This window comes from Anolis sagrei, chromosome 2 (assembly GCF_037176765.1).
Source record: "Anolis sagrei isolate rAnoSag1 chromosome 2, rAnoSag1.mat, whole genome shotgun sequence".
NCBI lineage: Eukaryota > Metazoa > Chordata > Lepidosauria > Squamata > Dactyloidae > Anolis > Anolis sagrei.
In genome coordinates this window covers 201,423,685-201,567,863 of record NC_090022.1, presented here as the reverse complement: position 1 = coordinate 201,567,863, position 144,179 = coordinate 201,423,685, and the positions used below count along the sequence as shown (strand labels likewise).

At 38.7% G+C, this 144,179-nt stretch overlaps 1 long non-coding RNA gene across 1 annotated transcript; it reads right to left on the bottom strand.

The window, feature by feature from the left end:
- Window positions 1-34,819: 34,819 nt before the first annotated feature.
- On the bottom strand, window positions 34,820-105,339 carry LOC132766483 (uncharacterized). Its single transcript, XR_009630495.2, has 2 exons — window positions 105,288-105,339; window positions 34,820-34,987 (listed from the first exon to the last, which is right to left on the bottom strand). It is a non-coding gene; the product is annotated as an uncharacterized lncRNA (long non-coding RNA).
- Between the last annotated feature and the right edge of the window lie 38,840 nt (window positions 105,340-144,179).

Here is a 144,179-nt window from a genome sequence, read left to right as displayed (position 1 = left end):
AGTTGGGGGGGGGGGCAAGTGAGCATCTTGCTCAGTTAGTATTGTCCTACAGCTGCAAATCCATATTCTTTGGGAAGACATCTTTCCATCGGCTCTCTCTCAGGATAGAGGGAGAGAGGTCAACCCTTTATTTATTTATTTATTTATTTATTTATTTATTTATTGTGTCATCAGCAACCATTGTATTACAATTCTAACAGAGCAAAACAAACACACAGATTAAAAAGAAAAAGGAAAAAAACACACAGATTTTGCAAATTTGGTATTTGGTTAAATGTCCTTTGACCAGTATCTGGCCACTTGGAGTGCCTCTGGGGTTGCCGCAAGAAGATCCTCCATTGTGCATGTGGCAGGGCTCAGGGTGCATTGCAGCAGGTGGTCAGTGGTTTGTTCTTTTCCGCACTCGCATGCCGAGGATTCCACCCTGTAGCCCCATTTCTTAAGATTGGCTTTGCATCTCGTGGTGCCAGAGCGCAGTCTGTTCAGCGCCTTCCAAGTTGCCCAGTCTTCTGTGTGCCCAGGGGGGAGTCTCTCATCTGGTATCACCCATGAATTGAGGTGCTGGGTTTGGGCCTGCCACTTTTGGACTCTCGCTTGCTGGGGTGTTCCAGCGAGTGTCTCTGTAGATCTAAGAAAACTATGTCTTGATTTAAGTCATTGACGTGCTGGCTGATACCCAAACAAGGGACGAGCTGGAGATGTCTCTGCCTTGGTCCTTTCACTATTGGCTGTTACTTCCTGGCGGATGTCAGGTGGTGCAATACCGGCTAAGCAGTGTAATTTCTACAGTGGTGTGGGGCGCAGACACCCTGTGATAATGCGGCATGTCTAATTAAGAGCCACATCTACTGTTTTAGTGTGGTGAGATGTGTTCCACACTGGGCATGCATACTCAGCAGCAGAGTAGCATAGCGCAAGGGCAGATGTCTTCACTGTGTCTGGTTGGGACATGAGGGAAGCCTCCTCGCAGGATTGCAAGACATCCGGGCATCCCCTGGGCAACATCTTCATAGACGGCCGATTCTCTCGATCCAGAAGCAACCAGAGACGGCTTGCAGCATGCAAACAAGGTCAGCCCTTGAAAGAGAATATATGACACTGCAAATCTTTTACCACATGGTGGAAAAGCTTATTGGCTATTGTCTCTCTTTTAGTGTCTGAGCTCATGAACTGGTATGGAAAAAAGCAAGTTATTTGGATGTGTTTGATGTGGGTCAAGCTTTCCATTCTCTTTTTTGCTCATAATTAGGAAAACTGTACCTGGTTCATACATTATGAAGAAAGACAATACAGACAGTCCCTAAAATTCTTTCTTTTTCAAATATAAAAAAAATAAATGGAATCACTGTATTCAGTTCTTGTGGGTTTTTTCGGGCTATATGGCCATGTTCTAGAGGCATTTCTCCTGACGTTTCGCCTGCATCTATGGCAGGCATCCTCAGAGGGTGAGGTCTGCTGGGCTGGGAAAAAAGGGGTTTTATATATCTGTGGAAAGACCAGGGTGAGACAAAAGGCTTTTGTAAGATGGGCTAGGTGTGAATCTTTTCAATTGACCACCTTGATTAGCATACAATGGGCTGACTGTGCCTGGAGCAAACTCTTAATGAAAGGTGATTAGATGTCCCTGCCTGTTTTTCTCTCTGTTGTTTTAATTTTAGAATTTTTTAAAACTGGTAGCCAAATTTTGTTCATTTTCATGGTTTCTTCCTTTCTGTTGAAATTGTCCACATGTTTGTGGATTTCAATGGCTTCTCTGTGTAGTCTGACATGGTGGTTGTGAGAGTGGTCCAGCATTTTTGTGTTCTCAAATAAAATGCTGTGTCCAGGTTGGTTCATCAGGTGCTCTGCTATGGCTGATTTCTCTGGTTGGAGTAGTCTGCAGTGCCTTTCATGTTCCTGGATTCTTGTTTGGGCGCTGCGTTTGGTGGTCCCTATGTAGACTTGTCCACAGCTGCATGGTACACGGTAGACTCCTGCAGAGGTGAGAGGATCCCTCTTGTCCTTTGCTGAACGTAGCATTTGTTGGATTTTCTTGGTGGGTTTGTAGATTGTTTGTATGTTGTGTTTCCTCATCAGCTTCCCTATGCGATCAGTGGTTCCCTTGATGTATGGCAGGGATACTTTTCCTCTGGGTGGATCTTCATCTTTACTCTTGTGGCTTGTTCTTGGTCTTGCAGCTCTTCTGATGTCTGAGGTGGAGTATCCATTGGCCTGTAGAGCCCAGTTGAGGTGGTTCAGTTCATCTTGGAGGAGGTGGGGTTCACAGATTCTTTTTGCACGGTCTGCCAAGGCTTTGATGGTGCTTCTTTTTTGACTTGGGTGATGGTTGGAGTTTTTATGTAGATATCTATCTGTGTGTGTGGGTTTTCTGTAAACGGTGTGACCCAATTGTTGATCTGGTTTGCGGATGACTAGGACATCTAGAAAAGGCAGTCTTCCTTCCTTTTCTTTTTCCATAGTGAACTGGATGTTAGGGTGGATGCTGTTAAGATGTTCCAGGAACCTGTTGAGTTCTTCTTCTCCATGGCTCCAAATGGTGAAAGTGTCATCCACATATCTGAACCATATAGTGGGCTTTTTGGTTGCTGTTTCAAGAGCTTGTTTTTCGAATTGTTCCATGTAGAAGTTAGCTATGACTGGGCTGAGAGGGCTCCCCATAGCTACTCCATCTTTCTGTATTGTTGAAGACTTTCACAGCCAGAATCACTGGAGTGTTGATAGTTTCTGGACTGTATGGCCATGTTTTAGCAGCATTTTCTCCTGATATTTTGCATGTATCTTTGGCTGCCATGATCCTCTGAAGATGCCAGCCATAGATGTAGGCAAAACATCAAGAGAAAATACTGCTAGAACACGGTCATACAGCCCAGAAACCACACAACACAATGCAATCACATCAGCCTCCACAGTCTCTGTGGAAAAAGGAGAACTGTTCCTTGCGAAAGAAACATGATTTATTTGCAACCCCCTCCAAAAAGAAAAACACTTTTGGCTTCTATGCAGAAAAATCATGCACACTTTTCCTGTATAATAAATCTCTGAGAAATTCTATGAAGTCTGTAGGAGCTTCCTGCAGCATTATTTCTCTTAGAAGAAGCTCCAAATTCTGACCATAAATTTGCTGGGAAATGAAAAGTGGTAAACACAAAGACACACCATTAGGTCCTTACATTGCTATGCAGTGTTACTTCATAACCTTGAATTATTCCAATAGATATGATCCAACAGCCTTAGGATTTGATATGATAATATTATGAAGAAAATAACAATAGTTTCATTTGGCACAAAGTTTGCATGCTGTAACAGGTAATATAGTGGATCTTCATTGGCCAGTTGGATTGTATATGAACTTATCTTTGTTTGCTTTGTGGTCCTCAACATTTTGCAGCAGATCCAGATGTTTTCCTTCCATTTTATTCACTTCTCCCTGCAATGAGGTCTCAGGGACAAATTGCTGAACCAGCACCCTGGGAAAAGAATTGAATCAAACTGTCTGCTGCTGTAGCCCTGCTAATGGGATTCATAGCTTGCAATTGAGAAGGTCAGCTTATGATAGCAAGCAACAAACAAAGATCTAATATCCGAGCCAGCTTAAATGACTTTTCCACTTACCATTCTGCAGGATATAAGAATGCAGAGCAAAGGCTATATGGAGCTTATGAATACAGTTTTTTTACACTCCTACCCTTAGTAGTTTAAGAATAGAAATACATTTAAATATCATCTGGAGTAATTTATTCATTGCTAGGAGCTAGTCTGAAATAAATCCATGAGCCAGTGGTCCAAAACTAATTTGCACATAGAGGTACATGTAATTTAACACTATTTTGTCTGTCATTAACATGAACAAAAGTGGATGCCTAGTGAAGGTTGGGAGGTATGGTCTATTTGCAGCAGTCTTGTGCAAGGTATCATTGGGAATACACTTCTTTCTTCAGAAGAGAGATTCAGTAACACTGTGTTCAAGATGTGTCAGACAGTCTGTAATATTCTCCATAATATCCTCTACAGACCTACATGTCAGGGTGGGAATTGTCTCACACTCCTGAAATCTTGGACTATGACTATCAATGTTAATTATAATTGACAACACTGTCTATGGGGCAATGGGAGTTGTAATTCAAAAACATCTGCAGGCCACAGAATTCCCAGCCCTGAGACAGGTATATAGATGTGTGCATTTGTATGTGCCCTTTTATATAAAAAAGCTATTTATGATATTTCACCCTAAATGTAAGATAAGGTAACTATAACATAACTATAACATAACTATATATAAGATAACTATATATAACAACTATGTATAAGATAACATAACTATAGCTGATGAGCATAGTTTCTTGTTTTTCAAGTTGTGCATTGGTTTGCTAAGGGAACAATGCCAAAAAGACATCTCAGAAACAACATGTCTATCCTGTAATTCAAGGGTGGGGAAAGTGCAGACCACTTACGGCCCATGGAGTACCACCTTATCTTCCCTCTCTGACCTCCTATGAAACCCCAGAATTCCCCAGGCACTCAACACTTCAAAATAGCAGCTAACTTTTATGTGTAAAAATGCCTCCAAATCACACAAACTTCATCAAAACCTTTTAGTTTCAGTCATTTGCCCCCTAGTACTTCCCAAGCACTGGAAATATGTGGTCAATTTAGCATTTCATAAACCAAACTCTGACTCAAAAGTGGTGTTGCATGACTTCTAGTCAGAGGGGGAACTCATCTGTGGCTGTGGGATCTGATTTCATGGAGGAATATCCCTGTTTGAAGGTATTTATCCCTTCTATATAAGGCAGCTTATTTCTTTCTAGCATTTATTATTTTAGTTATCCACTCTTCCACAGTAACATGTTGCTTATTTTTTTCTTTTACATTAATGTCATCAGTATTACTGGGAGTTATAGAAAACTATAGTAGTGGAGTGCCATTATTCATCATGCAGTTTGTTTTGAGAAATATCACTTTACTGGGAATAGAACTGCTTCGAGCTTTAAAATTAAAATGGTTTGGGAATGCTCTTCTCCTGTTCCAAACTGCCTTTTTATTCCTCATTATACATATGTAAAATTAGATAGACAGACAACCGAAGACACTATTTAGTGGCATAAAATATACTGATCTTCTTTAGGATGTTTTTCTTTGAGATTTTGTTATAAATGCTACAAAGAGTATTGTATCACTAATGTTCGGGATATTATGGTACAAGTCATGGTTGACAAAGAGCAGGTGCATGTATCTTGGTCTTTTTTGCAGCCTCCATAGCTTTAATTGACTTTATTAAAAAGTTTTAAAGGTAATATTAAAAGTGAAAAAAAGTGAAACAAGAAAAGAAAAATGTGGGGAAAAACACAAAAAAAATCAAAGAAAAAACCCCCCATAAATAATAATAATACTTTAGTTTTATCCCTCCCTATCTCCCCAAGGGGACTCAGGGCGGTGTACAACAGGAAAAGTGGCAAAGATTGCAACAAAACATAACAAACAGATCAAATCATATACAATAAATAAAGAACATCAAAATCATAATTTTAAAATTAACAAGATTAAAAAATTAAAAATACAAATATTACATTTAAGATACATTTAACTAATAAATAGAGTGATAATAAGCAATTAAATATTAAAAGGTGGCAAACAAAATGGCTGACACAAGCCAAGAAGGGTTTTCCTAAGTTCCAACCTCATAAAAACTAACATAAAAGTAACTGCTCTAAAACTGTGGGTGAAGAAGTCAAACAAAGGGATCTGGAACTGGTGTAGTTCCAGCACATAAACCTCTTTTTTTCCTGCACTGATATTCAGAGGGAAAAGAGGATGGTGGCACCAGACCTTGTGGACAACAGATTGGTTAAAATTGGAGCTGCGCTGCTCTCCACAATGTGTCCAAAGTGGAGGACTGCTCCTGAGATTTAGTGAAGCTTTGGAACTTTCCCTGACTTTTCTTAATGCACAACTGTTCACATCGGTTTATGCTATATTAAGGTATTGAAGTCTCTAGACATCGTGTGGTCATTTAGGAGTGACTTCTGATCCACTTTGGGGTTTTTAGGTTGTTTAGAGAAGCCTCAAGACTAGACTAGAAAGAGAAAAAGTTGAATTTAAATGTATTCACAAATTTCAATACATTATTAGATGTATTCGCAAAATGAAGGCAATGACTCCATGGTATTTAGTATACACATATATTGCTTTCATATTGTATATCAACATTAACTGATAACCGTATAGCCTTGTATCACTTTGCCCACTCCCTTGCAAGTGCATCTCTTTAGATCCTGTTACATTTTGTCCACTCTCACAACTCTCTCCACCCCCCTCCTCTCTCTCTGTGTATTCTACCTGAGGCCTTAATATCATCTAGTACTGTTTTTGAAGAAGCGGGTTTATATCCATGAAAATTCAAAACCATGAAAACTAAAAATCAGTTTGTCTTAACGGCGGTGCCACATTTCTGCTCCCCTTTCCTTCTTCCTCTTTTTGCTGCAAGAGTCTACTTCTTTGAAAAATATACTCATGAGCAAGTTAACATTATGTATAAGTTAAGGCCAGGTTTTGCGACTAAAATTATGGATTTTGATATGACCCATAGATAGGTTTATTTCCATGAGAGGCAGGCCTGTAGCCAGGATTTCATTTCGGGAGGGGGGGGGGCTGAATTTTTTTCAGGGGGGTTTTGGGGGGGGGCTGAGTTTCGGGGGGGGCTGAGTCTAAGTGAAAGAGGGTCTAGCCTAGCAAACCTTTTGTATCATTACCCCAATACCCCCATGCATATGGGATAACAGTTTAAATAATGCACCAGTAATGCCTTTTCGTGAACCACCATGAGGCCCCCCAAGCCCCCCCCCCCCCCTGGCTACATGCCTGATGAGAGGGGAAAGTGGCAATGCTGTCTTAGGGAGCCAGCTACCCCTGGCCACTACCTTCCCATGCCCAGTCATTCAAAAAGGACAGTGAGGGCACCATGGCAGAGAGAGTTGGTGCTTCTTTTAGGTTCTTCCAGGGCAGACTAAGTTCTTGCCTTTCATTACTGTACTCAGAGAAGAGGAAGGTTCCTTTCTTATCACCTATAAAGCCCTAAACTGTTTAGGGCCTGCCTACCTTTGTGACCGTATCTCCTACCACAAACCTGCGCGTTCCCTTCAATCCTCGGGAGAGGACCTCCTTTCAACCCTTCATCTATCACAGGCATGACTTGTGGGAATGCTGTGGCCCCCCAGCTATGGAACTCACTACCTGGGGAGATTAGGCAAGCCCCCACTCTAACAGCCTTCAAGAAAGATCTAAAAACATGGCTTTTCCGATGTGCCTTTGGAGAGTGACCATATATTCCAGTCCTGTTGTTTTACCTACACTGTTTTCCTCATATTGCACTTCCCCTCACCTTATTGAAAGTCTAATTCCACTCTTCCATCTCCTACGAGCTCCTCCCTCACAAATATACCTTTTTCATTGCTATCTCATCCAGAGTTTTATCATTTTATGTCGTGCATTTGACCCGCCCACTGTTTGATTTTCCATTATGTTATTTTGCAATGTTTATTTTATTTGATTGGTTTATTTATTTTATTGTGGTGTTATTTTTGTTGTTTATATTTTATTTTGCTGTAATGTATCATTGGGCTTGGCCTCAGGTAAGCCACTCCGAGTCCCCTTTGGGGAGATGGTGGCGGGGTATAAAGTTTTTTACGATGATGATGATGATTTCTTAAATATGATTGAGGAACAGTATTCACATTGACCCATGGATAAGTCCATCCAATATTTTGGGCTTCGTGGACTACATTTCTAGGCTTCTACATAATTGGGTAAGATAATCCATGAGTTTCTAAAATTGCTGTTCAACACAAAGTTAGCTGTACTCTCCAGTCACTGATTGTTTCTGGCAAGGAAACTTTTGAATGTTTTTATTGAAAGCACAGAATGAAGCTCAAGCTGCCATTCTCCTTCTGTTCTCTATTTTCTTATCTTTTTCCCCTTTTCACCGTCTCCCCTTAACTTCTCTTGTCTATTTCTGTAAGAGTTCCTGGGGGACAAGAAAAGGTTGAAATCCAGGTGTTCCAGCATAGGGCTACCCAATTGCACATATGTTTTATAAGCCCTTTCCGGCAAGACATTTTGTATGCATTTATGATCCAAGAGGGGCAATGAAATATTTAGGCACACATGAAATCTTAAAGAGTCTCATCTAAATCTTACTCTGAAAAAGGTGTGAAGTAGGTAGGCCTTTTTTGCTTTGAAAGGTGGCTTGAATGAAATTTAAAGGACAGAATTTTTCTTCCTTTCTTAATTCCTTCTCAATGCTTCTTTTCTTGCCTCTAGTGTAATACTATAGTACTTCACTTTCTATCACCCAAACTTCCTTTTTAATAAAGTCAAACTGTTCCAGACACTCTTTCATCCTACTGCAGACAAAGTCATGATTGCTTCATAATGAATATGTGGAATAGCAGAGTTTTTCTCTGGCATGACTTCATAGACAATGCGCATCTAGGCTTTCAAATGTGATTTTTTTTCTCCTTTGCTTTTCATATTACAATTTCTTTACGAGTTCCAAAGACTGTGATGCTTTGAAACTGATACTCACATAACAGGGAAATGGGAAAGCCAATACAAAGCATGTCCGGATGGCTTTGATGTCTTGAAAAAAAAAACCCCAGTAAAAACTTAAGATGGACAAGTTCTTTCTTATCTCAACTTGAAACAAGGTCCAGAAAGCCAAGTAAAACATCTCTAATGGTTGCTGTTGTTGCTGTTGTTGTATGCCTTCAAGTCAAGTCCAATTTATTTTCATCCGAAGACAAACCTAACAGAGTTTTCTTAGCAAGATTTGTTCAAGGGGTTTGCCTTTACCTTCTTCTTAGTTCACCAGTACGTCAGAGCCATATTTTGATTTTGACCCCTTTTCTTTTCTCAATTATCTCCAAGACACTTTAAATCAATTCCATTTTTGTCTTCACATTTTGCTAACAGCAATTTTGTTTGCATTTTTAAAAAAATGTGTTAGGTATTGTCTTTCTATGATGTACTAGTGATCAAGTGAAAGAGGATGTTCTGTTTTATGTGCAATGGATGTTAGTGTCATTTGCATGTGTAAGCAATGCTGTGCATGCAGGGTGAATTGTTCGGGATAGTCTGCTGACAGTAGTGGAAATGATGTTGTGTATCAGCACTGTTGTGTATTGTGGTGGAAGTAAGGGTTGCAAACACATGCTTCCACTATACTGGGAGGATACAGCTGATATACATTTTATTTGTTTTCAGACAATGTCTTAAAAAATGTTCAGATTAGAATGATTGTTGAATGCCCCTCAACTTGCCCACAGGTCATATCTAAGTCCATAATTTTGCCCTGAAAGCATGCCCTCAACTTACAAATGAGGTTGTCTTTTACATGAATATATGGTAAACAAAAACAAGGAGAAAGGCTTGAACTCCACTTCTGACTTTGTATAACAGGCATGTGTTGATGGTAACACAAAGTAGCCCTGCAACTTATTAAGAAATTCAATTGCCTCTCCTGAAACCAATTTGGTTTTGAATTGTTTTGTTTTGTTTTGACAGAAAAGAAATTCAAGGACCCTGGGAAGGTTGAGGAGTGCAAAAACAACTGGAAGAGGAATATGAGGCACCAGAGCTTCACATTATCCAGTCCTGCTCTGTTTCAATGTATATCTTCAGTAATAGCCCTTTGCTATTTGAATGAATAAGCATTTATTCTCTATATTTACTGTATAAACTTTAGAAAAATTAGTAAAAATTAAATCCTTCAAAAACTGCATCAGTGTATGCATTGGCCGATGCAAGAACTATATAAAAAAAGGAGCCATCTCTGAGTAGAGTGGCAAAGGGGGGAGTGCCTCGTAAATCCTGGAAGAATAAAGCATCAACTCCTTCTATCCTCTCTGCTGTAGTGTTGTTTCTGGCTTTTTGAATGCCTGCATGGGAAATTATATTTTCCCTCCCTGCCAGCTAAGAGGGGAGGGCTATTTGAGGAAAAACTCAGGTGGATTTATTCCTAGCTATTTTCTATTGGGCGGGGTCAGCCTATTTAAGACACAACAGTCCCTGCAGCTCTACATTAGGTTTCAATCACTGCCCTCATCCTCCCATCCTATAGCAGAGTACCTAGGGGTTGCTTCAGGGCTGGGTAAAAAATTTACCCCCATCTTTATGGGTTTTTTTAATTTATTATTTATTTATTTGCATTATTTCTACCCCACTCATATCAGCCCGCCTACCTTGCCCTACTCATGTAGTGGGTAATAGAAGGTCCTGTGGGAAACTGAGATGGAACTATATCTCGGAGTAAACCTAAACCTAAAGTAAACCTAAAGCACCCTGTTTGGTGAAGAACAGGAATGGGAACCCCCACCTGTGTGTTCGGGGATCCAAGGTGGGGTGAACAGAAATGGCCTTAGAGCTGCATGAGAATTCTAACCTTATTGAAAACTCATGGCTTGGGGTTGGGGTAATGAAAGCAGCTTTCCTAAGGGGTCATCCTGGGAACAACTCAAATGAAGTAGAGTTGTGCTCAGAGGACTCAGATGTCTCACCCAAGTTAGCTGAGGAGTAGTACAGAGAATGACTACTGCCTCAGCTTATCCCACATCGCATTCATCCCTCACATGGAGTTTATTGCAGTTCATGAAGAACGTTTAAATAGATAACAATTAATAAAGGTGCCCATAATTATGCCTATAAGTTTGTCTGCCTCATTATTTCAGTGGTAGGGGAGCAAATGATGTGAGACAGTGGTTATCTCGAGGTAGTGCCAGTTCCTTCCTCTCTCAATATGATTTATCTATGGATCATATCAAAATCCATAATTTTGTTCCCTGAATCTACCCTCAACTTATACCTGAGTCAGGTTATACATGAGTGTATATGGTAATTCTTATCTATCTATCTATCTATCTATCTATCTATCTATCTATCTATCTATCTTGTATCTACCCATACACATATATGTGAGATGCTGGATAATATCCTGGACATACTTTTATATTGGTGACATTTATGATGCTGAAAGTACAACAGATGCAGTGAAAAGGGAATTACAGATTCTTTTATAAGAGGTTGCTTTTTCATTTTTATGAAGAGATTTCAATGTGAATTATGTTATTTGCCTTTGTTTTGGAGGCTGAGCCAGATGGCAAGGTCTTTTGTGAAAGTGATAAGACCATGAAAGTAACCTAGTTTGTGAGAACATGAATTTTTTGGGCAAAGAAAATTTTACAGTACAATACCTCTCTGGGAGAAATCTCATGTATAAGAAAAAAGAACGAGTAGCAATGTAAGAAATGAGCAAAAAGATCAAGCCTTCATTTAAAGAACGGGTGATATTCCTGATTGTCTCTGCCCCCCCCCCCCCCCCACACACCCTTCAATCATCTACAGCATTCGTGGAAATCTCTACGCAATTCACTGAGCTAATGTGATTATGTTCACTTTTGTATTTCCACCAGATTTCATTTAGGCAGATTCTGAATGTGTGGGACTTTCCCTCCAGCTTCTGTATTTAACTTTTCAACATGGTTTCTATTTTAAATATTTTTATCCTGTGTTTTACATTTTCCAGTACTTCTCATAACTGTGAACCATGCATGGATATTATGCTCTCCACAAAAAGTCCTCACATATCTTTACATTTGTGGAAGCTGCTTACAATCTCAGCAAATCAGGAGACAAAGTTCTATGTGCTGATAGATGGCCATGAACTTTATTAACTTTTAAAAGCTCAAAACATTTCAGATACTATCAGAGACAATAAATTTTACACATACATTTTTGGAATTGTATAATACACTATTTGAAGAACAGGACCATTTCTTTGGAAAGTGTCTCCTGTTTCGCTTCGACTACTGATACATTTTGACTTTTCATAAGTGCTGCTCAGTTCTCTCCTTTGAATAAAGATGCTTACAAATTAAGTGACTCTAGTAGTTTTGTTTTCTGACATTATTGTTGACCTCAGAGCTGGGAAATATTTTTTTACAATGTCAAAGGGATAGTTTTCTTTCCTGACAGGAACTGTGTGCTGCTGGAACATCAAAGAATGAGTTTGGCCAGAATAAAATTTAAAAATCACATAAGACTTTCTTAAACTGTGGAAATCATTGTCACGACATGACTATCAACTTGGATAGCTTAAATGGTTGGAGTCATCGATGCTTTACATAATGATCTAGTGTAGCACATTTCATTCCAGATGTGTGCACTGGCAATAGGAAGAAGGCAAAGAAAGAGATCACTGTTGGGAATTAAAGCTGCCCTCCAGTTCTTGAGCAGCTTGGTCATTAGCTTGGTCCTGAAAGTGACAGCTTTCTCTTCTTTCCTCCATTGCTGTTGAGCCAAGAGATATTTTTCTGGAGAAGCCCACACATAACTGATGGATTGATTAAAGCAAGCAATAATGACTGGAAGTCCTAGTATGAGAACTGATGACTGGGGCTCTTGAAGTCCTCTCATTCATAGGGCTGCCCTAAGTTTAAGATGACTTGATGGCAAATATTAAGAGCTGCTTCAATGCAGCTATTACTGTCTATGAATAATAGGATCTTGTCCTATGAATTAATGGAAATTAATACTACCAGTGCCTACCAGCTAAGTTGGCTATTTATCATTTCCAATATCAAACGCAATATACTTATGTGCTTCAGTTATTGCAGAACACATGAGATAGAGGGTACTCTTGCATTCATCTGGCTTGGGAAGGGGGGTTCTTCTAGATTATTAGGTCTTAACCTATGATCCATGTATTTCTCTGAGGGCTGTGATGTCCCTTCAGGTGATCTGTGGAGAGTTGAAGGCAGCTCACTTTTTCTCCACAACAGAGTGGCCACATGATAGGAGCAGGCTAGCAGGGTGGGCCTGTACATTGCTATTAAATCTGATCCACCACAAACTGGTGGGAAGAAGCAGGACAAAATTCTTTTTTTGCCTTCCAGAAACTCTCAGTAAATGTTAGTAGATGGTGCCATTGTTTAAGAGAGTTAAAGGTTCTGTCAGTTGTTCAGGGTAACCCAAAATGTATTATTGCTGCAGCTGCTGCCTGATAAAGAGCAGTAAAAGACAGCCCCAGCTAAGACAAGGCAAGGCAAATAGTAAGTATAGTAAATCTTGAGACTCTGTGGCAACAAAACATTTTAATGGGGTTCCTGAGATTGTGTGAGCATCATATTGAACTTCATACATTTGATCCAAACCAGTTCTTTGTGTTTTTGTTAAGTTCTTTTGTAGAACTTTTCTCTGTTGGTGTCCATCTCTGCTTTTCTCTCTGCTCCTTGCCAGAGGGATTCCAGAACAGCAACTGATTTTTTCCCAGCCTTTTGGGCTACTTGTTGCAGAGTTTGCTGTTGTGATACCCCACATTCTCCCATCTGCTGTGTGTGTATAGCACCATGGATGGAATTAAATTCTGATGGAATTTGGGGAGTGTGGGAATTGGTCTATTATATATTTTGAAGTACTTATGGATACAGGTAAGCTATGGTGGAGCAGTGGTTTGAGTATTAGACTGTGCTCTGAAGATCAGGGTTTGAATCCCACCTCAGTCATGGAAAATAATGAGTGACCTTGAATAACTCACAGTCTCTCAGCCTCAAAGGAGGGCAAAGGCAAATTTGTGGGTAGTGTAATTGTTGATACATAAAGAGACAATCTGAATTCTAAAAAAAAAAGTACCTTTCAGTGCAACCTGCAGTTTCCATATCAGGAATGTAGTGACTCGACTTGACTCAACTCAAGATTTTTTAAAAACTTGAAAGAAGTTATCCAGGGTTCTTAATCTATTTGTCTGCCAACCCACGAAGAAACACACGAGAATAAAAGACACAACACCAATGCTTTGGATTCAAATTGGGCAACTTTTATTTAACGTTACCTATTTAAGTTCTTAACTTAACTCAAGGGTGTAAGGAACTGGTGTAACCTAACCCAGGTAGTATCACTACCCGTAATAACAATTTCCGGGCGAAGCACCTGGGTTTCGGTAATCAAACCGTATCACCATCAAGGGAAAGGAATGAGGAGTCTCTTCCAGAGCTCTTGTATCGAGACTCCTTCCCATTAAAGGCCATTAACTACACCTCACCCCTTTAAACTGTAGGTGAGTGTTTAACTTAAGGGCCTTTCACCCCTTAAAGGGGTGCCCTAGGTGCACACCGACTAAAGGAATTTCCCTATCTATTTACGCCTGGCCTATTTAAAGCGTAGCCCACTTCCTCTATCTAGCCCCTAAACAGTATAGGGTAGGCAAAAAACCCCCCCTATAAAACAAGAAGAGGAAAAAATTCCTACCCGGTTCCGCAGGCAACCGCAAGATATACTGTTAATGGGCGGGAGTGGTGGGCCAACTTCCAGGCACGGAATGAGCCTGGGAGGGCCTGGCCTGTGCTAGCAGGCCACGCCCCCGGATGTTCTGGAGGGTTCCTCCAGAACTCCTCCCTGCCTCGTGTGAGGCAGACAAATGTTTTTTCTCTCCCCATTTCTTGGGGAGAGGAAAACTGTTGTCTGCCAACCCACGAAGAAACACACGAGAATAAAAGACACAACACCAATGCTTTGGATTCAAATTGGGCAACTTTTATTTAACGTTACCTATTTAAGTTCTTAACTTAACTCAAGGGTGTAAGGAACTGGTGTAACCTAACCCAGGTAGTATCACTACCCGTAATAACAATTTCCGGGCGAAGCACCTGGGTTTCGGTAATCAAACCGTATCACCATCAAGGGAAAGGAATGAGGAGTCTCTTCCAGAGCTCTTGTATCGAGACTCCTTCCCATTAAAGGCCATTAACTACACCTCACCCCTTTAAACTGTAGGTGAGTGTTTAACTTAAGGGCCTTTCACCCCTTAAAGGGGTGCCCTAGGTGCACACCGACTAAAGGAATTTCCCTATCTATTTACGCCACGGATTGGGGGCAAATGTCCATTTCGCCCCCATCCCCCACCAATTCCTCCAACACCCCTAAAATACCTTCCTGTAAATCTAGCCGAAACCGTTGGTTGCCCAATTCCGAAAGATGTACTCCAAAACCCCGATACAACCTCTCGTCGTCACGAGTGCTGTTTGGGTGCTCAATGTAACGACCCCTCTGATGGATCAGAACAATCACATGTCCCGAGTCACTCGTTTCATGGCTCTCTCAAGCCTTCCCATGTCGCCTCTGCACTTGCGACGAGGTATGATAATCACATGGCCTGAGTCACTCGTTTTCTGGCTTCCTCAAGCCTTCCCACGTCGCCTCTGCACTTGCGACGAGGTATGATAATCACATGGCCTGAGTCACTCGTTTTCTGGCTTCCTCAAGCCTTCCCACGTCGCCTCTGCACTTGCGACGAGGTATGATAGCAGACCAAACGACGTGCACCCTGGGCCATGACCACCAAATCCTTCGAATGTCCGCCCGTGCTTGCAAAAAGAGGGCTTTGCCTGTTAACAGGCCCAAATCGTTACCACCGAGGTGGATAACCAACACATCAGGAGGAGAACCACTCCCGGCATCAAACAACAAAGGGCACAAACCGTCCCAACGCAGGCTTCTCGTGCCTCTCCGTTCCACCGTTGCCGTGGAAGAGAGACCCAAGTGCTGGCCATAGGCAGTCTTGTGGGCCTCTCTTACTGCCCAGAAGACATAACTGTCCGCAGACCAGGACCCTTCTTCTATGTGCCAGCCCTGCGTGGCCTGTGACGATAATGATAACTAGGCTGAAACTGACCGTACGTAACTTCTGGTCTGTTTTGGAAGTTCTAATTCTTATTTCCACACTATCTTGAAAAACTTTGAAGTCGGAAACCAAAAGTGCGCGGTGTGAGGTATCGTTATTGGCTAATGTCACCAATTCACTCACGTGTAGTTGCAAAACATGCAGTCCACGCCGCCGCATGATATAAAACCTGTTCATAATATGATGTGCACAGGCTGGGCCATAGTTGCTTAAGTCCCGAGCGTTAACGACCGTACTGTGGCCCTATTAACGCACCAAAGCCCAAAACCCTGCCTTCCTTAATCTCCTTATCTATCTTTTTCATGACCCCAGCTTCTAGGCCTATAACCGATTTTTAAATTGGATGCTACAAAAGTTGGGGGGGGGAACGTGGCCCACGGGCCGGGATCTGAAAACCCTCCTAAAGCCGCGAAGCAAGTAATTTGCTGCAGCTCTGTAAGGCTATCTTTCCGGCCAGCAACTAAGCGGACCCGCCTTGATTGGGCTGGGGCCCCCTTTGAACATTCACCTGTCCTGGGTTTTTACTATTGAACTGAGCGCCTCTTGGCCCAATTCTTGTGGGTTTTCCCTTGTAACAACTATTGGTTGCGTGGTTACCCTGGCATATTGTACAGGCGTGCTGATATTTACAGTCTTCGCGGGCGCAAGCTCCCTGGGCCGCGTATTCCCAGCACATACTCTTCTGTCTTTGCGGCTGTTGTGCTGGGACTCCCTGCCAAAAGGGCTGACTCCCCGTATCGTTCTGTATAGTGTGGCCGCTATCAGCCTTCTCACCAGAGACTGCTCTGGTTGTATTCATTACTTCCATCCACAATTGACTGTCAATGAGGTCCCATCTCTTGTTAGGCATCGTGGCGGCCTCAGAACGAAAGCGACTATCGTAAACCAGCCACGCCTGACCAGTGTAGTTGACATATGCCCCATACTGATAATTACAGTCCTCGCGGGCGCAAGCCCCCTGGGCCGCGTATTCCCAGCACATACCCTTTTGTCTTTGCAGCTGTTGTGCTGGGCCTCCCTGTCAAAAGGGCTGACTCTCTTTAGTGTTTTGTATAGTATGGCCGCTATCGGCCTTCTCACCAGAAACTGCTCTGGTTGTATTCATTACCTCCATCCACAATTGACTGTCGATGAGGTCCCATCGCTTGTTAGGCATCATGGCAGCCTCAGAACGAAAGCGGCTATCGTAAACAAGCCACGCCTGACCAGTGTAGTTGACATATGCCCCATATATTATATTTTGATATTTAAACAAGGCCTTGGCCCTGTAATCCTTTAGGGCCGCCCACATTCTTCTTCGGCGCCATCCTGAAAGAAAAATAACCAGTGACTGTGTCAATAAGTATATAGCACCAGTATAACAAATTGACGAAGACTTTGTCCCTTATATATATCTAAACATATAGGGCAACACGTTTGCATTGAGTCTTGCTGTAAGGTTATCACAAGTTGGAGCTGACATCAGGAGCTCGCCCCGCACCCAAGTAGCCGGAGCCTACCATTGGGCCTATTGATCTACTCCCATTTGCATTGAGTCTTGCTGTGAGGTTATCACAAGTTGGGGCTGACAACCGGAGCTCACCCGCACCCCAGTAGCCAGAGCCTATCGTTGGGGCCTATTGATCTACTCACATTTGCAATTAGTCCCACTATAAGGTTTACATAAGTAGAGGCTAACCGCGGGAGCTCGCCCCCCTATACCAACCCAGGCCTGCCACTGGGCTTATTGCTCTAGTCATTTTCCTTTTTGAGTATACAGGCCGACTGTAAGGCCAACCTAATTTGGGGCTAACCAAGGGAGCTCACCTGTAGCAACTGGCAAAGACTGTACCATTGGGAGGTCACATAAGTTAAGGCTCCCATCGGGAGCTTGCAATACTTATGGCCAGGGCCCGCGACAGGGCTTATTGATCCCTTCCCATTTGACTTCATTGCTGGATCTAACAGCAGGAGCTCTCTCCCTGATCCATTTTTTTTTTGGTATCAGAAGCTGGATTAAACAGCAGGAGCTCCCCCTCTGATCCTATTTAAAATAATAATTTTTATTTTTTGGTATCAGAAGCTGGATCTAACAGCAGGAGCTCCCCCTCTGATCCTATTTAAAATAATAATATTTATTTATTTATTTATTTTGGTATCAGAAGCTGGATCAAACAGCAGGAGCTCCCCCTCTGATCCTATTTAAAATAATAATTTTTATTTTATTTTATTATTATTATTTTTGGTATCAGAAGCTGGATCAAACAGCAGGAGCTCCCCCTCTGATCCTATTTAAAATAATAATTTTTATTTTATTTTATTTGGTATCAAAAGCTGGATCTAACAGCAGGAGCTCTCTCCCTGATCCATTTTTTTTTGTATCAGAAGCTGGATCAAACAGCAGGAGCTCCCCCTCTGATCCTATTTAAAATAATAATTTTTATTTATTTATTTATTTATTTATTTTGGTATCAGAAGCTGGATCAAACAGCAGGAGCTCCCCCTCTGATCCTATTTAAAATAATAATTTTTATTTTATTATTATTATTTTTGGTATCAGAAGCTGGATCAAACAGCAGGAGCTCCCCCTCTGATCCTATTTAAAATAATAATTTTTATTTTATTTTATTTGGTATCAAAAGCTGGATCTAACAGCAGGAGCTCTCTCCCTGATCCATTTTTTTTTGTATCAGAAGCTGGATCAAACAGCAGGAGCTCCCCCTCTGATCCTATTTAAACTAATAATTTTTATTTTATTTTATTTTAATTTTTTGGTATCAGAAGCTGGATCTAACAGCAGGAGCTCTCTCCCTGATCCATTTTTTTTGGTATCAAAAGCTGGATCTAACAGCAGGAGCTCTCTCCCTGATCCATTTTTTGGGAGCTGTGGCTAACATCGGGAGCTCGCTCTGCTCCCAAATAAGAACTATCGACCTTAGGTCAGCAACCTCTGTAGCCAAGGGTATAACTCCCCTATTACCTGTGTATATTTAACATCATACCTACTACATATAACACGCATCCGGCCCAAAATAAAGTAATTGAAATAACTTTCACTTTCATTTTGCCCCATGTGGCAAACGAAATTGGGCCTATCCTAAAATGGCGGCCGCCCCATCTCCCACAATGGCCTCCATCAACGGCCCGGACGGTGCCCAAAATTGACGCTGCGAGCTAGCCGCATGCCAAGCCGCCCAGCTCCAGGCCCCTGGCCACGTGCGCCCTTGTTTGCCATAACCAAGGCCTCTGTGAAGGGCTTTGAAGCACCCAGCCTTCGTCCGGGAGGGGTGGGGGGTGGGTGAAGCCTCCCTCCCCCAGGACCCCTGTACAGACCTGTAGATGCTCTTCTTATCCCCTTAACCTCTTTTCTTCTCTTCTTTGCTGAACCTCTTCAGGCTTCTTGTCTTCGCTCTTCTCTGCGACCTCTCTCCCCAACTTCCAGGCACGGAATGAGCCTGGGAGGGCCTGGCCTGTGCTAGCAGGCCACGCCCCCGGATGTTCTGGAGGGTTCCTCCAGAACTCCTCCCTGCCTCGTGTGAGGCAGACAAATGTTTTTTCTCTCCCCATTTCTTGGGGAGAGGAAAACTGTTGTTACTGGTACCTGCAATAAAATCAAAGTGGATTCTCACAACTCTAACATGGACGTTTCCATCACCACTGATACTTTCTGTATTTTAGATAGTCTCTTCTATCCCATTTTTCTTCCTCCCTTTTTCAGCAATTGTTTAGGTCCCTTGTGGCTACTAAAGGGATATTTACAAATAATAACTAAGGTTTCTCTCCACATGTTCTGCACAGATCTCATTTAATAGCACCAGTCCCATCAAATTATATATTTCGAGCAGAACTCAAGCTCATAGAGGAGAACACAGTTATTTTATATTTATCTATGAATTTTAATATGGCCACATTTTTGAAACAATTAATGAAGACCTAATGCCGCATGCCAGCAGTTAGAGAGGCATTTCTCAGTTTGGCAGAGTCATAAATCTGACTCCAACTAAGAGATGTTGCTTCAGTGTCTTGAATACACAAGTGTCTGAGCTATTTTTATCCAGCTGTACTCTGGCTATTTGTATGCTTGCTCTTTCAAATGTAATGTAATGCAACTGGGACTGTTAAGAGAGGTTCAGAGCTATTTCTGTCACATAAGATTTCCACATCAGATACAGAGATTACTATTTCAACTTTAGTAATAATAGCACTATGTAGCATTTTTCTTACGTATTCAAGGAATCCAACATGCTAGTTCTCTTGTATAAAATGCTTACCAGGAGGGTAATTCTTCTATGAAATCTGTTCCCAAATAAGTTTGTACAGGACTGCAGCATTAATAACACAGAGGTTGACAGGGATCCAGTTAGATTTCATCCATTGACTAAATTGTTGAAAAATGAGTCAATACATTGGTACATTCCAGCAATGCAATGGATCCACTTTAGGTAGGACTAGCAATAGAATTTGGAGAATTGTTGCTCTTTTCTTCATTCAAGTCAACTCCAACTTGGGTGACTCTTTCTTAACAAGGAGCTTTCTTAACAAGTTGCATTTGAAGGAGGCATAAAATTGCTTTCCTCTGATAAATTTGAATTTGCCCGGGGTCACCTAGTGACATCATAGCACACTCTCTACCAAGTCTTAGTCCAGTTCTCATATGACATTATGTATTAAAAAAAAGTATGAAATAAATGATTACAAAAAATAAAATTGGCTACTTTTAAAAAAATTATATTGCTTTAATATATGAGATTTGGTTCCCATGATATTTGGTTCCCATTATATAGCTTTCTACTGTTTTCAGATTGACTAGTTCTATAATGGTCAAGTTTTCAGATTGACTAGTTGGTGTAAATTATTTCAGTCCTTTTTATGAGCTCCATCTCTCCTGTTTCCCCCCTCAATCAGGGGTAAAAATGATCAGTAGTTTCCTGCACAAATATTTCTGATAGTCAGTTGGATTGTGGGACAGATGACAAGTGCATATTGTAATCTATATCTGATGAGGATATTGATCAGCACTGCATTACCCTCATATCCCATGCTTCTCCAATTCTATGTATTCCATATATTTAGGATTACATGTTTTAACATTGTTAATTAATTTGGCCAAAGGTATGCAGCCATGGGAGATTGAAATCCAAAACATAAGGAATTCAGCAGGTTTGTAGGATTTTAGAATTTTGTAGAATTTTCAAGTTGGAAGGGACCACAAGGATCACCTAATGCAATGGTTCTCAAGCTGTTTGTCCCCAGATGTTTTGGCCTTCAACTCCCAGAAATCCTAACTTCTGGTAAACTGGCTGGGATTTCTGAGAGTTGTAGGCCAAAACACCTAGGGACCCGCAGGTTGAGAACCACTGATCTAGTCCAATCACTTCAATTAAGGGGTACACAACTAAAGGATAGCCATCCCTCCAATGTTTAAAACATCAAAAGAAGGTACTCCACTCTATTCTGAAAGGGCTCTAATAAGAAATAACTTTTTCCTAATGTTTTCTAATGCAATCTCTTTTCTTTAGGATGCATATTCCTACCCACAGTTTTAAATCAGCCTTGGATTTGCATGAACAAAAAAGTTGTAAATCCAATATACTCCACAGAATTTGCATGGATTTCTGAAAGCATATGAAAGCAACATAAAAAACCCTAAGACAAATAAAAGCATTAGCTCCAATCTTGATCACCATTCAGGAAAGAGGTTGTGAAAGAAGGAAATGAATTTTATTCTTGAAGCTCCTTGTTCTTCCTGATGGCCCAAGTGTCAGCAGGGTGGACGTTTGAAACAAATAGCTTAGCAAAGTACAATGATTGTCTTTCATTTTCTCACATTGGGAGAGAAAGAGGTGATGTATGACAAATGTCTGTGGGATATCTTTTAAACTAAGACTGAGAAAGAAATTAAAGTTCTGAAAATATGAAGCTTCTTTTTCCCAGGAGGAAACTGCTTCAGCAAAACCTGACAGGTGCCTCTTGGGAGGGAAAAGCAAACAAGCACTTTATAAATTGACTGAGAAGCAGCCCTGTGGGAGATGATGGTAGAAGCAACACAAACAATTGGCTTGAATTTTATAACAGGAAATCTTACCCAGCAAGGAAGAGACCTGAACATCAGACGCTGAAGCCAGGAAAAAAATGAGGTATGTATGAAGAATCACAGAATCATTGAGTTGGAAGAGACCTCGTGGGCCATCCAGTCCAATCCCCTGCCAAGAAGCAGGAAAATCGCATTCAAAGCACCCCAACAGGTGGCCATCCAGACTCTGCTTAAAAGCCTCCAAAGAAGGAGCCTTCACCACGCTCCGGGGCAGAGAGTTACACTGCTGAACAGCTCTCAGTGTTAGGAATGTTCTCTTTTTCTGCAATTTGAAGCCATTGTGCTGCATCCTAGTGTCCAGTGCAGAAGAAAACAAGCTTCCTCCCTCCTCCTTATGACTCCCTTCACATATTTATACATGGCCCTCATCATGTCTCCTCTCAGCCATCTCTTCTACAGGCTAAACATGCTCAGCTCCTCATAGGGCTTGTTCTCCAGACACTTAATCATTTTAGTCACCCTCCTTTGGACACATTCCAGCTTGTCAACATGTCCCTTAAAATGCGGTGCCCAGAATTGGACACAATATTCCAGGTGTGATCTGACCAAGGCAGAATAGAGGGATAGCATGACTTCCCTGGATCTAGACACTATACTCCTATTCATGCAGGCCAAAATCCCATTGGCTTTTTTAGCTGCTGGATCTTATTGTTGGCTCATTTTTAACTTGTTGTCTATGAGGATTCCAAGATCTTTTTCACACGTACTTCTGACAAGCCAGACGTCCCCATTCTGTATCTTTGTGTTTCATTTTTTTCTGAGTAAGTCGAGTATCTTGCACTTGTCACTGTTGAACTTCATTTCGTTAGTATTGGCCCATCTCTCTAATCTTTTAAGATTGTTTTGAATTCTGCTCCTGTTTTCCAGAGTATTGGCTATCTTTTGCAATTTGGTGTCATCTGCAAACTAGATGATCATGCCTTCTAACCCTTCATCTAAGTCAGGGGTCCTCAAACTTTTTAAACAGAGGGCCAGGTCACAGACCCTCAAACTGTTGGAGGGCCGGATTATAATTTGAAAAGAACATGAATAAATTCCCATGTACACTGCATATATCTTATTTGTAGTGCAAAAAACACTTAAAACAATACAATAATTAAAATGAAGAACAATTTTAATAAATATAAACTTATTAGTGTTCAATGGGAAATGTGGGCCTGCTTTTGGCTGAAGAGATAGGGTTGTTGTTATGTATTTTCAAGTCGTTTCAGACTTAGGTTGACCCTGAGCGAGGACCGGGTAAATGACCTTGGAGGGCCGTATCTGGCCCCCGGGCCTTAGTTTGAGGACCCCTGATCTAAGTCATTAATAAAGATGTTGAACAGGACCGGGCCCAGGACGGAACCCTGCTAATGGCACTCTGCTCATCACTTCTTTCCAGGATGAAGAAGACACACTTCAACTCATATCTCAAAGACTGAAGTTGCAATTGCCAGTGAACTTGTATCTATAAGATGTTCTTTGTTGTGTGATTCCAACTATATAATCAACACTCCAGCCATTTGGGCTTCCAACACATTAACAACATTATTGCCCAAGTAGTCGTATTATCATCAACACTCTTCTTTAGGATTTCTTAAACAGATCTTTTGGGAAAATGTATAGTGGGAGAATAAACAGACAGCTTTATATATTCTACTTATTTACTACTATTACAGTAAAGCAAGTTATACAGGTATATATTCATCCATGGTAGGTTATTAAATCACACAGACATTTATCTGTGGAACTGTATTTTTATTTCTAGACATTTCAGAGTCTGTCTTTATGTGTAAGTGTGCAGCATCTGTAAACATCCCATAGTCTTTAGCAAAGTATGCATATTATCACTTACAATGAATATTTCTCAAACCTAAAAGCATATAGTTTTTGCAGTAGATTGAAACATCTTCACCATTATCATCATCTGTTAAAGAAATGACACCTTGAAAAGGGGATCTATTGAGGAACTGATACATCTCAAATGGTATTTCATTACATTTCTATAATGGCATAGCATTAGCACAGAGAAGGAAATCTCTTGTTACTATCTTCCTGTCAAATGTAATAAATATAGTGGTCTCACCCATTCTAGGGCGTATTGCAGCTACTAGCTACCAGCTTAATCTGGTTTGATCTGAAAGGTCAGCCATTTCTGCCTGAGTCGTAATATAATCAGAACTGGACAGCTGTAACTAGTCTTCTTTTATATCCTTTGACTCTTTGCTATAGTCCATTCAGATTACCAATCTAATTCCAGTTCACCAAGGCATGCACTTTTGACTATTCTGGCAGGCTTCCCAGAGTATCCGTAATCACTAGGCCTGGGTAACAACGCAAAAATTTGTTTCTAAAATCGATTTGTAATTGGGGTTTTTTTTTGTTTCGATATTTAAAATAATTACAAAATTTTCCAAAAAGAAAGTTCGGTATTTACGAAATTTCGTAAATATTTACAAAACATTTTGTAAAGATGGCGCCCTTTTTTTTTCAATATTTTTTAAATATTTTTTAAATTTAATTATTAATTTAGTAGAATAGGGAGGAGAAATTAAAATTATTATTAAGGAGGGAAGGCAGGCACTCACTCTGGTGGGCCCTCTCGCTCGCCGCTCGCTCGCCCCTCTCGCTCGCCGCTCGCTCGCCCCTCTATGCTTAGGAGAGACGGAAAGCGTCCCAAATCCTCCTCCAGCCCCCTCTCCACCTCCCCTGACTTGGGACTGAACGGCTTCTGATCCCAGGACAAACTCCCTTCCAAGGAAAAGTAAAAACTCACCCTCAGTCCATCCATCCAGCGTGCTCGCCGCTCGCTCGCCCCTCTCGCTCGCCCTCTCGCTCGCTTGCTCAGCCGGCGCAGAGAGAGGAGAGCTCCCAGCAAGCATCGGCAGGCGGCCATCTTACGTATTTCCGAAATGGACGGAAATACAAAATTTTTTGGCGCCTGCCGTTTCGATATTTAAAAACACTTCCAGGTTAAAAAAAAAGTTTTGTAATCGTTTCGTAATTCAAAAATTAACGAATTTTTTAACGAATTACGAATTAACGAAACGAATTGCCCAGCCCTAGTAATCACATCTTCCAATCAAAGATGAGTTTACAAAGATGTGTTTTTCAGTGTTCTTCACCAGTACTATATTCTATCAATCATGATATGAGGTGTTCCTTAAGGAAATCATCTAAATGACTAGGAATTTTTTTTTTTGGCAGGAGAGGGATTTTACCTCCAAATCACTGAGCATTCTCTTTGTTGACTGTTTTCTTATCATTCTTTCTAATATAGTTCACCACCTTGGCACTATGCCTAGATAGCTCAAAATGATTATTTCTCTGAAAATTGCTGTTTCTCTTAACCCTTTAAAGATACTTAATCAAGTGTATAATTGCATCTTATTTCTACTCACTTACATTGGATAGCTTAATTCAAAGCCTGGAATTTGCAAAATATATCATCCAGCCCATAACAAGGACTCATGGAGAACAAGCAGTACAAAATAAAACAAGAGTGTTAATGCAACAGCACTAATAAAATCATCTGTGGTGGTTGGTCACTGTTATGTTGCTGGGCCAGTGAATCCATTACAGGATTTAAAAAGAGATTATATGCATTAATCTAAAACAATTTAGGGGCTGTCATGACAAGGAGGTCTCTTCTTTTCATATGTAGTGGACTTGTAAGAAGATGATAATGATACGAAAAGTTTGCTAGGGTAGATCATTACCCCCCCCCCCCCGCCCCCGAATCAAAATCCTGCCTATGGGCCTGGTTGAGCTGATTAGCTGGGAGAAGTGGATCGGAGGGAGAAGCTTTCCCTTTGGTCGACCAGCCTGGAATTTATTGAAGGCTGCTCTGCTCCCTTGGTCAGTGACCTTCAAACTTGTGAATTATTTTTGCCTCTATTGGAGTTCTGTGTTTATCTTTGTCACAACTTGGGGGGTGGGTGCAGTTGGCATGGGCCCTGGATTCATCACCACTCTGTATCCTCTGTATACAGGCTCAAGTCTGTTCATTCCTGCTTGGAACAAGGAATGCAGATGCATGGGTTGACCTGGAATGGCTTTCAGGTGGGCTCCTGCACAGCACCCTTGGGGACTTGGTAGAAGTTTTCATCTGTCATTGGGCCTCTACCTATCTCTGTGAAGTTCATGCCATTGGCTCAGCATGTGGGCTGACCGATGTTGGATCCTGGACCCATGTGTGGTTGCCAACCCTGCTATGAACCAATAAAACAATAAAAATAAAAAGTTGTGACTTTGTTAGCCTAATATGTTGGTGTCCTGTGTGTTTCTTGTGGACATGAGCAGTTGCCTTGCATGTGCAACCGTCATTCAATCTGGTTCAAATCAGGGTTCTTATTTTTCCAATGTTGTCCAGATTGGATTGCAAGTGTAACCCCTCCTCATTGTATTATTTATTCATTTCCATGTCCTTTTTTCCACAATTGCTGCCTTTCTTTTTCAAATGTATTCTTTCTGTTTTGCAAATGTTATCAGAAGTTCTAAAATGGATCGATTTCTGCCTTGCAAATATGGCAATTGGTACAGTGATCAATGCAGGGTGCTCTGAACTGAGGAATCTTGCATTAAAAAAACCCAAGAATTTTCTTCCTCATCTCTATCATTTTACTTGGTGCAAAGCTGACAAACAATAACATTCTGGTATACAAAATGAAAATAATCTGCCTATGATGAGACTATAGTATGATGTAAATAGAGCCTCATAAATGGTTTCATGTATAACATTTATCTCAGAGCAGTATGTGACTTTTGAGGAATGGGAGCTGTCCCTAAAGTCTGAGTCATAAGAATTAATGGACTGTTTTAATATTTTAATAATTCATTTCAGTAGATCAGCAATTCAGCTACAATAGAAGCAGAGAGGACCGTTAGTTAACATTGAGAGTTGCCTATAATATTGGCATGATCAATGTAAAACTGACAGAAGCCTGTGACTTTGTTCATTTGTGGGAGTCATAAACTTTTCCTTGCATTGGAGGCAGGTGGGGGAGAAGGGCTCCTCTTTTCTTCACGATATGAAATTATAGTAGCCACAAGGACTCAGTGTGGTCAATTACATAAATCCTACTGTTACTCTCAATGGACATCTCAGTAGGTAAAAACTACTACTACTACTACGACGACTACTACTACTACTACTTTTATTGTGTTGTCGAAGGCTTTCGTGGCTGGAATCACTTGGTTGCTGTACATTTTTTGGGCTGTATGGCCATATTCCAAAAGCATTCTCTCCTGATGTTTCACCCGCATCTATGGCAGGCATCCCCAGAGGTTGTGAGGACCTCTGAGGATGCCTGCCATAGATGCAGGTGAAACGTCAGGAAAGAATGCTTCTGGAACATGGCTATACAGCCTGAAAAACTTACAGCAACCAAACAACTTTTATTTGTTCTCAGTCTTTCCTAATGGCTTTACGTGAGGTACAACAGAGTCAAAAGATATGAATCTTCTGGTCATCAAACTACAAACAATAAAATCCATAGATAAAAACACATCATAATAAAAATACATCAAAAACAGGGTACAAAATCAACATATAATGGTAACAGAATGTAAATTCAGAACATGATTCAGAGTTGACTGGGTAGCCCTGCCAGAAGAGATAGGTCTTTAGATGGTTTTAAAATCCCAACAGATCATTTAGCTGTCAGAACTCTTCTGTCAGGTCATTATGTGAGGTAGCTCCTTTGGGTGACAGTTGCCAGTTGCATTCTGGCTAGTTGGAGTAAGCATCTCCCGGAGGGCTTCAGTGTCATAAGGGAGCATGGATGGTGAGGGAGAAGGTGATTCTGTAAGTAGCCTGGACTCATACATGTAGTGCTTTAAAGGTCAAAATCAACACTTTGTACTTTGCACAGAAACTAATTGTCAACCAGTGGTGTTACTTTAATAGGGGTGTAATATGTTGAATCCTATAACTAGTCTGGCTGCCATCTTGTGAATGAATTAGAATTTCCAAATTTGGTACAGAGGTAACCCAATGTGCAGTGTATTGAAGAAGTCCAACCTTGAGGTTGCCTGCATGTGCACTACCATCTTTAGGTCTTCCAAACTTAGGAAAGGGTGCAACTTGCATATCAGCCAAAGCTGGCAGTAAGCACTCCTGACTGTGGCATCTACCTGGGCTGACATTTGGAAAGACGGATCTAGGAACACTCCCAAGCTATGAACAGTCTTTCAGTTGTAACAGCTCATTGAAAGAGTCTACTCTAGTTGAGTCTTACAGACAGGATTCATATCAAATGTATTTCTTTGATACCAATTTGGCAAAGGGGCTTGGATAAAGAACTTAGAGGCAGACCTTTTCAAGGACTTTTTAGTAAGAAGATTAAGCCCTGTTTTCTATCAGAACAAATGATCATGTCATTCTCCTAAAATAAAAATAACTTACTTTCAAAAAATCTATAAGGAATTCACCCCTTACTTTAATTTTTAAATGCCCTGAAAACCTGGGCAAAAATATATAAATGGATATGCTATGCTGTTTAGTTTCAGAATTACTAAACCTATATGACAGGCATATAAATCATATTATTACAGGACTTAAAATATACAGAAGCCTATATGTGCTATATGTGTTAAATCTTCGTAGTATTATCCCTGTGCTTCTTGCGTTATGCTCCTTACTTTCTGAGATACAAATGTGCTAGCACATTTCCATAAAATGCATGGGACCTGATGGCCGCTCTTTGTTCTGTCCCTCATTGGGACAACGGTGATTCATTGAAAGTACTTTACGCTTCTTTGTCTCCCAGACCCACCTGCCTCCCGTCAGCCATTGAAGAGCAGCAGGGAATGTTCTTTGATTTGCTGGTGGGCACCACTGTCTCGCCTCTTCAGGGAATCCCTCCCAGCTGTTCATGACATCAACAGAGCTCAGCAAATCATGGTGCAGCCAGTTCCAACTGGGGCGGGAGTGGGAAATTCAAAGAATTTCTTTCTATAAAAATTATCTGCATTGCAATGTTTTGGTATCTCAGCTTTCTTATGCGGCTTAAAGTGAGCTGGTATCCATTTCAACTGACTTGAATAAATTACCTTGGTGGCTTCTTCTTCAACTTGGTGAGACTTCTTGATTTGGGAAAATCATCATCTTGCCGGTTCCACGGATCCACAAGTGGCCTATTGCTAGTGCCAGTATTTGTCTATCAGAACTCGGTATCAGTGCTTTGGGTTTTGCTATCTGTAGCCCGCATCTCACTATCTGTAGTTGCTCTAAATTGCTCAATTTCATTTTCATCCCTGGTGTGGAAATGCTTCCCTAGTTTGGCTGAAGCACTAGGAAAGGTGGGCGGTAGCATTGCGGCTACATCACAATAAGAATAAAACCTGAGGTCATATCCTGATAACAATAAAACTAAGGTGTTTGGTATGCCATAAAAATAGTGGTGCTATCTCAAGTTGATTTACAATAATAATACAATTTAGTTGCATCTTTCTAAAATAGAAAATCAAACTAATTCCCAGTCACTAGTTATTGTTATTGTCACTTGTTGCTTTCAACCTCTATGGTTCAGGGACCTATGTTTTTCAGATCCATGCCAACCATAAAGCTCAGTGTGCATGACTAAATTAATCAGTTTAAACAACATGGATGCCATGAGAATAAACTGTGGGACACCTTCAAAGTACATTACCGGAGGCTCAGTGGAGGTCAGATGCAAATGTGCCAAGTGAATACATTAATGCTTCCAATTCCTTATGCCTGTGTTCCTTTCCTCTGAACTAGTGTATCATAAGCATTCAGTGAGAACTGAGACCCACTGAAGTGTATTCAAAGACTATTTCATTATTTCTTTAAAGCATTCCATATTCTATTTCCATCCCATTGACATTGTTTTGCCAAAAGGATCAATAGCTAATTACATTAAGTTCATATCCTTCATTAACCCATTTGCAAAACAACATACTGAAGACATCTCTCTCAGGTCCTGCTCTCCTCTAGATTAGAAAAATATTCACATGCTGCTCTTTTGGCAGGATATACATGGCAAGGAGCAACTACAAATCAGTTTCTGGTATGCATTGCAGAATTATATGCAATGTTGACATAATTTTTAACACAAATTTTGCATACCCATGACTCAGCTACTCTTTTAAGGTGGCATAACCTGAAATATAAATGAACACAAAGGATCCAAATCCTATCATTCTAAATGCTTAGCTTGAATTTTAAGTTACCTCAATATTGGAAATGTAGGGGGATGAAGGAACGTTTCATTTGTGCGGTCAACGTTGTTATGGGAGGATGCTTCATTTTGTCTGTCCATGGATGAATCTCCTTAAAGACACAATTGATAGCTCCCCTCAAACTGGAAATTCTAAACTGTAGCAATTAGTAGAGAATAGTATCTTTATTAGAGAATGCATAATCATTCGTTCAACATTTGCATTTAAAAGTATTTTTCAAGGATGAATTCCTTTTCTGTCACTTTTTCTTCAGATAGAGATAGTCAGATAGTTTATTTTCACTCCACAACACTTATGCATACATTTATTTATAAGGCAATTTCATCTTTGCTGATTTTTTTTAAAAAAATTCTGAAAAAAAATTCCATGCTTAAAGATTTTTAATGGTATTTCTCATTCTGAAGCATTGCTTCTCTAAATAAGTATTTCAAAATATATTTCAGCATGCTTTTGAGTCAACAACTGAATCATAAAGTCCACAGTAGTACATAATAGAGGGATAACTATGTTTCAAACAGCATTTTAGTCTGGGAGATGTGAATCACGTCTGTTCATATTGGAATTTGGGAAAATCAATTTTCTCAAGCATCTTTACCTCGGGTTAGACACATTCATTCTAAAATCCAATAGTTTTACTCTTTTGTGTTGTTATATTAACTTCCAAAAATATTTTTATTAGGTGGACCAGAAACTAGGTAGACCAGGGACCATTTCTCTATTTAGGAGTTCTGTACAAATACTGCATATACTTGTGTATAGATTAGCTTCATGTATAAGTCAAGGGCACATTTTTTTAAAAAAAATTATTCATTTACAGCATTTTTATCCCGCTCTTTCAGCCCGAAGGTGACTCAGGGTGGTGTACAGATTGGCAACAATTAGACGCCATAAACATACATACATACATACATATCAATTAAAAACATTTAATATCACAGAATAAAAATCCATATAAAAACCAATTAAACTATAATAATTAATGTCTACCAGTTCAACTCCTTATCCATTTGCATAGTTTTTGGGATAGAATTATGGATTTTGATATGAACCATGGATATGTTGAGGGTCATTCTGTGGAGAAAAGAGAGCACTAGTGTCATCTCCTCTCTCGGATGACACGATAAATAAAAAAAACTCCTCTCTGGCATTCAAAAAGAGAGAGTACAAGGGGGAGAGAGTACAAAGGGATTTGCTCTATTTTTTGATTCTCTTAGGACCAACTATGCTCTTTTCATTTGCCACTCAGAAAAGAGGATGGTTCCTTTTTTGAAGAAAAAGTTAAAGCAGAGTAGTTACACTGACTCATAGAAATGCCAAGCTGTTTTTGACGTTGATTTTGTGACTAGAATTTCTTAAGATATACATTAATATATACAGTATATATATATATATATATTAGGCCTGGGTAACAACGGAAAAATTTGTTTCTAAAATTGATTCGTTTTTTGGGGGTTTTTGCGTTTCGTTATTTAAAATAATTACAAAATTTTCCTTTTAAAAAGTTCGATATTTACGAAATTTCGTAAAAGTGAAAAAAATTACAAAACATTAACGAATCGATTTCCGAAACAATAACGAATCGATTCGTTAATGGCGGACGCGACCGCGAAATACGCTAAAAAACCTCCAAAAACTTCTGAAGCTTTCCTCTCCCTCTGTTGTTGACTGTTGGTGTGATATTATAATTTTTTTTCACTAATTAAACAAAAAACAACCATAAAACTTGCCCCAGACATGCGGAAATAATAACGAAACGACCTCAAAACAATAACGAAACGAATACAATAACGAAATACGAAGCATTTACAAAACGTATTTAAAAATTCGTTTTTTAAAAAAATTGCTCCAGAATGGTTCGTTATTGTTTTGTAATTTAAAAAATTAACGAATTATTAACGAATTACGAATTAACGAAACAAAACCGCCCAGCCCTAATATATATATATATATATATATATATATATACACACACACACACACACGCACACACACACACACAGCAAAATCATTCATGTTGTTGTTCATTCGTTCAGTCGTCTCCGACTCTTTGTGACCTCATGGACCAGCCCACGCCAGAGCTCCCTGTCGGCCGTTACCACCCCCAGCTCCCTCAAGGTCAGTCCAGTCACTTCAAGGATGCCATCCATCCATCTTGCCCTTGGTCGGCCCCTCTTCCTCTTGCCTTCCACTTTCCCCAACATAATTGTCTTCTCTAGGCTTTCCTGTCTCCTCATGACATGGCCAAAGTACTTCAACTTTGTCTCTAGTATCTTTCCCTCCAGTGAGCAGTCAGGCTTTATTTCCTGGAGGATGAACTGGTTGGATCTTCTCGCAGTCCAAGGCACTCATTCATACAAAATCATTCATACACTACCTGAATATGTGCAAGATGGAGGAAAGTTGACTTCATCCAAGTGGGTGCTTGGTGTAGCGACTAGCCAGGATAGCCTCATTGTGCATTCATTCAATCCAGAGAAGTAATTACATTATTTTTAAAATGCTGCTGTTGTTGCTTTTTAAAGCACACTCCCATGAACATATGGTATTTGTCATAAAAATGGAAAAACATGCAAACTAAAATGTAATGGAGGTGTGGTTGCTGCTGAGAAACCAAATCGTATGCGTGCCTTTCTACACAGGAGTGCACTTGATTAAAAGTCAATTGAAGCAAAACTGCAAGTATTAGTGAGAGATTAATATGATTCCTCTTCAAGTTCATGAATCTGTTGGAGTTATGTTTCTGACGTTACAATGGAGACAGGAAACAAGGATTTATCTGTATCCACATTCCAAGTATGCAAGGAAATTAGGTAGATCCCATCAACTTTAAGCTTCTGGCAGACCAACAAAACTGTGATGCTCCATATAACCTTTGCTATTTGAAATGGTTCTGTTTTAACTATTTCAAAATTTTACCTTGGAATTGCTTTTAGACTGATTTTTAAAGTTTTTTTTAAATGTTTTCATTTTTTTCAGACATCCTTATAGATTGGAGGTAAGATATAAAAACCTTTAATAAATAAACAACCATATGGGGCTTTTTATACTAAGTCAGACCACTGGTATATCTTCATCTTTATTGCTTCTACTGACTATAATCTGATGTCTTACCTGGAAAAGATACTATGAGTTTAATTTGAAATCCTCTGAACATGTATACTGAAATTGAACAGCAACCCATTTCCCATGGCCCTCTACCATGAAGCTTTGTGCCCCAACTCTATTTCTTTACATTTGTGCATTGGATTATCGGGGGGGGGGGGGGAGGAGGGGGAAGATTTCTGGCCTTTTTTATTCTGCCCCAATTTCAACAAATCCCAAGAGTTCCAGAATTCCATTTCCTAATCTTATTATTTTTCCTGCTCTTCCTTGGGCACAGAGTTTATATCAGTGTTAAATTTAAGCACATTCAGAATTGCTTCACAGTAATGTAATCACTCTATAGGGAGAGATACCAAATCAGTTGACTGTCTCTTGTGCACTAGCTTTGTTCCCAAGAAAAAGCATTGGCTAGCAAGTGAGCTCATTATGTTCTGATTCTTTCAGCTCATGTTATAGATCCTGGTATACGACAGTTATCTTTTCTGTCCTCTGGGTATAACACACCAAAGTGACTCTCGGGATACTCTGGTCATAAAACGTTGTCTTCTTGTGATCTGATTACTTTCTGGTAGTTCAGAAGTCAATTAATTTTGTCTCTCTAGAATTTTTGAATTTACATGGAAGTAGTAAAGTGAGATTTTAAAGCTGTAATAACATAGGGATATATGTATATAATTGAGTGCCTTCAAATCACGTCAACTTATGGTGGCTTCATGCATCTTAAAGGGTTTTCTTAGGTAGTAGATCTAATGAAATGAATCAATTGTGTCTTGAATCTTAGCCCAGGTAGAGATATATTTCTAAATTAGGAGTATAAATCTTCACTTGTTTCATTTTTGAATGCAGAAAAAAATAATTTCAGCATTTTCTGATCATTTTGAAAATATGAGGATTTCAGTGCAGTGTTCATGAAGTACTTATCCTTTCAAAATAACTGAGGAAAGCCCATTTGCACAAAATTCACTGTGCTGAAAACATACTATTCAGGTTTTGGAATCAAAATTATGGGAATATATATATATATATATATATATATATAAGGCCTGGGCGGTTTCGTTTCGTTAATTCGTAATTCGTTAATAATTCGTTAATTTTTCCAATTACAAAACGATAACGAACCATTCTGGAGGAATCATTAAAAAAACCAAATTTTTAAACACGTTTTGTAAATGCTTCGTATTTTGTTATTGTATTCGTTTCGTTATTGTTCAGAGGTCGTTTCGTTATTATTTCCGCATGTCTGGGCCAGTTTTATGGTTTAATTAGTGAAAAAAAATTATAATATCACACCAACAGTCAAGAACAGAGGGAGAGGGAAGCTTCAGAAGTTTTTGGAGGTTTTTTAGCGTATTTCGCGGTCGCGTCCGCCATTAACGAATCGATTCGTTATTGTTTCGGAAATCGATTCGTTATTTTTTTACTATTTACGAAATTTCGTAAATATCGAACTTTTTAAAAGGAAAATTTTGTAATTATTTTAAATATCGAAACAAAAAAAACCCCAAATACAAATCGATTTTAGAAACAAATTTTTGCGTTGTTACCCAGGCCTAATATATATATATATATATATATATATATATATATATATATATATATATCAGGTTTTTTTAGACGTGATTAAGCTTTCTAACACATCAAGGGTGTGTGTGAGAGAGTGTCAGAGATGATGGTCCATATATAGACACCAGAATATCACAATAGTAATATTGGCACAATGCATCCACAGAAAATTGTCAAGCAACCTTTGTTTATTTGTTCAGTCCCTTCCGACTCTTTGTGACCTCATGGACCAGCCCATGCCAGAGCTCCCTGTCGGCAGTGGCCACCCCCAGTTCCTTCAAAGTCAAGCCAGTCACACCAAGGGCACCATCCATCCATCTTGCCCTTGATCAAGCAGCCTAAAACATCAAGAAGAAGAAGAAAATCCAGATGCAAATCATTTTTGCTGTTAAAATTATTTTCAAATAGTGATAATTTCATCATGTTACTTTAGTATGAACATATTCTATGGATAAAAATGTAACTGAAAAAGATATTATATACTAAGCTAGCCTGACAACAAGGGTGGCTCCTTTTTTCTGCAATGAACAGGTCCTAAGGCAGTCCACCCAAAGAAGTTTCAAATAAATTGATTCCAGGTTACTAAAAAATGTGTTTCTGATTTAGTCTGCACTTGCCAGTTATTTGTATGATTTAGAAGGCATGCTTTACAATATGAATTCAAGTATAGCAAAATAATATGACGGCTGAAACATTTTCTGCAACAAAAAAAAGGCACTGTAAAGACTCCATATACATTTTCTAATACAAATATTCAATGTAAAATATTTAGCTGGTGTGAAGTCTTGGCCTAGTTTTCACTCCTGTTCATTTCCCTGTTTGCTTTCTTTAGGGTGGGCTGTTCCATTTTGCTGAGTTTAGGGGTGGAGCTTAGGATCCCCCTAGAGGCCTAGCTCTGTTGGTTTAGCCCTGTTGGTTCAGAGCTTGGTAGAAAGACTTTTTCCCCTCATTCTTTCTTTGGCAGAGCTTTTAGTAGTTGAGCCAGAAAGTGTCTGGTCTGGCTTGGCAATCTGAAACAGGCATCCTAAGCACGTATATGCCTCATAGACCTAACCCTGAGAGTCTATAGCTGTCATAGATCAGAGCTGTATATGCCATAGATTACATCTTGTACATGCCTCAAAGTCCAGAGATCAGAGTAGAATTTGCCTTAGAGATTAGAGTGACACTTTTCTCAGTTATCATAGCCTGTGTTTACCCTAATAGAGAGTACTTACCTCATAGAATATTGTCTTGTTCTTTACCTCAGAGCACATACCATCTTTATAACTCATAGTCTCCTGATATCTATATTTACTTCAGAGTTTATACCTTATATCTGTACTTCACCATTCTAATCCTGTATCATTTTAGTAATCAAACTGTGCCTTTGTACTACTTTGTTTTGATTCACCTTTTTAAAGCTCTAACAGAAGTTGTCTTTGCTTTGTTTAGTAAACTTAATTGCTTAAATTTAATCTCGTCTCCAGAGTCTTACTTTAAAGAATTAAAGTACATTGAGGGCATACCGATGGTCACTGGGGAAATAGCCAGACATGCGCATAGTTTTCTTTCAATTCCTGGCGTGCCATCAGAGCTGTACTGATTTCACCTAGGCACACCCAGCAATATTTTGTCAAGCAATGTAGATACATTCAGGGTAATCATTTGGAACCAATATGTCCTCATATCTAATAGCCTCTGGACACCAGCAAAGCTATCCATTGGCAAACAACCCAGAAGCAATATTGGCTCCAATTGGCCTAGGCTCAAATTTAGACCAATTAACAAGATAGCTATTTAAAAAAGGACTCAAAGCTATTAGTTAATGTTATCAACTCTGGAAAGAAAGGTTATGTCCTATAAATAAACAGAAAGAGAAAATAAGTGTACAAAAATGCCTCTAATTCATATTTTTCCAGATATAAACCTAGATTCTACCTAATCATAATCTAATCATTTGAAACATAAGGCAGATATCAAAGGAGAAAAGAGAAATCACTTTTGTTTAGCTCTTTGTGAAAAAAATCTTCAGACATTATCTCATTTGTAAGCATGCTTGACCTATGAAACAGATAAAATAATCCAAACCTATTTCAAGAGTTGTGTTAAGAACCCAGTTAATTTTGTCAAAGTTGGCAATATCGCACTGGCAAAGCTTCTTTGTAATGGTTTAGATATGATCCATTGGTACTCCTTTTTGGTTGGACATGTTACTTGTCTATTAGAATAAGCATTGCTATTTGTGGATGCACAAGTTCTTTTAAATTAAATTTCTGTGACATAGAGTTTAACTGAGGCTTAACTTTGGTGAATTATGTCTGCTTTTACTGCTGCAAAAAAGACTTATTTTTCAAGCTTGAGAAGGTAAACATTCATCATTTATTATTCATTGGTCAGGAGATGTGCTACTGACACCTGAACATACATTTCATAAATGCCAACTTTAAGGAAACGTATTTTTGGAAATACAGACAGATTATAACAATGTATATTAGGCCTGGGTAACAACGGAAAAAAATGTTTCTAAAATCGATTTGTATTTGGGGTTTTTTTTTGTTTCGATATTTAAAATAATTACAAAATTTTCCTTTTAAAAAGTTCGATATTTACGAAATTTCGTAAATGGTAAAAAATTAACGAATCGATTTCCGAAACAATAACGAATCGATTCGTTAATGGCGGACACGACCGCGAAATACGCTAAAAAACCTCCAAAACCTTCTGAAGCTTCCCTCTCCCTCTGTTGTTGACTGTTGGTGTGATATTATAATTTTTTTCATTAATTAAACCATAAAACTGGCCCAGACATGCGGAAATAATAACGAAACGACCTCAAAACAATAACAAAACGAATACAATATCGAAATACGAAGCATTTACAAAACGTTTTTGAAAATTCGTTTTTTTAATAATTGCTCCAGAATGGTTCGTTATCGTTTTGTAATTGAAAAAAATTAACGAATTATTAACGAATTACGAATTAACGAAATGAAACCGCCCAGCCCTAATGTATATGTAGCACTTTTATCTATCTTAGGTTTTGCCACTAGCTTTCCCCCATATTTTTCTTATTATTTCCTGTTTCCTTCCATTGTAAGCATACTTACAAAACCCAAAGCTATTCATTAAAAGGAAAGCACAATTTAATGCAAAATACATGGATTCCTGTTGAAAATACTAGTTATTTTGCATTTAAATTACATGTAGGGAAGTTACATGTGTTTTCTTTGTGCAAACTAAGGACGCCATCACACTAGAGAATGGATCCACTTAAAATACGGTTTCTTCCTCCTGCAGAATTGTGGGGTTTGTAGTTTTGTAAGGCTGTTAAAGGCTCCTCCCTAAACTACAAACACTAAAATTCTGCAGGAGGAAGAAACCGGATTTAAACTGGATTCTTTCTCTAGTGTGATGAGGTAGTAAGTAAAACTTTAAACTATTTGTGAAAAAACAAAGATGCCAGTACAGAAAAACATACCTAAGTTCTCTGCATGTATTTTATGTGTCAACAAATACATAATAAAGCACATAGCTATGTATATTTTGTACCAGATACTCATTTCAACTCATAAAGCATATGTTTTTCTCTGTAAGAAAAGCATGGGTACTTTTGTGCATATGATGTTTTCCCCAGTGGTGTCTCAAAGAGGAAAGAATATTACAACTGGTTTCCGTTTCCTTGGTTGTGACTTAGGCATCAAGACATCCCTTCATCACTAAGGATACATTCCATATTTACATCTCTGTTCTAAAATAAAAAGACTCACACAGAGACACATAGATCTTTATTTTATTTACTTATCTACATATTCATGTGCAGCCCACAATCCCAAGACCTCAAGATGATGAGACATGTGCATATAATAAGATCTGCAAGATCTATATAAATAAAAATGTAATGTTCATTTGTGGGATTAACATAACTCAAAAACCACTGGACGAATTGCCACCAAATTTGGCCACAAGACACCTACTAACCCAAGGAGTGGCCATCACTCAAAAATCATTTTGTCATTTGGGATTTGTAGTTGCTGGGATTGATAGTTAACCTACAATCAAAGAGCATTCTGAACTCTACCAATGATGGAATTGAACCACATGTGGCACACAGAACTCCCATGACCAACAGAAAACACTTGAAGAGTTTTGTGGGCATTGACCTTGAGTTTGGGAGTTGTACTTCACCTATATCCAGAGAGTACTGCGGACTCAAACAATGATGGATCTGGACCAAACTTGGCACGAATATTCCATATGCCCAAATATAAGCACAGATGGAGTTTGGGGAAAATAGACCTTGACGTTTGGGAGTTGTAGTTACTGGGATTTATAGTTCACCTACATTCAAAGAGCATTCTGAACCCCACCAACAACAGAATTGGGGCAAACCTCCCACACAGAACACCCATGACCAACAGAAAACACTTAAGGCCATGCAGTCCAACTCCCTTCACCAGGGCAAGAAAATGTAATCAAAGCTCTCCTGACAAAGAGCCATCCAGTCATAGATATAGATAAATATATATGATTCACACACACATATATAGTATCATAGATTTGAAAGGGACCCCTAAAGAAGGACAATTATATGTTGCATGTTCTAGAGTAGGCAAACCAGACAATCTCCACATCAGCACTGACAAAGAAACAGCAAGAAATACTGTTTAACCAACAAACATAAGGAAATTACATATATTAGAAATCAACACTTTCTCGTTACTTTATTTTCCAGATCACCACACTGGGCCACAGCAATGCATGGTAGGGGACGGCCAGCAAAATAATAAAATTATAAAAGATACTTTGAAAAAAAAAACTCTCATATGACAAATACACACATATGGATTTGATCTTACTCTTAATTATTACTGGCCAGTGGTAGTCTAGCCTCCTTGGACAAAGCATTTCTCAAATAGCTTTTTAAAAAGTTATCACAGTTTGAGAAATTTCTTATCTGAAATGTCTGAGACCAGAAGTGTTCTGTTTTAAAATACTCACTTGTACATATTGAAGATGGGACTCAAGCCTAAACACAAAATTCATTTATGTTTCATATATTCCTTATACATATCCTGAAGGAATATTTCTATTAATTTTGTGCATGAAACAAAGTTTGTGTACACAGAATATCAGAAAGTAAAGGTGTCACTCTCTCCTGGGTATGTGGACATTTTTAGATTTTGAAATATTTTGGATTTCTTAATTCCAGATATGCTCAGTCTGTGTTATCATTACACCATGCAATCCTTTCTTTCTTACAAAATACAACTTGCAAGAGAAAATCACTCTTTGCTTCCTTTTTATTTTACCTAGAAGTGTTATAATGCCAATAAAATCCCCATAATCTTCAATTATTTTCATAAACAGAGAAAAGAGTCAACTATCACAAAACAGCCCCTCCTAATGTGCTGTACATCTGTGGAGACAAACACTAACATGGTGCATTCTGGGGCTTCTCTATGTAAAAACAGAAGAATTGGCCATTTTTATTTTCTCTGTTGCAAATTGCTTTACGATCCCTCAGAGCTGATCTGTTAAACCAGCTCAATAACTCCAGAGTGTGGTTTGGGTTGCAATTATATTAGTATTGCCAGCTGCATTTCTCTGAGAGTAATGCCTGAAATTGTAGAGTAAATTAAAGTAGTCGTTCTAGTCATGGAACACTATCTACTCTTTTCCAGTCCAATTAATAACCTCTGCATTACAATACTCTGAGAGTCTGTACAAAACAGCTGCAGGTTGAGTGTATTCTCAATTCATTTTCCATGTGGTTTCTTACAGAATGTGCTAACTTTGATCAGATTTTGCTTTGCTTGGTGTATGTTTGCATGTGTACAACATCGACAGCAGAACAATTGATGAATCTGTCAGGTACACTTTACTTCATATTCATTTTTTTAAAAACCCTCACATTTTGCCCTCTACGAGAAATCCTGTGCTTATGTGAAACCCAAATTTCCAACAAACTATCATAAAGCAGTAGTTACATTTAAAAATATGTTAATTCAGGGTGTGCAACTAGTAACATGAACATGATGTGTATAATAGGCTTGGGCGGTTTCATTCGTTAATTTCGTAATTTGTTATTAATTCGTATTTAAATTAGCTTACGATCCAATATTGAGCCATGCAGGAATAGTGTGAGGAGTAAATTAGATTCGAAACAATTTTTTCAATTTATTACGTAATTATTTTGTAATTATTTTGTAATTATTTTGTAATTATTTTGGCATGTCTGGTGCAAGTTTTATAGTTGTTGTTTGTTTTATCACACCAACAGTCAACAACAGAGGAAGAGGGAAGCTTCAGAAGTTACCCCTGTCCCATTTGGAGGCTTTTTTAGCATATTGCGCAATCGCGCCTGCCATTAACGAATCGATTCGTAATTATACGAAATTTCGTATATTTCGAAATTTTTAAAAGGAAAATTTCGGAATTATTTAAAAAAATGAAATGCAAGGGCCCCCTAAAAACAAAATGAGTTTAGAACCAAAATTTTCCGTGGTTACCCAAGCCTAGTGTATAACACATATAGTGTACTCAAGTGTTCTATATATAGGAGGGAGTAAGAGAGATAATCTATTTCCATAATTTCTTTGTTCATGTAAAAAATGAACTGTCTGAAGTGCAGTTTCCTTAAATCATGGAGGCTTTCCACATAAACGAGAACTCTGAAAGATCACTTTTATGCTTTTTATTGTTTTAATATGAGAAATCCAACAATGGGATGGGTAGTGGCACTAATGTGCTCACTTCATATATTTTCTTAGTTCCTGTATAGCACATCTGATTAGAGTGCAATAAAATAGATGCATGAAATTGCATATCATTGGTTGTACAATCATTTTTTGTTTATTTGTTTGTTTTTGTTTTTGTGGACCACTGTGCAAAAACATCTCAAGAACAGAAATAATTTTGCTAGGTGTGTGCTAGATAGCCACATGACATCAGCTTATAAAAGCATTTTTTTCTCATTATGCCCATAGAAACTCCCTTACCATGTTGCTTTGACTTATAATATTTGAAGTGGAGCTCATTGTAGGTAGGTACTATCCCCAACATTGCATACCCAGATAACCAGTGCCTGAATCCTCCCCTGACTCCTCATTTCTTGTGAGTCCTTGGCATCTTCTTGATTTTGGTTCCAAGACACTCCACACCCAATCCATAGATACCAACATTTGTGGCAAAATCGAGATTTGCTTGATATTTTCAAGCAATGGATGGTTAAATTTGTGGATATGGAGGGTTGATAGTATATCCCAACTTTCTTCCAAGAATAGGAGACAAAAGTGCAAATCTCTAATAAGAACATAATTTGTAGGCACCCCATTGCCTAAGAGTCTCAACTGGGACTCTATAAATGGGAGGCCTTCAAGTACTGAGATCGCCTTCCGATGTCACAGACAACAGGCATAGCCTGGATATTCATAGAATCATAGAGTTGGAAGAGACCTCATAGGCCATCCAGTCCAACCCCCTGCCAAGAAGAAGAAAAATTGCATTCAAAGCACCCCCGACAGATGGCCATCCAGTCTCTGTTTAAAAGCTTCCAAAGAAGGAGCCTCCACCACACTCCGGGGTAGAGTGTTCCACTGCTGAACGGCTCTCACAGTCAGGACATTCTTCCTAATGTTCTGATGGAATCTCCTTTTCTGTAGTTTGAAGCCATTGTTCTGCGTCCTAGTTTCCAGGGCAGCAGAAAACAAGCTTGCTCCCTCCTCCCTATGACTTCCTCTCATTTATTTATACATGGCTATCATGTCTCCTCTCAGTCTTCTTCAGGCTAAACATGCCCAGCTCTTTAAGCTGCTCCTCATAGGGCTTGTTCTCTCCAGACCTTTGATTATTTTCGTCGCCCTCCTCTGGACACATTCCAGCTTGTCAATATCTCTCTTCAATTGTGGTGCCCAGAATTGGACACAATATTCCAGATGTGGTCTAGCCAAGGCAGAATAGAGGGGTAGCATGACTTACATCTTTATCATTGTCAGTAACTCAAGAAAGTAGCCCAAAATATGCCTGGTAATTAATCAATACTGGTCATAAATTCATTTTCACAAGTATTCTACATGTAATCACATATAATAGGTAACATCAGGTTCAAAATGTGCTGCTCGTCAGGTTATAAGACAACTGCAGTTGCAGGCATTGACATGTACAATCTGTCAAACCTCTATTCAACTCCAGCCACATGAATGTAGTGATTCTGCTTGTTTGGATCTGATCTATATGACATCTCCTGTCATATTTTGCATTCAAGAGAGGTTGAGCTTAGCCCTCTGATCCAAAAGAAGTAGAGTCAATATGAATTGACTGCCAAGTATGAGTAAATACAATGGACTTGTTTAAATTGTAAATAATATTACAGTCCCCAAATCTTGCTTTTGGCAAGCACTTTGTTGCTTATGCCAATGGCAATTTCTGCCTATAATCCCATTAATTCAGCTACAGTGCTGCGGCTGCTAACTCTTGGTATTTACAATCTTCTTAAAGTTATTCCATCACAAAGAAAAGCAAAGGAGAAAAGAACCACCAAAAGAGATAGAAAGTCATTGTGCCATGCTCCACAAAGGCTTAAGGTGGGGTTGGATTTGAAATGCATATCGACAAATCCATTATTTGTTGGACAAGGGAGGTGAATAAAAAATAATCCATAAACAAGCTTTTGAAATATAGGGCTCCATAGAAGGAAGTTGATAACTTCTTAAACATTACGTGACACCACTACACAAACCCTATGAAACATTGGCAAATACCACACTTTCTCAATTATGTAAGACTTCACTTCTGTTAGCTTCAGAGAATTGCATCTATAAGGAAGATACTCAAGAGTCTGGTGCAACAATATAGTTTTCCACATGCACTATGAATAAAACGTATCCTTTTATTATTTGGACTCATGTATGCACATATCTCCTTTTTCCATCTCTATGTGGGGAAGAAATGCATTGAATTCAATATAAGGACAACACCTTTAGATCAGTGGTTCTCAACCTGTGAGTTCCTAGGTGGTTGGCCTACAACTCCCAGAAATCCCAGCCAGTTTACCAGCTGTTAGGATTGAAAGCCAAAACATCTGGGGACCCACAGGTTGGGAACCACTGGCTTAGAAGGTTGATATAAAATGTAATTATATACCTGAGCCCCCCAGAGTTACCTTTATTGGTATCCAGTTTTCAGAACAACTATTTTCCCATAAATAACTAAAATACATTGGACCCTTGGTATCTCCTGGGGTTTGGTTATAGAACTCCCTGTGGATACCAAAATTCATGGATGCTCAAGTCCCATTATATACAATGGCATAGTAAAATGGGGCCCCTTATATAAAATGGCAAAATCAATGTTTACTTTTGGATTTTTTGAGGTGGGTGAAGATATTTTCAAGTCATGGATGATTGAATCTGTGGCTATAGAATCTATGGATATGGAGGCCAACAATAGTTAATTCTGGCTATATGTCTCAACATGCAAAAACAGTGATTTTTTATTTGTTGTTTTCCCATTTTTGTGGGGGTTCAGCACCACTAACAACAGCAAATGTCTCCATAGCAACAAATTCCATCTCACTCAGTTACAATTGCTAGATTGCCTTCCTTGCTGTATAAAGGAATTAATTAGAGATAACTTATTATTTGTATCAATTTCCCCAACACTGATTATAAACCCCCATTTTCTCCAACTGTAAGTTATTCAGTTTTCACAACTTTCATACTGGAAATAATTTTGGGGCAGTGTTAAGCAGAACAGATTTTGACTAATTCTGTAAGCATATTTTGTAATAAATCTGCTTTCCTTCTCATTAAAGTTAGCTGAAAAGCAAAATTGATTTGTGTGTGTGTGTGTGTGTGTGTGTGTGTTAAGAACATTGTTGGAGAAAATTGATTTTTCACTGTGTCACCCATTAAGATGATAACTACTGCCTTGGAAAAGAGTGCAAATATTACCTAAATATGATGTGTAATCCTGTCACTGTTCCAGTTGTTCCTACATCTGGTTTACTAATTTTCTCTTTGGAAAAGTGCCATTTAGTTCAGACTGAGCAAAGGAATGGCACAACAAAAGAAAGAAAAAAAAGGAGAAGGAGGAGGAAATCAAATCTGGCATTTCAGTACCACTGCTTCATATGAGTTTCTAATCCTGCAAGCTTTTCAAATTGGTTTTGTTCATCAAGCAAAACAGAGCATGAGAAAACATTGTTGATTGTTCTCATTTCTCTATTGGCAATCTCTAGGGTAATGTTCATCAAAAGGAATGAACATTTTAAGAAGGGAGAGCAAAGCATGGATGCTAATATAGGAAACAACTTCGAAGGTGTCCTACAAATCTTAGCCTTCTTTGTTTTCTCTTTTCTGCTAGTAGAAAGAACTGATCAAAAGAAGGGAAGAATGTCAAAGAAAAACTAAAGCCAATGTATAGCCTAGAAGAACATAGATAAGATGGGGCTACCTAGGCTGTCTAGTAACAGGTCACAGTATCTGTCACTTGACAGTGCAATACGGAAAAGTGAAAATAAAGATTGCACTGTGAAGTCCTTCTCCTAGCTGCTTGATTTGCCTCCTCAAGATCTCAGGCATAAAAAGAGATCATAAGGTCTGTAGAATTGATATTTTAAAAGAGCGAACTACTGTATACACATATCTTCATCTGTTGTTTACCCACATTATTTAGGCCATTTTCCTCTCTTATAATTTGTCCATAAAGCGTATATTTTTAAAGTAGCCAGCAGTAAAGTAGAAAACAATAAAAGTACAGCACATGTTAAAAACAGCTTGACACAAGTAAATATTAATAAAACTGTGAAAGTCAAATAAAATTATTTAAAATCCATTGGTAAATGCTGGAAAGGATTTTGCCAAGTGCTTGTCGAGAAAAAAATAAATGGAAGAATTTGGCAAACTTCACAGAAGCAGCTCCTCCACAAAATGGATGCTACTATTTCAAAGGGTCCATTCTATGCTTAAAAGAGACATTATGGTACTATAGTTGGGTGATGTGATAGTATCCCTGGAGGTTCCCCTTATCCACTAAATCAATTTCTTCATGAGTAACATTATGATGAGTCTGATCTCTCTCACTAGGGGATGGAAAGATTTATGGAAAGAAGGACAAAGCAGGACAAAGATGAGCAGAGATTTGTGGGTCAGAGCTCATTCTTGGGACTTTATCAAACAATGTTGCAATTTCACAGAAGTTGCACAATCTCAGATGCACCAGCATGAGCATCTTCATTATCATACCTCTCTTCATACCTCTCTTCATGCAGTTAAGCCAATTCACTGATCCATGGTTTCCAAATTGAACTTTTGTACCCTCCCCCCACTCCGATGTTACTTCATTATGATGGAGTAGACCCTTCACACCAATATAGTGATGGGAACATTATGGGACTGGCAGACAAAAAATGAGAGTGTTATGGTAATTTTTTTTGCAACAGTTGTAACATTGTGCAGCAAGACATCTGCAAAATATTCAGCACCCAGGGTGCAATTTTCCATCTCTAAATAAATAGTATCCTTACCGGTCAAATTGGTTTGAGACCTGAGGCTAAAAATTGAGCAAGTGTTCCTCTCTCACACACACTTTCTTCATGAAATACAACAACATCTTATTAAATAACTTAAATAACTTACCAATTGCTATCTTTTCATGACAGCCAGAATCGGCTGTCTGAGATTAAATTCATAACTTTGCTTAGTGATAGCACCCATCCTCTGTTTTGAAAGACAAAACTACATAGCATCTTGAAAACAGCATCTGAGTCATGCTTTCTCATGTAACAGATCTCACAGGCAATCAAATAAATACTTTAGACATAATGTTGACATTTTTCAGAGTGGTGCCTGAAGCCATCAAGGAATGAGCTTTTTTTTCTGGTTGAGACCTTACTTCATTATTATGGATAAAAAATGGAAAAGCAAGGCATGGAAAGAAAAATTGAAAATATTTTGAAAAATATTTTCAAAAAGGAGTATTGTCAGGAGTGAGAAGCCCTGATGAAAAGAATCCAAGATAGGTGAGAATCTTCAGTGTGGGACTTGCATGGCGCATGGTATTTTTTCAGCATCTATCTTGATTTCAGGATCAATATGTTTTTGTATGTTGGGGGGAGATGTAGTATGAAATAAATGCATCTATTGCATAGAATTGTAGTTTTACCAGTATTCTTTGGCTCATCAAAATACAATTCCCAAGATTCGATAGCATCGCAGTTAAAGTGATGTCAAATATTATTGATTCTATGGTGTACAGTCAGCGTCAGTCATCTCCTTAGATGTTGTGGTAAGTTCTAAACTTGGCCCTTCATGTAGATTGCACCATGCAAAGATATAAAGATGTCTTCTTTCCCTCTAATAACCACTTTATTTACCTGTCATTTGTTAAACTTACCCTCTTACTGTCATATGATTCAGTTATCTGTCAGTTACTTTTTAGAGAACTGTTCTCAATCCACAGGTTGAGAACAACTGTTTTAGAAATATATGGTCCTGGTTATCACTTTTTTCTTTTATATTTAGAAATATATGGTCCTGGTTACCACTTCTTTCTTTCACTTACATAAAAGAAAGAAGTGGTAACCAGGATCATATATTTCAAAAGCAATGGTTCTCAACCTGTGAATCCCCAGGTGTTTTGGCCAGAAATCCAAGTCCATTTACCAACAGTTACAGGAGTTGAAAGCTAAAACATCTGGGGACCCACAGGTTGAGAACCACTGTTCTAAAGGATCTCCCATGTAACACATGGAGATTTAAATGAGCCCATTTATTCCCAGGCCTCTTCTGTGGGAAAATCACCTTTGACTGCAGTGGCAACCCAGTGATTTGAACCTTGGTCTTTAGCACTGTAGTCCAATGCTCAAACCATCATGGCATGCAGGCTCATGGGGGTATAATGCTGATTATAAAATTTGCTATACTACTGAATCCCAGAAATGGGAAGGAGTGCCTTTTAAAATTGTAACACTCAGCTAGCAATGCCCCAGAAGTGACTTTTCCAACTTCTATTTAATCCATATCAAAGCTCCCATGGTTTCAAGTGAGAGTGCCTGTACTTTGATAGACACAGGGTTATGTAGCTCAGAGTTGGATTAGCGGTACTTTTTAGAGCAACTGTATTGATGCCAGTCAGTTTGGAAATGTGAGGTCTTATAAATCAGCTGGATTGCTCAACTGAGTCATGAATGTCAAACAAGTATGGGAGTATTATCCCTGAAGCAGAAAATGCTTGCAAGCCTTATTATCTTTCTCCCTTTCAATCTCTCTGTCTTGCTCTCTGACATACAGTAGTGTGTGAAGTGAAATATGGATTGTAAAAAAGGCAAAACAAATAAGAAACTAGAATATGTTTTCTTTTTACCCTTTTGCATAAAAAGGAATGAAAAAATGTGGGCATGGGCATCTTTATTATCGATGTTGTGCTCAGAGAGATTGCCTTCTCTGATGGGGGTTAGAAAAGTGAGGGGATCTTTTCTCTGAGTACAACTAACTCAGATCTATGGAATCTGCATGCAGGAATTCTACCAGCTTGAAAAAGATATTGATTTTGCCATTTTATATGAGAGACACTTTTTTACTACACCATTGTATATAATGGGACTTTACCACCCCCGGATTTTGGTATCCCAGAGGAAGGGGTGCTGTAACCAAACCTCAATGGATACGAAGGTCCTTCTGTATGCTCAAACTGAAAATTCTTCTTAAGTAATCCCTTCATCACACACACAAATACACATGTACTGTCAGGCCCTTAAAACTGGTAACTATATTGGGAAATGGCAGACAACTATATCAAGAAAAAAATCAACAGTTGTTAGCAATTGTGTTTAAGAAAATAATTCCTCCAAGTATAAGGTCGCCTAGCATTCACACTAATGTGCATGTGGGATATAGAAACTATGTCTAGGCTTCAATTTAAAATATTGCAGTGTGGGCCTTTCAGCTGTTCAACAGAAGCAAATTTGTACACTGGACAGAGGCTTCTGCTGGATGATCATAAGACAGCTGGCTGGCCAGGTTTCTGAGAATGATTAGTGACTCCATGAAGGGCAAGATATGTCAGGAAGAAGTCTTCTCCTACTCTGTTCTTTCCCTCTGGCTTCCTGTTGGCCAGAGATAAACTCCAAATACCTACCAATCCCCCCACCAAATTGTGCCACAGCATTCCTGGTTCTCTTTTGTTTCACTAGAAGTTGGCCTACCTGGTAGACCATCTAAGAATCTCCAAATATTGTATATGATTATTGAAATGTTGGGTTTTAGAAAATTCACAAATGTTTACAATCATATAAAAAGTAATCAAAAACAATGACACTACCAAGAAAGACAAAAATATATGCAAATACATGTCATGTAATCAGACGTTCCTTCACTCATCTGATGGTTGGTAGAATTTTTTTTTATACAAATGAGTTAATCAGTCATTCAAAAATGAACAAAGTTACAGGTATTTGTTGATTTTCAATGGGGGAAAATAGTAAAATGACTAACATTTTTCTTTTTAATTGACAATTTAACAGTTTTTAATGTTGCCATTATTTTTATGGAACACTAATATTTCTGTCCAATGTCTTAACAGCTGTCTCCCTTTTTCTCTTATAGATGTATTGTCATGAAGGAAGTGGTAAAGATTCTGAAGAGTAAAGATATATAACTGAATATCAAAGTCAAGATTGACCATGCCAGATTTTTTTTCAGTGTCTTGCTATGGTTATGAAAGCTGGATAGTGTGAAAGCCGATAAAAAGAGAATTAACCCTTTTAAAATGTAGTGCTGGAGGAGAGTTCTGTGAATACTGTAGACTGCCAAAAAGAGAAATAAAAAGATTTGAGTGCAAAGGAAGCCTGAATTGTCTCTAGAAGTCAAAATAACAAAACTGAGATTAATGTATTGTCAAAGGCTTTCATGGCCGGAATCACTGGGTTGTTGTAGGTTTTTTGGGTTATATGGCCATGTTCTAGAAAATTGACATACTTTGACAATGTCATGAGAAAACATGATTCAGTAGAAAAGGCAATCATGCTTGGTAAATTGGAAGGCAGTAGGAAAAGAGGAAGACCACATTACTGGTGGAAAGGCCCAATAAAGGAAGCCACAGTCCTGTATGTGCAAGACCTAAAGAAGATGACCTAGAGGTCTCTCATCCATAGGGCCAGCCAACACAAATTGTGGCAGAATGGACAATTAATTAAGAAGAAATGCCTTTTGATGTATCACTTCTCCCTCTTTAAGAGTAGAGTGAAATGCTTTCTTTTTAAAAAGTTACTAGACAAAGTTTGTTTTTTTTTTAAAAAAAAACCCTCTAAAATTATAAAAGTAAATAAAGAACAAAACTCAAACACAGGGGAACTCCAGAGAAGAAACAGTCAGGAACAGCTAACTACCTCTCAACAAAGGATCCCCCCAGACAGGAACAAGCCACACCTAAAAACTGACAGGCCATCAAATGCTAATCAAAGTGGCCTATTGAAACATTCACACCTACCTCCAACAGACAAGAGTTCTTTCTCCCACCCTGGATATTCCACAGGTATATAAATCCAATTTTCCTAGTTTCCAAAAGACCTCATAATCTCTGAGGATATCTGCCATAGATGAGGCAAAACATCAGGAGAGATTGCTTCTAGAGCATGGCTATATAGCCCAAAAAACCCTACAACAACCCACTGGTTATTTACAATTTTAAATATGCTCCAAGGTTGCCACAAATGTACTTGGGTTAGCTGTTCACATGATACTTTCTATTTCTGATATGTCACAAGGCTATTCGATTCTCTAGTAAAATTCTTCTCATTTTTCTTGAAAAATCAAAGAAGTGCTTAAAAGATACAGTTCAGATTGAGGGAACAAATACAAGAAAGGAAGGAACATGAAGAGAAAGAAACTTCCTGGTGTTCTATCTCTCTAAAGCTTTCTTCAGAGGAACCTGGTGGCCCCAATGTAAAGGGGACAGGGAATCTAATGTTGTCTTTAAAGAAGCTGTCCAAGGTGCTGAACCCTATCCTATAAGTAGATTCAACATCTTCCATGGGTCTTTTAAAGTCCCTCTTAAATTCTTAATTGGATTCTCTATCCTTCTGCTGGTACAAGGTATTCAATGAAGGTGGCGGAGCCAAAGACATGGTGCAATACTTACATCATTTCAATGAGAGGTACTTCTATCCTGCACATTTGTTTTACTATATAGATCCTGGGTATAGAATTGTTATCCATTAACACTTTAGCTCTGATTCTTGTTTTAATATATATCCTGCAAACAGATATTGCCAATATTTACATTAGCTGGATCAGAAATGTGACATCCCTCATCTACACAAGGGGGGAAACCGCACTCCCCTTGAACCTGCTGCAATCAATGCAGATGATGTATGGCTAGTTCTGCAGCATATCCACTTCTAGCCTTCTTCCTATCAGTTACATGCCAGTTACTCATGAGATTCCAGAAACTCCAAAGTGATCTGTGGTGGTTTTGATGTGTGGATTGCTAGTCAGGTTGGATCTGAGTCACTCCAGTGTCAACACACCAGAAATACTGATTGCCCTTTCACTGGCTAATTACAGTTTCCTGGCAGAGCTTTGCTCGCATCATCACTTCTGGTGATGTTTCAATGGGTATGTAGTTATGTGATCATAAAAGAGAAGGTCCTTGTTGGTTACTTCATTACGACTTGACCAGAAATGACATCATTATTAAGGCCCTGCTAGGAAGATGCTTTAGCTGCACAATGGCAGTGGCAGCCACCAGATACACAGGGCCCCAATACCAATGCTCTGTGGGCTCTGTGGGCCCAGAAAAATGTCAATCCTTTCATCTGCCAAAGGTACTCCCAATTATGCAGTCCAGTGCTGAAACCACTACAACAGAGTGGCACACTCCCCAGATCCAGCTCTCCCATGGCTTCTAATTATCTGCACAGCCATGTCAAAGGAGGTGTAGTATACCGTGCAGCATTCCTCATGAAACACATCACTCACCAATTTACCCTTGGGATAGGACAAGGCAAATGAATGAGGCGAAATTCCCCGTTGCCTTTTTGGGAACTATTCCTAATGGAGAAACTCTAAAATTAGGTGTAGGTGGTGCAACAAAAGGCCCCAAGACCCTACCTTCCTTAATTACTTTGTTAACCTTATCTCTTAACTATGTGTTCCATGCCTGTTACAGATTTTAAATTGTGAGCCCACAAAGGGGCTCTGGGAACCCAAGTTGGGATGTGAAAACCACTTTTAAAGCAAATAATTGTCTTCACCAACATTAGAATAATCCTTTAACCAAAATTCTAACTGTCCTAAGTCAATTGGGCTGGGACCTGTTGGTAACAGTAGATGGACTCAAGCCCTCTTTGGCAAACTGACCCTCCTTTTGGTTAATCCAAAGGAGTTTTCCTCTGTTGAAATGCTTGGCTAAGTGTGTGTCACCGAAGATGGAGCAACAATGTTGAAATCTGCAGGGCTTATGGGAGCACACACCCTGGAAAGAACATTTCCAATACAAAGCTTTTTGCTGCTGTGGATGTTGCTGCTGTGGGGCAGACTGAAAGGACTATCCACTTTGAAATTCTGGATAGCATGACCATTGTCTGCTTTCTCTCCAGAAACCACCCAGACAGGGGTAATAACATGAATCCACAGCTGGCTGTCAATGAGTACCCAGTGTAATGTTGGTACCTGGCTGCCTCAATTCTAAACCATTTATCATATAACAGCCAAGCATTCCATGGGAAATTCATGTATGTGACATAAATGATGTCCCCCCCCCCCAAAAAAAAATTGTGCTCATCCTGTTGGATGCTGACAATGGGGGTGAAATTAAGCCTGAGACACAGTGGTGGTGATGGTCCACTGCATTGAGCCCACCTGCATCACTGGTTGACCCCAGTGCCATGTGTTAGCATGTTTAGTTCCTGTTGCTGGGGTTGATAATAATAATAATAATAATGATTTTTTTTTGTCGTGTCAGGAGCAACTTGAGAAACTGCAAGTCACTTCTGGTGTGAGAGAATTGACTGTCTGCAAGGACATTGCCTAGGGGATACCCTGATGTTTTTTGATGTGTTATCATCCTTGTGGGAGGCTTCTCTCATGCCCCCACATGAGGAGCTGGAGCTGACAGAGGGAGCTCATCGGCACTCCCCTGAGATTCGAACCTGTGACCTATCGGTCTTCAGTCCTGCTGGCACAGGGGTTTAACCCACTGCGCCACCAGGGGCTCCATGATGATGATAATGATGATGATGATGATGATAATAATAATACAAAATCCAGCATATATATCTTATTTGCTGTGACATACTGTGTTTTAATGTCATAATAATAATAATAATAATAATAATAATAATAATAATAATAGTATGGGTTGTTGTAGGGTTTTTTTGGGTTATATGGCCATGTTCTAGATTGCAATATCGACAATCCATATTATTATTGTATTGTCGAAGGCTTTCATGGCCGGAATCACTGGGTTGTTGTAGGTTTTTTCGGGCTATATGGTCATGTTCTAGAGGCATTCTCTCCTGACGTTTCGCCTGCATCTATGGCAAGAATCCTCAGAGGTAGTGAGGATGCTTGCCATAGATGCAGGTGATGCATTGATCTTCACTACCTCTGAGGATGCTTGCCAGAGATGCAGGTGAAACGCCAGGAGAGAATGCCTCTAGACCATGGCCATATAGCCCGAAAAAACCAATAACCCAATGATTCCGGCCATGAAAGCCTTCAACAATACAATAATAATATGGTTTGTCGATATTGCAATCCCAGGTGACAGAAGGATTGCAGAAAAACAACTGGAACAGCTGACACAATATGGGGATTTAAAGATTGAACTGCAAAGACTCTGGCACAAACCAGTAAAGGTGGTTCCAGTGGTGATCGGCACACTGGGTGCAGTGCCTAAAGACCTTGGCCTGCACTTAAACACAATCGGCCCTGACAAAATTACCATCTGCCAGCTGCAAAAGGCCACCTTACTGAGATCTGCACGCATTATTCGCCGATACATCACACAATCCTAGACACTTGGGAAGTGTCCAATGTGTGATCCAATACAACAGCCAGCAGAATGTCTGCTGTGGACTAATCTTGTTGTGTTTCTAATAATAATAATAATAATAATAATAATAATAATAATTTATTTCTTCCCCACCTCTCCTCTTATATTATTATCATCACCACCACCACCATTGTTGTAATCTCAAAGTCACCATTTTAATACAAAATGAGGGATTTTTTCCTCTTCTTACTGCCTAGTCCCAAACCCCTTTCCACTAATAATTCACTAGGAAGGAATGAGATGAAAGAAGGTGTTTGGATATTGAGGGCTGTGGAAGGCCAATTAAGTTAAGCTTGGCTTGGACATAAGCCTAGCAATTTTCTAATGTGCTGGAAACAATTCAATTTCTCAGCCAATTCAGTTTCAGCCTCATGAAACATATCCATCTTCCCTCTTTTCTTGGGGATTACAATTCCCCTCTGCTTTAGAGACCTATCTCTGTTTTCCATCATGAGCAGCAATAATTGCACCAGTCATCATTTTTATCTCAGAATGATTTGCATGCTCAATAAACAACGTATCTCCCACTAAGCAAAAGAACAAAAAGAGATGGTGTGTGAACGATGTGTGAAACTACATCAGATACATTCCTCTTACCCAATGAGTATTTTTACTAGTTGTTCTTTCAATGTTTAAGTCCTAAAATTGATTAGAGGAGATACATGGCCAGGGGCTGATGTGTCATTAAGCAATATAACTTTATCTGGTGTATTTGTTGACAAGGCAGCACAGCTTCTACTGCACTCCAGAGTAATTTTTGACAGGGCTTTTAGATAAAGAATTAATTTGATTATGTGTAATTTTGTGAGCTCCATTTGTGGTATGCACTGAACATTTAAATGGAGCCCAAGTAGTCCTCTGTGGCCGCAGGCCTTCATTTTCAATTACTGAGGGTTGAGATAATGAGCAATGAAAAATGATGCATTAGAGGAAAGGTTCTTAATTAAAAGTGACTTTTCCATCTAACTTTGGGGGGAAAGAAACACCTATGCAATGGCTGTAAGTAAATTTCATTAGCGAACCTGGGGCACAAATCAGGCATAGTAGTTTATAGAGTTCTTGTACATGTAAATGACATGCTACGTAAAGTTGTGCAAACACATTGCTTATCCAAACTGCTGGTGATTTTTCCATAAATTTGTGATGCCTCAAACACAGCATTCTATTACTGACAGCTATAAAAGATTGTAGAAATAAATGCAGTTTTATTTTGTGCTGGTTGGAAATTTGATTCTCATGCAGATAAGGAGATGGCAATTTAAGACCTCATCACACTAGAGAATGAATCCACTTTAAATCCAGTTTCTGCCTCCTGAAGAATTTTGAGGTTTGTAGTTTAGGGAGGAGCCTTTAACAGCTTCACTAAATGACAAACCCCAGAATTCTGCAGGAGGCAGAAACCGGATTTAAAGTGTGATGAAGTAGCTAGTAGCCACTAGGGCTGTGCAAAAAGTTTTTTGTGCCTCGTATGTCAGATCTATTTTGTAAAATTCATACATCTGACACAATATTAAAAAATGCAGGCAGCATCCACACAAAAAAACTTCAGATTCAAAACACTAAACTATGACTTTTCGAAATAGTTATGTAACTCTCGTGAGTGGTTCCTGGTCCCCATTACAGATGTTACATATCCCCCAAAAGGACTGGGTCTGGCTCTCCCAAAGGGCCTAAGGATCTTTCCATAAAGGAGGAAGTGACGGATGTGTTGCACTCCAGGACAGGAAAAATCCTCTGATTTTAAACAACACACGCGGAATAGGAAAACAATCTTTTTTATTGAAGATAAGTAAAAAGCATCTAAATAAAAAGCACTTAAAAGTAATAGGCAAATCCAATTAGGCAAGAAGATAAGCAGGAGCAAATTAATCCAAGGTAGAGTTCAGCAAAGTCAATAAAGCAAAGTCCACACTTCTCTAATATAATCCAGAAAAACAGAAATACATTGATCTAAGGCTTGGATGAGCAATCAATAAAACCAGGAATCAAAAACCATGACACAAGAAATATCTTAACATGAATCTTCAAAGCAGAGCTTCCACGAAACAAAGACAAGAACTTGGCATGATTTTAAACGATGCTTCATCTGACTACACATCCCAAAGCTGAGACTTTTATTGCCTCATTAGCTAGGTCACTAAACTGGTTTCTCTGGAATTGAGGCTTTATTATTGTTTTCTGTTGAAGCCGGGCTGATTGGCAAAGTCACTGTTCAGCCCTCCTGTTTTGGCTAACCTCTTCTTACCTATCTCTTGGCTCATTATCTACTTGCTCATTAATTTCTTCAGGTGCTGAACTAACTCTCTGTTCTCTCTCATTGGAACCCTCTGGGAATAATTTAAGCACACTATCATCCCCACACCCCTGGGAAACTACAGGAATCTCCTGGTAATTTTCTACATCAACATCCCTTACCAAACCATTGCCATCTTGAAACTCATCTGTGTCGTAGGCAAAGTTAAGAGGCAATAATTTCAAAGTTTACCTAGTAGTTTTGTTGTTGTTGTTATTCAAAGGCTGGATGGGCATCTGTTGGGGTGCACTGTGTTTTTTACTGCCTTTTTTTGTCGTGTCAGGAGTAACTCCTGATGTGAGAGAATTGGCCGTCTGCAAGGACGTTGCCGAGGGGACGCCTGGATGATTTTACTGCCTAGCAGAATGGGTTTGGATTGGATGGCCTCTGGGGTCTTCCAGTGAAATAGTACTGTTAAGTTTACATTGGATAAGATTCCCTAAAAATCAGTGGATGTGCAAATCTTTCTGTAACTTGCAGGAAATTATGCCCTGTTTATGTTGTTATAATTTTTTTTAAAAAATTCCCAAAAATCAGTGGATGTGCGAAACATTCTGAAATGGGGGGGGGGTAACAGTGGTTCTCAGTGGATCTACAATTGTAGCAAGTTTCATTCTGATAGGTCTAAAAATGAGGGAGAAAGGAGCAGCTCTGGAAGCTTCCCCACTTGCACAATTACATAAAGTAACAAAAATGTTGTTATATCATTATAGTTATGATACGAAATCCTTACAATATTTTAGAAGCACTTTAGAAATTATTCACCTCCCCCCCCCCATTTAGTAATGAGTATTGAAAAAAATCATTGATCACACAGGGATAGTAGCCATCTTGTTTAGCACTGTAGAATGTTTGGGAAGTTGGCCAACTTTTCTCCATTTAAAGCAGATGTGCTTTCCCTAAATCCATTTCTCTGCATCAAAAATGTTGTTTGCACTTTTACTTGTTCACTTTGATCAGAAAAAAATGACTTTCAGATATGATCAAGAGGGAGGAAAATATCAGGGAACTTCTTCCTGGTAGAATACGGGAGTATTTCCACTGTCTCTATATATTCATATCTTGGTAATGTTGACAGGTTGTCACAATAGCAACAAGGGACAGTTGAAATTCATGACATGCAGAGTTGACAAGCTGGAAGGCATTACAAGTTTGTGTTCCACTTAAATACCAAATGCAAGAATTCATTCCAGTTCACTTAGCCATATGTTCCTCTGTAGAATTCACATATTATTCATATTCACAAATTACAAGGTACACACATTTCTGTCTTACTGAAAAGTCAAATTATAGGATTTGGGAAGAGGGTTTTGTTCAAAAAAGAAAATCTTTTCCATTGTAATCATTGTCATAATAAGAGGTGTTTGGCAACATAGTCTTGAGGTGCATCTAATAGAATTAATGCAGTTTGACTCCACTTTAACTGCCATGACTCAATACTATGGAACCTTGAGAATTGTAGTTTGATGAAGCATCAGCACACTTTGGCAGAGAAGGCTAAAACTATAACTCTCATGATTCAATAGCATTGAACCATGGCAGTGAAAGTGATGTCAAGCAGCATTAATTCATTAGTGTAAATGCACCTGTAGGCAATCTGCAGCCTCTCTACTTTCTGAAGTTCTTCCCATGTGACCCTTTCACATCAAGAAGCAGGGAAGCGACAGAGATTGCAGGGCTGAGGTGGGAGTTGTGGAATTCTTGAGATGTTGCTATAAAACAGTGGTTCCCAACTTTTTTTTGACCAGGGACCACTTTGACCAGGGGCCACTCTCCAACATTAGTGCCAAAAGGGTTACCAATCAGTTTTAGTCAACTTTAGATTCGTTTTTTTTTGTTATTTGAGGTGCTGATTCAGAAAATTGCATTGGATAGACCACATCAGCTCTAGTTTCTGATACAGAACATATGTCATCCAGTAGTTGGCATCTGCTTGCCCAAAGAAAACCATATTTAATAAACCTCAGAACTATAAGAGGGTTTCGCCAGACTACTCACTCTTGTTGCAACGGTGTATTAATGGTGAGGCCGTGGACCATGTTTTAATTCTTGCAGACCACTGGTGGTCCACAGACCACAGGTAGGAAACCACTGCTGTAAAAGAACAACTTCAGACCTAGCCATCATAGTTCAGTATGAAGAAGGCTGGAAAAACAACTGGGGGATTGCAAGATTTACATCTATTGAACAATAGAGAAAGGAATCATATAAGAAAACCACCAAAAAAAAATCTTTTCTGGTTTGCATCAATAAATAAACTCAAAAAATAATAGCGAAAAGTTCAAAAGATGTTCTAAAGCAGTGGTTCTCAACATGTGGGTCCCCAGACATTTTGGCCTTCAATTCCCAGAAATCTTAACAGCTGGTAAACTGGCTGGGAATTCTGGGAGTTGTAAGCTAAAATACCTGAGGATCCACAGGTTGAGAACCACTGTAATCTAAAGGAACCATCAGGGTAAGGCAGGAAAATGGAAACTTTTTTGAGGGGGGGGGGGATAAATTTCTACAAAGTACTTTTTTGAATTATTCCCTTGGAAAAATGTATTCTTTGAAAAATAAAAATCCTTGGGGTATTAAATGCAGAATAGGCCACCCGACAACATTATTTGCTACTATTATTTGTGAGAAAGTGTACGTTTTCAAGTTACCTGTTAACTTATTGCAACCTCTTGAGTTTCTTAAGGTTTTCTTGGGCAAGGGATATTCACAGATCTAGTTCTTCCAGTTCCTTCCTCTGAAATATAGCCTGCTGAAGCTGGTATTCATTGATGGCCTTCCATCCAAGCACTACCAAAGCTGACTCTATTTAGCTTTTAATATCAGAGGAGATCTGACACCTGCTTTCCTTTCCAAATACTCATCTTTCCCTTCACATCCAAAATATCCTAAATGTATCACAGCAGGTTTCCCCCTTATAGGGTGTTTTCATGTGTCAACACTCCTTTCTTACTAAGGACAATAAAATTTGAAAATATTGTTTACCTCCTCACTTTGAACAAATGTTCCCTCTCATATAAATGACTTTTCTGGGCTTTTGGGTATTGTTTCTATTTATTTATTTATTTGGTATGCTTGTATACCGCTAATATCTCAGCCTGTGCGGCGACTCATTGCGGTTTCTATATCTAACCTTGCTCTTTAGAATCTTATGCCTTAGACTAAAAATATAAGTTGAGGAAGATTTTTATCCTTGCTTACATTTTAAACCTCTCAGTCTCCTCAATTGAAATTATTCTTACTTTAAAAACTGTAATAGCTTACAAGCCTACAGCTAGCTAATTTCTCATAAGAAATGTCACCAAGACCACTGGGATTTCGAGGTCTAGCTAGAACATTCTGTTGGTTGCCAGCTCGTATAATGGAAACACAGTTCTGTTGAGATGGAATGTGCTTTTTATTGTCACCTAGATCAATCCATTTAGAAACCTGCCACCCTCATCATGGTGAAAACAATGGCATTGTTCCTGAATTTCCCTCCCTCCTCCTTTATAAAGGACAATACTTTGGGAAGGAAACATATTTTTCTGCAAAGTTCTGCATCATTAAACTTCTTCTATACCTAGGAAATATCTCAATGAGCCAAATCAATTGTATTAAAGGGTAATTCAATTCCTGGTGCAATTCGGTACAAGTCTATTCAAACAGGGGGCTCAGTGCAGCTATGCACAATGCAATTTGAGCACTACACTTTTCCATAGACTGCTGTAGGATATGCAATTTAGGGAGGGGCACTTTCAATGCTCAGCCAGGGATCTCTAGTGCCTCATCAAACTATAATTCCTATAATATGGAAGCATGTTAGTTAAAGTGGAATTAGAGTGCTATAATTCTGCTGTGTGAAAGAGCCACTTTCTAAATCAAGTGCTACAATTGTGTGTAAATGCTTTAAGCTGTATCCAGTCCACACTAGGCACTTAGAAGCACTTAACTTCACTTTAGTTGCCATGATCTTGATTTTTTAAATCCTGGGGTCTCGGATTTCATGAAATATTGCGAATTCCATGCCAGCAAGTTCTGATATTTCTGTATTTACTACAGGATTTTCATTTCCTAGCCAACTACAAATCCCAAGATTTGAGATTGTAAAAGAGTTATCAGGGGAGCATAACTGGGCAGTGAGGATAACTCATAAAGATGAAATTAAAGGCTTTGGGAATGTGTTGGACTACAGTTCTCATGATCTGGCAATTTCGGTGATATGTATTTTAATTACATTTTAATAAGTGATTTTATAGATGTATTTAACTATGTTGTGCCCCACCATGAGCTGAAAGAGGTGAGCAAAAAAATAACATTTTTATGATGATGATGATGATGATGATGATGATGATGATGATGTCGTCTCTGGCTTCTGGATACTGACATCCAAAACTAGACTTCTATTTACACCCAGTGTACAGAAAACTCGTTAGTTTCAGAATGTGTAGATTAATTTTGAACAAATTGTTGGCTGTCTGACTTCTAAAGCTCAGTATGCCCATACCCGTGACCAAAGGTGATTGCAGCTGGCTAGATCAGGGGTCCTCAAACTAAGGACTGAGGGCTAGATAAAAGGAACCATCCATTGTCTTCTCTGGGGGAGGAAGCAAATTGCTCTCTCTCCCCCAGCTGCACCAAGGTGGGAAATAGCCACACATTTCCCACTCTTACTTTAATGATTCCAAACTCTAGTCCTCCAAGTGTCTGAGACACCAACCCTTATAAGCCTCAGGTTCTTTAGCCAATGATCAGGGATTCTGGGAGCTGAAATCCAAAACTCCTGGGCCCCTTCTACACAGCTGAATAAATTACCATATTATCTGCTTTGAACTGGAATATATGGTAGTGTGGACTCAGATAGCCCAGTTCAAAGTAGATATTGTGGGATTTTCTGCCTTGATATTCTGGATTATATGGCTGTGTGGAAGGGCCCTTGGAAAACCAGAGCTTGGGAAATTCTGCTTTAGATAATGCAAATGGGAACTACAAACAAATGTTGCAATTTAACATTCTTCCTGTTAAGGAATGGAAATCTGAGATAATTTCCAGGGTAGTTCATGAACATTTCCAGGAAAGGTTAGACTGGTACAAAATAACATTGGGAAGTAGGAGTAAACCCAGGACCATATTTTGTACATGCTGGATTGCAATAATATGTGTTCTGTGTTTAAAATTTAATCTTCAGTTTTGTTTACATTAGGACTATTATTTCTTGCTGAGTGATGTCATGGGAACCTCCAACCTAAGTCTTGTTATTAGTTCTAGCTCCATGTTTATCATTCAGCCTCCATGTTAATTTATCATTCAACAATTGATTCAATAGGCCTAATGTAGGGTTCATCTACAACACAGAAATAATGCAGCTTTACACCACTTAAGCTGCCATGGCTCAATGCTATGCAATCATGGGATCGCTAGCCTTTTCTGCCAAAAAATGCTGGGACTTTACCAAATTAAAATTCTGAGGATTCCCTAGACCAACCTAACCAAGTGATAAGGGATTATGGAAGATCTAGTATAGAATTTATTTATTATTTATTATTTACTTATGACATTTATATATTTATATTTATATAGTACATAGTAAGAGAATGCTTTAAATAATGTGAATTGTTCCTCTAAACTAAAACACAACTTAATATGTCTTAGTTTAATTCCTCTAAATGAATACACTTTTTAATGCTCATCTACGGGCCTTTATATAAGTTTTTTTTTCTTAGATTAGAAAAGTTATTAACATTCTAACAGGTAACAAACCTTCCTCTAATTGTAAGGGCTTAATTTTTAACTACTCCTCCATATTTATGGTAGGCTAATTGAATCTGTTATTTGAAGTTGAGGTTTCTGGTGTCGCTCATTTTCTAGTACATTAATTTTTCTTTTCACCTAGCATTGCCAAAGTAAACACGGCAAGAAAACTATCAGTCAAAGCAATCCACATCTATTTTTACATATAAAAGTTCCCCTATGCCTTGAAATGTGCTGTTGAAAGTGAAGGTTGATTTTTAATTTTAACTTTTTTGATGTTTGCCTCTATCATTGATTTTCCTCTGCAGTTTTCACTTCTGTTTCAAAGGCACATTAGGCCAAGAGAAACTTTGGTTTTTTTGTCACTCATTTTCAACACTTTGGATGTGGTTTCAAGAACCAGTGTGACATATTTGATAAAGTTTGATACTGGACTGGGACTGAGGATGAACAAGCAATAAAACCATAGTATGGTTGTGAGATTAATGGGAAAAGCATGTAGACTTCTTTGAGCTTCTTGAAGGATGAACAGATGGCAAGCATGATACATGAGTAAAGAGGGTTGTCTGTCAATTTGAAGATCAGCAGAAAAATCAAAGAGCTGGAAGAGGTCAGAGGCATGACAATCTTGGGTCATCTACTGCCTGTAGACAAAATATAAACTAAATTCTTTGCTGAAAGATAGTGCAATGAAAAGACACAGTGAGCTCTTCACATTCACTGAGGTTAGAGGAGCAAGGTGCCCACAAAAGTGAGGAAATTGAAAATAAAAATTACTTCTTTAATCTGAGAGAACACTTCTCCATGAGTCTCTAGAACTCTCTGTGTGACTCTGTGGTCAACATCTTCTGGAAATTGACAATAGAGATTCTTAACAAGAACATATTAATCACATTTGTGAATAATTAACAAATTCACAAAAGTCAAACCCAAAAATGTGGACTACACACAGTAGTGTGGTATTGGTTCTGGATAATCCATTTGGGAAAGCAAAATACAAAATGGGTTTTTTTTGTAACTATCCACTGAAGCTGTTCTGATGCACTGCTAAATAACCAAAAAATGAAATTGCTTTTCCATATTTCTCCTATGGAAAAAAGAAATTATTCTGAGAAACATATGATCCACCATGGTATAAAATGGATTTAACCATTTTGATTAATGATTAGTGATTGTACATCAGCACCATTAATAAGTGTTTCTAACATCTTTTGTTAGAACGTGGGTAGTCAGAAGTTCAAATCTTCCATATGCTATTGCAAGGAGAAAGCAAAATTATTTGTTTTACTTAGCCATATCAAAGGCAAATAGAACAAATAATCCAGAATGGATAAATTCACAGGGAAAAGGCAATGTGAAGAAAACTCCTGTTACCAAGGAAACATGGATTCTACTTAAACAAAGTTCTTATGGATGCAGCTCTTGTTGTCTTTGAAGTGTGACCATGATGGTTTTGTGGCTATAACTTTGATTTGATTCAAAGTTTTTAAACCTGCTGCTCAGTATTGCTTCTGCAAGAATTTCAATCATATTTACAAGAGGCAAGACCTCAGCATGGGTGAGAAATGGAAAACCATTGAGGTCAAATACTAGGTGGCCCTTTATATGCCAGGAACTGGGAGGGAGATACAACTATCAGATGAATGATTGAAACTGTTCCTCAAGATAGTCGGGAACCATATGTTACCATATCAAAAATGTGCTGTTTTCAGATAATATTATCTTCATGTACAATTTCATGGAATCTCACCATCTGCACCAACAGACTAGCAGTAAAACTTGTCCTATGTTCTAATGTTTCAACAACCCACACCATGCAATGAAATAACATATGAGTGGATTGCAAGGGGGATAGCATTATTTAGATATAAACATATATTTATTCTAGAGCTGTGCCACTTTTTCTTTCTCTGATATCTGTATTATAGCAACAACTACTACAACAAAAATAACCATATTAACTATTTGCTATCTTAAAAACAAATTCATAATTGTGATTTTTGGTAGTTCTTCAAAAATAAACCAGAATGAAATTTACCTCTATTATCACTAGCTACTGAATTTTATTAAGATTTATCTTTCTTTAGAAAAGTTTTGGACCAAAAACTATCAAAACCTTTCTCCACATCCAAGCCATTTCAGTTTCATTAGAAAAGTGTGTGCATATGTTTGGATTTAAAATATTTTAATAAACAAATAGGACTAGCAAACCAAAGACACCATATCCTATCTGATTTCAGAAGCTAAGCAGGGTCAGTCTTGGATACTACTTTTATGGGATACTGCTAGCTAATATCAGGTGTTGTAAGATATATTTCAGAGGAAGGAACAGCAAACCACCTAAGAATATTCCTTACCTAAGAAAACCCCATGAAATTCATACAGTTGCCATAAATCAACAGGTAACCTGAAGGCACATTCATGCACACAAGAAACTAGGGTGATGAGGTTTGCTATATCAATACCAAACATTCATCACAACAGAGAGCCCCATTTTTGGACTGATCAATGAGACCAATTTCATGCACAGGACAAGACCTCTAATGGAATCAATTTATTTTTTATGTGTTATAGCTCTTTTAAGTGCATAGGGCTTCTACTTTCATTGATCTGTCGACTTGTCAGACATTAATGTTAATGCAAAATGCTTACACAGGGCAATGAATTAATAGCCCCACAGTAAACAGATTGGGGAATCAGTCTGACGGTGTTTATAAAATGGATTGGCAAATGGTTTAATCTTTCCATAAATCCATAGTTTTTAATCTCAACTACAGGAAGAGATTTTGACAAGCTTTCAGAAATATAATTGATATAAATTCTCCCTTAGCTGTTTATGCCCTAGGTAGCAAATCAATTTGAATTTACTGAATAAATCATGTTTTTGTTTAGGTAAATACACAAGATGGCATTAAATGGGATCCATTAAGATAACTGTCACATTATGAATATTTCATAAGGTAACCCTCCCAAGGGGGAAAACCACAACTAAATAAAATGGCTTCCTTATAATAGGACATTTTGACAAAAATGAAAAAAAATACATATTTTAGGCTGTCAGAACTTTTCCATAATCTAAGACAGGGATACCCAAAATGTTTAAGCCGAGGACCAATTCAGATTATTGGGAGGCCAGACTATAGTTTGAAAAAAAATCATGAACAAATTCTGATGTACACTGTACATATCTTATTTGTATTGCAAAAACAAACAAAGAACGAAAGAACAATACAGTATTTAAAATGAAGAACAATTTTAACCAAAGTAAACTTACCCATATTTCAATGGGAAGTGTGGACCTGCTTTTGGCTGATGAAACAGTCAAATTGATTAGGATTATTGTTGTTCTGTGTCTTTAAATAATTTCAGACTTAGGGTGACTCTTAAGTTTAAAGTTTAGAATGTGGGCTGGATAAATGACCTTGGGGGGTGGGGCACATCTGGCTCATGGACCTTTGTTTGTGGACCCCTGCAATGAGATCTAATAAGGTGTTTCCGTTGATGGAGCTCTTTCTGTTGATCTTTGCTCAAATGTCTAATTTTGGCATTTACTAGGGGGATGGAAGTGCTGAATAGCAAACTGAAGTAGTGTTTATTATCATTAGAAGTACTATATCATAGTCAGGGCTGGGCTAAACCATATTGCTGGCAATATTCACATCACAAATAAAATAACTAATTAGAATTCTCATAGAGCCTTCCTCCAATCCTGACAACATGACAGTGTCTTCAACTGGAATGGAGTCTAGTTTAGGGTTCACAATTACTGTCTTTGAGCCAAAAAGTGGTCAAGGTCCTCAAGAGAATTTTTGCTTATAATAATAATAATAATAATAATAATAATAATAATAATAATAACAACAACAACAACAACCCTAAACATTAAGAAAATCATGATCTGTCAACTACAAAAGGCCACCTTACTTGGATCTGCACGCAACATTCGAAAATACATCACACAATCCTAGATGCTTGGGAAGTGTCTGACTTGTGATTTTGTGATACGAAATCCAGCATATAGATCTCATTTGCTGTGGCATACTGTGGTTTTGTGTCAATAATAATAATAATAGTAATAATAATAATAGCAACTTTATTTGTGTATCCCGCCACCATCTCCTCAAAGGGACTCAGAGCAGCTTACATGGGTACCAAGCCCAGTCAGACATAAATTAAAACATAACACAGTAAAAAAACAAATACAATACATCATAAAAACACAACCATCAACAATCAACCATCAAAAGAACCAATAGCCTAACCTAGAGGCCATATACTGAGCTGAGTGGTGAGGCAGGGGCTTGGCTAAAACAGTTGCAAGGACAGAGCTGATAGAAAAGTGCAGGAGCCAGATGTTAAGTATGGCTAAACGGGCTAAGTCAATTTATGCAGCACAACTAAAGGGCAGGGAAAATGATAAAGTGTGGGAACCAGATATTAAATTATGGCTGGAGGGGCCAAATTTATCTAGTGAACTGATTAATCAAAAGAACATTGAAACATCCAAGTTTTTATCTCTTTGCAGAAAGTGGACAGGGTGTGCACTAATCTAATTTTCTTGGAGAGAGAGTTCCAGAGCCAGGGGCCACAACCGAGAAGGCCCTCTCCCTTATCCCCACCAACCACCAGCAGAGGTGGGAGCAAGAGAAGAGCCTCCCCAGGAGATCTTAGAGCTCACACAGGTTCATAGGGGAAGATGCAATCTTTCGGCATCCACAGTTGGTTTCACTCTGCATAATAACAGGGATAATCCTGTTGACAGCATGAAGCACCAGGGTGAGAAACGTTCTTGCCTGAAATAAATGGCAGGATTCTCCCCTCTTTTCATCCATAGAACTTAACTGGCAACCAAATCTTGCCTGTTTTGAATTGAATATTATTTCAGCAGTGGCAATTGGTCTACTCCAGAGGTCAGCAGAGTAGCTGAGTGGTGCAGAACACATTGCACATCACATACAAAGGGAGTAACTAGAAAGCTCAGCAGAAATAATGGAAAAATTGAGCTTGCTGCTCTGCAGAATCTGCTGATGGAGGCAGTTGTGTCTCTTTGTTCAACTGTAAGGTTTGTATTAATTTAAATGGGAATAATAATAATAATAATAATAATAATAGATTTTATTTCTTACCTGCCTCTCATCATGGCTTGAGATGAGACACAACGTAATCAAAACATATCATCATAAATATATTTAGTAAAATATATTAAATAATATTTCTATATATATTAAAATACACAGAACAAAGATTAAAATACAGCAGACACCACCAGTATAACTCTTCCATTGACATCAGTGGATCATAGCAATGCTTAGTTGGGGCTGGCTCTATAAAGGTCTAAAGGACTTTTAAAAGTCACACAGTTTGGAGGAGGATGTAGACATGTCCACATTACAGATCATAGTGCTCATAGAAATACCATAATTAGTACCATTTAAAACATTAATAACATTTGCATGCAAGAAAAAAATAATTATGGCATGAGAAAAATATTTCACTGCAGTATTTTACCCTTATATGAGTATCTTGAAGTGCAGTTGAGAATTTTTCTGTTCTGCGCACCTGTATCAGTTGCTTCTCAGCAGATACAGAATGGACATACTTCTTCCCATGTAGCTGAAGCCTGGTGAAATACATTTGAGGTGGAATTATGATAATGACCATAATGTTACAATTATAAGTAGTGATCATAAATACAAAACAGTTACGGATCAATAAATCTAGATGCATGTTTTATATTCATAATCACTCCTCAGTCATGAATGTGACACTATTGGCACAATCATAACATCCTTCTTGCAACTTATTTTACCAGACATACGCTGTATGGGCATAAGATCTTGCAAACTCAAAGTTGTGACTTCCTTGGTTGAAAATACTCATCTATAATATGGACTTCCTCTTTCTCTCCTGCTATCTGCTTTACCAAGCATTATCACCTTTTCTGATGAGTCATGTTATCCCATGATATGTCCAGTGTTTGAGCATCTCAGTTTAATCATGTTGGCTTCCAAGGAGAGTTCAGACTTGACTTGCTTTCAGATCCATTTGTTTGACTTTTTGGTACTCCACTTTTTTTTTTCATGTCAGGAGCAACTTGAGAAACTGCAAGTCACTTCTGGTGTGAGCAAATTAGCTGTCTGCAAGGACATTGCCTAGGGGTTTCCAGGATGTTTTACCATCCTACATTGCCCAAGGGTCTCCTGGATGTTTTACCATCCTATGAGAGGCTTATCTCGTGTCCGTGCATAAGAAGCTGGAGTTGACAGATGGGAGCTCACCTTGTTCCATGGATTTGAACCGCCAACCTTTTGGTCAGCAGTCCTGCAAGCACAAGGGTTTAGCCCATTGCACCACTGGGGGCTCGAGCACTCCACTGTATTCTCAGAACTCTCCTCCAACACTATTATTTATTTATTTATTTACTTACTTACTTCACTTGTATACCGCTCTTCTCAGCCCTCAGGCGACTCAGAGCGGTTAACAACCAATTCAACAGTACAAAACAGATCATTAGTCAATTAAAACAGCAATATCAATTAATTCACATCAAAACATCAATCCAACAATACAACAAAATAACAATCCATCAGGTCTCATCAATAGAATCAGCATCCACTCTCATTGTCCATTAAACCATATTCCAATAATTAATCAATTGCACTGCTTAGTTGAAAGCCTGTTCGAAGAGCCAGGTCTTCACTCTCTTCCGGAATGCCAGATAGGAGGGGGCTGATCTGATGTCTGCAGGAAGGGCATTCCACAGCCGATGGGCCACTACTGAGAAGGCCCTGTCTCTTGTCCCCGCCAGGGACCGAGAGCAGGGCCTCCCCAGACAATCTTAACGTCCTAACTGGTTCATAGGAGGAGATGCATTCGGACAGATAGGTCGGGCCAGAACCGTTTAGGGCTTTAAAGGCTAAAGCCAGCACTTTGAATTGTGCCCGGTAGCAAATTGGCAGCCAGTGGAGCTGGCGCAACAGAGGAGTTGTATGCTCCCTGAGTGCCGCTCCTGTTAGCAACCTGGCTGCCGATCGTTGGACCATTTGAAGCTTCCGAGCAGTCTTCAGAGGCAACCCCACGTAGAGAGCGTTGCAGTAGTCTATACGGGATGTAACTAGAGCATGGACTACCGTGGCCATGTCAGACTTCCCAAGGTACGGGCGCAGCTGGCGCACAAGTTTTAGCTGTGCGAATGCTCCCCTGGTCACCGCTGAAACCTGGGGTTCCAGACTCAGTGATGAGTCCAAGATCATACCCAAACTGCGAACCTGCATCTTCGGGGGAGTGTAACCCCGTCCAACACAGGCTGTAACCCTATGCCCTGTGCGACTGACCAGGAGTACCTCTGTCTTGCCTGGATTCAATTTCAATTTGTTCGCCCTCATCCAGACCGTTACAGCGGCCAAGCACCGGTTCAGGACCTGAACAGCCTCCTTAGAAGTAGGTGGAAAGGAGTGACAGAGTTGGACATCATCCACGTACAGATGACCCCGAGACTCCGGATGATGTCTCCCAGCGGCTTCATGTAGATGTTAAACAACAAGGGAGACCCTGAGGAACCCCACGAGACAATGGTTGTGTGGTATAACAGGTGTCTCTCAATAACACCTTCTGAGAACGACCCTCTAGGAAGGTCCGGAGCCACTGCAGAACAGTTCCTCCAAGGCCCATTCCCGCGAGGCATCCTAGAAGGATACCGTGGTTGACGGTATCGAAGGCCGCTGAGAGGTCCAGCAGAACCAACAGGGACACACTCCCCCTGTCTAGTTCCCGGCGAAGATCATCTACTAACGCGACCAAGACTGTTTCAATTCCATGTCCTGGCCTAAAGCCAGACTGCGCCGAATCCAGATACATCTGAAATAAATTGATTTTTTCCCTGTTAGCTTTTTTCCCTGTACAGCTTTCAAGTCCATAAATAGAAATAAAAAATCCAAAGAAATGATGTGTATGCTGGTAACCGCAATGGATAAATTTTGAAATCAATAGGGTTAAGTTAGATTCCCCTTTTGACTTTCTCACTCAGTTCCATATCAGTTTGAGAGCAAAAAATTGCTAGCATTTATTATGTTATCATGCATTTCCCAGACATTTGCAACTACTGTTGAATCAAGATTTTATAGAAATAGCAAAAGCCATAGACGTCTTATGGGGAGTGTGTATTTTACACATATAAATAATCTTATTACTTTTTGTGTGAAAAAGATTTCTGACATTTTGACCTCCACTTCACTCCTGTCTTCAACAAACTTTTTTCTTTCTATATAACCATTTTCTTTTGATATATATATATATTGTTTCAACAAGCTGGTGTTGTCAGTATTTTGCATTGTAATAACTTCTGTCATTCATTTCTGTTCCTTCTACTCTTTTCTTTCCTCTACAGCTACAAACACATGCCCAGGTTTAGGCATCAATTTAAGACATAAATGGAGCCAGGCACTTGAACACAGTAAAAGAAAGTGAAGGTTACTGTCAACTGTCTGGAAAAATAGTAAAACAAAATGCAAATACAATAGTGAAGTAAGAGCAACTGCCATATTTTTTATCTATTTTGTTTTTATTCATATTCGTTATAACCTTTTAGATGAGTTCCCGAAGTTTCACGCTAAAGCATTGCAATAGCAGAAATTCATTAACACCTTTTGTAATTTAAACTAGCTGGAAAATTAGCTTGAAACATCATTAGAGAAACAATTGTCTCTACACTCTTATCTGTTAGATGCCAGTTAAAAACATATCTATTGGTACCAAGGGAGGAAAGCTTGTGTCTGATTGGTCTTTCAATGCGGCTTCTTTCCATTGTTTTTATAGCACTGAATTTAGAAATCATTTTTATTTGCAATGTTAAATGTTTGAAAATGGTGATTTGAACTGTCTTTTTCTGTGGATTGTTATCTGAACACTTCATCAAAAATATGGTGTACATCTTCTTCCTCCAAATAATTCCCTTTCTCCTCCTCCTCAAAGAAATACAAATATAAGCACAATATGACAAAATGTAAATTGCAGCTTCTGGAAATGTCCCATAAGCACATAAACTAAAATTGCTAGGATATCAGAGACTTTAATAATAATAATAATAATAATAATAATAATAATAATAAGTCCACCTTACTTGGATCTACACGCATCATTCGAAAATACATCGCACAGTTCTAGACGCTTGGGAAGTGTTCGACTTGTAATTTTGTGATACAAAATCCAGCATATATATCTCATTTGCTGTGACATACTGTGATGATGATGATGATAATCAGAATCATAATCAGAATCATATAATTTATTTGTAGGCTGTCCTATCTCCCCAGGGGGACTCAAATAAAAATGCCAACTTCCTGGAAGGTTGTCCTTACAATGTCCCAATCCTCCTCTCCATAGGCTAAAGTGCATAAGTGCATTTTCAGCAGTTTTTTTTAAAGAACAGGAGGGAGAGGGCTGTTTTCATTTCTTTGGCGAGGGAGTTCCAGAGGCATGGGGGCAATCACGGAGAATGCCCCATCTCTCGCCTCCACCAGCCGTGCTTGAGATGGGGGTGGGACTGAGAACAGGACCTCCTTCACTGACCACAGGTGATTTATACAGGGAGATGCAGTTTGTCAAATAACCTGAACCCGACCCATCTCTTAAAATACCTGTCACTTGCCAAGTGTATGATACTTTTAAAAAATGTCTTCATCTGGTGTTAGGAAGACAACAGTGCAAGCTGGGCATTCTCCATGGGCAAAACATTTCATCACTGAAGAGCCCTCACCACAAAAGCCTCATACATCATATCCCTATTTTGATGTGGCATTAGAAAAAGGTCTCTTAAGACAAAAATAGACACATGGGCTTTCCTCCAGGTCCCAAGGTCTTAAGCTACAACAAACAAAAGTTTTTGTCCCACCCTGGTCATTCCACAGATATATAAACCAAATTTTCCTAGTTGCAACAGACCTCACTACCTCTAAGGATGCTTGCACCTACAATAACCCATATATAATTATTAGCTCAAAATGTTGCAGGTCAGCACATTAAATTGGATCTGGGAATATATCAGGAACCAATGCAGGCACAAAACTATTTTTATAATCTGCTACATTTAAACTTTACATTGCACTTTTGGAGTGGACTCATCACTGACCCTGGAACCCCAGGTGTCTGTGGTGGCCAGAAGCTCCTTCGAACAGTTAAAACTCATGTGCCAGCTGCACACATACATTGAGATGCCTGATTTGGCCATGGTAGTCCACACCTTAGTCACATCCTGTCTGGATTACTGCAACACTCTCTACGTGGGACTGTCTTTGAAGATAGTTCAAAAGTTACAATGAGTTCAGAGATCAGCAGCCAGATTACTAACTGGGGCTTCGTACAGCTCCACTGGCTGCCGTCTGCTTCCAACCTAAATAAAAAGTGCTGATCTATAAAGCCCTAAATGGTTTGGGTCCAGGCTATTTGTCAAATTGCATTTGCCTATATAGGCAATCTTGGGCACTGCAATCAGCTGAGGAGGCCCTTATCTCAGTACCACCCCTGTCCCAAGAATGGTTGGTGGAAATGAGAGAGGGGGCCTTCTCTGTGATCTTTCCCCATCTCTGGAACTCCCTCCCTAAAATAAAAATAGCCCCCACCCTCCTCTCCTTCAAAAAACTCTTGAAAATGCACCTCTGTGCTTTGGCATATGGGGAGGAGGAGAACTAGAACATTCTAGACTAATCTTATTGGAATGTTGATTGTTCTCTGTAACCACTAAGGTACATTCTAAAGAACAACTATAATGACCAAATTTTCATCTATTTTAATTGTTTTTATCATAATAGATGTTTTTACATTGACAATGTTATTAGTGTAATTTGTTTTATGTATTTTTTGTATCTTGTTTTTCATTTTGATATTAATTCCTTTATGTGATGAGCTCACTGTTGTTTGGGCATTGAATGTTTGCCTTTTCGTGTGTAAATTGCCCTGAGTCCGCTTGGGGAGAGGAGGTGGTCTATAAATAAAGTATTATTATTATTATTATTATTAATCAAAAGAAATGTCTCTATGAAGCCTTCAGGTCATAATCTCTGACAAAACTGTTATGTTTCCAACTATCTGAGACAAAGTTTCATTTCTTTTCTCCTCTTTCACTCTTTTCACATTTTATGAGCCTCTGGAGAACTCATCTTCCCTTGTATAGCAACCTAAATGTTAATTATTTTTTCAAAGCTTCATCTTTTTTTGATTGCCAGTCTTGGACCTGGCGAGTTTGGATTTAAATATTCACAGAATAACTAAGACCGCCATTCAGGTGAAAAGATGGAGATATGCATTATTTTTCTCCCACTGAGGTTAATATAACTCAAAAGATCCAGAGGGCATCATAAAGCTTCTGCAAAAGACATCTGATGGGGATTGGGGATTCAGTTTAATGTACATCAGATATGCATTGTGAGAGATTCATCCCATTCAAATCAACTTTTAATGCTGAGAGTCACACTGTTGGTTAGCCAATAGAGACAAAAAATCCCATTGTGAAAACTTAAGGAAATTAACTCCAGGCAAAACAAGAAATGGAAAGTGTTGTTTTTACTGAAATAAATTGTCTTTTGTATATAAATTCATTCTATTTGAATGTCTGCTACTTTTAATAATATTATGTTTACATTCCCAGGGAAATACTAACTGATTTGCTTGCACTCAAATGTATATGTGTGGGGTATCACCCAAAGCTTTGGCAGATTGCATCCTCTGCCACTGCTCTGCCGCCCCCAGTACTCTGAATTCTCAAAATAAATCAAAATTATTAAGAAGAGAAAAAGAGACAACTAGAGATTGAAAGACAGAGATTCAGAACTAGGGATGTGGGGAAAAATAATCTCATTGTAATTTACTGAAATTCTACTCCAAGAACGATTGGAGAATGGGATTCTTCTGCACCCTGAAGAGATCACAGCTGTGATATGAATGTGAGATGCCATATCATGTTTGTTTATATTTCTGCTCTGGGTTTTGCAATTTCCACAAAATATAACTTGGTTAAATCCCTATCCCTGTGCAAAATCAATATCTTTTCCTTTGGTGAAGCAATGACACACACACATACACACATACACATTGGGGGGGGGGGGGGAGAGGGTTGCAGAGAGAATAAGCACATTAGAGCTAGCTGATTGATTACTAGGCACAAATAGCCTCTCCAATAGGAATATTTGTATTCAATAGTAAATCACACCATGCCAGGATTTACAGGCATAGTTTGGGTAATCAAGGGTTTGGTGAAATACATATATTGAATGAAATATCTATCCAAATTTAGCACATTAGTCCTTCCTAGACTTTACCACGTCAGATGGTGAGTTGGTAATATCTCAACATTCTTAACTATTTCATTCTCAAGTTTGCTATTCTTAATTTTCATCAATTTGACTTTGGTTATGGTTAACCTTATGAATGAGAGCCCTCAACAGCCTTGCTTAGGTCTTGCAGATTCTGGACATTTGTTTCTTTGGTTGAGGCTAACTAACTGCAACATGATCTTCCTTTTTTCCTGCTGTCTTCTATCTTACCAATGTATTTTCTAGTGAGCCATGACAAGCTTATGAATGAGAGCCCTCAACAGCCTTGCTTAGGTCTTGCAGATTCTGGACATTTGCTTCTTTGGTTGAGAGTATCTATCTGCAACATGATCTTCCTCTTTTCCTGCTGTGTTCTACCTTACCAATATTTTTTCTAGTGAGCCATGACAGTGTCAGTTTAACACCTCATAAGATGGGCCGATTTGCCCACCGTTTGCTGCATCACCTCCCTTTTTGGCATGGAGCCCTTCGCACTGACATAAAGGGACTTCTGACCAGACTGTGTGGCAAAAAGGGAGGTGAAGCAGTGCTTGCTGCCATGGTGACAACAGTGGGCAATGTGGGGCGTGGAGTAGCAGTTTCTCCATGCCCCTTGCTGGGAGCCCATGGATTTGTGAATCCTTAGGCCTTTCTGATGATTCTTGTGATCTTCTTGGCTTCTAGTGAGAATTCTGGCTTGATTTGCTCTAGGGCCCATTTATATATCTTTTTTTCACACTTTATTGTGCTCTTCTCCAATATCACATTTCAAATGTATTGATTTTCTTCTGTCAGCTTTCTTTACTGTCCAAGCATAGAAATTGCAATACAATGCCATGGGCTATGCTAACTTTGATATTTTGTCACATTTGAGTAAGGAAAACTACATGTATCAGTCCTTCAGATATGAGAATCATATTGTATCTTCATTTTATGCAAAATGCTTTATTATGTTTGGTGCATGGGTAGCCAATTTTTGTTTTCTATTAAAAATGTTTAACTCAATCTCAGGCAGTGGATTTGAGAAAATGCCTTGGATAAGAGTTGCAGGACTAATGCTGCAACTCCTCAGTCATGAAGATCTATTACTGGACAGCCTTGGGCCAGCCATTCTTCCTCAACCTAACTCATCTCACTTGGGTTATTCTCAGAATAAAAGTGAATTAAAACACACATATCATTCAGCTGCTTGGACAGTGGTGGGATTTAACAATAAGAAATCATCCTCATCACCATCATCCTCATCACCACCCCCTTCACTTTACATTACCACAGTATTAATGGTCAATTAATTCATGAAATAAAAAATCCTTTCAATTTACAGCCATAGCTTGATTGATAATAAACAGGCAGATAAAGAGGATAGATACAACAGATTAAAATAGATATGTTATGCACCTCTTAAAATACATAATCTTTAATCGAAATTCAAAGGAAGTATCAAGATGAAATCGATGACAAAAATAAGCAAAGACAAGAAGCACCTCACCTATCCCCTTCGCCCCTTCCCTGCTTCCCCCTTCCCCCTTTCCCCCTCCCTCACATCTGATATCCACTTTACTTTCTCACTTTCCTACTTTACCTCACAAATACCCATTGTTCCCACTCTTTTTATGTAAACAATAAGAAAACAATAAAAACATTTTTTAAAAATACATAATCTCCACCTTTAACCATCCCTCTGTTATGTCAGCTCCACTGGCTGCTGGTCCAGTTCTGAGTACAATTCAAGGTGCTGGTTTTGACCTATAAAGTCCTATATGGTTCCCACCCAGCTTACCTTTCCGAACGTATCTCCCTCTATGTCCCACCTCGGAGTATAGATCTTCTAGGGAGGCCCTGCTCTCGGCCCCGCCTCTGCTGCAAACACGTTTGGTGGAGATGAGGGACAGGTCCTTCTTGGTGGTGGCCCCCCACCTGTGGAACTCGCTCCCCAGAGAAATTAGGTCAACTACATCCCTCCTTTCCTTCAGGAAGAAGTTAAAAACGTAGTTGTGGTACCAGGCCTTTGGGTAGCAGGCTGACAATGATGACAATGTTTTGGAAAACGGACTATGGACAGGCTTCTGATTGTGTCACTGGTCGCAGAATTTCGATTCTAGATAAGGCTAACCAGCCAGTATTATTTTAGATGGATTTAATTTTTAACTAATTTAATGTTTTATTTACATGTAATTATTGTATTTATTATGTTGTATGAGGGGGCATCAAATCGTTGCAGGCTGTAAGCAGCCCTGAGTCCCCCTGTGAGGGTTGAGAAGGGTGGGGTACAAATAATTGAAATAAATAAATAAATAAATAATAAAACATTTATTCTTCTAGATATTTAGTACATCACAGACATACAGATCAACATATGATCACTGGATGTGCCAGAGTAGGCTACATACATGTTTGTTTGTTTGTTTGTTTTTAAATAACCTGCTATTACCAGACCAAATTAACAATACACTTATACACAATCTCCAAGCTTCTGCAGTAGAAAGGAAATGCTTTCCAAGCTGTTTTGCACCACACAACTGATGAATCATGTGTCCATGTAAGTCTTGAGTGATGTGTCTGCTGATCTGTAACTAATGCAAGGCATAAGGGACACCCATGTCTTTCAGCCATATTTCTAGCAGCTCACTAAACTGCAAATGGATATATAACTGTTAGGGGGTGCTTCAGATATACAGCAAATGCCAAGCAAGGCACAGTAGGGGATGATCTTGGCACCAATGGAGTTAAAGCTTTGTTAGAGCTTGACCTTTCAGAAACACTGCTCATGCAGTTATTTCTACAGATAGCTTACAGATTCATGTGCTGGCTGCTGGTCACAGAAATTGGCATGAAAAATGTATATCGTGGAGTCCAAATGTGGGAGACGTAAACAGTACCGACAAATCCTGTTAATTTCTTCACGCTTCCTTAATGAAAGTTCAAGTTGGTTGGTTTTGTATTTAAGAGGCACGTCTCTCTACATGTGTTATTTAAATATATGAGTCTAACCCAGTTTCAGAGAATTTTTCTAACTGTAGTTTAATTGGGACTCTCAGCTGGCCTTGTGTGAAATAAGGCTGACCTCATGTGGTTACTCTGCTGGTATCTTTAAGCTAATTTTCACCTAGAGACCAATATGACGAACATTTACACTTAAAACAACAAGGCATTCTGAATTGGAAATCACTGCTTTATATTTCTTAGGTGCCCATTTTAAAAAAAAGATTATAGGAGATTTAAGAACCTATTATAGTACATTTCAAAAATATACAAACTTTTTTAAATGGCAGGTCTGTTGGTGCAATAAACAGACGACCTATTTTCAATTTTTTGGGGCACAATTTACATTCAAGGTGCAGGTGTCACATTGCCGTTAGGATGTGGGATGACACTCTATTTTGATAGGCATGGGAAAGAAATATTTCCAAATCATGGCTGGTATTCATTATTACAGTTACAAATTCATATCGATCGGCGGTTCTCAAACTGTGCTCCGTGGAGCGGTGGGGTCCCATTCCTCCTGTGTATGAAGCTCACGGCCTGCAGAGCGCTCCACTGGTTGCCACCACATGGCTCTACTGCCTCTCCCCATGCATCCTGCCCCCCCCCCCCATGCACTCTGCTGGATGCCACTGTGTGGCCTGGGGAGCATCCCCTTGCCTCCCCCAGCAAGGCCTGGGAAGCTCTGCTCCACAGCCATAAATATCAATGCTCCCAGCTTCCTATAAGAAAGGTCTCATCGAACAAAAAGGGAGATAACTTTCATCATCTCTAAAATTGATTTTTGAGTACTTTCCTTGCATATTCCAAATTCCTCAACTCCCCCACCCCCCACCCCACTGCGTGTGTATGTGTAGGTACTAGGGAAAGTATTTTGTTTGTCATTTTTGTCTCCTACAGTTTCATATTGCTTAATTCAAACCATCACTGCCTTTCAAATCTGATAGTTTCAAGTTAGTAGCTCCCCATCTCAAAGCAACTGCACTCTGGTAGGTATTTGTATACATTTTGAATATGCTGTTTACTATTTATGAAGCTCTACCAAAATATTCCTCAATGCAACAAAGAATTCCCTTTTTTACAAAGTTGTGTATGAATGCGGGGTTTGATCCCTAAAAACCTCCCTTGCATGGCAGAATGTCCCCCTGAGGTTGCTCTTATTGTTGTTGTTGCTTTGATTGTGCTTTTCCTGTATGGCAGAATGGGGTTGGACTGGATGGCCCCTGAGGTTCTTTTTCCTATTATTATTATTACTACTTATTATTAAACAGAGGCTGGATGGCTATCTGTTGAGGGTGCTTTGATTGTGCTTCTCCTGCATGGCAGAAGGGGGGGGGGGTTGACTGGATGACCCATGGGGTCTTCTACTGAAATTATGTTAAGTTTATGTTGATTGAAATTGTTCTTTGTTTTAAATTTTGTATTGCTCTTCCTTCCTTTCTTTCTTTTTGTACTACAAACCTGATATGTGCAGTGTGCATAGGAATTTGTTCATGCTAGTTCACACAAACATTCTCCATCCATCTGCCACCAGCTTGACCCATCTGTCAAATTTTAAAATGCAAAGTGGCCATTGCTTCAGAGGTAATATACACAGCCATTTCCATAAACAATGCTGGGATAATTTCATATTTCTTCAGGTATGAATTTGCACAAACAAATTGAATATATTCGTGCTTTTTGTCCTTGGTGAGCAAATACTAAGAGTCTTATTCACAGCAGTTAGTCCAGTTTCAAGTAACTGGGGAACTGGCATTCCATCCATTCATATTATTGCGAATAACCAAGTTGTCAATATTAATGCTCCCTCTGCAATATGAAGTTTGGAAAAGCAGTTTATGTACCCTGGAGGAGAAATACATATTCATTGACTTTGTCTGATACCATTTCAAGGAACTGCACAAATTTACAAGTCTATTAAAAGCAAAGAGTTAGATCCTTGGCACGTCGCGCTTTTAAATCCCAACATAATGGATAAAGTTTAATAATAGAAAGCCACCCACTCTTTTTGAAATATTTGAAGAAGAAAATGGCAATTTATGTGGCTCATTGGGGAACATGTTTGTTAAGAGAACAGGAAATATATCCAACATATTAATATATCATCTACAAAATCATACTCTTATGCTTCATGATATCACTTTCTATTCCATTTCATACTATTTCTTTGTCTATACCTTATCTGAAACTCAAATTAGCCTACAAAACCTGCATTTTTGAAAACTGACAGATGGTTTTTAAATTCTGAATTTTAAACTATGGATTGACTGTTTTGATACATATCAGTCTTATATGTTCTTTTAGATGAATTGTATGGGTTTTAACTAATTTGTGTGTATTTTAACTGATATTGTTTGTGGCATTTCACCTGTCATTATTGGATAATTTAATACGAAGATTATCAGCAACAGCAGAAAAAAGGCTACCAGGTGATGGCCACAACAACAATGAACATAATGTCAACACAACCGTTCTCTTTTCCTTGTGCTCCATGGCATAGAGGAAAAGGAACAAATTGGGGCTGAACCCCTTCTGTTACAGTATCAGCCAGTTATGGAGCTCTGAAGAACTCCTGATCATAGACAGGTCCTTTTGTTGACACAAGCAAATGTACACAGTGATGTCCAGGAGCTCTCTGGAACTCTGTGGCCAGCTGCCAAGATGACTGGAACAAAAATCCGGGTAAGAGTGTCTGTCCAACAGGACGAAAGTAGGTTTAGCCTGGCAGATGGAGTCCACTTCCATCACTACCATGATCAAATTATCTAAATAGCTCTGCAGAATCCACACCCAGTGTGGAGCAAAAATATTTCAGGTCAGCTCTCACTTTCAGTGTATGTCTATACTGTATATGCATTTAGTCTTGTGCATTAGACTTTTCTGTAAAATTCTACATGATATAACAGTTAAGTGAGCATCTGTTTATAAGGTAGTGTACTGTTTTTTTTAAAAAAAAAATACAGCAGGTAGAGATTCCTCATTTTGTATAGAAGGCAACTTTTTACTACAGCTGGTAATGTAATGCTCATAGCAAGTTGCCTTTGAAATGTACTGACGTTATTTCTTCATTGCCAAAAGTAAAGCATAACTTGATATAAATGAGTACATTACTTGAATTTTGTAAGGATAAACTTTTCTCTCCAGTCCTCTGGAGGATTTTAAGCAGGGTCTGAATAATAATCTCTCAATAGTACTTTGATTGTGTATTTCTACAGGGCAGGGGTTGGACTGGATGGCCCTTATAATCTCTTCCAACTCCAGGATCCTATGATTCTGTTATTCAATAGGCCCAGTAGAAGATAGATAAGTGATAAAAAATATCACCCTCATACAAAAGACTGTTCTCACAATAACCAATCTTTGTGGAACCCATTTCCATAATCACAGCCTTTTGTCATGGATCTATTCATACAGAATATAGTGCAAGAATCTGAAAGGTATCTATCAAACCTTACAGAAATGGAGCTTCACTTTCCCTGGTTTAAATCTTTGCATTTATCTTATTATTAAAGAAATGTCCATCCAGCAAAAAACAGGAACTTTCTGTCGAGAGAAATTCTTGATTTAGTGAACTTTTAGTTCCCATACACCCCCTGATTCCCTCTGGATTCTGGGATTAGTTTAGTGTTTACACCTTATTTTATTGTTCTGGTTATTTAATATTTAATGTTTATTTTACTTAAGTGATATTTGTCTTTACTGTTCTAATGTAGCACAGGTCCTTTGTAAAATCATACTACATATTTTTGACATTAATACTGAAATCTGAAATATATACAGAAAGTCTTTATATGTGATGGGTCTGGGAGGCTCATTAAAAATGTGTATTATTTTTCAGAAACCTTGCTCTTCTAATGAGAGGAACATGTGGAGGAACAGCTTGAACTATTTATGGGCAATAACTAAGTTTATTTGCCTCTTCTTAGGAAATTTTCCAGGAGAAAATGATTTTTATCCAGACAAAATGACACCAAGTTCATTTCTCATATTCAGATAAAGCTTCCAAATGTGTGTAGGATTATGCAAATGTAATTTAAATGTCTTCTAAGGAATTAAAAAGTGATATATAACTTTTGGTCACAATATATGCCTAAGTGAATGGGATATCATCCAATATCTACTATGTCAATGGAGCAGATCTGCACCATATTTCATGAGATATAGGGTGCTGCAAGGTGGGGGGGGGGGGGGAGAAAATTTGATTGAGGAAATGGCAGCTGGATTTCATGATGTTAGCTATAGTTCATGTTATTTTAATATAGCATTTCCACTTGCCCTTGCAAGGGGAATATGTAAGAATGTAATCTGATTTATACAATCCACTCTTTAGCCAAAAAGGCTTCTAGAGGAGCTTCTAAAACTATGTATCTGTCCCTTGACCAAGGGCTCACAATCTCAAATAAATCAGGATATAACATGCAAAAAGGGATTACAGTAAGGACAGAGATTATGTGCCATAGATAACTGCTTTTCTCAGTGCAGTTGGAATTAGAACTGTGGTTGAGGAAAAATGGGATTATATCTGGCTGCTCTTCTTTCCCTTATAGCAATGATTGTCAACCTGTGGATCCCCAAGTGTTTTGGCCTACTACTCCCAGAAATCCCAGCCAGTTTACCAGCTGTTAGGATTTCTGTGAGTTGAAGGCCAAAACATCTGGGGACCCACAGGTTGAGAACCACTGCCCTAGAGGGAAGAGGAATAGCAGTTGCAATCTGAAAGGAGAGGCACTCACTAGATACTGAGACTGAGTCATAATCAAACAGTGCTTAGTTGTTCTTATCTCCTTCTCTGAGATATAAACCAATGGCAGTTGGAATTTAGAGGGAGATGGTCTCACTAGTCTTCTGTTTGCAATGGTTTCCCAAGCCTAACAGTATTGTGTATGTCTATATGTGTGTAGCAAATAGTATTGGACTTGGGAAGCCATGGGAAATCCTAGCTCAGAAAGTTTTGAGTATAAAATGGAATTATATTTTAAGGTATTTGGGAAAAAATAGGCAGTGAATCAATTGTGTTGCCCACAACCACCACCACCCCGGCCTATGCCAAATCCCAGGAAAAAATACATATTTGCTCACAAACCATGGACACAATTAAATGGAGCTGTATACCAAATTGCTTGGCATGTCTACTTGAAAGATAGCCCAACTGAATTCAATGTCACTTATACTAAGTAACAATACATAGGTTTGTCATTCTACATGACTTGATTTCTGTAGGTAAATTAAAAATAACTAATACACAAAGATTAACCATTTTAAAATACTAACTGACATGTTTCTGGAAAGATCAACTGATTATCAAATATTAATTCTGACATCTTCACCTTCTATTTGCATATTTTGAGTAGTCAAACATTTGAATCAAGTGTATGAACTGGTTGACTGTAGCCAGCCATGCCTGAGGCACCTATGTGCCAATAATTCCTTCCTGGAAAAAAATTCAGAGAAAGAGAAGAAGGAGGTAGTCTCTCAGGGTCAAACAGTGCAGTTGCTCCAGGCCTCCCTAAGACTAGGGGCCCAAAGGCAAGTGGAAAAGCTAATGCTTCCTTTCTTTCTCAGTCACTTTCTGAAATCTCAAAGTTAATTGCAGTCACCATTGTATATTAGGCTTGTGTATAGCTGAACCACAATCCGTTTCTGTTATGCGAATTTCATCGGACCTGTGAATCCATTTGTCACGAATCTCCTGAAAAGAGCCAGCATCCAAGAGCCAAAGGGTGGTGAATCAGTATCGTGGTGGCTGTGTAATGCACAGAGCTGATTTGGGTCAACGCAGACCAAGCTTTAATGCAGCCTTGAATTTCATTAATAAGAGTAATGGGTTTCTTCCTCAGAATACAGAGTGATCAACAACCTTAGCTAGCAGCAGCCACCAGTGTGGCATGGCTCATGTCTGTCACTCAGTTCCTGGTAGACTATCTGATTATATTAATTCTCATATGTACTGCCAGGAGGGAGATAGTCAAAGCAATTTCATTTATTCACATCCAACAAAATGAAGCATATCTAGGCATTTTATAGGTCTTCAAGAATTCCTGTCTGTGTTTTCTTTTGTCGGCCATTGGAAGCAGAAGTTCATCATTCTCTATTATTTTCACTTTTGTATACTCATGCGAAGTCAGGGAATGTATCCTCCATCAGTACAGATTTTTGCCAAAGTTATTTATGATGATATATGCTTTAACTATATTTGTTTAAAGTGGTGTAGTAAACTAACTTAAAAATGATAGGGTATAAATATGACAATGATACTCATGTTCATCATCATCATTATCATCATCATCATCATCATCATCATCATCATCATCATCCATGTAATGCCAGAGGCCAATTATGGTCATTAAATTAAAAAAGGAATGAAGGAAGACAGGGAAAAATGATTGAATTTGGGGTCTGATTTTCTCTGATCTCTCTGCATTGGTTAGTGTCAGAATTTGAACTGGAGTGAGTGATACATTTACTTTTATTAATATTATTATGCAAATTTGCACCACTCAGGCTGAACATGGAAATACTTAGAACTGGCGATGGCTGAATTTTTGACAAAGGTTGTTTTGCTGAGGGTTAATTCTTGTGCATTAGCAACTTTTCCTCCTTTACTCCCACCTTTCCTTCTCTCTCCTTTCTCTCTCATTCAATCCCTTGCTTGTTCTCTAATAAATAGCAGATCTCCTAGTAGCATCTTCAAATATTTATTAACTCAGTTCCCTGACATTGTGTCCTTGATATAGATCCCTCTTTTGTTTGTTAATTATAACTGAATTTTACATTAGAGAGTTTGGAAATGCAGAACAGTGTGATGTCTGAAAACAACACTCATTAAATCCAAGTTGCAAAGGCTCACAAGAGAGCCCTTCCTAAGCAAAAGTGTCCATTATGGACTTTCTTGGACAACTGCATGGCATTTGAGATTTAATTGGCTATATTATCCATTTCTTTTTTATGAAGACAGATACTGAGATAGCATTTCTTTTAATGATCAGCACAGTCTGATAAGCCAAGAGGTACAATTTTAAAAATAGAAAGGCATTTTGCAAATTGTAAAGGTATTTTGCAAGCAAACCAGGGAAGGCGGGAAGGAGGAGTGGCAAAAGAGGTTACTCATTTGCTTCATGACCAGGGATATATTTTGTCACTAATTTTCTTAATGAAAGAAGCATAAAATAATGTTAGCCATTTTTTTACTGCTGAAAGATGTGAACCATGTCATTTTTGAATCCTATTTGCAATTCAGGACTTATACTGAAGATAGTTAACACATAGATGTTTTGCACAGAGACAGAATCTTCCATGGAAGAAACATTTTTCTGTACAGAAAATTTAGTTTTCTACATATGAAATGCTATTTTCAGTAGAATTCAACCTTATGAAAATTTGATACAGAATTTCCCAAAATTGCAACATTTTATTTATCAGGAAAGCTGTTTTCTGCACAAGCACTAAAATTATTGTTGATGCAGCACAGCTTTGAAATCCCACAAGGCTTCATGGGAGTTCAGTGCTGCACACTCATCTTCCCAATTATACAATGTGCAAAGAAAAAGGTAAAGGTCCATTTTTGTTTATTACCTTAACACTAGAAGATCACTGGATCTAGAAAACATTAATTCCAGGTATTATATTTAAGATGGGGTATTGTTGTTTTTGTCAGATTTTTCCCAACTACAAAAGGGATCTAAAATAATAATCTCTTTTAAACCTTTTGAAGGCTTAGTCTTGGTAATTTTCTCTGCCTTTTGAAAATGATCAAATTTCAAGCCTACAAGATGTCAGAAAGATGGAAACACTGAAAATATTTTAATTACTTTTGTAAAGCTTATGAAGACTAATCTTTTGTTCTACTTCAGAATACAGATACAGGACTTAACAAGCTTGCATCTTAATCTGATAAGCAAAGCATATATTAACGCACTAAAATAACCTGCAGCATGGCAGAACTTGTGTGTAGTTCAGGAGCACAAAAAGAGGACAACACTGAAGTACATCATGGTGTATTTATATCGTCCTTTCAATTCTATTCAGGATGGAAAAATGTCTGAGTGAATGTATGAATCATGACCTTGAGTATATGAATGATAGCATAATTAATACTTCTTTTTAATAGCTAAGTGTGTGCAATAGAGGGAGAGATTATCACAGCGGGAGAAATGATGCTAATAGGATCATAGAATTTTCAAATCTTAAGAGTTGGAAGGGACACAGGGTCCCTCTTGTTCACCCTCTTGCCATAGAAATGCAACTAAACAAACCTCTTCCATCTTTTGCAGGATATCCCCACAGATATGTAAAGATAGCTATCATGACACCTTTCTGTCTCCTCTTCACAAACTAAACAAATCCAGCTCTCAACATTTTTCCTCAGAAGGCTTGAATTATAGACTAATAATCTTAAATTACCTTTGATGGATGTTTGAATCCCTATTCAGTCATGGAAACCCACTGGGTGATGTTGGAGAACTCACATTCTTTCAGTCTCAGGAGAAAGCAATGGCAAACCTCTTGCCAAAGAAATCTTGTGCCAGTTCATATTAGGGTCGCCCTAAGTCGGACATGTATTGAAAGTGTATAACAACACATCAGATCAAAGAGCTGTATATTATATCCTTACAGCACTTTATTCAATAAACTTAAAGTATGTAACACAGGTTGAGCACGCCTTATCCAGAATTCTGAAATACCCCAAAATCCAAAAATTGCCCTCAATGGTGGTGGGGGTATAATAGCATCTTTGCTTTTGATGGTTCAGTGTTCACAAGCTTTGTTTCATGCACAAAATTATGAAAACATATGCATAAAACTACCTTCAAGCTATGTTTATAACATTTATATGAAACACAAATTAATGTCTTGTTTAAACTTGGGTCCTATTTGCATGTTATCTCATTAGATATGCAAAAACATGTATTCCATAATAATAATAATAATAATAATAATAATAATAATAATAATAATAACAACAACAACAACAAGAAAACTCATGACCATGCATAATTCACTACATCCTTGCAGTGATGTTGACCAGCTCTATCTGCCTAGAAGGTCTGGTGTCAGAGGACTCTTACAAGTAAAACGAGTAGTTGAAGAAGAAAAACATGCCCTAACAGAGTATGTCAAGGAAAGCCAATTGAAGAATATGTCAAGGAAAGCCAGTTGCTTTAATTGAAGTCAGTAATCGGAAACTTCTCAAAGCACAGCAGATAAAGAACCAGTACAAGTAAACTGCACTACAAACCAGAGCTGACAGCTGGCACAACAAAGCATTGAATGGGCAGTTTCTTGATGAAATTGAAGGAAAAGTTGACAGGGAGAAGACCTGGTTATGGCTCATGAATGGAACCCCGAAGAAGGAGACAGAAGGTCTGATTCTTGCAGTCCAGGAGCAAGCCATCAGAACAAATGCAATTAAGGCCAGGATTGAAAAATCAGCTGATGACCCAAAATGCAGACTCTGCAAGGAAGCTGATGAAACCATGGATCATATCCTCAGCTGTTGCAAGAAAAATTGCACAGACGGACTACAAACAAAGACATAATTCTGTGGCCCAGATGATTCACTGTAACTTATGTCACAAGTACCACCTGCCAGCAGTAAAGAATTGGTGGGATCATAAACCTGCAAAGATCGTGGAAAATGAACATGCAAAAATACTGTGGGACTTTCGAATCCAAACTGACAAAGTGTTGCAACATCACGATTGTGGAAAAGAAAAAAGTCTGGATTATTAATGTCGCCATACCAGGTGACAGCCGCATTGAGGAAAAACAACAGGAAAAACCCAGCCGCTATCAAGACCTCAAAATCAAACTGCAAAGGCTCTGGCATAAACCTGTACAGATGGTCCCAGTGTTCATTGGCGCACTGGGTGCCATGCCAAAAGATCTCAGCCAGCATTTGGAAACACTAAACATCGACAAAATCACGATCCGTCAACTGCAAAAGGCCACCTTACTTGGATCTGCACGCATCATTCAAAAATACAACACAGAGTCCTAGACGCTTGGGGCGTGTTCATCTTGTGATTTTTTTGATAGGAAATCCAGCATATAAATCTCGTTTGCTATGACATACTGTGCTTTTGTGTCAGTAAAATAATCATAAAATAATAATAATAAACCATCCAAAACATTTTAGACCAAATCATTTCAGATACACAACCTGTATTAATTTCAAATTTTGGGAATATTCATTTCAATTTTTCTTTATACATTTAAGTAGAATTTGTTTAGAATGGCAGGGCTCTGGTCAAAAATGCAGCCGCAACTCCTAGGACCAAGGTCCTCAGTGAAATAAATCTATATGTATAATGATAAAGGATGGTCTCTTCATTGGATTACCTTGGACACTATTAGAAATTATTTTTAAAATAGCTTTCTGTTAGTTTTGCCGTTTTGAGCCATGGTGAAGCATTAGTAGTTAGTTAGGCTGGTGGCTTCCATTTGACTGGATAGTGAATCCACTCCAGATTTTTCCTCTGAACTCTAAAGAGCATGCCCAAGGTGCTAGATCATATCTGCCATGAAAACTCACTGGTGGCTCCGGATAAATCCCACTCTCAGTGGCTTAGAGAAAAGTCATGTTAAACCTCTTCTGAACACATTTTTTTTCTAGAAAACCCCATAAGTCAGAAACAAAAACACACAATAACCCAAAAACAAAAGGTTCTCATGTAACATTTTGATTACAACTTAATGAGGGAGAGTCCAGTTATTTTGCAGTAGTATATGTAACCTTTTAGTTCTTTTTCAAGTTTCGAGTGTTGTTATTGACTGATGGAGGAGGAACAATACATATTCTAAACAATACATATTCAAGCTGCCATTTCTGCTACTGATTTGGGCTCTGATGACAAAAATTTAGATGGAAAGAGACTGTGTTTCATACCACAAGTCAGTGGTTTGTAGAGTTCTGTTTTTTTCATTGAGTGAAAAATAGTTTTGAAAAAAAAGGTACAGGGAGATGTTGCTTTTAAAAATTTCAGTGACATTTATTTGGAGCTGTAATTAGAAGTAATTTATTATTTTAAGTGTGAGTTTTTAATTCCCCTAAGGATGATGGGAGTTGGAGAATCACAGATTTGCATCGAATGATCCATAGTTGAGTACATTTGAATTTGTGTGTACATGTTGTCCTTTCACATTCTATAACATTAATATGAATCTTGGAGCATCATACAGAAAACTCAGCACATGTAAAACATCACTTGGGATAAATTATTGCAAATCCAACAGAGCCCTCTAGCAAAAAGATATTTGTTGGTTTGCAATGCTCTCCTCCCAACTATCATGCAAAGAACAACTGCAGATGAAAAGTGTATCTCATTTAAGGAAGCCTACATACTCACAGTGAGTAATCAAATATGTTTTTTTGCAGAAATTGAGCACAAATATTGATAAGCGGTCATCTGAGATTATTGTTTTTGCCAACATCAGCATTTCAGAAATAAGGAAATGTTTTCCATATGTTAACTATCAGTACACAACTTAGTGCAAAAATGTGACTAGTTTATCATTGTAAATCACAACTAGTTACACATATGTCTCAAAAACTTAAGTGTAAATACATCACATCACAACCATGATTTCATGGTGGATAGCATCACTGTTTTTTTTTCATTCTTTCAGTATATCTGCAATGATTAATTGCATGTATGTGGCCATACTAAATGGTGTAAGAGGCCCATCATAGGATTCTCAGCTTGTTCTGGACTACTTCTTTTTTTTTTTTTGGCCAAATGGAAAAAATAATCAAAATTTAAAAGAGCAACGATAAGTATAACTCTCCTAATTCTCCTAATTTGAGAAACAGAAAAGCCTAGATGCTATTTAAAACTACAACCATAATGGAAATGTATTATTTGGGGGTGAGAGCCTTGTAACTATAATCTGACTAATTACCTTTATGCAGTAATTTCCCCACTGATTCATTTTTTAAAAAGTAAATGTGCAACAGATTGTGGTAAAAACTCATTTATATCCACTTGCTGTCTGCAAACCTAGTGTGTTGTCAACTTATCTGAATTTCATAAGAGCATAGGACATTGCTTCACATAAAATCTAAGTATTAGCCTGCCAGAAAGGGACATGAGATCTAACCTACTAGAGAAAATCTGGGTAATTTGCAACAAATTTGCAAGGATTTCTCACTCCAAACTGTTTAATAATACTAACAGCAACAACAAAGTGATACACATAATAAATTTTCGCTGTCCTCCGCATTTTTTATTTGCTTTTCTTCACCTCACCCCACAAACCTTTTCAGCCTCCTACCACATTCAGCTATCTTGATTCCCGCCCTCCGAAAAATCACATCTTTTTTGTTTCATGCTGTGGCCAAATAGGAAAGGCGTGGCACACAATGTGGCTCCCTTCAGCCCACAGATGTTCTTTGGCACTGCAAGAGTGATCATTGATGGTTGTCAATCCCTCACTCCTTCCATGCATCAATTTTACAGGGAGATTTTACAGGGAGATACCTAGTACACTGTAATAATGACTACATTGGCTGCCATGACAGAGTGTGACAAATTAACCTTGTATTTTTATTCAGATCTTAAAGTTGCTGAATCCATTTGGGTAATATGGTCCAAAGCCATGTACTTTTTTAAAGCTCAGACTAAAACATAGGGTGGATTCTCCACTCCAATTTCATGAGAGCTACCAACAATTCAATTTGTCACATCTATACATGCCTGACCCAAGGTGAAGCAACTATTACATGCAACCATCCGAGTCATATACTGTACGACCACCATAGCTGCATGAGATATATTCCAAAAACCATTCATCGTCATCATAGGTGATCTCTTATGGCCTAGCATGATTGTCTTCCAGAAGTAGGGTGTTGGCAGTCGGTTTGTAAGTGACTGCAGAGACCTATTCTGGATCCACATGATCTATCACAATGAGAAAATCGATTTCCAAATGGAAGACTTCCTCTTGCCACATTTCTCACTTTCACCCTCTATTCATGCCTTTTCAAAATCCACATCACTATTGGTAACAACTGACCTCCAGTTAGAGAGCCAGGGGTTCCCAGTTCTTGGTGCTTATGCCACTTTTTAAAGGTTAGTTATAAGCCTATCTTCAAACCTCTTTTGCTGTTCATCAACATTCCTTTTTCCGTTCTTGAGCTGAGAGTAAAGTAACTGCTGTGGGAGATGATGATTGGGCATTTGGACAATACGGGTGGGCCAATGAAGTTGATGGCAGAGGATCATAATTTCAATGCTGGTGGCCTTTACTTCTTCCAGAATTCTGATGTTTGTCTGACTATCTTCCCAAGAGATTTGCAAGATTTTTCGATAGCAACACTGATGGAATCATTCCAGAAGTCGGGAGCGGTGTTTGCAGACAATCCATGTTTCGTAAGCATACAACAGAATTGAAAGGACAATAGATTTATAAACAAGCAACTTGGTTTTCCTTCACTCTCTGCTTCATTTGAAAAAATTCTGGACTCGCTGAACTCAAATAATGTTGTATTTCCAAAACCCATTAGATTGAAGATAATAGCATATCCTATATTTTGATTATATGTATTTCTGCCAGACACATATTATAGGATCACACTGGATAAAGGATTTGTGCTATACCAGAGAAATGTTGATCACTGTTACGTGTTGCAGATTGTGTGACAACATTCAAGAACTGAAATATAAATTTCCATTGTCTGTTGACTGTCAGCAATCAAGTACTGAAGTAACATACTGAATGTCAAATGCAAACATTTGGTGGATATTTAGCAAGTCAGAAAGCATGCAGAGAAGCTCTGATAAAAACCTGACATTCAAATAACATCAAGGACAGCAAATTTATCAGCATGACCTGTCTGCTGGGGAAAAAAAGTTAGATAAAGACTAAATAAAATGTGAACATTGTGAAACATAGTGGGTGAAAAGACTAGAAGAATGGTTTAATTTTGTCATTATCCTTATTAATTACTGAACATACATTTGAATAATAAGGAAACGTTCCATTTAAAATCCTTAATTAGGACAGGGCTTTCAAAATGGTGACAAGATCTAGTTTGAGAGAAATTACTAAATGATCCATTCATGCTAGATAGGGAATCCTGTTAATTATCTTTTAAAAACACCCTTTATGTGCATACACACATACTGTCTTCCAAGCGCTCTGCCTCAATTCCTTTGTATGAATTCATTTGCATAACATTTCAGATACTAATCAGAAGTGTGGATTACTGCATATGTTCCTGGTAATTCTGATCTCCCTTTCAGGTCTTTGTATTGAGATACCTGAAATTTTGCAGAGCATCTCTTGTATCATTGTCATGATTGCTTAAACACAGTTACATGCTTACATTTTATTTTAAGCAATATAATTTGTGATGTGAATAGTTATTAATAAGGCTCAGAATCCTGCATTGGCTTTACGAATGAAGAGGTTACAGTGCTACATACTGAATCCTGACTTGACTCTCCTATCTCCACTTACCAGGAATGCTTAGGACCATCAGCCAGCTGCTTCCCATTTGACAGGGGGAGAGACTCCCATCAAACTCATCTGATGCCTCCTAGTAAGTAGACATTGAAGGACTTTCACAGCTGAGAGGCTAGGTAGGATTTTATCCATGAGGCACGAAAACCAGCATCACAACTGGACTGTCATCTTATATTATGGTTGCCATCAAATGCATCCTGCTAATGGTTTGCCATCACCCCCTCCAATTCTCCAGTTCTAGCTATTGGTGGATAAAAACCATCAAGAGCTCTCCATCTTATTATGTTCCCGCTGCCTACCTTAGTTTAACGTCCCTTCCACTTCTGTGCCTGCATGCGAGCAGTCATGCAATATTAGTTATTACAAATTCCTCCTCTGTCTCTTTTTCTCCTTCCTCGCACTTTTCCCAAGGCAGTTGTTTCACTTTTATTTTAATAAATAAATGTCTCCTTGTGGTGAGAACCTCTGAAGATGCCAGCCATAGATATAGGTGAAATGTTAGGAGAGAATGCTACTGGAATATTGCCATACAGCCTGAAAAACTCACAGTAACCCATGCTTCTTCTTATGTTTATTTATATGCTGCTTTTTCTCTCCACAAGGATACTTTTATTTTAATAATAAAATATAAGCAAAAGTCTCCTTGTGGAGAGAAAAAGTGGCATATAAATAAACGTAATAATAAACATGGATTGTTGTGAGTTTTTCGGGCTGTATGACCATCATTTGAGTCGCCCTCCTCTGGACACATTCCAGCTTGTCAACATCTTCCTTCAATTGTGGTGCCCAGAATTGGACACAGTATTCCACGTGTGGTCTGACTAAGGCATAATAGAGGGGTAGCATGACTTCCCTGGACCTAGACACTATACTCCTATTTATGCAGGCCAAAATCACATTGGCTTTTAAAGTTGCCATATGACATTGTTGGCTCCTGTTCAACTTGTTGTCCATTAGGACTCCAAGATCTTTTTCATACGTACTGCTATTTTTCCTGACCTATTTTTTCCTATTCAGACATGGAAGCTAGGGATACATCTATTAATGGTTGATTGTATGACCAAGCTCAGAAACCCTGCTCCCAATATTATCAGGCACACTACCTGGAATGTTATCAAGTATCCCCAGCTCAATGACTGAATTGTTGAATGATGAGCCTGTTGAATGATAAACCCTCTGGACTGCAATGGTTCCACTGTATTTGGCCTGGATAATAAGATTTTGTCCATTTAGGCCATGGTCCCCTCTTTAGCCTTCACTCAGTAGATATAAAAGACCTGACCAAATCTCAGAGTAAATTCCTTACAACAAGATTTGTTGTTGAAAATGTTCCTGCTGGAGCATGACCTTCTGTTGCTGTTGTTTACTGTTTTTTTTATTATAAAAAGGCCAGACAGTGAAGGTGAAACTTCCTATTAAGTGTGATACAGTAGCACCGATTGTTCGATGATGGTTTTGATTCTGTATGGTACTTCAGAAAGTTGAAATCCTCAAGATTAATTTCCAACAGTGCTTTCATTTCAGAAGGTCCTTCCTTCAGTAAAAACAACCATAAATATATTTCAGCTGCAGTTAGAAAGTACCTGTCCTTGTAAAATTAAATCTTTGTCATGTCAAAAGAAGTCCAGATATAAAACATATTAAAATGTTTTTTTGTGTTTAGAAATTCTGTGAGCTCCAGAAGTCTAGTTTTCCTAATGTAGCAATCTGTCTAGGGGCCCTTCCAGACAGGCCATTATCCCAGGAGCATCCATGTTTAAAAAACACGGATATTCCTGGGGAGCGGTCCATACACACTCCAGAAAATGCACACTTTCTGGGCTGGATATCTAAATGTCCTTCCAGGACTAGCCTGGGAGTACACTTGTAAACTCTACACCCCTTCTCAATAGCCCTAAAATCCCTGTTTTTGAAATAAAAGTACATACCAGCCTCTATTGGAGAGCTGCAGCAGATCTCCTGGTGCATAAAAATGATGCACTAGGAGAAAGGGGGGAGTGATTTTCCTCCTCCCCCCCCCCTTCACCTGGCACATCATTTCTGGTTTTCTTGGTTTGTGGTGAATTAATTTCAGGTTGCCCAGAATGTCATCTGGACAGCCCCCTTTTTATTGTGTAAGTTTCCACAATAAAGGGGCTATCTGGATGCGCCCTATGTTCCACAGTATGGGGAGTATTAACATTGAATTAAGAATAGGAAGTGGATGCCCAAGAATTGTGCCTCATAGTGACATCTCAAGGACAATGGAAAAATAATGGCAGCATCCATATCAACAAACCTGTTCTGGCAATTTTCCACTTCACCAGAATGACTCGTTTGTACAGCTAATAGATCTAAATTGTCCAGTTCAGACCAAACCAATCCAAAATGTTTTGCGTTAGAACAGGAAAAGACCAATTTTATATACTCAGCAATTGAATATCCCCTTCCAGTTATTGAGAGCATTGCAGCTGAAAAGTCAGAAGAAACAGGCAAACCTGAGACATGAGACAGATAAGATAATTATCCTAACTATTAAAGTGTTCCAGAAATCTGGGTCCTGTGAGTTTTGGTTGCATTTTCTTTCACAGTTTTCTGTTTCAGGTAAAAAGAACTGCTTTTGTAAATAGTTTTGTCATAAACTTTTCATTAGCAGATGTTCATCTCAGAATATATTTATTCTGCCATTGCCAAAGCAACTTGGAATGATAGATGGATCTTTTCTTTTTGACCTTTCATGTTCAATGAAATTAATGGCCCATTACTCTCGTTGCCTGTTCAGTTAGTGGCCGGCAATTTGACTAAAATGCTTTTATTGACAGCCTGGTTAACGTTGTAAGTTATGTTTGCAGACTTATTAATAGCTTTAGGTAACATCACAACGAGAAGATGCAATGAGAACGTTTTATACACTGAAGGAATATGACACTGCAAATGTTGGTCTGTTGTTGGTCTGAACAGTCAGAGACTGACTTTGGAGACTTTCTTCCTTGAAAGAATGGGGAATTAATCCACTGGCTGATGTTTGATTTCCTTGGCCTAAATCTTGCTACTCTGAAAGAGAGGAAACCATGAAATCAATGAGATTTGTATAAGTTTTGATTCACCATTCATCATTCAATTCACTGAGTCCATTTTTGGTAGAATTGCACATTATCTTGAAACTAGGGATGCCACCACATGCTCACAAAATTTGTTCCCATAGACCAGTGGCTCCCAAGTTTTGATCCTCCAGGTGTTTTGGACTTTAGCTCTGAGAAATCCCAGCCAGTTTACCAGCTGTTAGGAATTATGAGAGCTGAACTCCAAAACACCTGGAGGACCAACAGTTAGGAACCACTACCATAGACCATAAAATAAGTTCCCTGGTTTTCTCTCTACTACTAGAAGGCCTTTAGAACTGCACCAACTATTTGCAGTATAGGATTTATTCTTTTTAAAATGTGCAGGTGGAATTGTTTGCACTGGAAGCAGAATTTTCTGCACTTTTTTAAGAGCAAAAGTTGTTGACATGTGTTATAAAATTCAAAATACTCTCAAAAGAAAAAAAACACATATGTATATCAGCTGAGCTTGTTATATGTAGAATCTCCTGATGTAAAATATAGAATTAAGGATGCACAGTGATGTGCTAACAATTGTTGCTGATAATAAATTATTTGGGATAGTGACTACAAAAAGAAATTGTAAACTTAATGAACAGTGGAATGTGATGGTGGCAGCTGCAGGCAAGAAAAACCAGAGAGTCTTAAGTAGAGCGTCATACTTTCCTTAGTGTAATGCTGTTCTGTCAACAATCATTTTATATAAACGTTAATCTAAACTATTTATTTATGACCCCATTTCCAGATCCTTATATTGTGTGTTTGTGTGTAAAGTTTCAAATACACAACACCTACTAGCATTTTTTTTCTTTTTCTATGTTATCTCTCCAAGAAGCTGTTGCAGGGATTAATTTGTTCTGGGGCACTGACACCAAACTAAACTATTTGACCAAACCTGGCAGTAATCCTTGATCCTGACAGTTGTTAGCTATGGAAGGGGCAACTTTGCTATCTCTAGAATGACCCAAAAGGCTACAGAAATTGAATTAGAACCAATGAACCTTGAGTAAGGTAAGAACCAGTTGCTAAACTGGAATAAAATTCTTCTGAAATGGTGAATCTATATTTTAGTCTGAATTTGTAATGAAATATATGGCTACCTTCCATGTTTATTAAATAGTGTGATTGTGAGAGGTCAAGTTTCATCTCCCGATCTGAGAGAAATATGGCTAATTGATAATCCATTCTTAAATGATATTTTCAAATATTCGAAATGAAAATATTTGATGGGGGCAGAGGTGAATTTTCCATCCTTCCACTATATTCAGTCATTTTAAAAACAGGTACAGCCTCTACTCAATCAAGAAATCTACAGATATGTGTTTGGAAGACCTAAGCAAGGCTGGTGATAGCAGGGTGATTTAGAGGGTTTTCATTCATAAGGTTGCCATGAGTAGAAGTAAACACGGAGGCAACTGACGACACCAACCACAGCTATAGGGCTGGTCCATCTATTCATATTTTCTGGGGGAATTTCAAAAGATTTGGGATATCCATGATTTTCCAAGTATTCCTCCACTGCCATTGGTTCATTAACTGCCTTCTCCAGGAAATGTTTCTTAAATTGTTTTGTTTCAGTTGCAGTTCTTTTCCATATGGACATGCATATGTATTTCCATACATATTTACATAATGCATGGATTTATTCATATACTACTCCCGTTGTGCATAAATAAATATGTATTTCATGAATATTACTCCTAAAGGGGGAGGGAATTAGTAGGCTTGTGTAATTCAGCCAAAAGGCATGCCATTTTGGGGGCCCTCATTCTGTTTACTAGGAAGTTACTCAAATTGGGAGGAGTGTTACCGTTTCAGCAAATATTCTCTTGGCTACAATGGGAAACTCCAAAGGCTAAATCCCCATTCATTTTAAGGTCTATCTGCATGAAACCAACCTTAGTTTTAGGCCTCATTTACAACTGCAGGCCTGCAGAACAATTCACCTATCTACTGATTTATTTAGAATTATTTTACGTTTTTACCATAACATTTTTAAAAATAAGACCAATTGCAAGAGAGGGTTCTGGGAATTGTAGTCTCTGGTTGTGTCCAGATAATAATAATAATAATAATAATAATAATAATAATAATAATAGTAATAATAATACTTTATTTCTAGATCGCCCTCTCTCCCTGAGAGGACTCAGGGCAATTTACACACAGAAAAAAGGCAAATATTCAATGCCCTAAGTATACACAAACACATCTAAAATCAAAGTAATGTATAAAATGACAATAAACTTATAACAAAAGAATTAAAATCAAAATAAAAACAAAGTAAAAATAATCCAATAAGACATAAAACATTAATAACATAAATTGGCATTAAAACATGTACCCAATTAAAATGCATTAGAAGTGGATATCACTGGTGTTCACTTAAAGTGTATCATAGCTACCATGAGGTAGTATAGGTTAGCCTGTAATCTGATGGCATTAATTTAAAGTGTCCTAGTCCTCCTTATGTTCAATCAGAGCACGGACATAACCAGGTCTTTTATTGGCTGAGAAACACAGAGAGAAAAACTTCAACTTCCATCATGCTCTGAGAGGAACTCAGAGACTTTCAAATGCCTGCCCCATGCAAGTGCTGCTGGGAAAGTGAGTTCCCAGCAAGCCCCTCTCTGAAGGAGGAGCCATGGGAATTTTTCCAAAAGAAATTGATACTCCACTGCTGGAGAAAATATGCTGCAGGTAATCCCATCTTCTCCAGGAGACCCACGGCAGATCCCTGCCTCAGGTATATTGCAGACTTAATTCCATCTTCTCCAGTAACCGATAAATCCAGCCATCTTGATCCATTTCCCCCTGCTTTTTGGTTCCCTCCTCCACATTCTGTTTTCAAGGGATTACATGAAATGGACCATTCAACATTACAAATCACTTTTCGTCAAATTGATCCAGGCCCAAGCCTACAACTTAGCAAAAGATTTAAGAAATATGTCTATTACTAGAGCACTATAAAGACTGTGAGTGTACCTGTGTGCATGAGTGAGAAGGGGAACACACTTCAATGTATGAAAGAGATGGAGGGAAGACAGAGACAGTGTAAGAGAGAGTATAATTAGGGTGCCTCATAATTAATCTTCCTGAGGAGACAGCAATAAAATCCTATGAGAAAACTCTTCAGATATGATAATGTAAAAATCTGTCATGTCCAAGGAAGACAGCATCAATTTGAAAGAAGAAGGACACATTAAAACTGATACAACAACATACACTACTAGTGAGATAATGTGAAGTTTGGATCAAACTTATAATTAACCATGCAATTGCAGTGTCGCATCTGTTCTGCATTGCACTTAAACTTGTATCAACTAAATTGAGACAATGAATGACTACTTTGGTGGAGCATGGCTGTAGTTAAAAGCTTGGCCTTTGAATATTCATGATTAAACTTCTAACATTTGAATATTCCTAAATTACATCCAGTGTTCCATACAGATTCAATTCTTGTGCCACATTTGATTAACCACTTGAATTAAACAAAGAAACAGGGAAGAATGTGCCCTTGCATTAAATAAAGGAATATGTACCTACATACCTAGTACAATGCCAGTGGAGCTCCGACAGCTGAATCAGCTGTCAGAATTCAAGATACAAGTGAAGACTTATCTCTATCCAGACATTTTAATGGTGAATTTTAAACTCCACTGTATGCTTCATTTTTGTTTTGTGTATTTTGATATGTATTTTATGGAAGTATGTTTTAATATGTGTATTTTATGGAGAGTTTTAAAATGGTTATGTGTTTGTTTATGTTTTTGTAATGCTGTAACCCACCTCAAGTCGTGAGGAGAGGCAGGTAAGAAATAAAACTATTATTATTATTATTATTATTATTATTATTATTATTATTATTGGGAGTATTTGCTTTCTGTAGATGACAATGATGATCATTATATGATGGAAGACATATTTTAGTTATTTAAGAAATGATTTCTATTATCCTATGTGGAACAACTTACAATATGGTTAGAATAAAATACAGCTATAATGCTGATGGTGCAAAAGAAAAGAAAACAACACCTATATAATTAAATATTTTATGTTATTTAAAAAAAAACTAATGCATAACAAGAGCTAAACCTAGCAGCAGAAAGAGAAAAGAAGAGTGAAAAAGATAATAAAGAGGGAAAGGGAGAAGAAAGGGAAGAGAGAGAGAAAGAGGGTAAAAGAAGGAAGGCAAAGAAATGTGGAAAGAAATGAGGGAAAGGAAAAATAAGGTGGAAAGTATAGGATGGAAGGGGAGAAGGAGGGAAGAAAAGGAGAAAGAAGAGATGAAGAAAAAGAAAGGGGAAGAAGGGAAGGGGAAGAAGTGAAGAAAGGTGGGAAAAAGGAGGGAAATGAGAAAGAATGGAAGAAAGGAGAAAAGGGAAGGGAAGGGGGAAAGAAAGGAAAGGAGAAAGAAGAGAGGAAAGGGGAAAAGATGGAAAGGTTGGGAATGAGAAAGAAGAGATGGAAGAGGGAAGAAAGGAATGAAAGGGGAAAGAGAGCATGGAAAGAAGAAAAAGAGGAGAGAAATAAAAGAAAGTAGAAAGGAGAGAGGATTGGAGAAATGAAGAGAAGGAAAGGAGAAAGAAGAAAGTAAAGGGGGAAAGGGGAGAAGAAAAGGGAAATGAGGGGAGGGAAGGAGGAAGAAGAAAGGGGAAAGAAATGAGGAGGAGACCTCTCTCTCCAGGAGATGAAGCCAATGGCCCCTTTTCCTTCTGCTGCTAGGCCAGCCATCCTCCTCTCTCCCCCCCTCTTGAGCAAAAGGTGAGTGAAAAGGTAATTTTGGCTCCTCCCACAAATTGTGTAACTATTTCATTTTAAAGCAGAGAACAATAAGAATATCATCACATGACAGAATTGGCCATTTTGCCCAGCTCTATGCAGATAATTTACAAAAAAAATCACTTACCAAACACTTAGAAAACATCTGAAAACATAAAACTTTAAAACACTTTAAAAACGCCAAGATATCTCTACTCTTCATTTGAAGGCTACGTCATGTGATGAACACAGTGGGTTGCTGTTTCTTAAGTAGGTGGTTCAGTAGAATTTAATCCATGTGATGAAGTGGACAGTTATTTAACAGAAACTACAAAAAGTACAGCATACGGTCCTCATTATGATGAGCAGGTGAACCATTAAAAATATTGTGCAGATCTCTGTCCTTCTCTTTCCCTAAAAGCAATGAGCCTATATTGCCATATCAGCACAATGATGTTCTACATACCATTTGCACATAATTACCTAAGCTGACGTTGAACAGGGAGAAGCTTGCAGGCACATTCAGCTAATTATCCTGACCACAGAACATATCAAAAGCAAGTAATGCTCATCTTTAAAGCAGAACTGTGCATAAATGGTCCCTTGAGATTTTTAATGAACACAGAAATTTGGCAGAGGTGGGAGAGAGACCATGTAATTTTATTTCTCCCTTGGGAGGAAAACGATTACATCGGGGTGTAATCTTTTACATTGCCCATCCTTCTGGGTGGGGCATCATTAACAGTGATAACACAGTATCTCCTTTCTGCCCCCTCCTTTTTGGCAGTCATCATTAACTTTATTGGAACACTTGGCTACTACTTTGCATCCCACATACAATGCCCTTGACGTAGTCATTGGTTTTTATATCATGCCAGCATGCCTTGCAGCAATGGCATTGTTTAAACAAATGGAAATGTATCAGGATGGGAACAATTGCTATCAAGCTTCTCTGAAATTGAGCTATAGTGTTGCTTTTGTGATATAGGATTCCTCAATCACTTTTCTGTACTGCATCGCTAATCACCTTGCCGGAAGAAATTAGATTGATGAGTTGGAAGGAATATAAAACCTGACTGGTGCTGTTAGAAGAACAGGAGGTTGAGGAAAAATGTATTAGGAGGAAGAAGATGGAGAAATGAAGTCAGGTGTTGGAAGGACAGCAAATTGATTTTGATGGACTGAACGGTATTTAGAACCTGGATGACTCTGCTGGAAGGATAGGAAATTTAGAACAATGGTTTGGAAGAGGTTTGAAAGCTTCGGAAAGCTTCTGGCCATTACTGAATGTCTTTGCAACATCAACAAAGGTGCCTGCAATGAGACAGTATTGGAACAGCATAGATATTGGAAGCCATTTACAGGCTTTCTCTGTCAATGAAAAGAGGTACCTCACTAATGAGTAAAATGCAAAGTAGCTACAGTATACATGCAACATTGATATATACTAGCCCAAGCCTGATGTAATGGCAGTTTACCAATCTCATGTAATAAAGTCCACTGCTTTTTATCTATTACGGTGCTGGTTCAAGAGTCAAGAATGAACTGCAGAGAAAAAAAAAACTATATATGATGTTGGACTTGAGATGCACATGCAGCTCTGAGCCTTTCAGCAGCATTAAAGAAACACTTCTTTCCATCTGGGTGCCTAAACTTATTTATTCCCCCCTCAGATACAGTTGCATCCAAGGCCAAATACTTTTCAGTTGTCTGAATCCATCCAGTCAGATATAATCACAAGCTCTTTGTAGACACTAAAGAGTGAGCAGTGAACAAGGAGCTTGTGCATATGTTACTGGAACATGGCCATACAGCCTGGAAAACTCACAGCAACCCAGTGATTCTGTCCATGAAAGCCTTCAATAACACAGCTTGTGGATAGCTTCCTATGCAGTTTCCAAACTAAATGTACCTGTGTATGCATGTTACACATGTGTATCACTAATAGGATACTATTATTCCATTATTTTAATCCCATAATACAATAGTACAGCTCATACCATTTTCGAATTTGATTGGCTGCAACATCCAAAACTTGAGGAAAAAATCCCTATACATGTAGAAACAGAAAAAACCTTTACCACTAAGGACCTTTTCATAAAGGCCTATAGATTTGCCCTGCATCGGGGTGAATCTATGGGCTCCTGGCATTCTGTGTGGAGAAGCTGCCACTCCATGCCCTACATCCCTTGTGTTGAACTCCAAAACAGAAATAACCCTCTGACTTTAAACACCACACGTTGAATAGGAAAAAAACAATCCTTTTATTGAAGATAAGTAAAAAGCAGCAAAGTAAAAGCACTTAAAAGTAATAGATAAATCCAATTAGGTGAGAAGATAAGAAGGAACAAATTAGTCCAAGGTAGAGTTCAGCAATGTCCATAAAAGCAAAGTCCACACATCTCCAAAACAATCCAGAAAATCAGGAATACATTGATCAAAGCCTTGGGTAAGCAATCATGAAATCCAGGAATCCAAAACCATGAACAAGAAATATCTTAGCATGAAACTTCAAAGCAAGATTTCCCTAAAACAAGGTTGAGAACTTGGCATGATTCTAAACGATGCTTCAGCTGACTACACATCCCAAACTTGAGACTTTTATTCCTCGTTAGCTAGGTCACTAGTGGTCAGAAATTGGTTTCTCTTTAGTTGAGGCTTTGTTATTGTTTTCTGCCAAAGCCTGGTAGTGCCATATTTGAGGCCCTGTGCTAGTTAAGTTCTGAGGCCATTTATTTATTTATTTATTTATTTATTTATTTATTTATTTATTGCTTTTCTTATCCCTGGGAGGACTCAAAGAAGTTCACATCAAATAAATGGCAAAAATTCAGTGCCTCACATACAATAAAACAGTATATCATGCAACTAAAACAGTAGCATATAACTTTAAATTAAGTAATTAAAAACTATAAACCGTCAAACATACACATAAACATGTTAACATTGCACTGAATCCAAGGTTGCCATCCACCTGCTACATTGTTGTCACTCACTGAATGCTTGTTTGCATAACCAAGTTGGTTAGGAGGGAGGGGGCAATCTAATCTCCCTGGAGAGGGAGTTCCACTATTAAGGGACCACCACTGAGAAGGCCCTGTCTCTCATCCCCAGCAATTGCACCTGCGATGGCAGCAGGACCAAGAGCAGGACTTCCTCAGCTGATCTTAGTACTCTAACTAGATCATAAATGGAGATGTGTTCAGATAGGTAAGCTGGACCAGAACTGTTTAGGAATGTATAGGCTAAAGCCAGCACTTTAAATTGTGCTCAGTAGCAGACTGGCAGCCAGTGGCTTGGGCCCTGAAGGAAGTAATCCCAGTAGTTCTACACTTCCTGCTTCATGGCACACTCCCATAGACTACCAACTCTATCATAATGTTTAGAATAACGCTGAAACAGAATGCCTTCAAATTTAGAAGTGCACCAATCAGCTTTTGTTTGTTTGTTTGTTTGTTTTGTTTTGCAGGAAGCACAATAGTATATCTGGCTCTGGTTGGCAAATAGACTATGCCCAGATTTATATAAAAGATAAATGTCTGTTTTGTATTTGTGATGACATTTTGTAAACATTATTAAATCCATATATTTTTTTTAAATCCAAATAAAAAATATATAGCACAGATCTATAAAACACATGATCATGTATGCCAGATCAGGTTGTCAACTTTTTGGGTTCCGAGAGGAAAACTAGAACTGCTTATCCTGTCACCTATGCATCTTTTACATGCTTTGTTTGTATTTTCAGTATTGTGTACTACTTTAATTTATGATTGGAACAGAAACAAGGAATAGCTGTATTCAGGCTCTCATATAAATAATATTTGTACATCCTCTGACTGCATGGCATGATCTGTGAATGATGGTCTGCACATTTCTTTGTAATTGAATATCGAAAATAATAATAATAATAATAATAATAATAATAATTGTGCATTGTAATTGCTTATTGGTAATTTATGGATAATGTGTTAAGTCAATTGTTATATGTTGTATGGAACCACTGCTGTTTCTACTGTTTTTACTGTTTGTGAACCGCCGTGAGTCGCCTTCGGGCTTGAGATACAGCGGTATATAAGCAAAGTAAATAAATAAATAAATAAATAAAAGGAATTCAAGGCCGTCAACCATTCGTGATTGCCAATGTGAAGAATACTTATAATTTTTTTGTCTTCCATGAGTATTTTGCAGTGAAGGTTAACTGCAGAAATATGTTTCTGTTTGAAACAAATACTTTGAACAAAAATATATTGCTTTATGCAGAAAATAGTGTATTTTGCATAAAATGCTCTTCTCTGGGGGTGAAACTGGTTATGCAAGGATGTTCAAATAAAATGGAATAACATACATAACATTGTCCAAAATTGTCCAAAATGTTTTATAATTGTATCCATCGGGAAGAAAACTTTTGAAAGTCTTGTGTACCAAAATGAAATAAGTGAAGTTCTAGATCCTCAGTCACTGATGAATATTAAATAAAATCTCATAATATTATTAACTGATTAACTTCTTCAATGTCTTTTCCTTCAAAATCACAACTATTCCTTTCTCCCCTTCTCAAAGGAAAAAAAAATAACTTCCAACTTCACTGTGGGAAATAAAATGGAAATATTTAATTGGATTGGCAACAAAGAGTGACTTTTTTCCTCTGTGAGGCAAGGTTGTGAAATAGCAAGATGTTGCTTGCACTAAAGCGATAAGAAAGGTACCCATGTGTCACTTCGAATTAACTGCAATAGCACAATAAATTTCTGAATTTAGATTAATCTGAGGTGCAGTGTTGACTGCTAATTAACCTACTGAAAGAAACACTTTTATGGCAAACTGTAAATGAAACTGTATGAGTTTTGAGATTTTGGAAAAGTCATTCTGATTTGCATTGGCTTGATTTGTACAGCTATTATATTTGTGATAGTTCCTGAAAATTACATTGTGTGTACTATTTTCCTGTTGACAGCCTGATGCTCATGTCCATGATCCATATGCAGGCAGAGTTTATAGCTGTCAGGAGCAATCAGAGATAGAACTAAGCTTGGCAAGAAACTCCAGAGTATCAGTTTCAGGTAGCAAAGTCAAGCAGGGTCTCCTTGCAGTGACACATGCATCTATACTGTAGAATTAATGTAGTTTGACAGCACTTTAATCACTTTAACTGTCATGGCTCAATGGTTTGGAATCATGACAGTTATATTTTACAAGGTTTTAGCCTTCTCTGCCAAAAAGTCCTAGTACTTTACCAAACTATAGACCCCAGGATTACATGCTATTGGGCAGCCCCCGGTGGCGCAGTGGGTTAAACCCCTGTACCAGCAGGACTGAAGACCGACAGGTCGCAGGTTCGAATCCGGGGAGAGGTGGATGAGCTCCCTCTATCAGCTCCAGCTCCTCATGCGGGGACACGAGAGAAGCCTCCCACAAGGATGATAAAAACAATAAAATCATCCAGGTGTCCCCTGGGCAACGTCCTTGCAGACGGCCAATTCTCTCACACCAGGAGTCACTCCTGACACGACAAAAAAAAAAAAGCCATGACACTTAAAGTCAAACTACTTTGGCTCTACAGTGTAAATGAATGAATGGTGAGAAGCTATAAGCCACCATTTAAAAAATTCCATAATACTTTAGAGCAGGTGTTCTCAAACTGTGCTCCGGGAAGCCCATAGGGCTCTGGAGGCGATAGTGAGGGACTCTGCAGTGCCATGATGCTTGCCTTCTCTTCAGGGGCGGCCCAACCCACTACACAAAGTAAGCATTTGCAGTATAGTTGACTTTTCCCAGGGACGCTCTTGAGGCGATCTTGGGGGAATATAGACCTTGACATATGCGAGTTGTAGGTACTGGGATGTATATTTCACCTAAAATCAAAGAGCATTCTGAACTCCACCAATGATGGAATTGAATCAAATATAGCAGACAGAACTCCCATGACAAACAGAAAATATATATCAGTGATTGGTTGGGGGGGGGGGGGGGCAAAATACTGTTTGCTTACCGTTGAAAATTACCTGGGGCCGCCTCTACTCCTCTTCCTCTTTCCTCCTCCTGAGAAATACAGGAAATCAAAGTTTTGAGTTGCTGTAAACAACAGCAGCAGCAACAGCAATAGTGTGCCTCCCTCCCTTGGGTTTCTGTTGTTGTTGGTACTACTACTACTAATACTACTACAAAGGCTTGGATGACCATCTGTTGGAGGTACTTTGATTGTTTTTTTTCTGCGTGGCAGAAAGGGTTGGACTGAATGGTCCCTGGGGTTTCTGCTATAATAATAATAATAATAATAATAATAATAATAATAATAATAATAATAACAAAAGCTGGGTGGCCATCTGTTGGGGGTGCTTTGATAGTCCTTTTCCTGCATGATAGAAGAGGGTTGGACTGGATGGCCCCTGGGGTCTTTCACTGAAATACTGTTATGTTGCTTAATTTTTTTTCTTCATTTTAAATATTGTAGTGTTTTTCTCTCTTTCTTGCCTTTTTTGTTTTCACTGTGTGAATTAGTTCACACAAACACTCTCCTTCCATCTGCCACCAGCCCAGCCCATGCCTGATATACATACATTATATAAAATATAATTTGTAAATATTTCTTTAGGCTCCATGAGAAACTCTTGCTTTAAAAGGGGCTCTGCGGCTGAAAAAGCTTGAGAACCCCTTCTTTAGAGTGTCTCATAAATATACCATACTATGTTAGACATAGTAAGCCAACATTTTATTATGTCCATAGTGACATGAAACATAGTGTGCTGCTACTGTATAGTGGATATTCTGGATCAGCTTGAAATATTTATTATTATTATTTTGGAACATTTGTACCTCATCCTATCTCAACTTCCGAGGAAGGACTCATGACGGCTACCAACAGGCAACAATTAGATGCTAAAACAATGAAACACATCACACAATCAAATGCCTAAAAACTAAATATCAATATACATTAAAACAGTTTGCCAGGTTAAAACGTCATCCAAATCCATCCAATAAAATTTCATCATTGCTAGTAAAATCAATCTAATCTAATGTTGGTTCATAACCTCATGGCAGTTCATGTGGCTACCAACAGGTGAATGATGAAGGCAAAAAGCACTTTGGCAAAGCCCTCTTCAAACTTGGAGCCAAATCAAAACAATAGCAAGGATTTCCTGACCTCTGTTTTTTGTTCTAGTCTCTTTTGACAGAGTTAGACGAAGCAAAATTCTGCCAGAATATAAATTTGGATTTCAGCTGAGCTTTTGTAGAATGTGCCCTTTACTTGTTCATGTTTTTATCAATTAATAGCTGTAGTTCAGGTTGGGATCAGTGGTTCCAAACCTTTTTCTGACCAGGGACCACTTGACCAGGGACTACTTTACCAGGGACTACTTTGACCAGGGACCACTCTCCAACATTAGTATCAAAAAGGTTATGAATCGGATTTTGGTCAACTTTAGATTTAGTTTGGTTATTTGGCATGCTGTGTCAGAAAATTGCATTGGATAGACCACATTAACTCTAGTTTCTGATACAGAACATATGCCATCTTGTAGTCACCATTTGATTGCCCAAAGAAAACCATATTTAATAATCTAGAGCTGTGGGCCTTATTTTAGGTCTCGCGGTCCACCAGTGGGCCACAGTCCATAGGCTGGGAACCACTGTAGTAGATTATGCCCCCATGTTTTCCCACAACTTCCCTCCATTAGATTTATTCTGAATAATTTCCAAATAATCTAATAAGGAACCTCTTCTTTCAATAGTTTCAGTGACTGGATAGATTGATAAGGGAGAAGGAGCAATCTCAAATACTCTGATGTGGGCTGGGAGCCAATGAACCCAAACAAAGCAGCGCTTAATATGTTTTAAAATTGTAGGGCTAAATTCATTCAAGGATTGATTTGGAAGCAACCTCAAATATCTTTGCTCAATGAAACATTGTAGATGTCTTCCACAGGTTTCAGCTCTACAGCCATGATACAAGATGAACAAAATCTCATCTAAAAGCAAATAAATGCTACTCTCTCCCGAGTTTCTTTTAGATGCCACATTTATTGCACAGCAAAATATCGCTTGCAGTAAAACACCTTAGGGTGTCTCTGGAATACAGATGATTTGCAATTTGATTTGTTCTTCATCTTTCAAGGTTAACATTTCTTCTGGGCCTGTTTAGGTGAACATAGCAAGTCCTTGTATGCACAGACACAACCACATCCCAGAATGCTGTGTTCCTCTGATATTTCTTTCATTTGCACATTATCAAATTATTCAAAAGAAAGATTATGATTTCAAGAATCAAGCTAGTTTGGCATTTGTTCAAACCCAGAGAAATCTTTCTTACCATAAGGTATTTTTTGATACCTGATATACATTATAACATGAAATGCTGCACAACAATATCATCTGGTGTATAACTTATATAGAATTATCAAGGAAGAAATATTTTGTATAAGCACAGAATTTCCTTCTGTAGGGAGCTAGGTTAGCCTCTCTCTGCTCTTTGTCAGCCTACAGGTGAAGAAATCTATTCTTTCTTCATGTCTCTGAGTGCTAACTACATGTTACAGAAAAATCGTTTAACATTGTTTCACATTGTTTTAAATTATTATTTTAAACATGATTATTTAATTGTATCTTTTTTTAAAAAAAACTTTCCTATTGCTCACTGTTTTAACACTATTTTGTTTGAATTTATATTATGTATCACCAGTTAGGAGAAACATGGGACATAAATTAAATTAAATTCAACAATTGAAACAATGAGTGAGGAAACCCGAATCACATGTTTCCTTCTCTCATTTGATCAAAAAGGAAAAGAACCATACAGGAGACTCATAATCAAAGCCTCTTGCTCTAGTCAGTGAATGTGTTTCCCATTAAACAAGACCTGAGAGGATAGAGGCAAGATGATTATTTTATGTCTTGCTGTTCCTCCAAGGAGTTCATATATGGCTTTTACTGTGTTTGAAATAGACTGATAGACCACCCATTGAGTTTTATGATCAAGGGCAATTTTGCATCTGGATTTCCCACAGGTAAAGTAAACAATCTAGTCCATTCATGGTATTCTTTGTAATGCAGCCCAGCCTCAAATTCTTACTCTTTAAGGGGAACATCCAAAATTGGGCTGACAAAGTAAACACTCCATTAATAAAGCAAATCTAGTTCTTTGTTGGTGTACTTATTGACTAAATTTAAAGTTTTGATTTGTAAACATATCTAGACCAGTGCAATTCCTGATTTTAAACTTAAGATAATAATTTAAAGATGTTTTCCCTCATTCCAGCTTTGAAATGTGGAATACACACACACACATTATCTGGCTTTCAGTTAGTGATTTTTTTTCTGTTAACTGTCTTCAAGTCATTTCTAACTTATGGCAAGCCTATCAGAGAGTCACTTATGTGTGCATAAGTAATATAATCATAGAGGTGGAAGAGAAAAGGACCATCCAGTCCAACCCTTTGCCATGTAGGAAAATACTACCAAAGCACCCCTGACAGATGGTCATCCAGCCTCCCCTTAAAAACTTCTGGAGAAGGAGACTCCACCACATTCCAAGGCAGCATATTTCACTAACAGTTCTTACTATCAGGAAGTTTGTCCTAATGTTTAGATGGAATCTCTTTTGCTGTAATTGAAATCCATTGCTCCATGTCCTAGTCTCCAGAGCAGCAGACACCCAAGCTTGGAGGATCATTCTCCTTAATCTTCTGAAATAGTTAAGCTTGGCTATCATGTTCCCTGTAAATCTTCTTTTCTCCAAGGTAATCATATTCAGCTCCCTCAGTTGTTTCACATGGGGCTTGGCTCCTAAAGCTTTGAACATTTTGATCATCCTTCCGGAACATGTTCCAACTTGCCAATATCCATCTTTAATTACGGTGCCCAGAACTGTATTCCAGATGAGGTCTACCCAAAGCAAAATAGGGTGGGACTGTGGTTGATGCAGCCTACTATTGCATTGGCCATTTTAGCTGCTGCATCACACTAATGTTCAGCTTGTGATATACTAAGACTTCTAAATTCCTTTGACATGTACTATTTTCAAGCCATATATCACCCATCCTAGATCTTTATATTTTGGATGGGACATATTCTCTTGCCCTTACATCCATAAACCATTCATATTCTAGAACAAGGACAGAGAAATTTTAGCATGTGGGTAGCATAGAGCTCCCAAACCTCGCCTTTTCAGCCTCTGTGGTTTCCTTCAAAGTTTTATAATATAAAAAAGATAATTTTTGAGTGGTTTTTCTGACCCAAAACAATCCAAATCTTGCTAAACACTGTGCAAGCATGATTTTTCCTTTTTACTCCCTTTTGAATCCCCAACACAACGAATAGCTATGTCCCACCTGCAGTTGCCCTCAATTTAATTTGGTTTGCATATGTATCTCTATACATATTGGCCTCCATAGAAGATAACATGGTGTGCACTCTTATAACTTCACCAAATGGGTCTTCACTAGCATCCTAGGATGTTTGCAGGACACTTCATGTACGGTGCCCCACTCTGCCCATCACACAATGTATACTCACTTCTGGAGGTGCTCCATAGATGAACTGTCCAAAAAGGTCCTAGGACACTTTCGCCTAGAACACACAAGGTTTCCTGTGTTCTGAAGGCAGCCACGAGGCCAGTGTGAGGGAAAACTGTGCAGCAATGCTTTTCCATGTGTGATGGGGAACTGTCACTGTGGGCGATGTGGGATGTGGGGTGACAGGATTGTCCCGCTCCTCGGATTCACACCATGGAGGCTGACGACCCCCCCCCCCCCGGCCACCCCTCATCAATGTGGTGAGGTCCCTAGTTGTGTGAACATCAAGTCCTTAGATGATGATGATGATGATAATGATAATAACTTTATTTTATAGCCTGCCTTCATATCCCCAAAGGCACTCAGGGCAGCTTAGATGAGGACGAGCCCAGACAGACATAGATTCAAACACAATGCAATAAAATAAAAATAAAATAAACACATCATAATAACACAATACAACATCATAAAACAATTCATAGCCTGGATAGTAATAAATACTGAACTTGGAGGGCAAGGAACTTGTGCAATAGTTCTAAGACAGGAGCTGGTAAAGAAGATATATTTCCAAATAAATAGTCATGACACCTAGGATCAATTTGGGGACATCTGATTACATGGGAGTTGTGTTGGAGGATTTTATCATACTCCTGCATGGTCAAACAGCAAAACCAAAACAGGAAAGGAAAAGAGTTGATTTTAGAGACCATTAAGTATTTTCTTTAATGGCATTCTCACATGTACCTCTTCCTCATAGATTAATCATTCCCACCAACTACTTTAGTTAAAAGTAAAAGTCTTCTCTAGAAAACACTGTCCTGTTGAAAGCAAAATAAGTGCTCCATCCTGATTTTATTCTGTGATTCTAGTTCTGGCTGGAATTTCTGAGGGGACACTTTCCTTCACACATGAGCTATTGGTAATATTAAGTTTGGACATAAAATAAAAGTAGGTTCTCGAGGATTCAAAATCTCAGCAAACTATGAAGATCAGCATGATATTGTTTATATGTTAAAACAGAGCAGTAAATACTTTTTTATGTGTTTAGTTTTTAAATTCCATAAGTATGGGCTATGGTTAGGATGACATTTTCAAAAACATCTGAAGGGTTTGAACTATCCTGCTTCTACATTAGAGTGTCTCTAGCAAGTGTTCCTGAATACATCAAATATTTTGCTGAAAATACTAAGAATTATCTTGATGAAGATGTTCCATAATCAGTAGTTAGCTAAGTGCTGCAAAAAGGAGCATTTAGTGTCACTTTCCTTTCATTTGCTCATCTTCCTTCAGTCCTGGTTCCAATTTTTGATGGGCCCATTACAGGTCCTTTTAAAGAGAAGCCCACTTTTCATTCTCCTCTGCTGCCATGCCTCATCAAAATATATATGAGGAGTGCTCCGTGACATGGCTCACTAACAGGGGTATGAATATCATATTTGAAACCTCTAGTGAGATGTAGTGCATCAGATGGGCTCTGCAAGGGCTCTTCATATATTGAATCTGACAGCTCTCATGGAGAGAGAACTAAGCTTTATCATGGCTGCAGCAGCCTTGCATCCCGAATGCAAATCTCCCCTTTGTCCTCTTGAAAACAGAGAAAATGTTGTGATATATTTTCTGGTGATCATAATCTTTCTGTATTAGTGGAGAATGATACAGAAGATTATCACACAAGCCTGTAAGCTGCATTGGAGGCTCCCTAGACATGAATAAAAACACTTACTACCACACAACATCATCCTAATCTCATCGCAAACCAAGCTTCAAATTGTGTCAAAGTTGTATTAAATGAAAATGACTTTCCTCTGTCTTTTGGCTTCTGAACTCACTTTCAAACAGCTTTAGAAAGCACGTTTTACAATGCGGTAAGAGACATTCACTTTAGCAGCTTGCTTTGGTGGATCTAATGTCCATTGTGAGCTGCCCTTCTTGGTTGCAAATATATAACACTTTCTCCCCCTGATTGCCCCTATCACTTCCTTTTAAAACGAATAAAGGAACTGCAATGGTCCTTGCCTTGTACGAAGCCTCTCATATACATTTTTCCTGTTAACTGATCATTTCCTTTTCTTGCAAGGCAACAACATTTTGCAGAACTTTCCACTCGTACATGCTTTTGCCCCATTAGGAAAAATAAAATCTGAAAAGTATATTTATTTATTTATTATTTTGAGCATTTATATCTCATCCTTCTCACCCCCGAAGAGGGACTCATGGTGGCTTACAACAGGCAACCATTAGATTCCAAACAATAAATTAAAATACACAGTTACAGTTAAAACAGCAATTAAAAGCAATTATAAACATTCAATTTAAAACAGTCCGCCAGTTCAAAATCATAGTCCAGGTCGGTCCACTGTGGTCACTTTAAACAATCTCTTCCTAGTTGCTACTTGATCCCACATCCATATTTTAGGTTTTTTACAAAAGGTCAGGAGGAAGGGGGCAGACCTAATTTCATTGGAGAGGGAGTTCCACAGTCGAGGAGCTACCATGGAGAAGGCCCTGTCTCTCATCCCCACAAGTCATTCCTGTGAAGGTGGTATTACCGAGAGCAGGGCCTCCCCAGATGATCTTAATGTCCTTGGGAGATACGTTCAGTCAGGTAAATTGGGAAACATATATCAATTGCAACATGCTTATTATTTTTTTATGTGGATGGCCAAAGCTTTGAAACTATGAAAATACATAGGCAATATGCAATATCGAACTTCTGAACTCTCAAAGTTGTGCAGTTCTTATATGCAAAAGGTGGAGGCATGTATCAAGATAGGGACAGCATGGCTTGAATGTGTGTAAGGTCACTGAGATTTGAGCTTTCACAAGGCACATTAAAAAAATATTTGTTTAGTAAGAAGAGGCATAAAGCAGGCATGTTCCTGTCTCAGGCAAGACAGGTTTTCCATGGCAGAACCTGTTTTAGGAGACATATACGATCACATCCACAGTTTCAGTGTAACTCAGACTTAATTAGGAAATCACTCCACTTCTTTTTGTGTTCCTGTATAATTCGTAGTCACATTCTTCCTTTCATAAACTGAGCGTATGAAATACATTACATTGCACCCATTCCTCAGGCCAATGTCTATATGCTACTAATTGCATGTGACAGTATTTTTAAAATAGAAGATATCATAATTTGATGTTTTCCAAGATCCATTTCATCTGGCCTTCTCCTTTTCAGCAGTGATCAAGCAAGTGTTTCAGAAAGGTCTTTAAACTCTTCCACATTGAGCATTTTCATAGTGTAGATCTTCAATTTCCATTAAGCCAAAAGGTGTGATGGCTACTGAAGTGTTTCTGGGGTGAAGAATGTCCAGTGTTACAGGATCATCTGGACTCTAGGTCTACTGGACATGGTTAACAGATATTTACAATGTTATCCCTGGCTTAATTCTTTGGAAAAGCTATATATTTTTGGCAGGAGGGTGTCCGCACAGCTGGCCTCTGAGCTGCCCTGGCAATGGGAGGGGGTCCACAATGCACAGTGGTGATGAATCCATCTTGTAACTGCTGGCCAGCCATCCTTATCATCCCCATTTTTCTCCATCATAGCTGTAATGATGGAATATGAAATTGCTCATGGCCATGGCTTTTCAGAAGTCCTGATGTTGTTTAAAATGCCAGTGCAACTCAGAGAAGGGAAGGAGGAAAGGAGGGATCACTCCATCCTTTGCCCCTTTTCCCTCTCTGATCACACTGCTACCTTGACTAGTATCAGCACTTGTGCTCAATGATGACCACATGAAATTTTGCACCCACATTCAGTGGTATGTTGGATACAGGATGGTGAATGTAAGTGCTTTCATCTGTTTGTAGACTGTAGGAAAAGTGGAAGTGAGTTCCAAATCAGAACTGATCCAACTTTTAATATTTGGCCAAAGTGTTGGAGGACTGCAAACCCTGCCTCATTTGGCAGCATTTTGGCTGCAACATTTTGAACTTGGTAAAATTTCTGGATGCTCTTCATTTAGACTTGCATTGAGCTTCTTTTTTTAGCATTTGATTAATCAGTTATATTTTCAATTTAATCCAATCCATTGGACTGGTGTAATATTATTTCATGTAATAATGTAATGCCAGATTTCATGTATGGGAAAAAAAGAAAATAATTGCAACTACTTTTTATATGTAACTTTGTTTTGAAGCTCTGTTTACACCCCACTTTGTTAAGTTGTTAAAAAAGAAGCATTTTGTGTGCTTCTGACTGACAAATATTTGTACTCTACTAAATGCTTGTTATTTGTATCCAAATTTGGCCTTTGGATACAACTCCTATAATCCTTTAGCGTTGTCAGTGTTGACTAATGCTTTTCAAAGCTGAAGTCAAAAGCAAATTTTTTGCCCCTTGCATATCAGATAACTCTGAGCAAATCTAGCATGTCTGTGGACTGTTGAACTCATTCATTGAATCTGAATCTACCATACTAGCTGGAGAAAGAGATTTACAACTGTCTCATCTTCCTTTTGCTAACTTGATCCTAGGTCAGGTCTCCAAGTGTTTCCAAAGAATTTTGACAATTTTCAAATGCCATCTATGTATTGTATATCTGAACTAATAACAAAGCTACATCCATTTTTCATAACTACTCTAACCTTTGAGAGTGTTCTCATCTTTCCTTTAATAATAACTCATCTCTGGGTTTCTGTGTTGCTGGGTTTTGTGTTCTGGCACAGAGCTCTTAAAGATGCACAAAAAGTCACACCTTTGTCAGGTAGGAGGCCTCTCTTAATGGCTTTGTGCTTGGAGAAAGTGATAAAAGAAAACCAACTATACTTTTTTATACAAAAAAAAGTGGAAGTGGAAAGTGAATGGGGAATTGATTTCTTTACCTCTTTGTGACAAGGTGTGAAACAAGTGTGTGAAATGATGGCTACACGATGGATAAATACCAGTCTTCCTTGCTCTGTACTTTTAACAAAAGCTTGATAATCTAAAATCAGAAAGTGCCTCTTTTCTCAATTTATGGACATAAAGAATGGCTCCAAGGAATGTCTATAGATAGACTAATGAAACTACAGCAGCAGAAAGATGTCCTCTTCTCCCTGAGTATGTGCATTAAGTATAATTTGAGCATGCTTTCTTAGTGTAATGGGGAGTGTGACTAATTATTGTCAGCTAACTGACAAATAGCTCTATTAAATGACCCTCAGCTGTCATGTGAGTGAAAAGTATAATAGTGAACTCTTCGTCATTAGAGAGTATGCAGATTTGGAAATGAAGTTGATCGTTTTAGTTAATTGACTTGAATTCAGTCTGTTTGCTGTCAGCTTTTGCAAATTAAGAATTACTCTTATCAAGGTGCTATCTTTCCCTGATGTTGGGATCACAGTACTCTTGTGAGGCAAGAGGTTATGCTGATGGCAGTAGGGTTTCTGGTTGGGGCTTCCGTTTCAACCAAGCTTTTGCTGAAGCTCCAGACTCAAAGTACCAAACAGCTGTGGGGAGAAAACTAAGGTGTAGAAAATTCTACTTCATCAGTGAAGTTTTCCATAAGCCCCCAATTTTTAGAATTCCTGAAAGTGTAATAACAAAAACAGACTCCCAGTAGTTTGATATTTATTGTATTTCTATCACATTGGGAAATTTGCTTGCTCTTTTTCTTTAGAAACCTAAACTGTATTGCTAAATGTTCAATTGATTTTAGGCTACTACAATGTTAGTTAAAGCAATGGTATTCCCTGTAGCAACCTATGGATGTCAGAGCTGGACAATAAGGAAGTCAGAGCGAAGGAAGATAGACGCTTTTGAACTGTGGTGCTGGAGAAAAATTCTGAGAGTGCTTTGGACCGTGAGAAGATCCAACTAGTCCATACTTCAGGAAATAATGCCTGACTGCTCACTGGAGGGAAGGATATTAGAGGCCACATCATGAGAAGACAGGAAAGCTTGAAGAAGACAATGATGCTGGGGTAAATGTAAGGAAAAAGGAAGAGGGGCAGATCAAGGGCAAGATGGATGGATGGGATCCTTGAAGTGACTGGCTTGACTTTGAAGGAGCTGGGGGTGGCCATGGCCAACAAGGACCTCTGACGTGGGCTGGTCCATGAGGTCATGAAGAATTGGAAGTGACTGAACCAATAAAGAACAACAAAATGTTAGAATTTTTGGAAAATTCCATTAAGGAAAACAATTATTTTTGGGAACCAATGTGCACATTTTGCATCTCTATGGCTATACTTTTGGGGATGAAATTTGTTCAAACTGAAGCTCATATAGAAACTGAAACTCATTTTTCAACAAGTAAAACTTTGAAAAAATGCATTAGGGGAAAATATGTACTGTACAGTATATATCAGGCTGAATTATATAGGGAACAAATGCATGTGTTTGGAGTGCCATATACAAAATCATGTTCATATACTGAACTGACATCAGGGTTGGCATTCCCCCCTCCTCCATTCCCCCAACCCTTCCTCTCATTATTCTACAGGAAGCAATTAATTTATTTGAAGCTTTATATTAAATTTCCTTTACTAATCTTAGCAGGAGTATAAAATTGCTTTAATTATAGTTTTAAGTCATGGAGCAATAAAACTACAGCAAAGCAGAGTTACAAGACCAAGCAGACGTGCATCCACAAGACCCTGGCTCAGTGAATTCATGTAGTTGAGAGGGTGATAATCCTAGGATGTTGCCACTATCTATGATCACGTGGCTACCATGGGAAAGCGATTTCATGTGATGAAGTCATATATGAATATAGATAGATCTTTTCAAAATCTTTTTAAGGCTAGAGTATAATAATGCTGGTGAACTGGGGAACAGTTGTGACTAGTCACCTATCCAATTAGATATAAGGCAAAATTCAGAGGTACATTTTAGCAATTTAGAACAATATCAGAAGCAGACTTGGGGGGAAATGTTCTTCGTTCGTTCGTTTGTTAATAAAAGTTTTCTGCACTGGCATGCTTGTACTGAACTGATATCAGGGGTGGCATTCCCCCTTCCTCCATTCCCCCAACCCTTCCTCTCATTAACTAGAGTCCACTCTAGTTAGCACTAACCAGTAGGAGTCATGACTAAACTTCTAATTCTCTATAAGACTTTTTGACATGGATTCATTAAGCACAAGACAACAAAGGGTATTTTAGGACTTCAGCCTAAAATGGCTCCCATCACACACTGGCTAACTACTTCCAGGGTGGCTCTGTGGGTGAAGTTCTGCCGCTACTGGGAAAATGGTGATGGCAGAAAATGGCAGGCTCCCCATCGCGTCACTGAAAAAGGGCATTGGAGCCCCAGGTGATGCAATGTGCTGGAAGGACTGAAGACCGACAGGTTCGCAGGTTCGAATCTGGGGAGAGCACAGATGAGTTCCCTCTGTCAGCTCATGCTCCCCCCTCCATATGATGAGGAAGGGGGGAAGCTGCAATGGAACGGGGTGTGAGGTGACAAGTCTCCCTGCATGACCACCAGCTGGGCACTGTGATCTAAGACAGCTTCCACTGCACATGTGACAAGGTCAAAAGACTGAATATGTGCAAGCACACATTTGATCCTTTCCTGCTTTTTATTTATTATTTATTTCCACCATTTCTACCTCGTCCTTATCAACCTCCAAGGGGGGACTCAGGGCGGCTTACATTCAGCAACAATTCAATGCCGCTTTGGACTTTTTCTTTGGACTGTGAGTCTAGAATCCAGAGATAAAGAGAAACTAGTGCATGTCAAGTAAAATCAATTCTAACTTGATCAAATCATTTGGTTGTTGTGCATATTTTCAAGGTTATATATTGCAAGCCTTGAGCAATGAATAGTATTATAGCAATGAATTTCTCCACAAACCCTACTAAAAGAAATTAGATACATTTAAAAAACAAAACTGAGAATGAGAAAAAGTAAAAATGACAAATTTATCCATCCAGGCCAAAGGGCTTTGAAAGCTTAACTCTTACAAATTAGGGTTTCAATCTCTGTGCACCCCTGTGCATTGAGCCACGAGGGGTTGGATTAGGATTGCCCCACTGTAATTTACATGGGGCCCTTCAGCTTTGACAACTTCAAGAATGCAGATACAATGTGGAATAGTTGTACTTATTAAATTTTTTACAATAAATTTAATTTTTTCCAGTTTGTAACAAAGGCTTTGTAAATTTATTCACAAATTTCATATTTAAAAGCAAACAAACAAATCAAATGTATGATCAAAAATGGACAGTTTCACCCAACTCTATAGTAATAAGAAACAGCTATAGAACGTTAGATTTCTCTTTCTCTCCCTCTCTTCACTAACAGTTAGTCATTCTTTCCAAGGTGGCACATTTCAGCATGCAGAGCCCCTGATAACTCTTTTATTAGCTAATTTCTCTGTTCACTAAAGTGCACTTCCAAGCTAAAGCAACAGTAGACCAATTTGTCAGCTTGTAGGAATCCATCACAAGCTTGTAAAAATCATCCACTTTTCAGAGATTGATGGACTCAGACTGTTGTTTACTGAGAAGCAGAGCAAGCAGTCATGTCGGGGCAAAAGAGACCAAACACAACTGATATAAATCAAAGTTAAAGCTTCTCAACTGACAAAGACTGCATGTCAGCCCTGCTATCTTTGCCACTGCTCTTTCCTGTTGTATCAAATGCATACATAATCTTTGTTTCTTTCCTTTTCTTTTAAAATGTGACCTGTGGAGGGGGAATCCAAAAGGGAGACATTATGGTAGATTACAGCTCTCAATGTATACTGCTCCTGCATACTGAAGAGACACAAGAATACAACCTACCTATACTACACAACATAAATAGAAGGTCAGCTGCTGTCCTCACCTTTTTGCCTTGTTTTTTACTCATGTTCTATTTTGAAATGGCCATATGACTGATCAAATAAATAAATAAATATTATTATTATTATTATTATTATTATTATTATTATTATTACACAACAAAGTTAGAAATTATTGGACGGAATATAGCAGCAGCAGCAGCAACAACATCATCAACATGTTGTCAGACTGCAAGTCCCAACAGTCCTATCTAAGATGGACAATGGAGGGGACTACTGGAAGTTCCTCCCCCTTAATCATTTCACTCAAGTAAAACTGGATTAAATAGGTTTCTAGTTTAAATAAAACAGCCGTTGTTTAAAACCAAATCTTTATGTCTAGCTCATTATTTTATGGTTGGTCATAAAATGAATGTATGAGATGTAATAATTATGATAAAACACTTCAGACTTTTAACCATTAATAATTATGATGAAAGACTTCAGACTTTTGACTTGGAGATGAAGATCATCTGGGGAGGCCCTGCTGTCAGTCCCATCTTCTTCGCAAGCACTGCTGGTGGGGATGAGAGACAGGGCCTATTCTGGGTGGCCTCTCAGTTGTGGAACTCCCTCCCTAGTAATATTAGATTAGCTCCCTCCCTCCTAGCCTTCAGAAGGAGAGTAAAAACCTAGTTCTGAGAGCAGGTTTTTTGAAAAATAATATGGTGCAGTAATTTTAATGTGGAATATGTGCAATTGATTATGGAATCGTCTTAGATTCTGATCTTTGGATGGTGTGTTTTAACATTGGAATGTAATTTAATTATGTTTGATTGTATTAATTTTAATCAAATTTATTTTTAATTTAACATTGCATGCTTTAAGGCACTATGTAGGTGCCACATGTAAGCCACCTTGAGTCCCCCTCAGGGTAGAGAAAGGTGGGATATAAATAAGGTAGGTAAGTAAGTAAGTAAGTAAGTAAGTAAATAAATAAATAAATAAGAGATGCTACCTAAAAATACATGGCAAGCCCCTAAGGCAGGATGCATTTCCTGACACAAATGGGAATTTTGATGCATGCATAGTTGATCTTTTGGCGGAACATAAGTTTTGTACAATTTCTTCTTCTCAGGAAAACTTCAAATGCTTTATCATATAGGGAAACAGAGAACCTCAAACAATACTAGTGATTTCAGTGGAATTTCTGCATGAGGGGATTATCCCAGCATCTCTGTTTCAGTCTTCTATCTATAAGTGGAGATCTCCTATCATGCCACTCTAATTTTCTTCCAGTGAATAACACAAATTTGGTTTTAAATTTAGCTCTATGCTTAACAATTCAGATAACCAAACCCTTGCAAATGCTGCATGTTAGCACCTGTGTGTTAGTACCTTGGATAAGTGAGCTTGCTTATTTTGAGATGAGAGGTTTTGCACATCCTCAAAGCTAGGTTTTAATGAATTCTTAGATATATTTTACACCTGGCTTCCTCCGACAATCCATTATCACAAACTTGCATAAGGTACACAGTGCCCTAATGGGCACACTAACCCAGGAAACAAAAAGAATAGCAACATTATGGATAAGTACAGTTTTTTGATATCATTGTCGAGAGGCTGATCGAAACAGAAAAAGGTATCAATAGCTTGTTCTTACTGGTAGTTACTATCACTAGATGCTCAAAACACACACACACACATATTTCAAGGGGTGACTGAAACTTGGCATTTGAGTCAGTTGCTAAAGAAATTGTGAACGAGGAGGAAATCTATTGCTTTGGTTGGTTGCCAGAAGAAGCTGAATGTAGTCAGTTTTGTAGTTTTCACTTAGTGAATCTCTTTAATCTAAATGCCAGTTAGGCTTGTGCATTTTGGCTAAATCTTGATCTGTTTCTGCTGGCCAGATACCCATAGACCCCTGTATCCATTTTCATGAACCTCCTGAAAACAGGCGAGTAGCTGGATAGCAGTGGGTAACTTACAAGGCTCCTCTTTCCATTCCTGGGATAATTTCCTTTTTTTTTCTCCCTTCAAGGGAGACTGGGTTACAGCAATGGGGTTAAGGAAGGACCCTTCCTGGGACCCTTTTCTTTTTTCCCTTCAAGGGAGCCTGGATTTCAACAGTGAGGTTAAGGAAGCACCCTATCTGGTCCATTATGGGAGGGATATTCCCAGGCTCTCCTTCCTGTCATTTTAGGCATAGTTTGTCCCCATATCCTTCATTAAGACCTGGATTAAAAGAATTAGCATTAGGATGCCACTCTTTCTGTGATCCTTTCCCATCTGTCTATAGTGGAGACCAGGTTTAATGCTTTGTTAAAGCTACTTCTACTCTAGAGGAGAGGCACTGCAAGCAGGTGTGCATGCTCTTTCTCCCAACAGTACACACACAGCTTTCCAAGGCATTTTAAGGAGGCCCAGGGAAGGAAGAGCAATGACCTGGAGCCATCTGCCCTTGGCTTCCTTAAAAAACGCCCCCTTTTCTCTACAGCAAGCCCTGCCTGGAGTAGCATGCTTCAATCTCCTTTCTGCTTTGGTTTTAATGCTTCTTTAAAACTGTTTCTACTTTTTACTCTAGATGAGAGTTAACTAGTTGGTAATTATTATTATTATTATTATTATTATTATTATTATTATTATTATTATTAGCTTGGGTACCCAGCATTGCTTGGTTATTAGAAGAAGTCTTTCCCCCCCAAAATGCATTAAGTTGTCAGTGTACTATAACGCACATCATACCAGATTAACTCCATCAATATTTAAAGTTTGTCATGTTGGGCAAGTTTGCTCTAGATACAACATTGGTGGAGTTCAGTATGCTTTCCAGCTTCAGGATGAATTAGAACTATCACCATGGTGAGTCAGTCCGGTCACATCCCTCCAGTACGTTCAGTTGGTCATGGGGGTTCTGTGTGCCAAATTAGGTCCAGATCCGTCATTGTTGGGGTGCAGAGTGCTCTTTGATTGCAGGTGAACTATAAATTCCAGTACCTACAACTAACTGATGCCATTGTCAATTCCATCCCAAACCCACCAGTATTCAAATTTTGGCATATCAGGTATGTGTGCCGAATTTGGTGCAGATCCATCATTGTTTGGGTTCACAGTGCTCTCTGGATGTAGGTAGGTGAACTATAATTCCTATAAATCAAGGTGAACTTTCCCCAAAGCCCTCCTGTATTTTTTATTGGTCATGGTTGTTTTGTGTGCCAAGTTAGGTCCAGGGCTATTGTTGGTGGGGTCAGAGTGCTCTTTGATTGCAGGTGAACTATAAATCACAGTACCTACAATGCCTATAAATCAAGGTGAATTCCCCCCAAACCTTTCCAGTATTATTTGGTCATGGGAGTTTTGTATGCCAGATGCTGTATCAAATATTTGAAAGGGACCCCTAAAGAAGAACAATGATATGTTGCATGTTTCAGAGTAGGCAAACCAGACAGTTTCCACATCAACACTGGCAAAGAACAGCAAGAAATACCATTTACCCACAAGCATAAAGACATTACATATATTAGAAACCAGATTTCTCATTACTTTATTTTCCAGATCACCAGAGTGGGCCACAGCAACGCGTGGCACGGGACGGCTAGTATGTATATATTAAATGGCACTCCAATGTTGTAGATTTTAAACAGTCTTTGTCTATCAATTTTGACAATGAAGTTAAAGCAGTGTGGGTGGGAATGAGCTAATACCAACCATTTCTCGAAAATGTTTTCAGCATAATGTGTTTGCAGGAGTAAGATTGTAAGTCGAAGTTTCTTGTTAAATCAATAATCCCATTTACAATGGCAAAATGAAATTCAGAGACTGCTGCGAAGGTTGAGATAGAAATAATGCTAATAACAATTTCTTTTGGGATTGAAATGGAAGAGGGATTTAAGCTCTTGTAAATGTGCAAACCCATGAAGAGAAAACAGGAAAATGAAGAACTTGATGTTTTGTTGGCTATAACAAGAAAATGCATATACTTATTCATATCTCTCTTTCTAGCATTACAGTATAGTCTTTTTCAATAATCTGTTCTCCCTAATCATCACAACTCAAAGCCATAAATTAAGTTTACTCCTCCTCCTCCTTTGTTTTCCTTCTTAAATAAATCCTTAAATATATTCCCTTAGGAGGTGTCGGGGAAATATATGAAAACATCTTCTGTCACATTTTGGTGAAGGATTTTGGTGATCTGTTTCCCAAGCATCATGTAATCTGAGAATTGGGGGAAATTGGCCATTCCTGAGTGGGTCTCTGAGTCCTTGCCTTCTCCCAAGTCATGCTGCTTGAAGGCTTAAATCCTCCAATCCTTTTTCCAGTTTGTGGTTGGTCTGAAAGCAACCCACAATTTCACAGATTCTTCTGGGGAAGGAGGGATGTCACAGTTTAGGTTAGACCTACTGCTCCAGCACCTCCCATACCTGTTTTGCTCTCCATCAAGAAACAACTTAAATATGTCATAATTAAAAATATGCTTATTTCATCCAATATCCTGAATCTGGTGCATTCCTAGCCTATAGAACTCTAATTCTCTAATTCTTTTTATTTGTGCACTCTACCAATCCACAGGGTTACAGCACTACTCCAATGAACTAGACTGCAGACACATACCACAGATGGCTATTTTTTTCACTGGCAAGGCTGCTCCCCCAGATATAGACACATTCTATGGCTCTGGGAAAGTAATGGTCTTGATGCTCTTATTAAACCCCAATAGGATTTTTTTTACTGCTTCAGAAGAATCCTAAAATGACTTCCTCAGTTGCCTATTTTCTCTCAGTGGTGATATCAACCTTTATGGTCCATTGCCAATAAAGGTTCACTTGACTAAAGGATGGTAGTTACAGCCAGGTTAATGGAGACTTGGCCCTCCCCCCACACACATTAACCTCGATTCAAAAACATAATTGTTTCTTTTTAGTGAACCTGGACCTTCTCAGCAACATGATCACATTATCAATTTCTTGTTCCTAATATGTTGCTTTCAGAGGTGCAAAATCTACCAGCAAGGTGGCAGGATAAACTGAAATAATGATGGCTTATCCCCCGCTTTTTCTTTAGGGGGAGGGTTTGAATCTAGGGATGAAAGGTATCAGAAATACTAGAAGAAGCTTAAAAATACAGGGCAGCTTTCGCATCTTTTTTTTTAAAATGTTGCCCTGAAACTATCAATTCAGGATAGTTCAGCCAATTTTCTTCCAGCCAAAAGACCAATTAATTAAAGTTACCGGATAATATCATTCTAAATCAACTTGAAAGTTATCTATTTGACAGAGGAGTTCTATTTTTGGCACCTGTTTACACATTTTCTGCTTTCTGTGATTTTAATACAATCTGACAACACGCACCTGCAATATAATCTTTCTTCTTTATTAACCAACCATGGGATAATGAGATCAAACACAAAGATTGGGTTGATTAAAAACTATTTTACTTAGTCCGTGTCCTATTTTTATTTGGCGCTGAAAGGAGCAAGGAAGGGAACAACCCGATGCAGGTCCAGTTGGCTATCTTTTGGGATAATCACCTGAGCCTTGAGGACTGTTGAAACATTTGTACTGCTCCTTGGTTGTCCATTCATCTTTCTCACACCCAAGACACATAATTTCTAAAGTTAGAGTAAAATCCCAAGATTTGCCTTAAGGATATACTTCTTTCCATTGGCCCCCTCTTGCTTCACAGAGCCAGTTCAGCCCCTTGGTACACCAGGGAACTGGTGGTGATGAAATGAGAGTGGAGATAAGAGTCCCACTGGTGGAAGACTCCAGAGGTATCCAATTGAGCATTGACTAGAGTCTCGCTTAAGACCTACTCCACGCCAATGCGGGCAGCCAGGAAGGTTTTCTTGACTGCCTGCATTGCTTCTGCAACAAATAGACCTGCAGAGTTGTTTTGGGTGGTCAGGGAATGTCTTCATCCTAGTGATCAGGAATAGCCCCCTGACCAATTGAGAACTCGATGTGACGAGTTTGATCATCACTTTGCAGATAAAGTGGTTCGGAAACATTCTGACTTGGATGCCAGTCTTATAGCAGTACCAAGGGATGTACCTAAGGCACCTGTCTTTTCTGTTTTGATGGATTCGTTTTAGAATGTTCAGCCTGATGAAGTGGACAAGATTCTTGGAGCTGTCAAAGTGACCACATGTGCTCTAGACCCTTGCCCTTCCTGGTTTATCAACATTGCCAGTGGGGGATTTGTAGAATGGTTTACAAGAGTTAGATAGTTCAACTAGATAGTTCCCCAAATAATTCTGGCTCCCAATTTGATACATAATTAGATCTCGCACATTACCACTGCTCACTTTTATAGACATAGTTCCCACAAGTCATGATCTTGTCATCTGCCTTTAGCACTTGATCCATCAATCCTACCCTTTGGCAAGTGATTTACACCAGTTGCCCGTCCAAATTCAGAACTGTGCAGTATTCAGACCATTGAAGGTTGTTAGATGTATTGTATTCTGTGGTTGTTTTATATTGTTGAGATGTTTCTATAAATTTTGTTGTTATATTTTAACTATGTTGAATCTTGGACTTGCCCCCATGTAAACCGCCCCAAGTCGCTTTGAGGAGATGAGGTGGGGTACAAAAATGTTGTTGTTGTTGTTGTTGTTATTGGCAACTTTGCCTGCCCCTTTTAATTGGCTGCCTAAATTCTGTTTCCCATTGCTTATCTGAAGTTCAGGTTTCTGCAGCATTAGAAAATTGAAAAAGGATAATTTCATTGCCATGCAGAACTCTTATTAGTGGGAAGCAATGATCTTATCCTGTCCGAATAGTTTCAACCCCAGGTAATGGGCAGAGTTGACTGTAAGAAGCCATTGTTCCAAACAGGGAGGAAATAATGTTGTGAGAATCTTTTCTAAGTCCAAGTCCATCAAAAAATATACATAGATATAGATGAAAACAATGAGTGGGGAAATGGCATTGGACAGGACCAAACAGAAACAATGTGAATGTGTTGGCAGTAAGCGCCAGCACAAATGAAACAAAAAGAGCTAAGCTGTATCAACCCAATTCTGTTGTGAAAAACCTAAATGAAAAAACAACCATCTGGATAGCTGTTATTGAACTGTTCTTTATGTATTTTAGTGCTGAAACATTTCTCAGTGTTTTCTTCAGACTCATCATAAACTTCTTTTAGGGATAACGTGAGAGTCTCATGTTTGTGAGAAAGAAACCATTCAGCAAGGTGTTTTCATGTTCTTTAGTATGCGACACAGCCCGTCTCAGGTAAACAAGTTTATCCCTCTCACAAAAAGATGAAAACACTAAGTATAACTTTATCAAATGACTTGTGATACAGCTTCTAACCTAGGCCCATTCCACACAGTTGCCTAAAATCCCATATTTTCTACTTTGAACTGGAATATATGGCAGTGTGGCCTCTAATAACCCAGTTCAAAGCAGATATTGTGGGATTTACTGCCTTGATATTCTGGGTTATATGGCTGTGTGGAAGGGCCCCTGTAGCCTAGAAGAAGGGTGAGTAACTGTAGCCCAAAAATCTGGATCTGCTCAGAAGGCATTTTGAGGATCTGTATAGGATCTGCTCAGAAGGCATTTTGCAGTTTGAAAAGCACAAACTGCATTTGTGCTTTTAACATTTCACTTTCTAACATCAAAATTTTTTAATTCAAATTTTAAAACCAGTCTGTTATCACTTAGTTAAATTATCAACTACAATTTGTCTTGTATATAATCAAATTATCCAGGAAATTTAATCTCAATCATGCATGCAGAATATATATGTATCCCTCATACATTCCCAACAGGAAATATTTTTGATAATTTCCTGATGCCATATTTTATTGTTAAAGCACCCTGTTATTCTGTATGATTATTTTGACAATGTGATACTTCCATGGTGTAAATGAATATATCTTTTTCCCTCTTGTTCGTCATCTTCTTTCTCCTCCTCCTCCTCCTTTTCTGCTGCTGCAGCTTTTCCTTCATCCTCCTTTATTGTGTACTCTTTAATGCAGCCCAACTGTAATCTGAATTTTAAAGGAAATATCCAGTTTGGTAATTAGGGTCCAGCACTTTAAAGTTCAGATCAACTATCACAGTAGTTTTGCTGCCCCACTAATACAAAACATGGGACATGCTGGTGGCCAGTGATTTATATGTCAGTGGCCTTCTTTGTTTTAGTCTAAACTTTAAAAGATATATCAATTTTGGCAATTAGAATTCAGTACTTTAAAGTTCAGATCACACAACAGAGCAGTTTTGTTTCTTCGCTGATAAAAAAACCCCATTAGATGTCAGGAAGATGCTGCATAGAAAATCTCAGCACTATTGTTCCAGGATGAAGCTGCCATGTTGTATTTCAGGTGCAAGTTATTTTGCTGACTCAAGCATTATGCTGAAAGAGGTTGCAGACAAATCATCATCATCCACAGCATATATTTTCATACATATCACTATCCCTCTTTAGCTTCTCAGATGTAATAACATTCTAATTATTCATGAGCAAAATGTCCACACAGATATTCACAATTTTAAAAAGGCACAATAGTCCAAATAGATAATCCATAACACTAAAAGGTACTCTGTGTTACTTTAGAAACTTCAAACTGCTGGGCTATCACAGCATTTCCTGGATTAAACCATAAACAATCTGTGAAACTCACAAGCCATTTTCCCAGACAATTCTAATTAGGGCTTGAAATATATTTCTCCAGACTGAGTTGTCACTAGCATAATTTGTAAACAAACAAAGTGACACCAATAATTGGGCAAATTTGCCATTGACTCTGTGAGCACTGGCAGCTACACAAAGAGCACTGTGACGTAAAAACAATGTGATACATCTTTCTATATGTTCTGTCTTGTCATCTGAGGTAAATAGTACTCAAATTATTGCAAGGAATGGAAAACCGATATAATGATTTATTGTCGAAGGCTTTCATGGGCGGAATCATTGGGTTGTCATGGGTTTTTTTGGGCTATATGGCCATGGTCTAGAGGCATTCTCTCTGGACGTTTTGCCTGCCTCTATGGTACGCAACCTCAGAGATAATGAGGTCTGTTGGAACTAGGAAAAGGGGTTTATATATCTGTGGAATGACCAGGATGGGACAATGGAGTCTTGTCTGCTGGAGCTAGGTGTGAATGTTTCAACTGACCACCTTGATTAGCATATCATGGCCTGACAATGCCTGGAGCAAACTTTTGTTGAGAGGTGATTAGATGTCCTTGTTTGTTTCCTCTCTGTTGTTGTGCTGTTCTAATTTTAGAGTTTTTTAATACTGGTAGCCAGATTTTGTTCATTTTCATCGTTTCCTTGAAATTGTTGAAATTGTCCACATGCTTGTGTATTTCAATGGTTTCTCTGTGTAGTCTAACATGGTGGTTGAGAGAGACCATTATATGCTAATCAAGGTGGTCAGTTGAAACATTCACATCTAGCTCCAGCAGACAAGAGTCCTTTGTCTCACCCTGGTCATTCCACAGATATATAAACCCTTTTTCCTAGTTCCATCAGACCTCACTACCTCTGAGGATGCTTGCCATAGATGCAGGCGAAACGTCAGGAGAGAATGCCTCTAGACCATGGCCATATAGCCCGAAAAAACCTACAACAACCCAGTAATATAATGATGCCTGACTGTAGAATGGTTCTACTCCCTTCGAATCTATAGCTTTTGAAGGACAAAAATATATTACACCAAAAGTATACCTCCAAGTTATTGGGAGGCAAATTTGCTTTTGCAGGTTGGGAGCACATCACATGGCCATTATGCTTCCAGTTGGGTGTCCTTTCTTTCAGAATCCTGCAAACCTTTGTAAGCTCCGGGTAAAAAGAAGGAAGTGTCAGTTATTCAGTTTGATACATTGCCTAGTGTGCAAGTCTAGAATGAAGCTAATGGATAAGCTTTCAGTTAAATGTGTGTGTGTGTGTGGGGGGGGATTTTATCAGTCTCCTCAGCATCTCATGTGTCTTTGAACACCGGCCCATCCGCCTTCTTTTCTGTAATCAGTGTGTTGTGTTTGTCACAACTTTGTAGGCAGTATGCATGAGATCTGTTTCTGGGATGGAGTAGCAGCATTATTTAGATCTCTCCTGCACTACTTGGCAGTAAGAAGGGCTGGTTTCCCTCTCTTTCCTCCTCTTTCTGGAGGCATAGCAGCAAGGGGACAGGAAATGGGAGGAAGAATCCATGTGTGCCCAGTGCAATGTATTTATTTATTTATTACTTATTGTATTTATATACTGCCTTTCTCACCCCTGGGGGACTCAAGGCGGTTTATGACATACTACTGGCAAAAATTAAATGTTAATATACAGTACACAAAGAAATCATAATAACTCGTTACTACATATAACTATGAACTTGAAATCAATCAAAAACCATTAAACATAAGACATACATAAAATTTAAACATTCAGGTAAGCATAAAATCATCCTAGTATAAATGTTAAAATCCCATTATCCAGAAATCGTATACCATAGCCATTCTGAATTGTCATTGCACATGTTCCTTAATTATTTTTGTACTGCATTATTTATTAACAAAAGGCATGATCCCATAACCACGTCTTTGTTCTCTTTCTAAAGGCTAGGAGGGAAGGTGCTGATCTAATCTAATCTCTCTGTGGAGGGAGTTCCAGGGCTGTGGAGCTACCACTGAGAAGGACTTGTCTCTCCTCCCCACCAACCGCACTTGTGATGGAGCAGGGCCTCCCCAGATGATCTTAATCTCCATGATGGTTCCTAGAGAGAAGATACTTCCAAACAGGTAAATTAGGGCTTTATAGGCTAAAACCAGCACTTTGAATTGTGCTCAGTAGCAGATTGGCAACCAGTAGAGCTGGCATAAAAGGGGAGTTGTATGCTTCCTGTACCCTGCTCCTGTACAGCTGCTGTTATCTCCTGCTCCTGGCATACAGGGCTTCCTCCCGTTTTCCCATTGCCTCTCTCCAGATAGACAGAGAGAAATTATATATAGAGCTGGAGTCCAGGCCCTCCACCCTCCTCCCCTTTTCTGGAGGCCCAGTGGCAAGGGGATGGGGAGATAGGAGGAAGCCCTATGTGCAGGCAGCACAGAGCTTAAGGTGGAGGCAACACTTTGCTTTTACTGCTTCGTCCCTCTGTGGGCTACACCAAATCTTGTGTAGGCCTGGTTTAGATAATTAAAGCAATGGGGAGGCCCATTATGGTATTTTAGGGATAAAACAGTTGAGATCATACTCAGTTCAAGGTTATGCTGGATGGTCACACCCTCAAGTGACAGAGGATCTACACTTTGTGCTTCAACTCATTTGGTGGGTTCTGCCCATTTGGTACCTATCATTCCTGGGCCATCACAAGTGGCTCATCAGAAAGCCCTGATGAAGCATCCCACTTTGCTGGGCTTCCACAAGAAAAGAGGGAGCAGCGGGATAAATCTATCACCCCATGCACAGCTCGCCCTCCATAACGCTTTCCCCACCATATAGGAAGAGTGTTGCCATTGTAAGAGGCCCCTGTACTGGCTCCATTGGAATCAGCACAACACAGGAAGCCTTCCATTTTGGGGTGGAAGCATTCGGCCACATTTTCAGCCTGGTTGGGGGTGGGGCCTATGCCAAAAGTCACACAACAGTGCATGATGACCCTCTGTCATCATGGGTGAAATCATCCTTAGACACTAAAATCACCCTGTCTGATGAGGCTGTGACACATGAGTTGGTCCATGTCTGGATCCATACCCTTGTTAACATCAACCTACAAACTCATATAACTAATAAAATTGGGATTTTATGTGTTCTGTTGTATTGTGGGTTAGTGATGCAAATGACCCCTTGAGCCAGCAAAATATAAAGCGTGAATCTACCAAACACATGCTTTTACATCATAGAGTTACTGGTAAGTGAAACTGTGGATTTTATTTCCCCTGCATTCAGGGGAAAGGCATCATTTCCATGGAAACGTCCCTATGTACAACTTCCTTGCCTGAAGAATTTAGATTCTTTACTATTGTTTGGCCACTTCTCAAATATACTTTCTGTTCAGCAACCTTTTGTGAATCTATCAACTGATATCTTATTTTCCTCATGTGTCATGATTTATATGTTACTTCACTTATATTTTAGCGGTGTGACTTTTCTTATTATCAGTCTGATTTTTTTCTTTCAGATTTTGTTATTTTTTCAGTGCTTTCTGAAATGGAAAGCAGAATAGAAGCATTAGTGTGAAAAGGGTGTAAAAGGCATAATTATTCAGTGGCAAAATCCTACACTTGCTGGTTGCTACTGCCTAATGAGAGAAGTGATTCTATCAACCAGTCTCAAACTCAAGAGAATATTCATCATTTTGACAAAATGCAACAGCCTGACACTTCCTTTCTTAATACTATTCAATCTGTATGACAGCTTTGTGTATGAAACAGAGCAGAATGTGTAGGGCAAAACAACCCACTAGTTGCAAAAGTTACTTTTCTAAGTTGGCACTAGACACAAGCTTCCTCAAAGAAGTATTGTCTTTGCATAGACTAGGAAAAGTTTATTTTTGGATTACTTATCCCAGAATTTCCAGCCAGCATGACCAGTGGGCATGTTGACAGAGGGATTCTGTGAGTTTTACCTCTGCATACTTACTCTCTAGTAGTAAATAGAAGGAGCACAAGTGAGTAAATATTTTTGACCAAAAACGGGCAGCAGTGACCACATTGTCTATAGCCTCTAACTATTCTTCCTCTGTACATGAGGCAGGACATTGCAGACAAGTATACAGATGCAGAGTTGTCTGTCTGCTCCACAGTTGCACAAGGTGGAGGATTATTTTAGGTAGTGCCATTTTGCCAGGTTGTATTTTGATCTGCCCACTCCACTTCTGGGTCTGTTCAGGGACTTCCAAGTTGCCCATATTTCAGCATGAAACTTTTTAACAATAGGCATCTGTTTCTACTTTTCTATTGTTTTTAGTGTTTCCCCCTTGTTTTTTTTGGGGGGGGGGGGTGGATCTTCTGGAGCATGGGGAAGAAAACTTACCATCTCCAGTTAATTATTTGATTTTGTTGGTTCTGGACAACTTTTGGACTACATTTTGGGATCTCAAGAGCTACATATTTATTTATTTATTTACTTCATTTATATGCTGCTTTTCTCAGCCCTTAGGCGACATATGGTTTTGTGCTTTGCTTTACTCTTGCCTGCTGTAGATGGTGTAATTGCAGCCCACAGCAAAGTTTGAAACAACACTACTCCGTTTCTCACTTTTTAGGAATTGGTTTGGCAGTGTCAGATATTACTTAAAAAAATCATACAACCAATGAATGTTCTTATTCATTTTCATTTAGTGTTTTCCTTCCATTTTTACATCATGCTACATCGTGTTGTACTGCTTGATAATACCTTCACTTGATAATACCTTCATTGCTGGGATGATCCTTCTCACCCATCTTGGAAAAGAAGCATTACTGGGAAAGGATGAAGGATGATTCCAATGCAACAACCAATGGGGAATAGGGGAGCAATAATGGCTGTGAACATGACTGGAGGGACAAAAGTTATGGACAATTTTACCATCAAACATTTGATGTCTAATCATGAAATAAAGAGACCAGACACAGATAATTGGTTTAAGCAAGGGTCACTTTATTTAACCTATAACATATTTAAATGAGTTGTGCTTAGGGAATGAGAAAAAAGGGTGGAACAAACTGATGCCTACCTAGCGGAGGTCAGGTGTCAACCTTCAGGCTTCTCTTACATGAAACATCTGACCCCAAGGGAAAGTGAGCAGCCAGGTTGCTCATTCTGGCTGCTTACTTACTGGGAGGGAAATTAGATCACTCCCCCCTCCCCAATTTAAAAGTTGTATAAGAGAGCCAAACTGCAAGGCGGCTCAAAGGGTAGGCTTCTTCAGACACACACATATGTCCTAGGAGCTGAATAGGCCATTCCTGATACTTAGGATTGTCCGAGTAGGATTGCTTTCCAAGATTGCTGTACTGGCGGTGGGTCTGTAGGTGACTGTGGAGCCCTATTCTTGATCTGCATGTTCTCTTGCAGTGAGGGCATCAGTTTCCAGGTGGAAGGCGGTCCTGGTTGGGGATGGCTTGACACTCCTTCCTCTTGGCACATTTCTCTCTTTCACCCTCCATTCATGTCTCTTCAAATTCTACAGCACTGCTGGTCACAGCTGACCTCCAGCTGGAGCGCTCAAGGGCAAGGGCTTCCCAGTTCTCAGTGTCTATGTTAGAGTTTTTAAGGTTGACTTTGAGACCATCTTTAAATCTCTCTTCCTGCCCATTTTCCATTCTTGAGTTTGGGGAGATGTTTTGGGAGATGGTGGTTAGGCATCTGGACAATGTGTCCGGTCCAGCGGAGTTGATGGTGGAAGACCATTGCTTCAATGCTGGTGGTCTTTGCTTCTACCAGCACACTGACATTTGTCTGCCTATCTTCCCAAGAGATTTGCAGGATTTTTCAGAGGCAACACTGATTGAATTGTTTTAGGAGTTGCATGTGACATCCGTAGATAGTCCATGTCTCACAGGCATATAGCAGGGTTGGGAGGACAATAGCTTTATAAACAAGTACCTTGGTATCCCTACGGATGTCCCGGTTCTCAAACACTCCTTGCTTCATTCAGAAAAATGCTGCACTCACAGAGCTCAGGGGGTGTTGTATTTCGGTATCAATGTTGTCTTTAGTGGAGAGGTGGCTGCCAAGGATGTTCACAAATTTGTTAGGGCACCTGATTTTTTGGAGTATGGTCCAGAGAGCGCTGCGATTCACTGTGTCAAATGCCTTTGCAAGGTCGATGAATGCCATGTACAGAGGTTGATTTTGTTCCCTGCATTTTTCTTGAGACCTTCTGGTGGTAACCTTTTTATTGACCCTACCCATAGCATGCTTGATTTGGCATGTAGTGCCAAGATCTCTTTACCCTAGCTCTATTCATAGATGACATCAATGAATTTTGGGAAAATATGTCTGCTTTCCCCTCTATTTAGAATTTGCAGTTGGAAAACGTTGGAAAACGTGAAATGAGAAGATCAGAATATTCAAAACATGCATACATTAATTATGTATTTTGTCAAATGAATTCCATGTGCTCATTCTACATTCTATAAAACTTGATTTCCCTTTGCCAGCCTGAACTGACTGCCAGCCATTTTTATTTAATAACCTTACATTCCAGAATTATGAGGGAGTGACAAATTGTATCTCTGTTCCCTTTATCCACACCAATCATTATTTTATAGACCTCTATGTAACCTCTAGTAAGTCATTAGAGGCGAAATCAACTTATGCCACAATTTGGAGAAAACTGAACATTCTCTTTGAAATATGTCACTTTGACAGCTGTTACATTATAACCAATATCTGGGAAGCAAAATCCCACACTGTTCCCAATACTAATGCACATTTCATGGGTCCCTTATATGGCATTTCAATTTTGAATGCAACAATGGAATGGTTTGAAATGTTTTCCAAGGAAACAGGCACGTAAAACTCAAACAAACAAAACGCTCCCCCCTTGTGCCATGGCAGAGGTTGGTAAAACATTTATTTCAATTCATTTGTATTCACATGATCCAAATCCCCTATACTTTAGACCAAAAGAACCTGATTTAAAACAAAATGAATATGGATAGATGGAAATTGGCAGATAATTCCATCCAAGCTCATTCAAAACCATGGAAATAATTCCCTGTCAGTTTAACATAGGGATGCAAATTTTGTCTGAATGAATAAATAATACCCATTGTTTTTTCCATGCTGCATGAGAAAACAAGAGTTTCAGCATATTTTTCAGTGACTTCTATATCTGGATGTTTTGATGTAATAATTAGTATGGAAGACAAACCATGCTTTACCACATTGAGCCCATTGATCAATGTAGTCACTTCTCCATTGTAGAAGCTTGAAGCCCAGTAATTAGATCCAGGGAAGTATCTTTAGGATAATGTGCGAGGTGAGTGATCACAACCACATGATTGCAATTGCCAGACCAAGTAGGATAAGTGATCTGCTTTATCATACTAAAATATATTAACATTCACTTTCCATAAACTGTGAGGAATCTCCTCACTATGATTAAATGAAACCTAATAGTCAATGTTTCCTCCTGTTGCATTCTTCTATACTATTGCAGATTCTGTATGACTACTGGATTATAGAAATCAAACCTATTTTATTTGTTTTAGTGGTTATTTCTGTTGCTATTGTTTATGGTCTATACATTTTGTAGATGCCAGCTTAACTGTTTTGTAAAAGGCAGAGAAGAACAAAGGAACAAATGATGTAATGTGTGTTTTTTCAAAAGTCAAAATGTGCTAGGTGATATCTTTCCAATTATTTTTTCTGTTAAAGTTTTAACCTATCTAAGAGCCAACTTTTTCAGCACATATTTCTGCCGTTGTTTTATGGATGACAGTCAATTGCAGCAAGACCGTCTGACTTGAATAGAATTAAATTCCAGTGCAATCTGCTCTCTTGTAAAACAAAAAGTTAAAAGATACAGAAATGTAGGATGCAATTAAAGATTTTTGAGAGCAGTCAAAACTCCAGATCCAGATGGCATCTCAAAAGAGTACTAAAAAGGAAGCCTATAGTACAATAGTTCCATTTCTTTATAAAAAGAATGATCGAATGAAAGAAAACAATTCTTCTTTGAAATTTTGAGTACAATGCTCTCAAAATGTTGCTCAAATGAAATTTCAAAACACATTATATATTTCCTGCCTAGCCAAAACCTTAAAGAAAAAAGATATGAACAGAGACAAGCGGACTTTTCCAATGTAGTTTCATTCATATGAAGAACATTTGATTCTACTCTCCACAGCTCTAAAGAAATATGTATTCCAATGCAGAATTCTGGGGCTTGTAATTTAGGGAGGGGGCTTTAAACTATTCAGCCAGAGCAGTTCTGGGCATCACTAAACTACAAATCCCAGAATTCTGCAAGAAGAAGAAACCATATTTAAAGTGGGTGCATGCTCTAGTGCAGTGGATCTTAACCTGAGGGTCATAGGCAACCAGTGGGCCACAAGGGTGAAAATCTGGTCTGCGAGCCTCCTTCCTCTTTATTTATTTGTTTTTTTTAAATTTATTCTATTTCCACTCCTTCCCTGCCGCTGACCATGGCATATGTTCTGTATCAGAAACTAGAGCTGATGTGGTCTATCCAATGCAATTTTCTGAATCAGCACCCCAAATAACTGAATTGAATCTAAAGTTGACCAAAAACCGATTCATAACCCTTTTGGTACTAATGCTGGAGAGTGGTCCCTGGTCAAAGTGGTCCCTGGTCAAAGGGGCTCCTGGTCAAGTGGTCCCTGGTCAAAAAAGTTTGGGAACCGCTGCTCTAGTGTGGTTAGAGCTATCACATTGTCTGATCCAATACTTTTTTTTTTTTACTAGACAGGAAGAAATACTGTGCTGGCTCCACTGATGTGTTGTGAATTTCAATCTTTGCTTCTTTTAAAAATAAACACTGTTGGAAGACAGTATTGTCAGAAAACCCCTGTGTCTAAAGTTATCAAAAACTCTCCTAATGTGATCTCTCCTTTTTCCTGGTTATTCTATATCATGAAAGATAGTCTGAAAGAGCCACAGGAAACCTGAAGAAAGGAAAGTTTCTGTCATCATTATATGTTCCTTGCAATACAGTGTCTTCATACTCTTTTCTCCTAGGAACTAATATCCAACATATAGCAGTATGAAAACAATATAAGAGTGAAAGTGTCAGGTTTAGGAGTGTTTTCCATTGTGACAGTCTCTCCTAAAGTTTGTTATTCTAACCACTATGTAAAACTTGAAATTTAGTTAATATGTTTGTAAGCTACACTTAGGATATCATAATCTGAGATCTTAACAGTAGCTAAATTAGCCAGTGCATATATCTTGATTTCCAGACAAGTGAGGTTGTCAGCTGTGTAAGAACAGTAATGACCAAAACTCACCAAATGTTGGATGAAATAAGACCACAATGGTTACATCTTATCAGGGTTGGCATACCCACTGGATTATGGATCCCCTTTTTATGCAGCATGCTTGCCTAAGGTCCTCATCACACTAGAGCATGGATCCACTTTAAATCCAATTTCTGCCTCATGAAGACTTTTCCAATGCAGGATGCAGAACATTTGATTCTACTCTCTAAAGCTCTATAGAAATATTTATTCCACTGCAGAATTCTGGGGCTTGTAGTTTATGGAGGGGCCTTTAAACTGCTCAGCCAGAGAGGTCCTGAACCTCACTAAACTACAAATCCCAGAAATCTGCAGGAGGCAGAAACTGGATTTAAAGTGGATCCATGCTCTAGTGTAATAAGATTGAGATATGACCCTGATCCCTGAGACAGCTGCTGGGCCGTCGGAGTTGGAGCCTGTCTTGGGGATTTCTGAATTTCTGATGCGGTGCAAGCCAGCACCCACCTGGGCCAACTCTAACCTCACTGCATCTAGGAGCCAGGGTTCACCCAGTGAAAACAACTCTGTTTGAGAGTACCCTGTACAATGATCCTAAATTTGGATCCAGGACCCATTTCAACTGCCCAATCCATAGTAGTGAGAAATGTTAAATTCAGGGAGAGGGGGGTAAGCTGGAGATCCAGTTGAGATGTAGTCTCCACTCCCTCAATCAATTATTTTCATCTGGAATAGGCCCCACTGAGCCAATGTGGAACCATCGCACCCGGCTCTCATTGGCTGCTATAAACTCAACCAAATAGTGGCTCCCACTTGCAAAAACTTGCTGGGAGCCACCATGTGCTTTCCAGCAACCTTCCCCATCTTCCCTGGAACCAAGGCACTCAGTGATCTGGGCATTGTTTTTGCATGTCTTCAAGTCATTTCCAACCTATGAAAATCCTATGCTGTAAATTTCAAAGAGTTTTCTTAGCATGATTTGTTCAATCCTCCACTTACTACTGATGGTGTACATGAAATAGCGGCCATGTTTTTGTGACTTCTTAATACCTGATATGCTCATGCACAAGTTAATGATTTTGTTTTTACAAGAAAGAATCTCAAAAAAATCTGGGCCAACTAATACATAGGTCAAAGTGAATATTTGTCTCTGTCATACCATTTGTTGCGACCTTTTGGGATACCTGGGTGGAAAAATAGGGGCAATGACAACTTCCATCAGCAGAGACAGTGAAGAGGATTGGTGTTTCTTTTAGAGTCTTTTGGAATGGATTACAGATCTTCTTAGCATGGAAGATAACTCTTTCCTTCCCCCTTTGTTCAAGATGCCTTCTTTCCCATCCATTTCATGTGCTGTGGATAGTGAGGTTGTACACTTGTGCTCCTGTTTCAGCTCTACAGTTTTGGTGGCAGCAGTGCACCAGCTGCCAAGGAACATCATGGCCTGTAGGATTGCTCCAGAAGCCACCAACTGAGAGCTGGAAAAGATGAGCCTGCCACTACCTCTATGTCCAGAGAAGGAAGCAAAAATGGATCATGATCAACGAGGCCTCACCAGCCAAGGAGGGGTTAGTGGCAGCAGCCACTACATCAGCAGTGAGAGATGTCCTGGGTAAACAGTTAAAGAGTAATTGTCCACTACCTTATTTATGAACAAACCTACATTTCCACATCATGAGTAACCCAAAAACTGAAGGTGTTAGGAGGAATACAGCAGCAGAGACACAAGTAAAGCAACTGAAGTAATAAACAGTTGGTATTACACCACACCTTTTTTGAATGCTTGGGTGGAAAGATGACTGCCCTCCTGAGGTGACACTGATGCCCCTTCAACACAGCTGAGTAAAATCCCAAATTTTGAGTGTTGAACTGGAATATATGATATTGTGGTCTATGGGCCCTTCCACACAGCCCTATATCCCAGAATATCAAGGTAGAAAATCCCACAATATCTTCTTTGAACTGGGTTATTTGAGTCCATACTCAGATAATGTGGGCTTTTCTGTCTTGATATTCTAGGACATAGAGCTGTGTGGAAGAGCCCTCAGATTACCCAGTTCAAAGCAGATATTGTGGGCTTTTCTGCCGTGATATTCTGGGTTATATGGCTTTGTGGAAGGGCCCTGATACTTTCCTCCCTTTACAGGATCACTCTTGACTTATATCAATATTCACAATTTTGGTACCAAAACCTGCTCACAATTTATACATATGGTCAACACAAGTTTATATAATAAATATCCATAGTCAGTTCCTCCCTTATTGAGCTGTTCATAAGGAAAGGCTCACTGTGTGAGCCTTGATGGATAAGGTCTCCATGGATAACCACTCCTGTAATGATAACAGGATATGCATTCTTCTACATCAAATATTTTAAAAACAGAATACACAGTACTTTTGTTGTTTCATCCTAAGAAGAGGCATAAAAAGCATAACAAGTTAGTGTACAAAACTTTTGATGGAGAAAACTTGCTTCTGTTTCAAAATCTTTCCCCCTGGAGTCTATTGTGAAGAACAAGGGTACCCTTCATGGAGACTTCACAAATCTCTACGCAACCACTGAAACCTGCTAGCAGGCCTTGGGCAAACCACAATCTCTCAGTCCCAGACAAGCTGCCCTTGAACTAATCTTGCCAAGGAAACTGTAAGCTCACCTGAGGTCATTTGGAGCCACTATACATTGGAAATTACCTAAAAGTACACAGTCACTACCCTCGGCAAAATAGGTTGCCTGCACAAAACTACATAGCAAAAATTCAGGAAAGGATTGCAACCTGTGTATTGTTCCAGGAAAGCAAAATTAGATGCATTTCTACTAATATTTAGACTGAATTAATTTTACCCACATATCTAGCATTTATACCATATTAAAGTAACAGAAGGCAGAGAATCAACAAGCCTATAATGTACTATATTTTAGAGAACAACAGCAAAAACAACATATGCATAAGCACCTTGCCTGGATATTATACGCCTAAATTATAATTATATGTTCCATTCATTCCTGGTCACATTTGGACCACACCCAGAGTTGACTTCAGTGACTAGAAGTTATTTCTTAATTCTGATAAATTATAGTTTGAAGTGTTCCCAATCAGGAAGCCAGGGCCTTGATTTTGGAGGAGGTAGCACTAGCATTTAACAACACAATTTTTTTAATCCCTGAAAGCCATGAAAGACACTGAAGACTTCAATGCTTCCTACCCTTTTCCCAGATCTAGAGATGTTAGTAGAAGTCTTCATCCTGTTGTTGTCATTTAGTCCACAGGTTGCATGCTGCAAGTTGCTTCTTGTGTGAGAGAATCAGCCATCTACAAAGACGCTGCCCAAGAGACACCCAGATGAAAAGACATCTCCAGCCAGCACGTCACATCTTAAATCAAGAAATAGCTTTCTAAGATCTACAGAGATACTTGCAAGGAACAACTCAGCAAGCAATAGTCCAAAAGTGGCAGGCTAAAACCTGGAACCTCAATCCATGGCTGGTACTGAATGAGAGACTCCCTCCTGGGCACACAGAAAGTTGAGCGACTTGGAAGGCACTGAACAGACTCACTGTGACCTTCTAAGGAAATATGGAATATGTACAATCGACATTGGAATGTCCCGGTCTACATGCTTGGATCATGTGATTTTAATGTTTTTATTAGGTGTTTAAATTCTTGTATTTTATGTATTAAATGTCTTTTTGCTTATCTTATAGTGAATTTTCCTATTGATTTTATGCTTAGTATATGGTGTTGATTTGTGATATGGTTTATATATAGAAGGCATTGAATTTTGCCATTACCTCTGTGTAAACCACTTTGAGTCCCCCCCCCCCCCCCGGGGAAATAAAAGTGGTGTATAAATACTGCAAATAAATACATAAATAAATAAATAAGGACCCTCCCACACAATTGAATAAAATCCCACATTTTCTGCTTTGAACTGGAATATAGACAATGGGGACTAAGATAACCCAGTTCAAAGCAGATATTGTGGAATTTTCAGACGATATTATGGGTTATATGGCTGTGTGGAAAGGCCCTTAGGCACTGTAGTGAAGATAGCAAATCATCTCTTTTAATTTCATGTATGAAAATCAATATTCAAGTGACTTAACAGTCCATTGCACAACCAGGTGCCTTTTGTTCAACACAACTGTATATCTTTCTTTATAGGGAGCATTTCATAGTAAATTACAATAAGATATGTGTGATGCCTATTTATTTAATAATACTCAAAGGCTATTTTGTAGAACCACTCAGCCAGAACTTTCTAGATCCTTTAAAGTGAATGCACATCCAACTCACAATAGTATTAATGGTAAAGGAATTGTCTAATGCACTCCTTTCATAATCTCTCCCATGGTAGTTCTCATAAGAGCTAATGAGGCCTGCATAAAGAGAAAAGTTTGAGTAACATTCAAAGAAATAAAGTAGTCAGGAAATGCAAATTTCTTTTCTGACATATACTAAACTTGGATATGGGACTTGAGCATCCATAGATTTTGGCATCTACTGGGGGCCGCAAAATCATATCCAGGAAATACCAACATACCCCTGTTTTCATTATAAGAATATTTAAAGAAATTAAAAATAGTAAAACAACAACAAATAACACACATGCTTCTTTAGATCCAATAAATGTTGACAGGAAGAAATCTAGACTGATGAGAATCTTCATAATGTCAAACTCATTCTACATATTTGTATTGTAGTTTTTCATAAAGAAAAGGGTTATCAACAGGGAAGTATTCTTTCGTGCACAGAAAATATTCTTTCCTGAACAGAAAAGAATGTTTTCTGCCCAAAAATTACCATGTGCAAATTTTAATATGTTCCTAAACTGTGACTATCCTCGAATATTTGGAGGTCTTTATTAGAGTGTGAAGAAAATAGCTAAAATTACTCACTGCTTCTTCTGAGAAAATTAGTGAAAAATAATTTTCCTCATATAAAGAATGGTTCGTAAATATTTTAAGCTAAACATCTTTCTTCCTGTTAGCTAAGGTACAACATTGTATTGTCGAAGGCTTTCATGGCCGGAATCACTGGGTTGTTGTAGGTTTTTTCGGGCTGTATGGCCATGGTCTAGAGGCATTCTCTCCTGACGTTTCACCTGCATCTATGGCAAGCATCCTCACTACCTCTAAGGATGCTTGCCATAGATGCAGGTGAAACGTCAGGAGAGAATGCCTCTAGACCATGGCCATACAGCCCAAAAAAACCTGCAACAACCCTAAGGTACAACAGTTTACCAGACTTGCTACACCTTTGACTCACTTCATACCAAAGTCATGAATTTCTTTGAATGTTTATCTTATGCACAAAACCATTCTTTTGAATTCTTCATTATGCTTTATTCTAAAGGCCACACAAGAAGACTGTGAAACCACTGAATCAACAATAAAAATTCATGTTTGCCTTAAATCCCATCAATGTGAATACCCAACTAAGTAGAGCACTGAAGAAAGTTTCCCTGTCTTTTTCATTTCATATTGCAGCTGAACAAAACCTGAGCAAGAGGAGGAATAGCAAGGATCTTGACATAGTAAATCATTTCCTGGCAGCAGTTTTCAAAATAAATATTTCCTTTTTATTTTTAACTAAAACCTTCCCCATCTGTTCTGTGTTCTCACTGCAAATGCTTGAAGAACATAATTCACAGGCTCATCATAAAGAGGTATGATTTAGATCTTTGTATGTGCATCCCTTAATCTTTCCACAACACAGTGGGTATCTGCTTTATGATTGCTTCATGTTTCAATACAGTTCTAAATCTAAATCCATTCACAGTGGTTCAGGAAAATCCCAAAATCTGTGTGCTTTTGTGTATATGGGTATATGATACTAAATCTTAGAGAAGTTCCCAGATACCTTTTCAGTTGAAATAAAATCAGTCCTAATCCCAAATAAATTGGCAATTGCTTTTGTTGCTTTCAAAACCCTATTGCTCTTTCTAGTGCCATAAAGTTGCATAAAACAGAGTGAAATCTGAGGTACTATAGTAGAATATGTCTTAGAACCTAGAGGTCTGGTCTCATTCAGAGTCTAGATTAAATGTTTGAGAATGCTGATAAAATAGTGAGATATTTCAGCTCTTTTTGTTTTAAAAATTACATAAAAATCCATGTTTGAAGATGTAACTGTAAGTGATTTAAAGAATATTTTTAAAAGTTGGAAATATGTTCAATAACTCTTGAGAAATCCCAATGAGGAGAATCGTGGACTGATAAGGATCTTCATCATTTGTGGCTTCCTCTCTGCAAAATGTACATGTTGGCTTATTGACTTAATAAATAGCATTTTTCTACAGAGCATATTATTTTCTGTGCAAAAAAATAGGCATAGGTAATCCATGGTTCTAAGTTATTCTAAATTACTTACAAAACTAAAGTTTTGGTGCTGAAAACTAAGGGATGCTGGTGCTTTGCTTCTATAGTTCTGGTGGTGAAAATTTCAGAACTCTAACAAAACTTTCAAAATTTCATTATTGTTTCATTATTGGCGATTTTTATGACAGAAACAACTGAAACTACCATTTATAATGGAATATTGAAAGTTTTGTTAATTTTGCAGAGAGTAAGCCCCAAACAATGAAGATCCTTATCAGTCCATAATGCCTAAAAATTATGTATCTCATCCAAAAATTGATTTCTGTAAAATATTGCATCACTATTCTACAGAGTGAAGCTCAAATGTCAAGCAACACAGATTTCAAAGACATACAACTGGAAAAGAAATGGCTAAAGATCTACCGGGGAGGCCCTTCTCTCGGTCCCACCACTGTCTCAAGCATGGTTGGTGGGGACGAGAGAAAGGTCCTTCTTAGTAGTGCCTCCCCCAGCTCTGGAATGCCCTCCCTAAAGAGATTAGATTAGCCCCCACTCTCAAAGCCTTCTGGACTAGTTTAAAAACATGTGTTTTTAGACAGGCTTTTGACCTTGTGTAGTTTATAGGCAGATTTGAGGATTTAGCGACTGCTCACTCCAGCCCTTTGGACTGTTAATGGAGACAGCTAGTCTTACTGGCAGGCTCTATTGCATTTTATGAATTTTAAAATTTTACTAGGTACGTTTTATGTGTGGTTAGGGTTAGGGTTTAGGGTTTTGGATTTATGTGTTGTTTTAGAGGCTTATGTATGGTTTGTTCTATGTCTGGCACTTCAAATGTGCTCTTGTGAGCTGCCCCAAGTCCCTCCAGGGAGATGGTGGTGGGGTACAAATAAACTATTATTATTATTATTATTATTATATTCAATGTTGATTATTTGTGGGGGATTAGTAACAAATCCCATTCTTATCTATCTAATAGGCCTGGGTAACAACGGAAAAATTTGTTTCTAAAATCGATTTGTATTTGGGGTTTTTTTTTGTTTCGATATTTAAAATAATAACAAAATTTTCCCTTTAAAAAGTTCGGTATTTACGAAATTTCGTTAATATTTACAAAACATTTTGTAAAGATGGCACCCTTTTTTTTCAATATTTTTTCAATATTTTTTAAATTTAATTTTTAATTTTTAATCTGGGATAAACTGAACACCTGGGATCAGATCCTGGGATATAAGTTCTGCCTGGAAGGGCCCTGTGATAATCCAATCAACTCTGTTTTTTTTTTGTTTTTGTACATCCCCCTGCCATTCGTATTCTGGATCATGTAGTTGTGCAGTGCAGATTGCCCTAAACCTCCCTCTGCACTGCCATATACTCACGGTGAGTGGGTGGCTGGGAGTGGAGTGAGGAGGAGGTCGGCGGGAGAGGTCGCCCCCGGCTGCTCTTGCCCCGCCCCCATGGATGCCCCTTCCTGCCGCCGCT